At 30.9% G+C, this 144,179-nt stretch overlaps 1 protein-coding gene and 1 non-coding gene across 2 annotated transcripts; both read right to left on the bottom strand.

The window, feature by feature from the left end:
• Positions 1-22,824: 22,824 nt before the first annotated feature.
• On the bottom strand, positions 22,825-142,006 carry LOC130892738 (steroid receptor seven-up, isoforms B/C). Its single transcript, XM_057798313.1, has 6 exons — positions 140,291-142,006; positions 124,341-124,490; positions 86,654-86,952; positions 84,964-85,128; positions 81,476-81,557; positions 22,825-32,076 (listed from the first exon to the last, which is right to left on the bottom strand). The coding sequence occupies exons 1-6, from the start codon at positions 140,586-140,588 to the stop codon at positions 31,811-31,813; spliced, it is 1,260 nt and encodes a 419-aa protein (XP_057654296.1). The 5' UTR covers positions 140,589-142,006; the 3' UTR covers positions 22,825-31,810.
• On the bottom strand, positions 97,576-97,680 carry LOC130902585 (U6 spliceosomal RNA). The gene has a single exon (XR_009060432.1). It is a non-coding gene; the product is annotated as a U6 spliceosomal RNA (small nuclear RNA).
• Positions 142,007-144,179: the final 2,173 nt, after the last annotated feature.

Here is a 144,179-nt window from a genome sequence, read left to right as displayed (position 1 = left end):
TTGAAAATTCCGGTTCTGCACAAGTATTGAAGCTATTATCTACCCTTGATTCTATACTACTAATGAAATATAGGCGAAAGCATATCGATCGTAACATGTATTTACTGGTAAAGTCTATGTTTGTCGAGACAGCTGGTATTTGACCAGCATCACTTTACATCTCATCTTAGATTAAGGCTTTCCGTTGTTATATTAATGAATAGAGAGTAAACATACCAAGAACGGTATTTATTTCTTGAGGGTTTCGTATCACATCCCTTGTTTTTCACCTGAACAATTCAATTAATTTTATTAGTTGATTTTAGGGTTATCTCTACCAGCAAGCTTCTAATTTGTTAAGTACGTTGTGTTTCATGTTCAAATAAAATTAACAAAAATTACATTATATACAGTTGATATATTTCTCAGAATAGCAATAGCAAAGTACCTATTGCCCCAAATAGAGCTACCGAAATACCCAGTGGATTCAATTCGGTTCTACAAAAAATCAGAGAGGGATGTTTATTTTTCTTTCACTTTTTTATCGAGACAATCTGAATTAAAAGTGACAGGCTCTTAAGAAGCCCAACATCCACCAAATTGTCACATGTCATCTACCGCCTCGTCTTCGTTCCGTGAATTTATTTGGATTGAAGAAATGTGTATTTTCACGCTCCCTCACGATTCTACTTATTGCCGGCCACCCACTATCACCCCAAGCATATTTAAGGTTATTGCTACAAAAATCCACTAGAGATTGTTCGAAGTAGTATTAGAAATATATTTGTGTATTGTTGATTACATTTCTGCATTGAAAAACAGCCTAAAAAGATATACAACAAATTTATATGAAATATAATATGGGTGAAGAAACAAAACACAAAGTAGGAAACTTTAAGTTAAGTATGAATGGTAGCAATAAATTCCAATGAATTAATTGACATCACGATACTCTTTAAAATACACTACCCAGAAGAAATTTGGGTTATTTTTACTGGCTAAATTTTGTTATGCCCAGTATTTCCACTTAAAATAAATGGTTAGGTTTTTCAAAGATTGATAAGTACTTACTTGTCTAAGTAGAGGACTAATAGCTTTTCAACTTTAATAACATTTCAGAATGAACCCTATAACATTCGCCAAAATCATAATTATATCAACAAAGAGTGTGCAGCAGCTATAATCTTTATTGGAGAAGGCTTCATAAAAATACAAGACGCACAAACATCCTATGTGGCATATTTGTCCATTTCTAAAGGTTCCAAGAGACAAGTAGAAATCAAAGAATCGATCAGAGTCGTCAGTAGAATTCGTGTGGTGCTATCAGAAGAAATAAGTATTTCCACATATGTCTATTTGACAATTTGTCCCAATATACAAGAGACCGAACGTAAAGATTGCGGAAAGGTATGCGTATAGTGGCGGATCAGTAATTGTCTAAGGTGGCATTATGAAGGAGAGTCGCAGAGACATAAATAATCCTCCGATAGTGTCTTTAAAAGTTGACCAAGAGTGTCAAGTTGATTTTTATTCAAACTCTGATGTCAATTCTCAAACATTTATTTGCAATTGGTATGTTAAACATGATTTGTGTCATGTAGAAACTCAGACAGAAATAGTTGAAGATACTAGGCCGATAAAAATACATATTAGTAATAAAAAATTTGTTAATAAAGAATATGGTACTGATCAAAAAGCTTTTGCTGATAATGAAAGTCATCGGGATAAGAAACTCTTTCGCATCCATCAAAAAGGATCAAGAAATCATTGATCTGGCAGGCGTATCATTCCCTACTTTTGATTTTTTATTGACTGGAATATTTACACCAACGTCACGAAATTACATGGTATCGACAAAAGACCGGCTATTAATTTATTTAATGAGAATTAAAACTGGATTAACATTTTCGGCACTCGGTGTATTATTTAGTGTTCACAAAACAACAATTTCAACAATTTTTTATCAGATCTTACAAAATCTTGCTAGTGCGACAAGAAATTTAGTATTTTGGCCAGATATTGACGCTATGCTGATTGTTTCCTACCTAATTATAATAGCATCAGGGTCCTAATTGATTGCACTGAATTTCGAATAGATATTCCTGCAAGTGTTGATAATCGTGTTTTTACGTACTCACAATACAAAAAGAATTTCACGGCCAAAGTGCTAATTGGCATAACTCCTGGAGGTTTTATATCCTTAAGATCTGACGTAGCTGGAGAATGGAAATCAGGTTCTCAGCTTACAATAGGGTCAGGGTTGTTGGATTTATTGGAAGATGGAAAATTAGAACAGTGATTGACGCAAGTGGCAAGAAAGTGCAAGTGGTTATGCCATCTATTTTAAAGAAGAAAAGTGAATTTTCAAGTGAAGAAACTCAACAGACATACAGTGTTGCAAGGGTTAGGATTCACGTTGAAAGAATTATGTAGCGGTTAAGGACTTGTCATATATTGGATAAAATTCCACAACATTTGTTCCACTGCATTGACGATATTTTGCATATTTGTTGTGTTTTGGTAAATTTACAACCTTCAATTATTTTTGATAAAAAAATCCTGAAAATGAGGGATGAAAAATATTTTATTACTCATTAAAATTGTTCATTAGGTACTTGTGATAATACAAACGAAAATTTGTAAGAAAGAAATTTTAAATTTATTGTAAGCTTTAATAAAATTAAACTTATTGTAATAAACAGTTATATTCTTTCAAACTTGTTTATAACTAACAAATTAGTAACGAATTATAAAATTCTTTTAAATAGACATTATTGTAACACACAATAACACTTTTTAGTTTTTACTCACTTAAATATTGCTTTTTCAGTAACTAATTATAAAAATATTGTATTGACTTTTACACCACTATACATCATAGAAAATAAATTATTATATTAAAATATTTGCAGTAAAGCTTTGTTTTTCAGATGTACTTTCATCTTCTTTGTTACTAGTATCTAAATTATCAGAGACTTTATTAAAAAACTGCCAGAGTTTCGTCGATGTTCCTCAACTTCTCTCACATGTCCAGCAAGAACAAGATTTTTACCCTTGGTCATAGTTTCTGGTTGAAATTTTATTTGATGACTGATGGACTGAAATCCTGTTTTTATAATAATATCCATGTCTTTGGTTTAACTGTAATGAAACATGTTCTGACAGCCTCCCGTAGTTCATATTCACTGTGGCGCTACAGTCACACTCGGAGCGAATATCAGAACAGCCACTGGTAGTTTTCGGTCCCTGGGTGTAGCATATATACTACCAATCAAAGTAGGGTCTTTTATGTTAATCAAATTTCGTTTCGAACTAAATAGAAATTAAAAAAAAATTCCTCAGACAATTGCAATATTCTTAAGAGTATAATATTGAAATTATGCGTTATTTCGCTGAAGTGATATAACTCTTAGGAACACATATTTTAATTTGAAGTAATGTTGTTTCCACTTGTCAGATCTGAAGAATCGCCACAGATCAAGAATTTATAATCCACCATTGAAATTTTCATAAACTGATAAGTTTATAATTCATTTAGTGGTTACTGGGGTGTTTGTGTGTTAATTACTTCAGTTGTTCGCCTCACAACTTATTTCGCCGGTTGAATGCAGCTGAGCCTCATTCTTTTGGCTTCTAGCAACCCCGCGCCTATAAGTTAAAATTTCTGTCTCATAACTTGGTGTTAACAGGATTGTTTCGGAAGGTAACGCAAATCCTTTGTACTCAAAAAAATACTAGAAAGGAATATTAGATTACATTATATAATTTGTAATAATATGAATCCCTGATAAATGATAATGTCTGCATGATATACAAACGTAAACTATTGTACAACCAAATATCAATAAATCTATGACTGGCCGGTTACGAATTAGAATATGATATAGATTTAGTTTTAAGCGCCCCCTTACAAGTGTTTATCAAACTGGGCGGTCATTCTGAGAAATAGCTGGTCAGATGTAGTAAGGTATGGTCGAGTAAGCAGAACAACCAAGGGACAAAGTCATCTTCTAAGAATATTACATCATAAGGTTAATAGCAACTCAGTAGTATGCAGAGTAAGTCCTTGAAATGTGAAGTGAAGATTTAGACACTTTTTATAACGATATCAGATAAATCTACCTTTAACTCTGGAACATAGAAAAAATCGACTTTAGTAGTACCTACTAAGAATCACTAGTGAGGTAGACAACCGGCCGATGACTAGACTTGGATGTCCATCGAGTGAGAGCAAGACGGAGAAAAGGTGAATGTCGGAAAGCTCAAACCTCTGATTCCCTCCCGCGAAACACTTCAAAATCTTTTCATTAAGATTACACTTAGTCAGAGCAATCTTGACTACTTCCATCAGGCCCAAATTTATCCCCTACCTTAGTCCCAAAGATCCTTGGATTTTTACTCTATTCAACATGTGTAGCACATACTCGGTAGAAGTTGAAAGAATTTTACAACGTCTTCCGGAAACTGATAGTTCTTCTATAAGAAATGTCCTGGGTGGATATTGATTACCTAATAGAATTGAATCGATTAGTCGAATCCGAAAACTTTCGTTCCAATTCTTTTTTTTAATTTCTTCAAATGTTAATAAATCGAAATTTATTAAATAGTGTCCCGAAGTATTTTCATTTTTGTTATCAATATATAAGAAATGAAAACCGTTGTTACGATCATTTTTATTGTTAATATCACTAGAGTTCAGAGAAAAATCTTAAGACATTGGAGTGTCTAATTTCATTTCATGTTTTTGTTTCTCGTTGTCTTACATGTCCGATAATTTTTTTATTATTCCGAAATTTCAAACTGCGCAACCTCTGAAAAGTATCCTGATAAGCGCCTCTTTAAATGGGATCTAAACCCTACGGTAAGTGCTCTTGCTTTTTCACTTCCTACCCTATACTATCACAGAACAGAGCACCTGAGCAACTAAATTACAATCAACAGTAATTAGGTGTAACATTTAGAGGGGAATCAAAAATTTTTTGACTATAACAAAAATTTCATTCTCAAAAAGCGAATAAAATAAAATATTCATTGATATATGAATTTCGGTTCATAACTCAAATCAACAATGTAAGCGGCTGATTCTCGGAACTTGCGTAATTTGCCACCTTTTGGTAAACATTGCATGTCCATGAGCAATCATTTTGAATTATTTTCATTTTGTAAAATGTCCTCTAGCACTACTCGGAATTATAAAAAATTGAAATTAGTAATTATTTAATAGTTTTTGCTGGCCTTTTTTAGAGTTATATAGTGTATTATAAATTTGAAACATTGGTGCAATCCGCAAGTTTCTTTTCTGGATAAATTCTTTTCAAAAGAGACAAATTGTCTCTCTCCTAAAATGCTCAAAATGGGCGCTATCTTGTTTTAGACATGGCTTGACTCCTCCACTTTTAAAATTAACTGTGAAAGTTTTTTAAAAAGCCCATTAATGTATTAAATAGACAATTTACCCCACCATTAACAGTACCTTCGTTAGTTCAAAGAATTGTTTGTTTTGATAAGAGTTTCTTGATAAAAATTTCTGATAAATACTCATATATTTTACTTTTTAATAACATAACTCAATTCCAGAAATTGATGAGGTTTTTGTGGGAAATTATTTACTTTTATTTTCTATTCTATTCTATTTACTATTTATTTTCTAGATTTTTCTCATTTTGATTGATTAACTTGTTTTCCCAATGATTCGATGTTTTTCATCATTATAATTGTGACCATTTTTTGACTTGAAAATGGCCAGTATCTAGATAATAATACGTTATTTTCTTGTATAAAATATATTTACAAACATTAAATTTTTTACTTGGAACACAGAAAATGAATACAACATCAAACATATTGACAGTGGCAAGACAGATATTTGGAGATACAAATCACAAATGAAAAGAATTCTATTGACGACGCATCCGCTTTAATTTTAAACTGTTACCAGACCAACGATTTTTTTTCCAATCGAGATGAATTTTAATAGAAAACAGGGCAAAATGAAACATGTCAATCAACCAAACATGGTTCTTTGTAAAATATGTCAAAGGTTATTCCGATAAAAAGTTCATTTCCTTTCACAAACATATTTACTATTCAACATTATTGAAGACGACTTTTTAAAAAGTTTGGTCGTGGCTTAACATCATCGGTTAACTATATTTATTTTTTACAGCAGTTTAACAGAAATTGTTGGTAAATCACACGCGTTCAAAACATAAGTTTACATATTTCAAATCAAAAAAACTATCATCATTCTCAGAAATAAATGCGTTTTGGAATAAACGTTCTTAATTTGTGCTCGAAGTACATCCAAGTAATAAATAAAATACGAAGATTCAGTCAGAATAAAGGTAATACAAAATTTAACTAGACTAACAATAAGAATTTATTACGAAGTTTGTTCAGTTAACCGATGACTTTAGATTATTAGATGCTAGTATTAAAATTTCGATTGCGCCGACTGTACCTAATCTAGGATGTACCGAGAATTGAACTCATAAAATTGTACACAAAATTTATATATCAATTCTAGCGTATAATATTGAATTCCAACATAATTACTAATTAAATCAAGTCATTAAATTCTCGTAGACGGTAAACGAAGAACTTTATGCCATTTTGGTAAATGACAAATTGATACTCGAATCAGGCAACATGTTCATATCATGAGATTTATCCACAAGTAAATTTGTTAAATCCTAACCAAACAAATTAGAAACTGTTGTAATAGAATGACGTAATCGCCGAACTTGTTCTATTCCCAATGTATTACATGAATTGACCTTTTAATTGACATCAATTGTTATGTTGAAATAAGAAACAACAATAACTTACTGTTCAACGTATTGTATATTTTATTTTTGAATACACTTTACACTATATTGACATTATACAAGATATAGACAATATTAGAGAAACATTTCTACAGAATATGGTAATTTCGTTATAAACTTTTAAAACAATAAGAAGCGATCAATATTACAACAAAAGCGAGAAAGTGTAGGTACGTCGAAAGTATTTTTAAACGAAATGGTGATGGTCATTCTTAATTGACTCATCAACATTTACTTGCCAAGACTGAAATATCTACATATGCTAAGCAAGTAATAGTAGAGCATGTATCGCTTGAGTCGTCCAGATAAAAATTGCGACATGGACATATGTTGGTTTTAAAATTAATCTGATTGATGCGACAATAAAAAATGAAATGATCGCAATTGTTTCAACTCAATATTTTTCGAGAACCGACGATATGAAAATATAATTCGTCCGATAATTGAAAATGATCTTATTACATCCCTCTTACTTTTCTCTTTGTACTACCCTTACTAGTGTCTTTTTCATCATAGAAATATTAGTTATTTGTAATAGCTACAATTGAACCATAATCAAAAAAATCATTGATTCTTTACAAAAAAGGCACACATGAAGGTAGCAAAAAAAAACAAAAGCTACTTATTCATTACTTCAATAATCTCGACTTTTTCTAGTTCAATAGTTATATGTTACAGAAAAGTTAATTTAGTTGCATTAGAAAATAAGTTTGAAAATTGTGAAAGTACTTTGGTGTGAGGAAATCGGATTTTACCTAAAGAAAGATATTGCAAAACGCATAGAAAAAATATCACTGCTGGATGTGTCATAAAAAATCTGAATATAAACATAAAATATCAGTAGTTGAAAATACGTTGTTGGGTTAGGTTGGGAAAAATTTTTTTCATCCCCTTTCCTTACGAGACGCCAAAAATCTTTTTAGGTGTAATGGAGTATATGGTAAAAATTTGAATTCAATCGGCGGGTTCCCGTTTTCGGAATTTCAACCAAATAAACATTGCAGTATTATTGTACGGACATAAAATCTCTAATTTAAATTTAACGTTTTAGGGTACATCTGGATTAATGAAAATTATACAGAAAATGAATATTTTGACCTTTTAAAAAAGCAAATCCTCTTTACAATTCAATCACTTACTGTTAACTTCGAGGAGGAAGGAGGTTCTAAATTATATTGAAAAAAGTTTTAATGACTATTAATTATATCTGCACTTAAAGCGATCATAGATGATTGTTACTTAACTCTAGCTTCTTCTTCTGGACTATAACGTCCCTAATATATAAAAAGACAGAACGTTGTCTAGAACTATTGAGACTATACCAAAGGCTGTATTTTTTACAAAATTTTGTAGGCTTTTCTAGAAAATCCAGAAGCTAATTTTGGATGGATTTTTAATTGGCTTTAAATAGTAAATGTTTTCTCGTAATAGAATTGTTTCTTCACGTAATGCGATCAAATAGTGGCCGCACAGATGAGCAGATTTAAAATTCTAAAATTCTGAATATTGTTAAGGCGTAGTAGGAAGATTATTTAACCACTTAGTATGATAAGTTTTTGTTCAATATTTTTAAATACAATTTTTTAGATTACCGATAAGTACGTTTTTGGTATTCATTTTTTCATTATTTTTCAAAATCTTTTTAATTCCTCCATTATGACTGAAATATTTGATCATTCTTTTTTGAAAATGATCGATTCTGATTCTAATAAATAGGATACTCAAAAAATGACGTTCTATAAAAATTTTTACTGGTTGATTGTGAGTCATTCTTATGTTCCTAGCAAATATTAAATATAGAAGTGAAAATTTTCATGGAAAATGTTGACAATTAATAATTAATAAAAAACTTTATGTACTAAATCAATTATTAGACTTATCACATATATGACGTTACCCAAAACAGGGTAATCAGTTTCTAGTAATCGTTAAGGTAAGATAAAATAGTCTATTAAATTTAAGTGTGTATGCTTTGAGCCACTACCGGCACCGATCTTTTTGATATATAACCAAGCCTATCTTTTGGAATAATAACTGTCCCGTTCAATTGCCATTTAAATCTTGAATGATATTTAAGATAATAATAAAAATAATCTCTAGATATCTTCTAATTAATTATGTCTCTTAACCTACTTAGAAGAATATATTTCTCAATATTTTGTTTATTATGAAACTAGAAAGTTTTTAATTATGCAAAGGCGTATATAATGATGAGAATAGATCAAATTTCAGGAAAAAAATTTTATTAAGAATTACAATAAATATCAGTGCCAAAAATATTCATACTGTGGTTCATAAGAAAATACATTTATTTATTTACTTATGAAAATATGGTGAATTAAAACCGATTGTTTCAGCATAATTAATTTTTACTTAAATTTCGACAAAGATATGCAGAAAAGAAATCAGTATGAGTAGTTAATTTTGTAATTTACAGAACATTGATCCATTACATTAAGTTTTTGATGAAACCTAAACTAAAAAATTTAAAAAAATTACTTTTTTATACATTGGGCTATGTTATTGTATTTTTATTCTCCAAAGCCATTACTTTATAGAAATACCGTCGACTGAAGGTATTGACTCTTCCAGGGTCTTCTCGTTACCATGTGTTATTGGATCTTCAATTAATTTTCCTTCATGGAGGCTTGGAGTATGTTGTTTTAGGTTTGAATACATCATATAGCAAACTACTGGAATTGCCAATTCCAACTGGAATTCATACTCAACAAATCTAGAATCATTTGGACACAAAAAAATCAATTTCCCAATAAATCTGATGTGAATGTCATGATATTATTCATGAGCATTTGTCAACTTTGAATTCAGAGAAGAAACTCATAATTCATGATTACTAGAAAAGAGAATATTCAAAAAACTTTATGCTTCCTGTAGATAACAAAAAATATTGACAATCATACTCGGATTCTACAAAAACAAAGATGTTAATTATATGTCTTGTCGGTTTTTTCATTTGTGTCCAGATAAAGTTAGTAATTAATCAAGTGAAAATATTTGGAAATCAAAATTCTTATTCGGATTCTTATTATACTACATTATAATCGGACATATCCAATAAAACTACATAAATTGTATACGTATATTGTAATGTGAGTTCACTTTCAGACTAATTTGGCTCTATCTTATTAAACTTACGCCCTAGCACACAGTCTACACAGTCTCTGCTCTCCATTTAGATACAACAGCGTAAAATAAACTATATTTGTGATTCTGACTCTGATGTTTCCACAGTCATAAACAAAAAAGGAAGATAAGTCAGCATAATAGTGATGAATGTCGTCTTTTTAGCAGTCCCTGTTATTACTATTTGTTAGTCCAGGTTTATCCTTGAATTATCGTTGATCGAGTGATTGAATCGGTGTCTTAAGATCCTGTGATTACTTATCTTTCATTACATTTCATATCAAATTTTCCCATATTACAAAATAAAGAAAGTGATGAATGATACAATTTTTATATCCACCGTTAGTGTGGTCTTCATTTGCACATTCTTAACATTCCACTGTTGGTTGCACTGAATTAAATCAAAATATTGTTATATTTGACTTTTTTAATCTAGATTCCGATTTTTAGTCATTTTCTCAGAATAACGATTACTGAACACTCTCTTGGTATTATACTGAGCGTTCTATCGTAGTGTGGATACCTTCTACTAATCATTCATAATAATTGAGCATAAATTTATGATTCACTGTCCTTTTATCGATTTCGAAACTAAGGTAAATGTTTTTTAGTTGTTTTGAGATATCTTAACATCACTTTTTATCTTGTCCGTACTCTGAAACAATATATGTGCTGTATTTCTGTTCATTATTTGTAGGATTTCAATAGAAATTTCATTATTTTGTATGAATGTGTCATCGAATTGATGATTTTACGACGAGTCAGAATAAATGGAGCATTTCAAAGATTGTGTATTGGGTGATTGCGCTTATGGGGGACAATGGGATAATGGGATATTGAAAAACTTATTCTAGCATGCTTTATTGGAATAGATTTTTGCTCGCTATTCTATTCTTAATAATATTAACGCTTTTTAACACTACTATTTTCCCAACGATATTAGTGCATTGAGCCATCAATATTATATCCTGAAAAGTCATAAGTTACATTTATTACGAGTGCTGTTTCTATCTGTTACAAATGGACAACCCTCTTTCTGTTGAGAGCAAACGCATATTAGTATTGCTTCACATCATTCAAGTCCTCAGGTAAATAATTCGAGTGTGTCTATGGAGAAGATATGTCAAAACGTATGCCAAATATTGAAATTGTATTATTTCAAGCAGCACTATGAATAGTGGAGTTACCATTTCAAATATTCGTGAATCACATTCAATCATATTTATTTACGATTAATATCATTTCACTTTATTGTCAAATTTAGCTTTCGTGAGGTTATTTCGTAAATGTTGGTTGGTCAATGAGCTAGAAATATTCAATGGGCTTGGAAAATAAAAAAAAGTATATTCTTTCGACTTAATTTTACAAAAATAATGGTGTTTATTTCAAGTCGATAAAATTAGTATTAAGAAGTTTATAAAGTTTCTTGTATTAGCAATTATATAACGTTCCACATAAACAATTATGCTAATTTATTGCAAAATATTCAGTGCCGGATTTAAAAGTCTGGAGGCTCACCCAAATAATTGTAATAATGGACTGAACTTTTTTTACTCGAGTCTTTTAATAAATAATTTATTATGGGAACGGGTTGATTCTTTTCAAATATGTTTAAATATAATCGAAAAAGAAAATTATCTTAAATCAAATTTTAGTGTTAACGAAATTCCGAAATTTTTTCGGAAAAAAAGTTGTGGACACTTAGGGGTTATAAACTCTGATGTCCTACCTCAAATACGTCCCTAAAAATACTTATTGATATGCAGTGCTCTCAATTTGTGGTAAATGACAGATGTTTCTCCATCAAAACAAATATAAATCGAATTGGAAGTTTGTTGAAGAAGCGAAATTACATTCTCCAAATTAGAACAAACACCACACTGATATATTTTTAGGTCAAATTTCAACCATACCATTGAATTATAGAGGCAATTATGATAAAGTTTCTAGTGAAAATATAAGGGCTTTTTATTGTTCAATTAAAAACATATGTTCTCGTTGCTCCTACAACCTTAAACAATCCAATGGCACTGGAATTTAATAAGATCGGAAGTGACTTCTACTCATTCTAAGCCGTCACTATTCATCATTATAGAATGTTAATTATTTTAAGATTAGAAAATCTTAGAAATCCTCCTTATAACGAACTTAATAAAAACCAAATTTTTCAATGTATTGTCGTAAGTTGCCATCTACTCGTTTATTTGGTGAATATTATTTAATGTCTTGTAAATTCGATTAATTAATTATGTTTATATTTGGTTGGGTATACATAGAATATTAAATAATTAAAAAAAAAAATTTTTAAATCAGTTCAAAAACTGAGAAATCTAAATTTATGTAACACATGGTTAAGAGCCACTACCCAGTAAATTGACAATAGAGAGTAGGCGCCAGACTTGTTAATGATGAATTAACGCATTGGTGTCAGTAAAGAATTGATGAATTATTAAACAAATAGTTATATGTTATATATTATATAATATGTTATACTTATAATAAAAAGTAAGTAAGTTCAAATATCCTAAATTGGTCTTTTTGTTGAATTCGCGAATCAACCGAGCTGAATATATTCCATTCGTTTAGCGTACGAAGTAATTTTATCTGAGAGCAATAAAAATAAGATTAATCTTTAATAACCATAACCGTCCCATTTAATAATATATAATAACATATTTAAATTTTGCTGCTCCTTAATAATTTTCTACTTTTTATATTAGTATAATATTCAATTTTTCAATATCTTTCACAATATTGAATTAAATCTATTTTCTGTCATATAAGTTACAGATTTATGAAGATACAAGATGGTAAGTTATCTATATATTTGCTAACAAAAGTCTAAAAAAACCCGCGGTATTTGTGAACAGTAATCAATACATTTTAAACCTTTTCAAATGAAACAGACAACTAATACCTACCTTGATCTCATGATGTGACTTTTACGTAAAAATGTAGTTATATTATAGTATTTATTCAAGAGATCTTATTAATTGAATTAATTATCGATAAATTTTGGAGTAACGCCACTGTCGAAAGGTTTATTTCCTCGGATTTAGAAACGGAGGAAATCTCATTTGAATTTGAAGCCGATAGGTAGATCGTATCTAGCCCTGTAGGCTCAAGACGTTGGTATTATCAGCAAAAAGTCTTATGTTAGTCGTTGCCGTCAATAACTCTGTGTCTTGCTAGCTTTTTGTGAGAATCCGTCTAATCCGTCTTTAGATATAAGAGATATGAGCAAAAGAAAGAAGGAACAAGTCGAGTTTTATCACAAGTAAGGACAAAGATGGTAACCTAGGTAACAGTTGACCTGTTCCTATTGGCTACTAGAAAAGTGTCAATAGATACGCCCACATTTCCTGTCAGCCTAGCGCTCTTTCCTTATCTCCGCATTCTCATCCTCGAAAGGATAATCAACTGACTGGAATGAAGGACGAAGCACTTTGTTCGGAATATATGCGGAAAGGAATGGAAAGGGAGTCAGGTAAGTAATTATTGAGCTTTATAAAAGATGTAACTTTGTCGAGTACCTACCGTTTGATAACGTAAGCTGCGTTAAAAGTAAATGGGAGTAAGATACGCCTTTGATATTTACTTATAAATTATTTTGAACATAGCTTTACTGTATAGGGTGATCCTCAAGTATGATATAATATGATATATGACATAATATGTTTAACTATACTACTGTTTTATTGAGAAGTAGAGAAAGAGGTATCAAAATGTTTTCAATATATTTAACAATTTGTAACATGTATATAACAGCCTGGATTACAAAAAAATAGACTTTAAGATAATTCCAGTTTAAAACAAAAGTTGACCGTTTCCAAAAACAACTACTTTCTCGGTTATTTGCTTCCATATATTGAATTATTTCCGCCTGTGCGTGTGATCGATGCCGATTTTATCTTACTACATCTTTCTTTTGGCTTACAATTACGTAACTAGTTTCTCCGTTTGCGCACAAATATAAATATTACTCTTTCACTGTTAAGAAGTTACGCATCTATTCTTGTAAGGGATGATTTGAATTGGCTAAAAAATAGTCGCTGTCTCGTTTTCGGAAAATGAGTAGTTTAAGATCTCAAGCGGAATATGAACGAGGAAGAACTTGTACTTACCCATTCTCAAATTGGGGTTGGAAACAGTACCTAGAGAAAATGTGTGGCTACCGTGATGTGATGTGCCGTCGTATTCATCTTTTGACGGTTTCTTCGAACAATTCAATAAAACAATAATCTCTGAACTCTTGGGCCGATTCCTGACCCAGGGAATTCCAAGTTACCTTTCTTTTATAAACGTCTTAATGTCATAATAGCCTACAATTAACTTAATCCTCCTGATACCTGGTAGCACGTTTTAGGAAAGATCTACGTCCTTCTACCTTTCCCACTGTTTCATGATATCCTCTTCCATTCCGTACTTACACGAATCCAGAGAAGAAGTTGGATCGAAATGTTAAGGGTACTCTTTCTCGGGACAGCTAAGCGAGCGTATCTCGAACGCCTTCTGCTCCTATATATTCGGCACAAGTCACTGAGTTTAATTTTACGTTGGATAAGTATCAGTTTAATTCGAGATAAAAGGAGGCAAAAAAGTCATATCCACATCGGCATAATATAATTTTTGCAAATGGCGTTAATTGGCTCTGCTCTGCTTTTTGACATTTATGAATTTAGCTGATCGCTTAGAAGAGTGAAGGGCAGTATGATGCAGCCGTTCTGGTGATAATATCTATCTTGTTGCTTAATATGTTGCAGAGGACAGTGATAAGTGAATAAGCAGAATTGTCGATTGTGGGGAATAAGAAAGCCTCGTGTAACACAAAGAGATATAACCTAGTTACTGTACGGTGTAGAGTTTACGCTGAAGGCAACATCAGAACTTATTTTTTAAGAAAACGCCGTGATATAAGCTACGTTCCCCCCTTTTTAATAGAAAAGGGACTGGAAAATATTTGGTTTTAACAGAATGGAATAACGGTGCATATTTACCAACAACCGAAATTTTGGGGACCGCCTTTTCAGTTCGCATAATCTCTGGTTTTGGTGATTTGTTATGGTCGGGAAGATCACCAGACTTCTTGTGAAGTTTCTTGTAGTTGTTGAACTCATTAAAGAGTGTATCTGATAAAATGCGGGTACCTATTACCAGAAGTTGTGTCCTTCTTATTAGTCATACTACTTAATGAAAAAAATAGATACGAAATGAGCACAATCCAAAAGTGGAACAAAGGATTTTTATTTGTTACAAAACATTCTGTCAAAAAATAACTCTTGCGCCTCCTTGTACAAAGACGATGTAACATCGAAGCCTGGGTGAATAAAATAATCGTTACATTGATAAACCTTTACCCGAAACTACGTAATCTTAGAACAAGTAGAATCGCCAGCACTATCACCAAACAAATAATAATTTTGTTTCTGTTAATATTGGATTCAATAGTGAAACAACACAACATTTATTCGCATGTTGTCAGACAAATTATTTTTAAACTGTTCGAATGTAAACTGAATTTTGTGTACTAAAATCATGAGTGAAATGTACATTTTACATTTTGAAGATATCAAATATACGCATTATTTACTGTCTAAAGTATTCCAATCTGTGTAGCAATAGAGTATTCTGCAAGCCATAAAGTTGAGTACTCTGATAAATTTACTGGAAACATTCGTGATCCATAAATCACCGGTTTGGTCTCCCTTTTTTTACTTTATCTTATTGCATTGGACACTACTAATCCCACAATGAAATTCTGTCGCTCTTTCTCTTCCACTCCATTTTAATAATGAATTAGCTTTTTTTTCAAAAAGCATAATAAGACTGTTCACTTGGGTTTGTAATGATTACAAACGCGATTACAATATAGTACGTGTTTGGAATGTAATCAATAAAATATATTTAATGGTAAAAATACAGTTAGAATTTAAGTTTGAAACTATTGCATCAAAATTTATCACCACCCATACGGGACACGTTGAAACAGAACTATTAAAATGATCAACCACTCTAAGATTGACTGATGTATGCATTACAGCAGTGAACAAGTACGGAGGGGGTGTCTATTACCAGTGTTGACTTTGTTTATTAAATTATTGTATAAACAAATAGTCTTAATATTCGAAGTGCATATAGTTTAACGTATGATATGGTTTTAACCCAACGTTCGGCAAGCTCTTTTAGATCTTGGTAAAACCATTCTTTGAGCTTAGATGCAAAAAATTGTTGCACTGCATTCTCAACATCTTCTGACGATGCTTGGTCCGGGCTAAATGCTAGATGTGGTCGGAGTTAAATACCACAAGCTCTCGATATTATTCCGTGTAACTTTTTCAGTGATAGAACCTCATAAATTCGTATCAGCTGTCCTATATATACTTCGAGGTACCAAAAACTTTTTAAAATTCCACCAAACACATAACAAAACTTGTTTCTCGAACGGGTTCTAGTAGTTGTCTTTTGTCTACCTATGGACGCTAATCTAACGGTCGAGGATGATGTAGATGTAGCAAAATAATAAAAGTTCAAGAACTACTCAAATTTACTATACATATAATTATACCAACAAAACAATGTACACTAAAATATATGCAAATGTAAAGTTGCACTAAGTAGCGCGTGCCGGATCTCTACGAGCATCGTAGCTCCGCTCTGATCTAGGCGTTCGAGTTCTGCTCGTTCGCTATTCTGAGAAAGAGTGAACTTCTCTTCGATTCTAAATGTCTCGCCTGAGTTTGTGTAAGTAAGAAATAGAACGGTAGAACAATGTAGAAGGTAGAGGAATGTAATTATTTTTGATTTTTATGAAACGTGTACCAGGTATATTGGAGAGGATTAAGTTAATTGCATGCTGTTGGAACATTACGAATGTTATAGAAGAAACGTAACTTGGAATTCTAAAAAGAAGACAACTGGGAATTCCCGGGGTCGAAGGATTATTCATTAATGGAGAAAGTTGTTCGGGGAATAATCGACGAATGAAAAATGTCGTGAAGGAATGTGTACCTTTATTATGTATGTTTAAATACGAGGGCACATGGTGTAGTCGCCACATAACCACTGATTTTCTATGTTCGGGTCTTTTTAAATATTCTCATTTTTCATCGTATCTAACGATGCGTTTTATAAAACAATCATCTTTTGGCAGAGCAAGGAGCTATTTACACACCTCTACTCGTCGTTTCGCATGAAAATACCACATATCTATCCGATATGTGGAATGATTTCGGAAGTAATGTGTCTATTATGGAAAGTGCTATAATAATGATTTAATTGCGACATATGTTTGCGAGATACAATAATTAGGTTAATTGACATCGATTTGCATTTGGAAACTTTAAAAGACTGTACCACTTTTTGCTTGCCCAATTGTACTGAGGTTAGATTCAAACGAGTTATCTTTAAGTGGTCTAATTCATGATCTTATACCCTGTATATTCATCTTTTTTCTATTTTTGAATATTCATTCATTCATTCATTCGAAACTTTACTTTAGTTTAATCATCTACATTTGTTCTCCATCCCACGATATCCCACGATATCCCAACCATATCGCGATCTAAATATTGAAAATATATAAATTTAATAGAAATGATATTTATTGGAAAACTTTTGAATATGTCATTTTTAAGAAGATTAAATTAAAATTTTTAAATTTTCTTTTTCTTATGACGTTGTTTTCTTGCGTACAAGCTCCTAAACACTGTATATGCTAATCACCCCCTTATACATTTCTTAACGGTGGTATTTTACGTATGTTAGTGGTATTTGTATAGGGAAAAAGGCATTTTTCATATTCACTGTCCATGTATTTTTTATTCAGTGGGTAATACACAACCATCCAGAAACACATTTTGTTACTTAACTTGGCCCTTACGCCTCCGAATATATTAACATATTTTGTTATTCTCAAAATCCTCGGTCATTCAGGGATTCGGCGGATTTTTTAGTGTGATCCACAGTATTCATAAGTGAGATAAGCATATTTTAGCTTTTATATGTTAGTCGAAAATAATTCAACATGGAATTATCATTTTAAGTTAACAATTCAAATGACAAATTATAAGAAACGATATTTTTTATTTATAAATATTTCTGCTGAATATAATAGTTTATATTATGCTCTATCTTGTGATACTTCAAATTTAGTTCTCAGTCCGATCAACTTACACATACGAGGTTAGAAAAATTCGTATAAGTAACAATAAACAATACAAAAAATAAACATTTTTTCACGTGATTTCTAGAGTAGTCCTATTCCACAATCTATTCTGGTCCTTGGCTATTTGATATTTTTCAATAAAGAACAATAATATTATTGAAAATTAGGGAGTATTAGTCTGCCAATCATAATATGTTTTCTTCTCTTTTTTTTTCTTTCGTTCGTACTGAGTGCATGGAACTTCTGAGATTAAAACAAAAAAAAAACGATGTATTCACGTACACTCTGCTAAGAGGGCTTACTTTCAAACTAATTAACTGTATTTTGAAATTAATTTCGCGCAAAAGTGTGATATGTAAGATGAACAACGTAGCAGACTTCCTTCAAATGAAATTACCGACAAAATCGAAGAACTTGTTTATCAGATCGTTGGTCACACCACAATTTGTGGATGATAAATAATTGATGCAATTTTATTGACTAATTTTTGATCAATAGAAATATTCCTGTGGCTCCTCAACCTCGTTACTACTAGAAATGAGACTTTTCCTCTTTCCTTGGAATACTACAAAACATTGAAAAAAGGCGACCGGCTGAAGACTATTCCAGTATAAGAAGGAGCACTGCTATATCCCTCGTTCCCAAGGTATCCCAAAAAATTTATTACCTTTTCCAGTTTCTTCTTTTTTCATGGTAAGAACACTTTCACTTTCAACTGAAGGTTTATAAGAGATATTTTATTTATCTTCAAAAAGCGCGTGGTATATTTTACGCAGAGCATATTTTTGATTTTAAACAATTTGTAGAGAAAAATACATGATCTACAATTTTAACAAACTTCGTGGTAAAACTTCTCGTATGACTTGAAAAATACGATAAAACAATAATAGATGAATGAAAAATTTTCATGGTATATATTTTTATCAAACTCTGCTCATTCTGAAGTTGAATTCATTTTATTAAGATCATTTTTATCTATATTCCATGATACAGAGTCAGTTAAATCTGTAAATATTCAATTCGCTTAAAATTTTTTCAAGAGTATTGAGTTTTGACAAAAATATAATGAGGGTCCAGAAACAAATTAACAATGTAAGTGTTAAGAAGATTAATGCATACGTAACCTTTTGTTATGTCTATAATATTTTTGTTGTCTTCTCACGACTCAAATGTTTTCAACCTTTTACAGTTCTCTTTTATATTCATTATCCAAATTGCAAACACAATTTGGCTCATTAAAATGAGATAACAATAATGAATCGCATATTTCAACGTAAATTTTGTACAACTCATAATGTTATGAAGTATTACTCGATAATGCTAGTTCCTTCATGATATAAACGAAATTTTTGTTTAAATAAAATTAGTTTTACAAACAATAGTTACCCTACAAATAATTTTTTTTATAATCCTATTATTTTATTATAAATTTTCTCAACGTTGCGGTTCCAATCCGTTGTCGTGAATGTTCTTAAACGGGTAGCTGAAGTTACGCGCGAATATTTCCACTTAATGGTTGGTCTCAAATAACTTGCCACTAGGTCCTTATTTGAAAGGTTAAAAATGCTGGAATCAGTATATATATAGCGACAAATCTGGACTGTAAGATGGATAATCAAATATTCTCCAGTTCAGTTGATTCTAAAGCTTAACTTGATCTAAGAGACCGTAGTAGTAGGTTGCGCTCATGGTGTAACATCTATGTAAGAAATTTACTAGTAGAACACTGCTCTAACCCAAAAAACCGTGGCCAAAACTTTCCCCAGAGAGAATAGAGCTTTAACTTCCACCAGGTCCTCTTCGCCCCTCTTTTTCTCTACAACATACTTGCACGCCACAATTTGATTGATGTACCAATGTGTGGTCACCGATGACAATTTTATGTAAAAAAACTTTCCGTTTTCCATTAAAGTTGAGGAATTGAGAAATGCAAACTCGAGTCGCTTTTTAATCCTCATTCAGAAACATTAGAACCCAATTTTCTCATGCTTTTCTGAAACTCATCTGCTTTTTGTTCATTAATTAGACTCCATACCTGACAACAAGTACGAAATTTAACAAGACAGCTGATGTAGCTTCCCTACTCTAGGTATCTCCACCTAATCATTACAAACGCCTAATCACTTCTATATTGCGAATTTTAAAACATATATGTTGTCATCTGATCAAATTTTATATAAATTGTCTAGTATTTTATCAAATTAATAGTGTAAATGTCCTCAATCCATTACCTGTACAGCCTCCCAGAATTAGTAGCATTGAGAAGGAATGTTGCTATAATGAGACTTGTGAAGTGCTTCAATTGCATCCCCAGGGAAAGTATTTGGCGAATTAATTAATCTAGATGTTCCGACATGCAATCTATTTCACAAGGGTGTGGGATAAAGTTCTGGAAACTGAGACATCCCAAACCATACTTTACAAACAAAAGAGAATATTTTTGAAGTTTGCAGCTTGATTGTGCCTAAAATAACAATTAGGAACGAGAGACGACTATCGAATAAGTATTCAAACTTTACTTGGTTGATTAAGTATAATGTTGATTTTGCAAGGAATAATCAACATCTTTTTCGAATCCTCCCTTAGTTTCACAATACCTCTCTCTTCTACTCGATACATAAAGTTATTCAAAAGCTAAAGCATGTCTTGAAATATTTGACAAAAGTTTTATAGAATATTGAATACTTCATTAAAACTAATATAACTATATAGATAATACTTTAAACCTAGTACCCATGTTGAACTACATAGAAATTACAGAAGATAGCATAACATTAAATAATTAATATCTGTAACTGCTAAAATGAACATACATCTTTTTAAAACTAATATTCGCCTCCTCAACTGCAAAGATCTAAATCTCCATTTGAAATGCTAAGGTTGGTTCTTAATGATTCGAGGTATTTGTTTATGTGGTTTCATTCTCCTATCCTCTTATCACGATTATGGATTTTGAAGGCGTAAGTATAATAAGACTTCAAATTCTATTTTTCCATTTGAGATGATTTGACAAAATAAACTAACGTTTATACAATATGTAAGAACAATCTCAAACTTAACTGATCATTAAAATAAATCATATCACTTATTTATATGAAATGTTTATTTTGATGTTATTTTTATCGTAACTCCGGTATAAATCGTAATGTTGATGTTATTGATATGTTATTACCCTATTTCGTTTAACATTATTGATTGTGGTGGTGTTTTTGAGAGCCCTCCGAAGGTAGATATATTACTCAAGCAAATTTCAAGTCACGCTGTTCCATTATCCATTCGCAATATCACATTTTTAATTCTTATCCATACAGTAGTAATATTTTATAGTCATTTTTTTTTGGAAAACATTTACTTTAATAATTGTATTTGAAATATTTCATTTAGTTATTTTGGAGACGTTGAAAAAGCTAATTTTATAAGATAATCTCAATGCCTCTAGCCATAAGACGTCTTACAAACATATTTAATTCCTTCTGCCTATTAAATCAACCAGAACATTCCACTTAATTTCACAGCCCAGAAGATACTGCTAGACAGTAGGTACAGCGGAACTTTTAAGGTTTTTTTATCCTTTTTAAAATCTTACAGTTTTAGCTTTATTTGATAATACCTATGTAAATTTTATTTTAAGGGAATTATGTAAATTGTTGACATATATAAATTAAAATCCATATCATACAATTTATAAATACGAATGAATGAATGATGTAAGGAAATATGAAAGAAACTAAAAAAGTACTGGAGGGAATAAACAAATATAATTAATTTGGGAGAATAAGGGATGAAAATAGAAGAGAGTGAGACCAAAATAGTCTAAAAGGAAATTGTAAAGAAAGTAATGTGTAACAAAAAAAAAAAGATCTAGCTGAGTTAGTAACCGCAGAATTTGGGAGAAAAACATATAACATGAAAAACATGACAACATGAAAATCTTTTAAAAAATTAACTCATTTTATCAAAAAAGAACTAAAAGTAAAATATTTTTAGACGAAATTTTCAGAAAGTAACTCTACTACCCGTTGCAACTTTCTATTGATTGAAAACAACAAACTTGAAGTGGTGATTTTGATAGAAATAACTCGGTCGGGAGAGAATACAGTGGCAGTTCGATAAGTTTTTTGATGAAATGACACAATGGTACGCTTACTTTATTGCCAATTATTTCTAGAAGTACAAACAATTATCTCTCTTACAATAAAACGATCATTTCAAGTTATTGTTTCTCTATTTTAGTGATATTAATATAAATACAAAACGTTCTTGTCCGTCAAGAGCGGTTATTACACTCACCTCACCTGTTTTGGATAAAGCTAAAACTCCAAATTTATTTGATAGGTTGAGAAAGTTGAGAAAAAATCTTTGTGTGATATTTTCATCCACTAAAAATATCCCAGTACTCATTTGTATTAAATCGCAATAAACTAAGTAAGTGCCTAATGAAGCTGTAACATGTTTCTTGGATTTATGTTGCTTGATCTGTTTTTGTTTTAACATTCAAATAACGAATGCTCTGAAGACGACAACCTGATTTTCGAAAAGCGTATTAGACTGTCTAATTGTGAGTGGTATCTGTTCAGTGCGAATTTCACTAACGGTTCCAGACATAATAACAATAGGGTTTAAATGAAATCTAATACATAAATAATCGATGCTTTAGCTCCTAAGGATGAAGTTGTGAAGTAAAAAAGAAAATATTTAAATAGGAAACTCTTCCCTGTGAAACTCAAATTTATTTCCAAATGACAAATACAATTATTTTTTTAAATATACATTTAGATATTTACAAGTTTTATTACAAATGTTTCTACTGCTTTAATCAGCTTAATATAACTGGCCTTTTAAGGCTAAATTTATTATGTTAAAATTATTATATATGTTCAATAAAACCTTCCGATAAAAAACGATTGCACTAACTAAAAACTATATATGGTATACACCATGTTACACAAAGGAAAACCAATAATTAAATACAAAGACAAAGTGCTCCTACGAAGGTTTATCAAAAAAGAAATGAATAAATTCAATTCTTATTTTTATTCAATATCCTGTAATTGTGATTTGTGCGGGTATACATAAAACTAGATTGGAAGAGAAAATTCTCTGTTATGGGAGTAATATAACATATTATCTGACAAAAATACTTAGAAACAGATATCACTAAGAAAATTCAAGCGAATACCAAGGAGGTTTTAAAGCAGGAAAATCGATTACAGATTGTCCCCTGATACCACTAAGAGAGAAAAAAATGAAAATTTAAATATATAAAATAAATTGAGGAGATTAGTGGAAATGATAATACCAAAAACCGAGAGCCAAGTAATTTTGGTGGACACTATTTCCGACATAATCAAAATAAGAAAAGGGATGAGACAGGAAGATCCATTATCCAGAACCGTCTTCAGCTTAAAAAAATACACGATTTACAAGGGAATTAAAAAAGATGTAGTATACAGAAGGAGAACAGTCAGAATTGTATAAGCACTCAAATATAACCCATATAATTAATGTACAGAGAGCGAAATGGGTGGGACATATATGGAGAATGACAGAAGAAAAATGGGTAAACCGAGTACTAAAAGGTGAAGACGGTGAGAAAAAAGAAGAAGAAAAATGGTGGAGGAACAGTCAGTGAGGGAGAGTGAGAACCTAGTAAAATAAGGCAAAAAACAGAAGAAATCAAAAGAGAGAGTGAAAGATCTCGAAACCGAGGGCCACATAGGTCTGCATACGTATATATATATGACAAATTGAATATTGTTTACCAGAAAAACCCGCTTGAAATGATACAATTGTTTTTATTCATCTACCATTACTAGTTGTTTCTCCACAAAATACTATCGGTGATCACTTCACCATCAATAGAAACATTCTTCTTTTTAAGGTTTGAAAGATATATTTTAAACTGATGGTATATGTAAATGCTTTGAAAATGGATCGTAAAATTGATTCAACCAAATTAATAGACCAATAATTATGCTTTTGTTTGTAACATTTAATTCATCCTCGTATATATTAAGTTATTACTCATTTATGTTTGTAAATATTTCTCAGTTAAAGATTAGATTGCTAATTGAAAGTTTAAAAAACAATAACAATTTGTTTTAGATTCAACACTATAATGCTTACAGCGAAAAATATTTCTCATAGCCGATCACATATTTATTGCCTATTTTGACAATATTATTTGTTATTAACCATTATTATCTTTTCGTTGGAAGTAATATCTAATTGTTATCAAACCATTTATAACAGTAATTATTTACAATAAATTATTAATAGTACACCTTCGTAGGAAAATGAATAAACAAAAATTCATAAGTACAGAAAAACACAACGTGACACACTTAAAACCGGCCACTCAATTATAAAAAGATGTCCCAACGAAAAATACTCTAAATAAATGTGGAGGTAATAACTTTTAGAAAAATGGTAAAAAGCAAGAACTTTTATTTCAAGGAAAACACGTCACCAGCGTCATCTCCTTAAAACTTTGAGCTGCAAAGGGTGCAAGGGCAATAATTTTTTATAAAATTATTCAATGGAATCATTGATGATTGTCGGAATTATCCAAATACATTACACTGGATAGCATATCAACTAATTGTTATCATAGTAAGTACATAGTAAGAGTCTTTTGAATAAACCTTTTTTATTTGGGCATCATTTAGAAAGACAAAAAAAATTGAAGGAATATATTTTAAATATTAATTATACAAATATTGATCAACGGTGGATGAATGAATAAATGGAAAACAGACGACAAGAATCTTAGCGACTGATCAGAAATGAAGCAATTTTCACAAACATTCATATAAAATACGATTCGTACACGAATTAAACAAAGAATGCAAAATAAAAGCAGCCCACTATACAATTGTATATTTTTTAGATGAATATACCTTTTATTTGAACGGTCAAGTGAATAGACACAGTTAGAGGGATTTAAGTGAGACTAATTCATATTTATTTATTGAAAGTCATACCTAAAATCATCAGAAATTTAATTTTTGTCGAGCACCTTGTCGGGCCCCTCTTGTCAGTAACCTAGATAGAGATATTTACTTACATTTGGTAGACAACGATATTTTCTGAATAATCTCTTTCATAATAGATGGATTGGGAGATGAGGACTTGGATTGGAGTCACCTCAGGATCACCCGATTCAAACACTGATTTCTTTCTTTGAGGTAATTTGAAACATGAGGTTTTGCAACACAACCTCAAGATGTAGGTCAAAGAATGTTTCAATAATGGTTGAACTGAAAATAGATTATACTTTGGTATGGAAATCAATAGTGATTATTTTGAAAAATATACACAATAATTGGAATTCTATTATGGTCAAATGTATCCACATGAATTAAAGGTCGACGTATTTCATAACTTCTTTAAAAAGTTATCACCTCCGCAGCTATTTGGGGTGGATCCTTTTTATTGGGGCATTGTGTTTATATATATATATATATATATATATATATATATATATATATATATATATATATTTATATATAACAATAAGGATTAAAAATAACAAGATAACAATTAACAAATATTAAAAACCATAAAAACAATGTAAACATTGACTACCTTAATAACTCATAAATGAATTTACCGAAAATTCTTAATAAATAAAATATTTGGTGGATTTAAAGAGTTAACATAAATGCATTAAATCTAAGTAGGAAAAAATTATGAATAATTCGTAGAAAACTCATTTGTTGCTCTCGGAATGTTTATATATCTCTCAACAATTCAGTAGTGACCAAAATCCCAACCTATAACATTATTAAAGAAGTTGTCAAGAAGCTGAAATAATATAACGAGTACATACTTAACATAATAAACCGGATATGAAATAAAAATTGGTACAGATACTCTAAAAATAGTGATGAGGCTATTAAATATGAGAAAAGCTATATTCATGCTGCATTAGACAGCTGTCATGTGGAAATTTGTAGAGCTGTTTATCTTGAAACCAAATCAAAATATCAGATTTAATTCTTATTCCAAATATTTAAGAACATGTTTTTAGAAAATGTTTAAATCGATAACATATGAAATAGTCTTCAAAGGATGCAAGAAAAAGTCTATTTTTCTATGAAAATCAGAAATGATCTAAAGAAGTGTTCACTCTCAATTGTATGATTGGATAAGGTCCAATACACTCTCCACGAGGCTAAACAAGAGAACGCGAGTTAGAGAGAGTGTGGACGATGCGCTCGTGTCTTCTCGCCTTCTCTAGCTTTACTGTCGTTCTGCTTCTTATTTGTTTTTCAGAGGCGAGTCAGAGGAGTGAAAGACACATGGGGTCAGATAAGTCAGGAAATAAATATAGGTCATGTTACAGTGCATTGACGTCATCCACTACGCTTCAGTTTTTTTGTTAGGTGATATAAACGCAAGGCATTATATTGGGAGACACATAGTATGTAACGCAGTCACTTGAATCCCTTCTGTTTGTAGTAGATGTAGTGGACAACTGAAAAAATCGGGAGTGTGGATGACTCTTGCCGCTTTCACTCGTCAAGACTCATGTCGAGAGCCTCTAGGAGACGTTTCGCGGGAGCCTGGAGTAGATTGGATGATTGCTGATCTGAAAATAATAAATCAGTATCCCCTTTTGTCTTTAGACAATAAACTGATATCATACAAATGAATGCTTATGCTAGTATAGCTTATACCGAACTTATTGAGTGTCCGTAAACACATGATTTATGTTTATGACATCATTCAGCTTTCTATATAGTATCAACCATTTAAAGATCAGAACGGATATACAATCCTATAACCTCCAATCGCCGACAGTAAAATTTTAGTATTCGAAAATGATCATTTTATATGGTCAGACCACCTTCTTTTTTATAAAAGAGGCATAAAATAGGTATATTAAAGAAAGACATACCTTTGATACTACATGAAAAATATTCCCTGGATGCACCCAAACTAATTTCAAAAGTGGAATCTTCGGATTTTATTATTTAATATATAGTGTTACTCATTGTTGATTTCGATTAATATTTTTCTACGAATTATTTTGCTTTTTGAAATGACAGAAAAAACGCTAAATAACTCAATATATAACTTTAAACATACTTCAAAGTAGTAGGAAAATATGGCCAAGGCAAGACTTCAGTCACGTTTTAAAAAATTAGTCTTTATTCTTTAAAATATGTTTAATTAGATAAAAAGCAATTTTCGGTTAATATAAAATAGCTGATTTTTCATCAAACGGTAGCAGCTTGGAGCAAAAAAATAATAAGGATATTCAAATTCCTTTTTAGACGGTGCTTACCAAATCAATCAACTGCTTGTTTTCATTAACAATAATTATCTATGTGAGATTTAAAAGTTAAGATGTTTGGTAAAAAATAGAAATTCTAATAATTACCTACAAGTATAAGTAATTTAGTTTGGATTAGATGATTTTAAAGAGAATATTTATGAACATCTGCTTCATTCGTAGTTATAAAGCAAAGGCATTTTGATAAAAATTCATATATATGACGGAAACGATTGAATTTATTTTCATTGCTAGAAACTTTGACAACTTTGAGTTTATTATATCTTTGTGAGAATTTTCGTAAAATCAATAGTTTTGATTAGTAAGTGGATTTTCATCATATCATATTACCCAAAAATTGCTCTATAATGTTATTTTGTTGTAAATGCCATAACTGAATACATCGAATTAGATTACATAGAAAATTTGTATTTTTGAATTAATATCGAAGGCGTCTAACACAGATAATTCTTAATTAACGTATATTAATTTATTTGGTTCTTGTTATTAAATATAACTAATTGAACATTACATTCATTCAATTTGATTTAATTTATAGCCTGTATTCTCAATCGTGAAGCCAAACTTCTTAAATGCTCTATGCTCTAAGAATCTGATGGGAATGCCTATCTGCGACTGTAAACAAACTAAAACAAATAAAAACGACTTCTTAAATGATTAATCGTCTTTGAAGGAACGACTTGAATATTTGTATGACCTCAATTAATTTAAATATTTGGAAAAAAGTAAAAAGACAAATTTTATCGGAGATTTACTACAACGATTTTATGGCACCAACTAGGTCCATAAAGTTGGACATGTTGTGATCTACCTTTCAAACAAGCTACTTTATTATTATCTATTTACGGACTCTAATAAGAGGTTAATAAGTACACGTTTTCTATGTATTCTTGTATATTGCACTCATGTTATTTACGTTAGTTTGAATAAATAATATTTTAACAGTTTTTGTTTTGTTTTGAGAATAAGTTCATTTATTTACATATCTTACAATTATTGGATAAAATATATTACCATTACATATACATCTAATTCTATGTGTTAGTTTAACATACATCTATTTATTTATTTTTTTGATATAAAAAGGAACATTTATTTCTTCTGGGTAATTCCCAATAATTTATTTTTGGCGATTTGATATTTGCTCGATTTTGCTTCGTTAGATATGTCTTGGTATACTGGAAATGGATGCACCTTTTCGGTGGGACTTTTAGAGATTAGAATCGAAAGTAAAATATGAGTGTTTACCATGTTTTTGCTAAAAACAGATATAAACTTTACAATATTACATAAAATAAACTCGATACACTAAACACTGAAAAAATCTGGGTATATCACATTTAGAATCCACCTGTTCATATTTTGACTCTGATATTTTCATTATTCATCCCTAAAGAATTAAATGTGTCTATTACTTCCATCGTTACCTGAATGTATATACATATTGCATTGATCAATGTTAATAATTTGACTTTAAAATAAGTTGAAAAGTGTTATTAGATTTTTTAGTTAGAATTATTATAAAAACCGCAAATTGATCATTGCGTTTAAGTAAGTCATTAAAAATTACTTCACTCAAAAAATCAAAAAACTTATTATGAATTGATACTCATTTTTAATAATATATAGGTACTACTTTTAAAATTAAGGGTAAAAATAATGTTTGTTCCTGGAAATTCCAATGTTTGGGTTATTGGAATATTCTGAACAGACAAATTTTACTAATTATTTTTCACTTGATTATCTAAGAGTTTTTTAAGATTTCTAGTTAAAAGAAAAAAACTTTAAATGCCAGGAATTATTTTATTGGAGATATGTTACGAAAAGAGTCCAAAATGAGGCGTTAACCGAGTGGAACAACAAACAGCGTATCAGATCTATATTTTCTTGACTATTGACGTATTTTGCAGCATATACATGGGAAGTATTTTTCTGCTTCTTGCAAATCACTAAGAAGTACTAGGAAAAGTGACGCATAAACGACCATAGAACTGAACAGTAGAAAAATAGTACAATTTCAAATACAAATACAAAAGTGAAAAAAAACAGCCGATAACTATACTTGTACGTAAAACGAAACATCACAATTTATACCAATAGTCTATTATTGTGAGACGTAAACAATCACAAAATTACAAAAAAAGCTGTAGGGATAAAATATCTAAGGGGCGTAAAGTTTTAACAATAATGACAACTAAAAATACAAAAATTGATTTGGTTTAGTTACTGAATAAGGATGAATAACAGCCAAAAAAGACATAGCAAGTACAGAAACAAAGAAGAGGTAGACCAAAGAAGCTGTGGAATCATACAGTATCGGAAAACCCGAAGATAAAATATGGAAACAAGCAAAAAATGTAGCACAAAACAAGAAGCAATGGGCAAATATTCATTTATGAATAAAAAGAATTCACCGTCTGGTATATAAGGTTATTAATTATGTTTGTATGTAAATTTTGAAAATCTGGAAAACTAGATAAATGTTAGGTTTACATTTTCATCCTTTTGGAACCTTAATATGGCTGATACCCATTGATCTTTTCATCACAGTTAATTCAGATGGGATTAGAGATTATTTTGGGTATTATATTTTTTATTCTTATATATCCAGATATATTCTAAAAATAGTTTATATAATTTTCCACATATATTGGGAAATACATCTACAAAATGAAAAAATGTATTTCAAGAATTCGAATCATGTAAAATACATCATTTTTGTAAACTGTCGTAAGAAAAATAAATTGAACATATTAAAAATTCGTCAACCAGTAAAAAATACTACCGGAATATTTAGTTACGAGACTTAAGATGAAGGAATACGTAGTATAAGAAAAACTTTTTAATCAGGTGGAATTTTGAAACGTTTGTGTTATGTGAACATATCCAGTAATTCAATAACTAGCACTAGCAATCACCGTACCTCATATCATTAAAATATACAAAACCTTTAATTCTGTATGTATACATATTGCATATGATTCTTCGTATCACCAAAAATTTCTTTGTTATACAATCATTATTTTAATTTCCAAAAGATATTGTACGTAAAATTTATCATCATGTTTTAAAGGAGCAAACTAGGTACATAGACAAAAAGTAGGTATATGCGACAACAAATATTTTTTTGTGTATACATATCGTTAAATAGATATTATTTACATAATTCATATTATTGCAATTCGAATATCTATTAGATACCTTAGAAAAACAGGTCACAGGAAAAACATTTCACATTTGCAACTGATTTTATTAGTGGAACAAATTAAATTTGAGAACTGCATATTTAATTTTTGAATTATTTGTATCTTCGGTGAACATTTGAGGATTATCAATATTCATTTACTTTTACAAGTTTTAGTTATGAAATGAGCGAAACTAGCGAAATTTATTATTGACCTAATTTTGGAAGGTGCTAAATTTAATATTGCAGCAACAAATCCGACATTGACTTGTAATACCAATTTTCACTATTCATTCATTTCGAGAGAAATACCAATTGATATGGTATGAATTTAGCTAGATATCCATAAGAATAGAAATGATCACATGAACATGAAAAAAGTAGGTAAATAATAATAAAGTTAAAAAATCAATTAATTGCACAATAATGTTTCAATATCTATTTTTATGTTATTATATTGGCAAGAACCATCTGTTTGATAATGATATTTTGTTGTTTTTTTTGTTGTTTGTTTGTTTGTTTTTTATTGTCGGGTTGACTGGAGGATTGATTATTACTACCTCAGTTTTCTTCTAAATGTTGAAGTACGAATACACGTGTTTGATTTTATATTGCGACGGTTCGTGTAAATTAGTCTTTTTTTAAATAATGCCCCGTGAAACTCAACTCACAGAAATTGAGCAGCAACGAATTATGGACTGAATGAAAAAGATGTGGTTTGACTCAAAGACGGATTACTAAATTGCTAAACCGATCCCAGGAAGGAAGTGGTCAAAAACGCGGGGTAGATGATTATGGCAAAAATAAAAGAAGTGAAAGACCTTCGAAATTTTGTAAGCAAGTGTATAATGGAATTATAAATCTTACAATATTGTAAGGTAATGGAAAAACCGCAATTCAAAAAACCTTCAGCAACAACGTTAAAGGAAATGTAGAAATATATTATATGCACCATCCTATAAATAGAAGTCAACAAGTGATTTAGATGGCCTGCAAATTTTAATATATTCTAAATATATTAAACACGAACTATCAGTCAAATTATCAAAATGTTTTCATTCAATTTATAAGAAAACTAGACAAGTTTTTGAAAGGAATAGGTATTTTTTTAGTTAAACGTAGATAACTTGAACTAGTTGTCACATATACGAATTTCGATTAATATCATTAACGAGAATTGTTGACTAGTACACCTAGTATAATTTCAAGTATCACATATACGGCCACGAAAATGAACTACCAGATAGAAGCATGTCCCTAATTAAAGTTTCGATTGGAGTTTTTCCCACCAGTCTCACGAAAAACAATTGTTCGATCACAGCTGAGCTAACAGTTCTTAAACTTGGCAATCGCAGTAGCAATTTACCAAATCTAGTAGGTTGATTAGGATACTGTGATCTGCAATACTCCTCGAGGGCACATTGGGACTTCTCTTGAATAGATTCAATATGAGCTACATCACTTAATCCACATGCATCTGAAACAAAAAAAAAATCATTTATATAAATTTATAGTTATATAAATATTAATATAAAATATATTTCGTGATACAGAGCTTAACTTATAGTTTAATTTAATTCCGTATAAAATTTCTGGAAATACTGAACCTATTTATATGTGAAACTTCTAATTTTGGATTAGTACAGCCCTGTGAGAAATAATAATCTCACAGAAGGATTTTATATCCGCCACTGGTAATAAATAAGTTCGCTTTTATTAAAGTTATTACTGCAAGGAAACATCTTTATCAAAGAAACTTTGTAAATGAACAATTGAAAGGATTATGGAAACTTCAAAATCCTGATTCTCTATGAAGTAGAGTTACATTAGGAAGTTTTAATTGTCCCGATTCCCATTAAAAATTGATGAACATAGATTAGAGCGGAAGGGTATATTTAATAATTAATTCAGCAAAGTCGCTAATACCAGACTTGGTAACGTAAAAATTTATGCTATAGCCAGAATCTACAAGCGGACGACATAATGACTATTGGAATTCAACGTTTTTATTGACATATTGTTTTCTTTAAATCTTTAGCTAGATATCTTATTCCCTATCGTTTTCTAAATTGATAGTAGTTAAATAAATAACTTCAAAATTTAACGCAATAATCATTAGTTATCATCCTTTAGTGTTAATGTTAATTTCAATCATTTTTCGCACACATTTAAAAGTAGACGGGATATAACTGGATTAGGGCATGAATGAGGTAGGTTAGGTAAGGATAAATGATTTGTGTGGAGTATATTCAAAGTTAGTGAATGAAATGTGTAGGACTAATTATAGTTTCTTATTTGGAAGTCTTTCAGGATTATGTAAAATATATTTTAATAGTCGTAAGCAAAATTTTGTCTATACAAAAATGAATAATCTCCAGCGAGCATTGTCCTTTGTAACAATAATAAGTAACGCCAATACGTAAAATGTAATGTTAAATATGCCGAAACGTAGGTACCTTTAGCGTTGTAAAGCAGGTAGCGACTTTATTAAATTATCAAATTTAAAATCATACACTGGATTAAACTTAAAATTATTTGGTGCAATACCTACATAAGTTGATTGATTTATTTACCAAAAGCAACCAGACAAAAACGCGAATAAGCCATTAACATAACTAAGTTGTGAGTTAATTACATTTCATTCTTAAAATAGACATTAAAATTCATGACCTCTTCTTATTCATTTGACATGGCTCTATAAATACACAGTTAACTACAATTGTCGTCGTATTTCGGATTTTTTTATCTATTGAGAATTTGTGTCAGCCGCTACTGGCATGAATTGGAGTAATTCTTAGTAGCGTACACGTCATTGGCATGAAGCTGTCAAAAGGTATTTTATGATTTTCCTCAGTTGGTAATCGTCCCTTTATTGTTATACTATTTTTGGAGAGTTAATGCCAAATATTCAGAATTCAGAAGATATTGTTGTAGTCTATTAATTGAATAATGAGTCGATATTTGATAATAATAACGGTAACATGTTCACAAAGCAGATACCTACATAGATTCAACATAGGGAAATTCATTATACAGCAGCAGTATTAATTCACAACAGAAAGACCCTGTAGGTAAATACATGAATTCATCAACTCCCCACTGACCCGGAGATAAGGGATAATATATCTTCTATTCGATTAATGAGGTAAGATTTATAACAATAGTAATAAGATCATGTTCCCAAAAATACTAATGAAAATGATTACTTGGAACAAGGAAAATGTCGGATTAATGTTGTACCAGACAAGTTAGGGCAATATGGTCTGTTTAATGAGGATTCTTCACTTCGTCCAGATGGCTTTTCACAAAGAAAAAATTGCTTTTTCTTTTACACGTTTATCAACACATTAAGAGTGCCTTCTGTATTTTATATTAATTAAGGTAATAAAGATAAAATAATATTTATTATCTATATGTTCATTGTAAAACTTGGCTCGAGCCATTTGGTGTATACAGATAAGTATTGCATTTAAATATTTTCTTATTGAGAACATTAGCAAATTTATTTCAAATTTAATTAGGTATCAATAACATACTACTTTTGATGTAGAATTAAGAAATATTAGTTGTTGAAAAATTCATGAGGATAACCTCTAATAATAATAAGAAGTCTCTTGGTAATAATGCATTATCAAATATAGATAAATTAGTAGAAAAAGCAGTAGATTGTCCTCCGGGCTCACTGAATTGTATGAACATTTTTTTTTGTTTCCAAACTACAGGTCGCAACTACCAATGAGGTAAAATGAAAATGAATTATTATTTGTTAGAATATTATTTACTCGTAGATATTTGGAAGATTATAGGCATTATAGTTTTTCTTGAACTTTTGGATAGTCCTTTATTGTTTATATTTTAGTTTAAGTTATGTGCTGCATAATTCACTTCACATTCATTAAGTCACTAAAAGTGAGCTTAGTGCAACTTGAAGACACATTTTTCACTAATTGACTGCTATCATGTTTTCACTTCCAGTGTAAATTTCACGTAGTTTCGATTGGAAAATTTGCTATTTGTTTCTATATTTTGATTAAAATAAAGTTTTTTGTATCGTGGTACAATACGGCTGTACTAATTACTGCTTATCGTTTTTTGTGGTCAGCTTCTTCATTTCCTTCAAGACCATAGTGTTATTCATATAGTGTAACTGGGATAATTGATTATAGGTATTTTAATGATCTGCGTGTTGTTTTTAAAGTAAATTTTACTTTATTAGATACCCGACATTGACATTTCTAATATTCAATTTCATCTATCAATCACCTACCACATGAATATAATGTGTTTCAACTATAAAATATATTCTGGCCTTAACTGAAATTTAAATATACGAAAAAGAAGCTAGTAACAGTTTAGTTATAGGTTCATTGCAATTAATGAAATAAAATGATCAATTTTGCCCAAATTGCTTATATGTATATCATTCACAGATTTCTCGTTTCAATCAACATACTCTTTTTCAAATTTCATTTATATATTTTCTATTGTTCCATGATTTGTTAATATCATTTCATAATAAGGAGCCGGCGTATACGATATATATACGTATTTTGAAAAAAAGATAGCATGACATTAATTGATGTTCAAATATCTTGACGACAATTTGATTTTTTATACCATTTTGTTTTTGAGTTACATCATTGAAATTTTAATATTTTGTTCATTCTTGGGTACCTACAGCAAAATGAAAAAAAGGAAAATTTATTTTCACATTTGTTAGACCACAAATGGTAGAATGTAACACCGTCAAAATTTGCTTGCGTGACCCAAAATTGATCTTTCAATATTCGTAACCAATTGTACCTTACAATATTAAGTTCTAGCAGATTGGAAACTTGTATTCACTAATTAAAAAAGTATCACGTTTAGAATTATAGTAAAGATATTAAAAATTTATGTTAACACATCCAGATTAAAGTAAATTTGCTATATTGTTTTGCTGAATATTAAATTAACCATATCTTTTAAAAGATTTATTATATTACCATTGTCCCAAACCAAGTGTAGTGGTGAACGACAGCAGCGGCTTGGAGCTGACAATGACCTCACATTGACCCACCTACTATATCTTCCGCAGGTCTCCTCGACTACAGAAGTAATGCTTGATTGATTCCGACTAGTTTTTTCGATTCTTTTACCGAAGTGCAAATAAATCACAATGAAATAGTGTGAGTAGGGCCACAAGTAAAGATAAGGGTGCATAACAAAGTAGCTTAGATTTTTTCTCAACTGATTTTTAACAGGATTTAGTTGCGGCTTACAGTATTACAGATGCGTCGCCGCGGGTGGTGTAAGGGGTTGATCGCTACGTATGATACTCGGATCTTTTTTTGTCGAATTATTTAAAAGAGATTTTTCTACAAAGTAGGGTGTCTTAAGCCCCTATTTAGATTTTCGATTAAAAAACTCAATTGTCGATTAGCCTGCTAAACAAATTATAGAAGTTAAAGATACATTACTCCTACAGAAACATCATCATTTGACAGGCTAATATAATATAAAATAGTTTGTATTTTAGGTTTTTGCAGTGTTCGATTCATTTAAAATAATTAATGATTGACTTTTAATGAAACTGTAGCCGACTATAATAATATTATGTTTAGTCATTTCAGATATTGAAAAGTAATCTTTTTTAAGAACAATACAAACATTCCCAAGTTTCTCTAAAATCTCGATGTCGTGTTTATAGAAGGATTTGTCTTTTGTCTCAAAATAGATTTTTTTCAGATCAGCGAATAGCCTGGAGGCCAGATCTGGACTATACGGTCCACGGACTTGGTAATCGGTGGATTGTCTTGGTGGAACAGTGGACATATGAGGCCGTTTTCCTTGATTTTTGCATTGAAATGATTCAACAATTCTATGTAGTATTCGCTATTGATTGTCTCTCCCTTTTGGATATAGTCGCATGCCAAAATACTGAAGCCATAACCTACCCAGCAGATTGTTGTGCCTTTGGACGCTTCGGATGTAGTTCACGGCTGCAGTCCACTCAGATGATGATCGTTTTGATTCCGGAGTGAAGTTATGGATCCATCTTTCATCCATTGCCACATGTCGATTCAAAAAATCTAATTTACTACGTATAAACATGGCCCAACACTGCTCTGAATCATCAACACGTTGTTGTTTTTGATCGATTGTGAGTAAACGCGGCATCCACTTTGAAAAAAGCTTTCTCATCGTCAAAAATTCACGTACACTGCCACCTGATACACAGCGAACCAATAACAAATGGTTCTTTTCAATAGAAAATCATTGCTGAGCTTGTACAATATTTTTTCTTTCATAGAGAAGCAATGATAAATTAACACACAAAATTGTTTTGAAAATAACCAAAGTAGTTTCACTTGAATGGCTGCCACTTTTTTCTAACTAGTCAAAATGTCATGAAATTTTGCATATAGTCTTTTGAAAGTTGGTACTTCGAAAACGTCGTATAGATTTGACATTGGCAGCGCCATCTGTCTGTCAGTCACACGAATTATTGAATGATGTTATAGAATGGCCTAAAAAATCCGAAGCAGATATTTAAATGTTCTCTTAATCAAGTATGTTATATGCGAAGCTGTGGTAAAAGCAAAAGGTAACTTGGTCTATACTTAAAGCGTATTCACAAGTATATATATTTTCACCCGTTTCAACCATATTTCATTGTCAGCTTATCTAGATTCTATCAACCCAGTATTAATCCAGCATGGATCATGATACATATTTCATGGCAAAAATTCATGAAACATAATGACAATAGCTTCTACACCAGCCTTATTCTAAGTATTTGGTTTCTAGTGAACATTTATTGTCCATAAATAGCTTAGCGGAAAAAAATTTTACTCTGATGATGAAATCATTAGAAGGGATAAAGACATTGGAGAAACGTTCAAAACTGGAATACTTTTTTTATCCAAAAACTTTATTCAATCAAGAATTCACCGACTTGTTTGCACGCGCAAATACCACTCAAAGATTTGTATCTGCAGTGTTAAAAACAATCCGTGGCAGTCGAGATTAGACTCAATCGATTTTCAGTGTTTTCCGTATCACTCCAAGGAGTAGGCACAAATCACAAGGTTGTACGTTGGTCAGATGTTCCTATTCTAGTTTGAGATATTATTATAAACAGACATACGCTATAATTTTGGTTTACACGCTGGACGAGGCTTGGCAAACGTCCGTAAGCCTTAAGTTTTTACAATCGTTTGGATGAAATTTCCAAGCTTTCGAATGCGTTAGTGTGTTCCAGACAAGGAAGCTGTATGTTCTTTAACGGTCTTTTTATGCTTGTTTAAGTTCAAACCCAGCGGGGGACACTTCCTTTTTTCTTCGCGATTTATCTAAATCGGATTCCATATGGACTTGTTATGCTTCAAGAAAGATCATTTGATCAACTACTATAATCGATATGTTGTATGCAGCAAGCAGTGCAACAAACAAAAATCTGTGTTCGAAAGCCGACAGCCGAGACGGCCACAAGCTAACGAAAAGTCAAACAAAGTCAATACCACGTTTACACGCTTGTGTTTGTGAACGTCCTAGGTTTTTTTCTTTCAAAATGCACTTATTTCCATTTTAAATAAATCCATAAACTGCGCGTGCCAGCTATATAAATTTTGGAGATCAATAATATATTCAAAATGATGTGATTGCTTGTGTTATATTACAATGTTGTTGGTTATTATGTATATATAAGATATTAATAACGTACAATTATTTAGTAATAAAACAGTATATTGAACCGCAGAAATGATTCTAGACAATTTTTCATCAATGGTTCTACGTAATTAGCTTTCTGATTACATATTGCAGTCTCAGAAGGACAACCAATAATTACGTTACCGAAATTTTCGGAAATCGTAGTATAGTAGATAAATAAGCATAACTTCAAATTATTCTATTAAACTCTTTGTACTATGAAGACAACATTTCTACAAGTAAGGTTCAATGCTTATGCAAAAAGTAAATTATTTTTCTACTCATCCGCTACTGTACCTTGACAGTTATTTTTTACCCTTTACAGTATGCTAGGTCTTTTTAATTTATTGCTTGAAATCTGACACTCTATTAAATTATACTTATTTTGAATTGTAAATATTAATGTGTAATAAATTCTAAACAAACTTCAATGGTTAACTGAAAGTTTGGTTTTAAATTTGCATTAGCAACTTAACAAAAACGAAACCGACGACCTTAAAAACTTCATTAAAATATGGAACGAATTCACAAATTGAAATTCGAGACGTCGCTGGTTTAAAACTGTTAATGGGAAAATACTTCCAAATATTCCAACAATTTTCACTATTTTGATTAAGTCATTCTACGAAATATTTATTTATCGTTACATTCGTTGTACTTCACTTTCTTTACAACATTATTATTAGTATTCATGCAAATTTAATTTGATGAGATCTTTTAGGTTTGATAATAAAATATAACAATAAAGCAAAATTTCTGTCCTCTCGACCAATGCGAAAAAGTATTGTTTCATCCAGTAATATAAAAGATAAATTGATGAGGGGAATGAGACTTGATTTCAAGACAGGTAAAATAAGAAATATTTTGTCATTAAAATTTCCGAGAACTTATCTCTATGCAAATTTTTTTGGCTCGGCTAATTAAAAACATCATACTTCTAAATTTGTTAGATGGAACCATAAACTTCAGATTGTTAGTAGAATATACAGGACGATTTATCTTACGTATATAAGACATAAATTTTAAAATTCTTTAATATTTATTTTATCGGCAAATTTCACTACCTTTCGATATTAGTGGTACCTACTATTTTAGTGTGGTGATATTTTTCATGAGTTTATCTATTTTTAATACACATCGTAAATGAAATGTTTCTCCAAAGCCATATAATGGATTCAAATATTAAGTGTCATCAGAAGGCACAGAATGAAAGCATCAGCGTTCACTACATTTAACCAAATAAAGATTATGGAAGTCAATAACCTGTGCATTTCTGTTAATCCTGAATGGCATTCGAAAGATTTATTTTTTATATTTAGTGATGCGAATCGATGATTCTATATTAAATCCTAGTTCTTGAACTTTAAATCAAGATTGAACAAAATAAGAAGCATAAAAATTATGCAGATTATTCTTTTACAAAAACATAGTTTTTTTATTTCATATTTAGAAGAAAAAAGCACCTTCATATTCTTTTTGTGCTTATTCATGCTTAATCGACTTTTATTCATTTTTAATGTTTAATATTGGGCCATGTAAAAAGAAGGGATAAAGAGATAACAATAAGAAGAGTTTGGAGAGGTCAACCAAAAGGGAGGCGCCAAAGGGAAAACCAAGAGTGGAGGCAACTCTTTGGCGAGGCCAAAAATCAACTTGGATTTCAGTGGCCACAGTAGTAGTAGTAGTAATATTAATTAAAAATGTCAAAAATGTCAAATGTCAAAGTCTGCAAAAATACGTTGTTTTGAAGCTTCAGTGCTCTAAAAGTCAGTGTTTTGACGTAATTTGACTGTTGATTAATTGTCGTGTCCATAATTTCTGTATTTACTATAACACTTCTGCTTATAAGTCATTATAACTACATAAGAAATGCGGAACAACAGCTAGCAGTTGATCCTAAGAAGTTTTGGTCCCATCTCAATACTAACACGAAAACTACTAGCATTCTTAACTGCATGTTATATTGGAGCAAAACTCTTAACCAACCGGATAACATTGTAAATGCTTTTGGTGTTTATTTTCAGCTCATAATTTTGAGGACCTGCATATCTATTTTTTACATTTTTGAACTCATAAAATCATGCAAAGTTAAAAAAATTTTTTTAAGCCTTAGTTCTGATAAATAGAGATTTATCAAGAGAAAATTGATATGATCTTATATTTTCATTTTATGTATCCATGTTAAAATAGGTTCGAATAATATCATATCTATAGATATAATTATTATTAAAAAAATGCTGTAAAGTTATAAACAGTTTTCACTAATTTAGTTTCTACTTGATTAAAGAACTCATATTACTAAGACGTTACCAAAGATAAAGTTAATATGAGATAATGTTATTGAAAAATATTATGTCTTTCAGTTCCAATAATTCATCGAAATATCGTTGGTAGTTAATATAAAATATGAGGGGTCGAATCAATGATAACCTTTGACAGATAACGTTACTAAATATATTTATAACTATTACAAGAATGAATCCAGCTCAAATTTGAATAATGTACATTTACTTTGTCGTGTACAATGTTTAAAATATATAAAATAAAACTATTTTTTGTTTTTATCATAGTACGAAAAATTAACCAATGTATGGTGATTGAAACGTATATGAAGCGAGTCAATAAGACCGTTATTTTTTAAATTTGCCACCTCTTTACTGAAAAGAAGAGGCGAAGGGCATCTGCTCAGTTTTGTAAAAGTAAAAAGAGTAAATTGTGTTTGATAGTCATAAGTACGAACCACTTCGCATTTTGAGGAGAAAATGGGAATAATTTTGTATGTATCATATGAATTATTATATGCATTCAAAAAACCATCACCAAAAACCAAGACTAAGCTGAATAAACATTAAGTATAGGAACTCAGAAGATATCGAAAATTGATTCCAATTTCATGTCTCTTCTTTCGACATAACTTCTCTTTGAATAAACCTATTAAAATGGTCAAAACCGATGTGACTGTTAACAGGGTATTCTAAGTTCAATAGGCACCCAAAATTAATGGGTTTGACAGTGGTGTGTCTGTCGATAGGAGGAAGAAACTTTGAATCACATTTTATGTCACTAATAACAGTCTCTAGGCCTTTAAGCTTCAAAAGAAGAATAAACTTGGAGGGGGTAATCCAGATTTAGAGGTCCACAATAGATCTGAAAGGGTCGCTACGCGGACTTCACCACCGTAAAATGTATCTAAAACATGACAAAAATGGTTTCACTGTTGAAAGATCACTTGATAAAAGAAAGTTGGTGATCTCGTTTAATCACTTATGTAATAGTGGGACAATTCCACAGAAATGTTTAGTAATTTAGACGAGTTTTGTGCATTCTACAACGATCAACGGTTAATTATTTACCAATTTATTGTGCCGATTTAATGGGTGTCTGACAAGTAACGACTGCATTTGGCCAAGAAAATACTGTACAAGGACAATGCAAGGGTGCACAAATATACAGTTTCCATGACGAACATTCATTAATTACGCTACGAAGTGCTTCTGTTCCGCACCATTCTTCGGATTTAGTGACCATTCCTTGTTTCCAAACATTAAAAAAATTGCAACAACTCTCTTGAAATTAAAAAATTGGGGAAACTTTGTAATGTGCATAGATCTCAGAGTAGAATACTTTGAAGAACCTGTGTTTCATTCGAAAAGTCCTGCCCTCGTACATAAAAACAAACTGAATATGACAAGGACAAAGGTTATTAGATAAAAATATACAGTTTAAGTTGTCAAAAAAGAAAAACCAGGTTGCATTAAATAGATGTTAATAATATAAAAAAAATGATGATCAAATAAATATCAAAGTAAAATCAAAAAAGAAATCTGTTTTAATAAAAAAATTACCATTAATTAAGTTATTCATAGTTGTATTACAATTTATAAAATAGAACTATAAATTTTACTTGAATTATCATTTTTTTATCATTGACACTTTTGTGAGTGAGCCATTTTTAAAAATTTTCGAAAAGTATTTGATTCTGTTTGAAAAACTTTTGAATGTTTTTGATTAAATGTTTATTTTTTTAGATATTTCATGATTGTTATTGTAGTATTATTTTGTTATTGTACTAATAACCTTTTAATCTATTTTATAAATAATGTCCCATGTAAACAGCGCAGCGTCACAATCATTAGAAGGTACTCGATATATTATATTGCTTCTTTTGTTTGTGAGTGTCTTAGATTTTTGTTTAGTAAACTATTCGGTATTATATTGTTATTATGACTCTTATGACTTATTAGATCTTATTTAATGAAATAATTCAATAGTTGATATGAAAGTTCTTGTACATATGGTAAGGAAAAATGTTTTATGTTTAACATCTGTTTTGTTTTTTAATTGATTATAGTATCTATATTTTCTTGAATATATTATTTATCTTTTTTTCCGGATAATTATTTTCTGTTAATGCAGATTTTGGTTTTTGAATAGCTAAATTCAGGATCTGATAGTATTAGTTGTTAGATTTCAATTATGGGGAAGTGAACTTGGCCTGATCCTCTATCTTATGTATACAGCTGATATTCCCACACACAACAACGTAACTACCGCAACATAAGCATATGACACCGCTGCGCTAGCATCTCACCAGGATCCAACTATGGCCTCTCATATATTGCAGACAAATTTGGACGCCATTTTCTTGTGGCTAGAAACTTGGAGAAACTTGGAGAATAAAAGAATAAATCTGTGCATCTGCACACCCAACGGAGAGGAACCTGGAGAGGAATTCATATGGACCGACGAGTAATCTGGAGCACACACATACTAACCAAGAGAAAGCAATTAGGTCCAAAACTCAGCAAACTGTACTGGTTAATAGGTCGAAAATCCCAACTAAGAATCGATAACAAGCTAGCAATATACAATGTCACACTAAAACCCTTCTGGAGTTATGGTATTCAACTAATAGTTAGTAGTGCATCCAACTCAAGTATAGAGATTATAGAAAGATTTCAATCGACAGTACTCAGAATTATTGTAAATGCTCCTTGGTATGTACCCAACAGCGTTATCGCTTTTGACCTCCAAATTAAGTTAGTTAAAGAAGAAATATCTCACTTCTCCCAAAAATATTCCTATCACATGGAAATCCATCTAAACACATTGGCTCAACCTCTAACGAGACCTCCCACTCAGCGAAGGCTTAGAATGATCTTCCGTGTAATCTGTCTGATAGATTTTAGTGTCATAGTGACGTGTTGTCTGGTTGTCCCTCAACAATATAAGGACATCGCTAATTCTTTTCATGATAAGAATTTTTGATTTATGTTTTCATTTTTCGGTACAGCAGTAAAGCAGTCATCTACAGAACTAAAACAGATTTGAATATTTATATTAAGTTTTCCCAAGATCTACCATTACTAATTGTGCTCTTGATATGGAAACTCCTATAGCACAACCATCAATTATATTATTTCTGGTTGTTATTATATATATTCTTATGTTGCTATATCAGTAGTACAATTAAACGTATGTAGAAAATATAATTAACTAAGTATATATGCATAATATGAATGACGTCGTAGTGCGCGTGTCAAAAGGTGACAGGTCATACAAGCGCTAAATATATTCATTGTACTGTACAATGGGTTCCTATGTCATATGGTAATTAGGATTTCAATTCAATTGATGCAAGTTTCACAAAGAGAGTGCAGATTTTATCTATACAGGATGTCCTCTATAGGTAATAAACCAAATATGAAATAGCAAATCTCGCTTTAATTTTCATTAGATTATTTCATTATTTTCACTATTTATAATAAAATTTCTTTACAAATTTAACTTGTACGTGACAATTTTAGTGAATTTAAAGATGCTCTAATGGACTGTTTGGCGGAGTAGGGTATTAAGAGTACGTGATTAAGGGTGAAAAAGTTTCCAATGTTGAACTCTTGAGTGGTAATCTGAAACTGATGCTTCACTTTAAAGTATTGTTGTATACCCTTCTGTAATATCTAGTCTTGAAATGAGATTGTTCTTTTACATTATAGGTATGAAGCAGTTGAAAAAAGAACAAACTCCTTCCATCATTCGGAATCTAAGTGAAACTCTGGTATTTTTAGTGTAATAGACAAAAAAATAATTCAAAGTATTATTTAATATCAAGCTTGGACTATTTTAAATCTAAACTAGGTGGTTTATATATAATTATATATTCAGTTCAAATATATTTGAAAATATTACAAATTATATGCAGTGGATTACATTCACTTTGTTGATTTTCTATTACCTCTAAGACATTGAAATGTTTGAGTTTAACGAGATCGGACATTTATTCTGATTATGTAATAATTTATATAGAAAAGAGCGAGTAAAAGCGTCACACCTACACAAAAAAAATCAGTGGAAAACATAATAATTAGATGTCTACGTATTTAGTAGGATATCTTCTGTTCCAGTTTATGTAGGTACGAGAATATAGTTGATGAGTTAATTTGCTATAATTCGTCATTATTATAGTATCGTTCTCTTTTTGAATCATTCCTCTTCATATCTACTATTTTTAAGTTTTGCATGACGTTTGCCTTTATCTTGATTGTGAAGTAATATATTCAGTACTTAACCATATATGTTCTAACTTGTAGATGCACGTGTGTTGTTACCATATTTTTTTTTCGAAAATATAAATATAGTAGTTAGTTTTTGGTTCGAGTTGCTTCGTCTCTAGGTCTAATCTTCATTTCCTCGAGCAAAAGATATAAGGACATCGCTTATATATAGAATATCAAATATATATATATACCCAGTTTTTAATGACACGACATGACCTCCCATCTTCTGTATAACTTATAGCTAACTGAAATTACTACGCTCTTTTTTAACAGTATCCGTACATTTCTAATAAATTTTATACACGTAGACTTCAACACGCACATTTCTCTCATTTTCACAATCTCACTTCATCAAAGTTAAATACTCTTGAAGGAGTAAAATTTAAATATGGTTAGGTCAACAGTATCCATATCCATACGTAAATAATAAATCATAAAAGATAACACATGTAAGGGGTTTTCCAATAAGAGGTGTTATTTTGATATTCAAAGAAAAATGCCATTTTTTGAGATAAATGATCGGATGTTTATTTCATTATAAAGAGGAAGGTATGCCGTTAATAATGGAACACAACATCAGCCAAATGGCCGCCACGACTGCGCTTACAGGACCATATCCTTTTCATGAAATCGAGATCGATGGTTTCGTTGCTCGTGTGGTACGTAGAGCAGTCTTGTTGAAAGTAAACGTTGTCCAAATCAATACCATCCAATTCCGGCCATAAAAAATCATTAATCATCTCTCGATAGCGCAATCCATTCACCGTAACTGTTGCTCCAGCTTCATTTTCCAAAAAAATAAGGTCCAATGACACCGCCAGACCATAACAACTCTCGGGTTTTACGAGCCTCAGATTCGACAATTTTGTTTATTGACGTAACCACCAAGGTGGAAATGGGCCTCATCAGTTAAGATGATTTTCATGCATTTCAAGGACCCAATCAGCAAAGACACGACGTTGTTGATGATCGGCCGGCTTGAGTTATTGTGTTAACTGAACTTCATAGGACTTAAGACCCAAGTCTTTATGCAAAATACGGTGTAATGACGTTTTTGGAATGGCTAATTCCAAAGAACGACGAGGAATGGACAAACCTGGGTTTTCTTCAACACTTTGGGCTACAGCAGCAATATTCTCAGTTGTTCTTGGGCGACGTGCACGGGTTTTATTCTTCACATCACTAACTTGTCCCAACAGCTCAAATTTTTCCACCGATTTCTGTATTGCGGTCCGAGAAGGTGCTTCACGTCGACCCAAAAATGTTTTAGTTTTACGAACCGTCTCTGCCAAACTTTCACCATTTTTATAGTGAATTTTAATAATTTCAATGCGTTGTTGAAGCTTGTATCGTTCCATTTTCATTAATAGCGTAGTTTCTACTTGTCAAATGTCAAAAAATGACAGCTTCAAAAGTGACATTTACCGAAATAGCAGGCTGTTCAAAATAATACCTCCTATTGGAAAACCCTTTAATATATATAGAAATCAAATTGAGTTTTCACATACTGACATACATGACACGATAAAATAAATAATATGTGGTTTAAAATTCTCTAATAAAATAAAATTGTGGAACTTGTTGAATATTTCTGACTAATCCTCGTATGAGAACGAGTTAATCGTAAAACAAATCCAAGTAATTTCCCGAAAATATTTGGGAAATTACTGTAGCGAATTTCTATACCGCTGACATGATATTGAATATTCTGGTCACAATAGAAAACGCTGTATCTCATCTCATTCACAGCTTCCCTCCGACAAACCACAATAGATTTATGCAGAGAGTACAATTGTAACTTGATGCCCCAATATCTACCCTAGTAAAAAAGTTCTTATTTGCTCCTCGGGCCCTGAGCACGTGGCATTCAGCTTTTGTCATGAGCGCGTTCCAAACTTTTTGAGAACAAAATTATACGGAAAATTACTGTAACATCACTAATGGCACTTGTAGATAATGGACATGGAGGTAAAAAAGATTCCCATTTTTTCATCCTTTTGGTAAGATGAGCATCGTATGTACTTCAATTGTTAAAACATAATAGGTGCCATGAGAGGGTAAAGTATTTTGTAGCTTGTGCATTTAACTACTATAATATAACTACTAGATATACTATGTAATTATAATTTTCCTAAACCGAACTGACCTAAACAAGAGCAACTATGATAGATACATGTAAATTTAGTTTTGTTTTATTCGCCTGAACTCGCAGCTGCAGCTTCTTTTCTCTTGTATATCATACAAATTATAATAAATGAAGGTAAGTAAATAAATATGTAGTAAACTGAACAGACTTATTCTATATGAGTATTTATATCAATATGAAACAAAAAATATTCGATAATTCGATATTACCACATTTTTAAACGTACGTTTAGGAATTGGATACAGTAGACACCGGCACCGTTAAACGTGTCTTGAGGTAGTAACTTTAGTTTATCAATGAAAATAAAACGTCTTAAACATATCAGGACAATATCTCCTAGACATTTATTCCATTTCTGATCACGATGACAGCTCGTTAAAGCTATTCCCATAATATTAGTTCAAATAGCACCAATTTAAGAGACAGATACAAATCAGAGGTTGTCTTATTACACTTAGACGAAAATTTATAGTCACAATTTCGATTACTTTTAATCATATTGATATTCTTATATCATGTGAAGCACAAACATTTCATATTAATTCAAACTCGTAAGTGATTGTAGAAGAGAGAAATGGTAACTTAGTGACAAGAATAATTTTTATAGTCTCACTAAGGGGGCTCATTCGATTGGTATATCATTTTGGGAGAACTTTTGTCAAAGTATAATTTTTAATCGAAACATCTACAAATTAAAACCTGTAATTAACCCATCCAAATCAAATACTTTAGAATAAGACTAAAGAAAGTATCCTCCTCAAACGATCAACAAGTTTTGGTGAAAGAAACCTTCATCTCTGTAGTTTATTTATATTAAGTTAAGAAGGTAGGTAACACTTGGATCAAACTATTTCCTTATTGTAAATATCCTCAAAGATTGGAAATAAAATTGGAAATGTACCTTTACAAATATCTTTTTACTCTACCCTGCTTTTTTTAATCTCTTGTTCTTCTTCTTTGTATGCGCTATTATATTGAAGTTCCCACCTTTTTATCGGTTTATATTTTTAGTGTCTACAACTTGTCTTTTTTATTGCAAGGGTTGGTGATGAGTGCTGTACCTAAGTAATTCTATTGCCACACTTTCAGGGTTGTCCAGTCTATAGCAAGATGTTTAGAAACGTAACTAACTATTCTTGTAATTAAAATATAAATAATTTATCAAAATTCGGATGTGTACAATTATGGATTTTATTAATGAATGTGTGGATATATAATATTGTTGGTGTATAATCTCAGATTATATTTTATAAAAGCAAATGGTAAAAACATTTCCCATTTGTCACTTTCAAATAAATGTTAATCAATGTAATGTATTCAAAAAATTACAATTACTATCCAATTCTCGCTCACCATATAATCCGTACTGATAATTGTCAATTTACCAGTGACTTTTCAAAATTTACTTTGTAAATTAACCTCTTTGTTTGAAACTTCTATCAGAGCACAAGCTCTGCTTGTATTTTTCTTCAATCCAATACCGAATAAAAACAAACAAAAGGACTGTCGTTAAGTAAACAAGGGATGAAAACATTCTTTTATTTGATGGTATATTATGGCACATGAATGATTTAGAGTTTGTGATATAAATGAATTTATTTGGTGTTGAAAACTTACTATAATGGTAATGACGAATTTTTATTTATCTATAGTTATGTTTGAGTTGCAAGAATTGTACTGAAAGAATACAATTTAAATAGAAAACTGTTACAATAAATAAGACTGTTATAAAATAATTAGAACATAAATAGCAGTAAAAAAATTTAAATGATTGTTGGAGAAACCCTATTAGTAATTTCCTAACTAATATTGCGATACTATTGAGTAATTAGATTCACAATTTGCTTATTAAGACGTTATGGAGTAAGTTTTTTTATATGTAAGTAATATTAAAATTTGTTTCGACGCAAGACATTGCCGGATCTTTAGTTATCTTTTGGTTCGTTGGTTGGTATGCACGACTACCGTCATATATTAGAGAGTTTGGTGCATCGTGCTCCATAATGAATTCAGATAACAACATTAGAAACACGAAAGAGAGGCCAGAATTTGGAAAAAGATTTATGAGCATACACCGTAAATAATTTACAAAAATTTGTTCTAAAACTCATAAAACTAACAGACAAAATACAGATTCTTGAAAATCACGACCTAATAGACCAATTTGAAGAATCTGTCAAGTTGTCATCATTTTGAATGGCATGATTCATATCGTTAGAAAGAGCATGGAATTGACAAATTTTGGTGACGTTGGAATACCTACACAATATTTTTCAGTTTTTTTAATATCGTCAATTAAAATAAACGTTTAATGGCCAAGAAAATAATAATTAGGTAACAACTGACCGTATTGAATTTCTTCGATTTTTACGGGAAAACGCTTAAAAAAATTAATATTTGGAAGCGATGCCCAATATTATTTTTTGTTTTATTTGTGAATACTGGTGTTTTTTGTTTTAATAAAACTAAAAATTGAGGTATATGTGGAGTTATGAAGGTTTAACGCGTAGCCAATGACTTCTCCTGTCGGCCAATTAATTTTGGCATCCGATGTGTTTAACACCTTATCTGACCTTTGTCAAACTTAATTAAATTATTTATTTTTCTCTCCTTTTCATACCAGGTGTAAATTCTAAACTATTTATTTTAGTTTGAATTGTCAGGTATTATTTTTGTGCCTTAAGCCTTATTTTTTTTCTCCTTGTATAAACATTTAAGTCAAGTAGTGACGAGATATACAGTCCAACCAAATATACCCGTTCGTTTCCCCTAAGTGGGACGAACAGTGTCGTTAATTGTTAACCCTTATGGAGAGTTGTAGGGATAACCTGGTGAGATCTTGTCAAATCCTCCCTAGCGCCCTTTTGTTAACATCAATATTTTAATAATCTGCCCGTTCTTCGACTCGAAGCTAGTCGTCCGGCGAATACCAGATTGTAGGTGACAATCGAAATAAATAAGTCGACTACTGTAGGTAAGGTGAAGCCTTTGTTAACTGTTCAAATAACTATCCAAAACTATCAATATAAATATTCGTAATACTATACAAAATACGAATTTTTTGATAAAATATCAATATCAGAAGTACATTTGTTGTTGTTTTTTCTTTTCATATGTTTTCCAAAACACTCAAATTTAAATTTTCAAATATTTACAGAATGTAGCAAAAAATCGTTAAATAAAAAACGTTGTTCAATAAGTGACAGTCAATTATCCCATATGTTTCTTCCGGATTAAGTTTGTAAAGCTCCCCTCGTATCTATATCGATTTTTAACTTCTTGACATGAACATCAGATGATGTGATATAGGGCGAAGTGGTTAGTCTGTAGATGAGTGTGGTTTTATGAATCAGTATCGGAAATAGAGGGTGTACGCCGTCAGGGGTGGAGTAGTTTTGTTATAATACCATAGTGCAAATCTGTGGTTTTTAATTTTAAGGGATGCTGTTCTCGCCCCGAGCTAGATTACTTGGGAAGGGTGAATAATCCTTATATGTTGAGGTTTGTCACTTGACGGACCCTTTTATCTCCATATGTGGATCAGATAAGGCGATTTAGATGCAAAAAATTGTTGATGTTTACGAACTTTTAACTCCAAAGTGGTAATTAAAAAGCGGGGTCGTAAGGGTCATCGTTTAAAAACAATTTCCAATAAAATATACACTACTTCGAACTGAAACATTGCTACCGCCATTACCTCTTCAATTAATTTTATTAAACGCCTGGTTGTTTGAACATTAGAGTACGTTTTTTATCGCTGTCCCGAAAATGGAACCGAATTCAGCAAGTGTGCAATAAAAATTGATGATGTCTGTATACCCTATCCGAACATTTATTGTTGTTTGGGTCACTTCCTCAAGTTCAAGGATAATTGTAGTGTTAATGGAGATATCCTTAATACTTTTTAAAGTTGATTTTAGACCTAGATTGTAAAGAAAATCGAATTTAAATTTATATCAATTTCTCACAATTATATATTGTCTCAAGAATAATTTTATAAAAACAAATTTCAAATGAAATCCATCACATCAAAACAAAAAAGATGACTAAAAACCAAAAGACATACACAAGAAGTAATGATACCGAAATTCTCAATTTTCAATTAGTATGAGATATACGTCACAAAAAGTTGAATACACCGTTCCATAGTTGTTGATTTCCTTCACATAAATTATAGGATATAATCCAATTCTACGTTGTAGATCAATACAGTAGAGGTCAATTTTCAGTATTTACAAAATTTCAAGTGTCGAAGTGAAAATGCCGTAAGAAAGTGGCTCCTCGAATTATTCTCTAATTGAAAACTTATGACAGAAACGAAATTATAAGCAATTATAAGAAATTGCATAATCATTACTCCAGTTCTTGAGATTTGTGACAAACATTCCCATTGTTATAAACATATAATAAGACATAGTTAATAGTAGTTATCAAAATAGCAGGTTGTTGCTCATCTTTTTTTTCAAGAACATTAATTAAAGCCACGTTTAATTAACAATAAGTGAGGAGAAGAATAAAGCAATAGTGAAGTACAAATATTCGTCGTGCTTGGAACAATTGAGGACAAGTGTTACTAACAACTCCTCTGGTAATTACTAATGTAGCAAACTTAAATTGTTAAAAAACACCAGCTGCATCACAAATAACAAATATAACTGACAAATTGCGTAACCATAACCACAAATTAAGAACGTTAAAAACATTCCTCTGGGAGGTTTTCTCTTACAACTGATTCGATTGTTTTTCATCTTGTAATTAACTGTAATGTGGCTGTTCATCTCTCATGAAATAATATTGAGAGTCAGATAATAACAACGAATTCAAAACAACTTTTTGTTACTTGATGTGAACATTTTCGAATTTTTTAAGGTTCTTAGATAAAATATTGACATCCGAAGTGGTTAGTAAAATTAAGTTTTATTTCCTATATTTAAAAAGAGTTTTTGATTTGGTAAATTTTCCCTATATATATTATTTTCTATTAAATAAAAACCTACTTATTGAGAGTGGAAAACAGTGAAGATGGAGAATGCTAGAATAAAATACGATTCATAATAAATGTTATAAACTACTAATTCAAGTAACTCCATTAATAAAAAGCACATGGACTTACATCTGGCGATTCAGGTAGCCAGTGGTTCCTTCGATTAGAATTTGTTTTCTAATGTAATGTGTGAAATGTAGTGAAGCACTATTGTGTGTAAATAACATTTTCTGTTTAATAATACCTTAATAATACCAAGAAGTTGATGGCTGAGTCAGAAAATGTAGCCTGGGTTGTCGCCTATGACTCCAATCAATTAATTCATTAAAATCTTCACATTGAATATAGTGCCCTATAATTTTGTACAAATTTCCATCTATCCATATTTGATTATTTATAAAATCATTATGGATATGTTAGAATGTGCCTTACTCATAAACACCATGTTACTTAGAAATTGAGGCTTGCGTTGTATTTTCTTTATCTTTCTTTATCTAACACCTTATATATCATTATGAAATATGTTGAAATTTACTATCGTTAAGTTAATTCATTTGAGAGATTTTCTCTTTTTAAAAGGATATTGAATTTTATCTTTTGAAATACGATCATCCACTTGAGACTTGTCAGATAAAAATATAAATATTAGTGTGGATGTTTTTGGATGAAACTAAAAAATTATCTTGTTGATACTTAAAATTGCGTGGCAGATTAATGATGTAATAATATACTTGAATATATATATATATATATATATATATATATATATATATATATATATATATATATATGTGTGTGTGTGTGTGTGTGTGTGTGTAAATTAGTTTTTCAAATATTCTTCTCTTCAAATACACCAAATTCGCATTTTATATATCTAGAAAATTTGTTGATGATTTTGATTGATTATTAAATAAAACAATTCTGGTCATAGTACTATTAGTACTAGTAGTATTACTGTTCGAGGAATAATTCTCCTAACCAAATTAAATCTGATAATAAGTATGCGATTACTTACAACAAAATTATCAGTCTGCTTATTTATTGACGCCTGCCGAATCAAAGAGCCCGTGTGCCTCGAATGGATCAGTACCTTCGATGTTGGTTGTACAAGTGCTTTCGCTTGCAAATTTAATATAAAGCTCAGTAATCTACAATGACAATTACCCACACTTTTTGATCAAACTATAAACTGAATGTTTGTATAAATGATAGCTAACTTAGTTAACTTCACTTTTGCCTTTAAACATAATTAATTGAACTTTTGGGAAAAAATGTGGAATGTTTTGATCGTTAGTCACTAGAAACTGAATTTAAATTTAATGACAAAAAAAATGGAATTGACCGCAAAAGCTGACAGCATTTGTGGGAGTTAGTCATGATAAAGATTTATTGTATGCTACTATTGTTTATTATAATTTTTATTATAAGGTAACTAATTAAATTGAATTATAAACATATGACATAAATTAAGTGTAAAATAAAAAAAAACGCTTAATATCAAGTCTCAAAAGTATGATTATGTGCGAAAATATTTATTTTAATTTGGGAATTAGAGTGCTTATTTTAATTAATTGTTATGGTTAATTTAAACATTTCAAATCAAAGTAGAATATTAGGAACAGAAAATATTCATTTTCAAGCGACTGCTTAAAGTTTGATAAGGATTTGATGTATTCAAGTTCAAACAAAATTGTGTCGGGAGACTGCGGATTCACTAACAAAGAAACAAACAATGAAGTGAAGAAAATAATTTATCATCAACATTAGTTTTACGATAATGATGTTATAAAATGGAGAACAATACTTTCAAATGTTACTGATAATCCATTGGGAAATAATAATAATAATGTGGAAAATCAACCTGTAATGGGTTATAAATTCCTTCATGAAGCAAATTTCGAAATATTGTCTTTTAAAGAAATTTATGAGGTGAATCCATGTGTGTAAATTGCTAATCTGCTAACTTCCAAGTAAGTGACATTTGCAGCAAAAAAGAAGTTTCGAAAAAGACGATTTAACTGTGACTTTTTACCTTCGACGCCCAAAGGTCACGGAGGGTTAATTGTTAAAATTTATTACACAAAAGGGACAACTTATACGCCCTTTCTGTAGGTCACGCTGTTTTATTGCTCTAGAAACATTATTGAAATATAGAAACTCATTTTTTATCTCATTGATCCAATTATATAGGGTATTGGGATAAGTTTTACGGAATATACGAATTTAACCCACTCTCTACTCCCAACTCCTTTTTTTGAATACTCAATGATTATAATCGAAATCGATCAGTATCAAATAAGAGTCAAGTTCATAAAAATATGAATTTTTGAGCGATCATTTATTTCATTGATGAAAACAAAGATAAAATTGACCATAATTAAAAAAACTGAAGTAAAGATAAAAAACAATATAGAAGAAAATATTATCGCAATAAACAACAATCTACCTCTATTTGTAATATACTATAAATTGATTGTCTTTCTTGTTCAGCACTATTCCCCACAAAGTTGTATAATTTTTTTTGTTACTAAAGATTTGTAGCTCTTTCAAATGTGCGACACATGTTATTATAATATTCTAACTCTAATTCTAAAGAATAAATGTCGTACATATTAATTACTAACAATTTATTAAAATAAATTGAAACTGAAATATATTAGTTATCCTTAAATCCTTCAATTTCGAAACATTATTCCGATCCTTAGAACCATCATTCATTTCAATTGAAGGAGAATTTTTTTAATATTTTAGAATTTTCAATTTTCAAATTTAATTTTAGAATGTTGACATTTGATATATAACATTTTTTCAAGTTAGTCTTCAGAAGTGAAATTGGAAGTATGAAGTATGAACATCAAACGAAAGTTGCATAACCCGACGTCCTTAGAAACAATGTTATCCACAACATACGTACGTGGAATTTGAAGGCTATGAAGCTGTACACTTATCATTTTACTAAAGTAATCATTCTTTAAATGAGATATGCGTCCAAAGAAGTAGAGGTTGTTTTGAGTATTGATTCTAATCATAGAATGTTTTATAAATCTGATTGATGGCCAACTTGGTTAATAAACGTATCATAAGACCAACTCTCACTGTTGCTTGTTTTTGAAAAAATGTGTAATGAAATGTTAATGAAAAGTCTAAGTTCATTTAGTCTACGATCCTGTATAAAATACGCTACCCTACTTGGTCTAAATAGAATAACTAGAGTTTAGAAGCTTAAAAAAACAGTAAATTATTGATTTCAAATAAAATTTGTCAGTAGTTATAAATCATGACATAAGCTCACGCCTATTACACATTTTACTTATGATTTTACACTTTTTTTGAATTCTTAAAATTGCCTTGTGATCCCTTCGAAAGACATGTTTAACAAATTGCCCGAAACATCTGGGTTTAACTATTCATTTCAGACACATTACAGCTCTTTGGCTCTTTTCTTTCTTGTTAATATTTCTGAAGAGGCGGGGAAGTCATTTAACGCATTTTGGCGCTAGTTGTGTTCTTTTAATCGGCCGTTGAAAATTCTTTATGTATATATCACATTTCTTCAACTAGAACTCGATTGAGATCCTTGCAAGAAAAACATCTGTCTAATCAACTTTTGATATTTTTATGTTTCTAAATCCCTTCTGTTTCAAAATTAGATTTTTGAAATAATTTTTGAAAGATAGATAAAATTGATGTTATTAAAATATGATATTGACACTGTAGTGCAGTGGCAAACTGCAAAAAAGGGGTGATTAATGATAGAAGCATGAACATTGGTATTTTGGGCAATGATGCCAAAAGAAAATTTAGAGAATAAATTTGAATAAACGTTCGTATCTCCCCACCACTTAAAAAAAAGTATAAGAAAAAGTAGATTCGAAAGAAAGAAGTTAAGTTATTTTCTACTAAAAAAAATTCTCAATTTTATTCTCAAATTTGTTTTTCCCCGCGCCCCTACAAAGTGGTCAAAAGGATTTCGCTTCAGTATAATACTACACCTCCACAATGAATTATTGTTTTAATAACAGGTTATTACGATGTAAATTTTGAAATCGATCCCAATACTAAATATTCGTCAAATATGTTCTGAAAAAAAAAAAAAAATTGTGGCTCCTCAAAAGCTAAACAAAATGTAGTAAAAGGCTCAATAACGAATAGGCTCATTGTTCGAGATCTCTAGTCACCATATCTACTAATTGTAATGCTTCAAAATTCCTCACATTTTGTACAGAGAAGAAAATACTCACAAAAAGTATTAAAAAACATGAAAAATCCTCGAAACTAAGCAACTTGCGGTACCTTCTGTTTTCCCCCACCTCCCTCGACATATCGAGCTCATAGATACGTTAAAATGTCATATTTGACCTCTACTACTCGAATATCGTATTGAAAATTCGATCCTGAAAAATGTATTCGGTCTATTGAAGTAAAACCGCAATTTTGACGTATTTTACACAAAAGTCGGAAAATGGGGAAATTAGAACGTCGAAATTGCTCACCCCACTTTTTCACGCAGGGGTGGAACCTCAAAAATTGACCCCCTGCCCCTCCAATTGCGACTTTCGAGGGGATCCCGATCTCTAAAATTTTCTTTTGGCATCACTGCCCAACATACCAATTTACATGCTTCTATCATTAAAATTCATTGTTTGCCACTGCACTACAGACAATTTGCGTATTTACATTGATCAATAGATTTATTGATCGCCTCCATCATGAATATCAAAATCAAACTAGAACTTCGGTCTAATAAGGAAAATTAATTTTTCCCTAGTCCTTACATCTCAAACATATAGCAGTAGTCAATTGAATTATTTGTAGTTTTATTAGAATTTACAAAATAGTAAAATTTATAGCTCTATTTTATAAATTCTAATAATACTACATTAATTAATAGAGTTTTGAAAAGTAAAAATAATAGATTGAAAGATGGTGATTTCTTGTTTAAAATTACATAGATAGAAGAAAAAAAAAGAAAAAACCGAGATAGTGGTATTTCTATAATACTAATTTTATATTTACCTAGGGTACCGTCACCTCAATGGATACCTGAAGAAGTTAGACTTAGCAGATACTGCAGCCTACTGATTCTGTTGGGCAGAGGACGAAACATCTATCCACATTCTCTCACAGTGTAAGACACTACGGAACTCCAAAGCACTACACCTGGGAGCGTATGAAAGAGAAGACGAAGATATCTGGCAGCTAGAGTCATCCCACATTTTAAGAGGAGTGGATTAATATATCGGCTGTGAGTACTGAGTATCTCCAGTATTGCAGCAATACATCCTATGGGTCGCGGTGTATATGATACTCTAATATATACGTACGTACGTATATCTATCTTTGTATTTATTCATTTTTTATTTTTTCGAATACATTAAAAAACTCACGATGGTCTCATTTTTTGTTTCATTTCTGAAGCCCCATTCTTCCCATACTTCAATCAACGATCGTGATTTGTTGATACAACTCCAATGAATTGTTTCGAAAAATAACTTGACGAAAGAATATTACGCAGCTCACAATTTTAATTATGAGTTGAAAAGCAAAAATAAAATATAGATCTTCGGTGTATTTTAGTTAAAAATATTTTATATTCTTACACATAACCAAAAAGTACTTTGAAGAGTATTTAGACGTGCAATCCAAGTAAAATATTGCTAAGCTTTTCAATCAATTTGAATTTATTTCAGATTCAAATGTAATTATGTTATTATTAAATCATTGTCCAATAAAAAATATTCTCCTATGTCAGTTTTTAAAAGATCTGCATTATTTATAAAATTGTGAACTTAGATTAGGTAACGAACCTAGCCTAACCTAAAGGATTTAGAAATTCTATGTTTTAGTATTTGGATTTACAAAGTGGAATTGGTACTAAATACCAAATAATACTCTTAATGAATCCTTAATGAGTTGGCACATTCTTATCTCAATGGATTAAAAATCGTCACGAGTTGTAGCGCACCCCTGAGTAAAACCAAATATAAAACACGGAAATAACATAATATGAATTTGTAATAAAATCCATTAATTTATAATAGGCCAACTTTATGTAACTGCTCTAAATTGATATTCATTTAGGCTCTTGAAATAAAGAAATTATAATAGGTCAGTTTTAATATCAAGTTGTTCTAATCTTTTCTGAGATACAGGCAGCATTTCATTTCACCCTTAATATTTTTTATAAATTTCTTCGTGAATTTCATTACTTCGACTTTAAGTTATTTAGTATTCAGTAAAACTTATGAGAAAATATTAACGAATTAAGAATTTAGTAATAAATAGGCTACGTCTATTGGGTAGCTCGATTTTAGGTAAACGTAGAGCACGTGGGTGGACTACAGTGAAAAGGCGTATCGCAAAATCCACGACTACTAGCGTTGCCATTGTACTCCAGCTATTACCAAGGATTTATAGCAATCGTAACACACTCGTCGACTGGCCTTCTGTCTGCTATCGAATCAACCTTCCCTGCGCCCTGAGTCTAATAAAATTACACTCAAATTAGATTATTGATGAAAATAGAGGGCAAATTATACGGGACATCGAAGGATTAGGGTTTGAGTCTATGATTCAACTTCAGATTATTTCCATATTTTTCATTGATGCAAAGTTTTCATCTAAAATATAGATAATCATTCCTGTTATTCTGATAATTGAAATACAATTTAAAAATACATTAAGTTCACAAGGTCCGTTTAATATATGTACCTATAAGTACTAGCAAATTTATTTTCTATGCTTTTGACATCAGTAAAATGTTATAACGAAGTGTTAGATCCAATTTAAATCTGTTCTAATGATTTATCGCTAATTATATACACTACTTTCACTTATACTAAGTGTTTACAATACTTAGTTTGACGTCGCATAGCCTTGTCTATCGCAGTTTTCGTTTTTACATTGCCACAAAAACTCTTGACGCCTTACGACACTTCTTTGTTAAAAACAAGAGTTAGTTTATTTTAGATAAATACTAAGCATTTAGATCACAATAATATTTTATTAAGTGTTGAAAATACCTCATATATCTCCATTTTCCCTTTTTCAATTTAAAAATTTCAGCATTGTGATATATATTTTATCATTTATTTGAACCGTCAAATATAAAATATTATGAAATTCATAATACATTTATGATATCCCAAATATTTTATGGAAACTAAATTTCCCAAACACAACAGCGAATTTTGAGGAGCGACAAATTTCAGAACTCGACGGATTCAATTTTCAATAACGCTGACGTAAATGATTTCAAATATTCCGATAACCCTATATAGAAATTGTAATCCCTGATTTGAAACTATTCGAGCAGATGATTCACTTTGGAATGGATTGAGAACTATTAAGTGTTAAGTTGATTTACGGAAAGAAGTAATATTGGAATTATTTTTCAATTAAATGACATTTTGGAACACTTTCATCTTTAGATAAATTTAAATATTCAAAGAATAACACTGCGAGTTATATTGTATTAGTACACATTATACAAAATGAGCTTTCTAATTAAAATGACTATGATCCTTTTTGAAATTCGCTAGATTTCACCCAATCGATCCTTAAACTGACTGGCAGACTCAGTCAAACTTCAATCTGAACTGAAATTATAGCATTAAACAGATTTGAAGGCAATTCGAGATCTGACGCTAATCAAATGAAAAAAGTCTTTAAGTCGCAAGTGAAAAAACTGTTATAACATTTATTCCCAGTTTCGATAAAGCCAAAGAAAATGCCCGAAATATTTTGAGTATCATACAAGATACAACAGTTAATGGTGTAAGAGTAGAGAAAATAAACAAACACATTTTTTCCAAGGAAAAAAAAAGATTGCAAAGAGAATAATTGTCTTGATTTCGAAGGTGTGCCCAACGTCTATCTATAAGAGATATCAGTACAAAACATTCTAAATTTGGCGGCAAAACTTTTATGAAATGCCACTGCTATCGAAACTCTATTCAAAATTTTGTGAATGCAGAAGCTTCGAGATTTGACATATGACACATACATAATTCATAAATAAAAATCAACTCAATACTACAGAGGGAAGAAAATTCTTGTACGTGGACAGGATTAACATAACATAACGTAACGTAACTAAATAAATTACAAACCAATAAAATGAAATATTTAAAAAAAATCTGTCTGCAATACTATGAAATATACAAGCGTACTCTAAGGTATAGTAATTAATGCATCTAAATGTACTTGATTTTAGGTCTCTTCTATTTTAAAATTTAAAATTAGTTTTTTTTTGATAACTTTTAAAGGAATGATAATTTTTGACGTTTCGACTTTTCTTAGAGCTATAAATTTTACTTAAATTATTTAGATCTTTTTTATCATTTATAGCTTTTTCGTTCATATGAATGTAAACCATTTCTAAAAATTCTCTTTTTCGTGTATTAGATTCCGTTTCAAGAATTTTTTGAATCTTTATAATTGAAATTATGTTTTTTTTATATTTCATGGTTAGGTTAGGTTAGGTTAATGCAGTTCTATTTTTTTATCATATTGATGAGCTCTTAGTCTATTTTCTAAATACTGAGATGTTTGCCCCATGTAGACAGCGTCACAATTAGTACAAGGCACTCGATATAATAATTTCTATTATGTACCGATGAATAATGGTTTACTATATACTGCGTGACGTCACACTCAAGACTTATATTGGAACCATAGAATATGATTTACATTGTTAGTTAGTATAATTTTTCTTTTTCAGGTTTCACATATCTTACATTTTGAGGCCAAATTATTATGGTACTATTAAAAATTATGTCCGGTTGACAAACTAAGTAAGTTAATATTGAAGATAGAGAGGACGTGGTATAGGAGCTTGTTCAAGTAGGTCCAAACTGCTGATAGAGAGAGGTAAGTAAAAAAGAAGAGTAACAAGTTCTGAAGTAGAGAGAGATAGAGAGTGGTAAACCGAAGCTGTTTCGCTCTCTTTCAAAAGAATAATTCCACATACTCTATCTATACTATTAACTATTGGTAAAGGTGAAAACATATCTTCTTGTCACACAAAAAGTTTCCATAAATGTGGCTTGATATACCGAAAAAAAAATTGGAATTCAATGCCATTGGATAGAAGTGTAGTAAATTGTAGCTTGTCGACGGCTGTCATTTTCAACATCACCATTATGCAGGTCAAAACAGAAACAAAACATCACAAAAATAAGACAAATAAATGAATGATGATACTTAGCACCCAAGGATCCTAGTATGATTTTACACTAGGTGTCATCTTTAAACGAGGTGAACCAAATTCGGACTCGTAACTTATTAGCTCGCTTTACAGGGTATTGCCGATAACAAATTGATCGATTCAAGGGAAAAAAAAACGATGTTTAGTCAAAGTGGAACATTTCCAGTCTTCAGATTAAAAATGTATTCCACGTGGGCAACAAAAATTGTTAAAGGTGCAATGTCAAATTACATAAGTATTTTGAATTCGCACAAAATATCGAAGAAAAAGCAAAAAATTAAAATTATATACTATGTATAAATATTAAAGAATTTACATAGTTTATAAAATATATTAGGTATTGGGTTTCGAAACATTTACAGTTTTCTGTCTGCACACTGTTCGAAACTCTTCTATAATGAATATTCTTGAGTCTATTTGAAAAAATAAACGGGTCTTTTATAGAAGTGATTTTTGTCAATGTCAATGCCTATGGTTTCTGGAACAATTTCAGCCCAATATGTTGCTTCGTGACTAATATTGACATATACTTTTTAGGGAGGTTCCCTTTTTAATACAACTCCAAACCACACTCACCCTCTGCATAAAATTATGCAATAAAATATTTTTGTTAGGGAAGGAGACACAAAGACACGACTGACCTTGAGAGAAGAGATTAGCTTTCAATGAAATATTCTCCTGTGGCTGTTATTTCCGTTATATAGCAATAAATTCAATTAACGTTGAAAGTAGACACAAATATTGTTATACTAATTACATTAGGTAGGTACCTACAAACAATTAAAAAATTTATCACCGGATAATTAGAAAGGATGCAAAGTATGCAAAAACTATATAAGTAAATTTATAAGAATTGTGAATTTGACAAGGTCACGATCATACTATATCACTAGACGAAGTAATGAAACTCTGCTAACTGAAAGGGTACAATTATTATTACCAGAGATGTTCCTACATTAGTATATGCAAATAATTCACCAATGGTAACAAAAAGGGTTGAAACACTATAGACAATATCAAGAGCTTGTGAAAGGGGGCTAAAACTAAATGAACAGACCAACTTTATAAAGTTGGGAAGAAAACAAATGGATCTTCTTGAACAGATACGTACATATTTATATTTTCAATGAGGGTAGTTTGTCGATGAGTACTTGTTTTTCTTACTTGCTCATTTTCCCTACATATTCTTTTATATCTTATTTCCAGTAGGTACTTTATGATATGGGGTTTTGTTATTTTTCTATAAATAAATTAGTCTTGTTGAAATAATGAACAAAGTCCATATAATACAAATAAATCCTCATTATTATCATTTCACAATTAAGTGATAATATTAAATTTTATACGCAATACTTTAACATTAATTGTTATTCACAAATCTGTTTGTGTCGGCTCACTTAAAAACAGTAAAAACCTATTCCTATCTTATTATTTATATGAAAAATATATTTTTATCATTTAGTTATCACCAAGGACCTATTATCCCTCAATAATTTAATCTGAAATTGCTATAAAAAGTTATATACTAATATAGCATTGTGATACCACAATTTAAAAGAAAAAAAATAGGAATATTCATCACCTCGAACTGACTGAACTATAGACCTACACTAATTAGTTAATATAAAATCCTTTATACTATATTTGTTCAGCCAATTTTTTGGAAAATTAGTTATATTATAATCGAACAGAATACTTGTACCTCGCCAAATAGTTGCTGCTCACATTCAATAATATGAGTACATAAACAAAGTGATTGAATATCAAGATATAATAATCAATTTAAATAAATTCTATTAACAAAAAATATAAGAGACTGTCAAATAAAAATAAAAAGACATATTAAGTAGAGAATGTGGATTGTACATATTGATCCATGCCAGATATGCTTTTGGTGACCACTTTATGTGTCCTAGCATTTAAAAATACTTAATACGGATACGGAGGGTACGCATTTCCCCGAAAAATTTCCTCAAAAAAATTATTTTTTATTTCACCCATAACTGGCCCATACCTAACCTAGACAATATCTTCTTATCGGAATTCCAAGTCTCCTTTCTCTTATTAACTTCTTAATGTCATAATAGCATGAAATTAACTTAATCCTCCTTGGGGATATACTTGGTACCTACACGTTTTAGGGACAACTAACACACTCACACGAACCCAGGCGAGATGTTTTGAATCGAAGAGAAACGCATTCTGTCTCGAGCCAGCGAAGCGACCAGTTCTCGAACGCCCACATCTCAACCTAGCCACGCTGCTCCTTGAGATTCGGCAAGCACGTATTAGTAAGTTTAACTAGTTATCGTTATAGTTTGTTTATTGTGCTACCGCTTCACCATCTTCGACCTTGAGACTAGCGCCCATAAACTCATGAAATTTTGAAATCTGTTTATAGTTATGCACGAGAAACAAATAATTTTCGATGGAAAACCTGAAATATAAGCCAAGAGCCACCCAATTTATTACAATTCTGATTTTTACTGAAAATAAAACATATGCTAAAAGGGAGACATTCTTACACCTTTCTTGACATCGCAAAGACCGTAACGAACTCATTCCGAAACAACTAATCAAAAATGGGATTGGGACGAATACATAGCTAGCCTAGTACAGTACTTTGAAGGATATTATTTCAAATAGTATGCTATCTTTTTTACTTTGTTTTTCTATAACACCTCGTAACATTATAAAAACATTATCTCATCACCCCTGTAGTAACCATCTGACTCTGATATAGATCTAATATTTCCATTATTAAATGCTCTTTATCAAATAAATATCTATCCAGTATTTGATCTGAATTTCTTCAAGTAGTTTCTTAAGTAATTCGACGCAGTGCCAGATAAAATTTTTGAGTACATACTTGATTCTCTTCTTGCTGTCTTGATGGTAATCTGAAGAATTTTTTTTGTAGGTACTTGTTTGTTAGCCTAACCACGTTATTACTGATTATGTTAAGTTACAGATTTGCTTAAAAATAAACTTGAGATGGTGATTTGATCAAAGTTTCGATTACAAATTGACCCTTAATGATATTGGATATTACGAACGATACTTCCGTGTCTTTATCTTTCAAGTACATTCTTGAAAATATAAATTTCACCTTCAAATCTTTTTCAAAATTTTCTTTTGATTCACATACAATATATTACTTTTTCATATTATTTTGAATTCATGACTAATGACATCTTTTCCATATTGAACTTGAAGATTTATGAATTGACTACGTTACAAAAGTTTAGTTCAGAAAGATTTTGTGAAAATTTTGTTGCAAACTTTAGGATATCCCCTATTTTTGCTTCAAGCGTGTAGGGCATAATAACGAGTCACTTTAAGCAGATGTAAATTTTGAAAATTTTCTTTTTATATTCCGACTGCTGTAAAAAATATGAAAACGTCTTCTTCTATTTTTTTATAATAATTAAATAGTTATTTGCAGAATATTTGAATATATGCAGACTAGAGTTTTCATATGAATTTTACGCACGAAGAAAATTACGAAAAATACAGACAGAAAAAGTATAAAAAAAAACTTTTTATAGTTGCGGAATACAGGAAATGAATAAGACCGAAATGACAGCTACACACCAAAAGAGCTTCGATGACATCATTCGTAATTTCTAATGAAAAAATGATACAGGAGTAGAATTGACCAAAGTAAACATTCATATTAACAACATGTGATATATATTATCCATGGAGGATATGTCTCGTATCGCGTTATTTGTAATTGCAAAGACACCTTCAAAGTTATTTTAGGGAGATACACTCATAATGTATATCGACCTTTAGCCAGAGTTACTGTAGCATTTGGTGGTCGCACCGATTCTAACAAAAACATTTCTTAAATTTTAATTAGCTTAACATTGCCGGTCGTTGGCACAGGAAGCGAAAAAAATGAAAATTACTAACAAACTGCTCTACAATAAAACCTGTTACGATACAACATAATTATATTTGGATCTAGTGTATAGTTTGATCCAGATTTGGATCAAGGTCTCATCCGAACACGTGAAAAACACTATCGACAAAGTGAGACAAGCAAGAGCAAGACTATGCGGATTAATTGGTAGAAAAAGCAAGCTAAAGATAGAAACAATCCTCAGATTTATTGGTAGTATAATAATACCGATTATGACATACACCTCGGTTGCAAGGTGACACACATGCAAATTGAACGGGAAAAAAACTATAGGCTCAACAAAACATAATGCTGAGACAAGAATTAAATGTCCATTGGACAACAAAAAGCGCGGGACTATACGAAAAAATGGGACTGTAAAAAGTATTGGATCTCATGGACGACAGAGCAGAAAAGCTATTCAAGGAGCTGACAACCTAACAAGGATTTAAGGGACATCATCAGGTACATCAGAAAGAATTATAGAAAATAGGGGGCCGCGAAGACAACTGGATCAATAGGTTAAGTTAGGCTAGTAAAAAAATAACAAAACTACGAAAAAACTACAAAACCACGCACCAAAAAAATAAAAAAGAGAATATGGATTGTTCATAAATAAATAAGACATGTCCTTATAGACAAATTCAATATTGGTGGTATAAAATATTAATTTAAGAGCAGATGTTGGAACCTGTCTGTTAAAATGGTGTACAATTGTTAGGTTGTACCAAAGTAATAAATATGAAAGACTTCCAAAACAATGTAATAAATGTCATATAAACATTCCATTCTGTACAAGAAATGTTTATGTTGTTATAGCCTGTGGATGAATAAATCAACACGTTGTTAAATATGATACAGGGCCGAAAATCAGCAATCCAATGTTCGGCAGAATAGAGCAGCTAAAGACATGAATAACTAACTACCTGATTTTAATAATAATGAGATACAGTAGCTATCATGATTTCATAAGTAAATCACTCAGTTAAGTAACAAATAGAATTGAGTAATTTCCAAGTAGTCCATTTTTCTAACGAGAAATTAAGGGAGCTCATCAGGTTCATCAGAGAGGATTATAGAAAATCTGGATCGATAGGTTAAATTAGGTTAGTAAAAAATAACAAAAAAACACACACCAAAAAAAAACAAAAAAAAACTAAAGAAAATACAAATAAAAAAAAATAAAAAACATTTTTCCAAAATTCTAGGTTAACCCACCAGAGGACAATCCCCGACACGGTATACATATACCTCGGAGAAATTTGGTAAATAATACGAAGGACCACTCAAATTAGATCTTCTCTTACCAAAGCAGGTTGGGAAGGGTTTTAACGAGGCAGCGAAAGCACAAACACACATTAAGATGTCCAGACAACCAAGAAGACGAGAGTGTATAGCCAAAGGCTAACTCTTAGCCAAAATATCTCCCATAGAACTAGGAGAGAGGAAGGAGTTTATGCGCGAAACTGTGACTCTTCGCATCCATCCGCAGAATTATCCGGGGATGGATGTTTAGAGGGACGGACTTTCTCACGCGCGCGCGTGTGTGTATTATATTTTATTATATTTTGTGGTAGCTTTGAGAAACATTGAAACTCTCTTGATATCCGTGGGTCAGTCGAGTGTTCCCTCAAGGTTAGGCTTCAGATAAAATTGCTGGTATGTGGTGGAGTATGGTCTGCAATCGAGGAGATTGTGATTAATGGTCACAGTAGTAATAATTATCACCAATAGGACGAATTTCTGATGACATAAAATAACCGAGTGTAAGTTTGGTTTGGTCAATACGGAGTCTTTTTATCGTTATAGCTTCTCTATTACTTAAAAAAGTCATTGAGGTCTATAGATTGCGCCAAGAATTTTAGATGAGGTTTATTTTAAAGTTGAGCTTAAAATCGTTCACAATTTTAACATATATTCAGCCAAAAGTTTATCTACTTCATATATATAAGTATGAACTCCTGCTTAGTTAAATAGATACTTATGTTTTATATAGAAAATACTCCCCTATTATGAAGCGTATGCAATTAGCTTGTTTTCTCCTCCAATTTATACTTCTCAATATCTATGTTTTTATATGATTATCCAAAATAATGTGGTGGGACCAAGACCTAACCAAGCCGAACTCTACCCACCTGCATCGAAAAAATGGGCAAATGTAAAAAGGAGTGAATATTAAATGTTGTTGTGAATAAATTGGATTGTTGATGCTACGGGTATATGAGCGAAAAAATAATACATAGCTTGTCGGACAATTTAATTACATCTAGCAGGAAGGAAAAGGAATAAAATAAAGAATAAAAAACTCGCGGTACAGGAGAAACTAGTATTAGATGATGATAAATACATTACTTAATTTACTCTATTGACATTATTATGAAAAGTGGATCGGGAAATAGACAGACTGGGAGAAGCACATTAAAATTATATTACGTCACAACATGCGAAAATGTGGAATAAGAAACAAAAACTTTTGAAATCGTTATATAAAAGAAACGCTTACCTTTAGGAGAATAAGTAGGAGAATAAGTATAGAAACAATTTCAAATGATAATAATATACACAATTTTTGTCCAACTATTCTTATAATAAAACCGTTTAACTGAATGTTGAAATAAATTTTAAATAAAACTTTTTGAGAATATCGGATCGATGGAGACTTAGGTGTTTCTACAACATCTAATTTTTGTAACAAAGCCTCTATTTTTTAGTCAAAGTCGACTGAAATATAACATAACATTTCTAGCTTTTTGCCTTCATCTTAACTCTATTAGTTTATTTTTCAGTCATAGCTTTGAACCTATTAATTCGTTTAACAGTAGGATTTGCCAAACGTTACTACTACGTTTTCGAGCTTCGAATTTGAAGCAAATTTTTTACGGATATCGAAACAATCATGTTAAGTTTTAGCTCTATTTTTATAGCCACTTGAGGAAGATAGGACAACCAGATTGTTTTAAATTGATGATAGATACCTTAGCTCTAATTACCAATGTTATGCAACTTCGCCAGAATATATGATTTAACTTTATTCTTTATATAACATATATAATCATTCGAAATTATATTTTGTTAATTCAATTAACAACTCCTAACCCACCGGAAGTCTAGCGTTGCTCTTTAACTATAGCGTAGCAGTTATAAATTAACCCACTATAAATTATAATATAAACTGAAATCGAAATCTTATCTACACGTCGACCATTACCGTTTCTAGGGTTTGCTGGTCGAAAGGGATGAAGTAACTTAGATGTTCATTGATGTTTTTGTCGTGAGAAAGGGCTAATTTTATTCAGCGATATGTAAATATGTTTTAATTTATTATGATCAGAAATCGACACAGTATATTCAAATTACATTGTAAGTTTGAGTAAAACAGTGAGGTACTAGTCAGACCACAATGGAATGAATAAGATTGTTGTCAAATGTCGTTCAAGTTTTCAAACTGTCGCATGTTCATGGTGGTCAAATGATCTAAATAAATTTCGAAATTTGGATTAGAAATAGAACAATTATTTGGTTTTCACCATCATTTTCGTGGAAGCTCATTACCAACTTTCTCTACAATTATCTAGGTATAGATGCTAAACGTATCAAAATTTTTAAAAATAGAGTTTTTTTTGCGAATAATTATATGAACATAAAAGTTGAGAGGTCAGTCATCGTATTCCAACACAATACGATTTTGCGGTGTTTCTTTGTAACAATTTGATAACATTAGCTCTCAAAATAATAAAGTAGAGTTGCATTGATAGAGACGTTATGGAAGTGCAAAGTTTATACAGGTGACAGCTACATCTCGTGAGTATGCCAGACATTTAGATACATGCAGCTGTTGTTGATGAATTAATTTCAAAAACTGTGAGCAATCCAGAAAATGTGAGCAAATACGGACAAGAAAATGGCTAATTTTTTGCATGGTCCCATTTTGCACTGTTTTCAAAATAGTGTTTTTTTGGAACACACAACATAGGAATATTTGGTATTCCTCTGAAAATTTTAGTATAGCACACAGTTCTTCTATTTTCTGGTAAATACTCTGCAAGAATTTGTGAGAAACTTATAGAACAAAACGATTTTACACCTATTGGACGAATACATTTTCGATGAGCAGCGATTCTATTTACAGCAAAAGTAGGCGCGAAAGTTTCCAAACTACCGGAGGATACTTTCAACTATCTAGCCCGGCGAGATGGATCCGTGGATTGCTATCTCCAGAAATCTTATATATGATAAATAACAATTAGATAAAAACATGAAAGCGTTTTGAGAGCCTTTATCAGAGGGGAGGCTTCAGTAAGATTATCAAACAGATGGAATACGACCAGCAGTGAAGACATTAGAAGGAATGAGAAGAGGGACCAACCATTAGAGAGCCTGTAGATTGATAGGATCTCAAATAGAATCAGCTTAAGTGAGTGGATTTACTCTTTAAGGTCGTTTTTAGTAGTATAAATCGGCTAATAATTTGCCGTTTCTAGAGGCAACGAAAACACACATTCAACGAGAATAACGTCGAAATAACAAAAAATATAGCCGAACCATTTCACCTATGAAAGTATAAGGGAGAGGGAACATCAAAGAAGACTGATGATTCCATCTTTCCAAAATGCATCTTTCTTTTACGGTTTCATTATGGAGGCACAGTAGGGCCGAGTATGTGAATATTGGTTAGATATTTATTGTTTCTGTATTAGATACATAACAGTAAATACCTATTTGATGACTGTAACTTAGACTCAACATTCGTGTTCCACCTGTGTAATAATAAAATCAGCATGATTACTGAAAAGAAGTTTTTTCGAGTTTAACTTCAGATTGTGAAAATATTATTCGAAAAATAAGTTTGTTGATTATATTTCCAATTTTCTGAAGAGATTATAGTTCTGTTTTTTATATCGTCCAACTGACCTATAATATTTATAAAGTAGGAGTACGACAATGCGGGTACTTTGCCGGCAGTCTCTAAGTTTAGGTATTTGGCCTAAGGAGCCGCTCGCTAGCTGTAACGTCATTCAGGGCATTAAAGGGGCACGAGGTGATCACGCGGGGTGTGGGGACAGTAGTAGTAAGCAGCGCCGGATTTGGACAAGTAATATTTAACATAGGACCAATTAGATTTTAAATGTATTTTAATCTGCATTTGAGCTTAGTGAAAAGATATAAAATTCAATTGGAGTAAAATAAGTTCTAATACAATATGAAACAGAACTTCTCTAGAAAAGTTTGCTTCCTATGAAACAAAATTATTATTTCTGATAACGACCCATTCATAGTCTTGGATTTAAATTGGAATTTCTGGAGCCGATGGTGATATTCAACTGAACATACTGTTTACACTACCACTACAACTATACTCTTCTTCAGAGACTGAAGAAAACTATTTGAACAGTTCCTGATGAAGATGAAAACGATAACTTGGTTATCAAAACGCGCATCAGACAGTGTAATTGTGAGTGTTGGTTTAGTGGTAGTGAAAACAGTGTGTTTAGTATGCATAGTCTTTGAGGTTTAGTAAAATGGTCTCGTTGAAAAGAGCTCGAGAAGAATGACAAGCCAAAGCCAGAGCTTATTTTATTCAACGTAGTTAAATAGTATAACAAGGGTAGATAAATCTCTTTCTCTTACTAACTCAATATATGATAATTTCTATGGAAACAACGTCTAGGATTTGTCTCCTAACCATCTACTAACGAGAAAACAATTAGTCTAGTAATATTAATGAATAAGAATCGCCTTTTATTTAAATAATGGATATAACAATGTAACTAGATAAGCTATTCTTCTTCACCCTGTAAGATGTCTTTTGGCAATATGATTACATAGTTATCGAAGCGTTCTAGACTGATTGTGTTTAAAGAAGGAGCGAGATTATTTGAGAAAAAATTTATGGATTATAGAAAAATGGGAAAAGTTTGCAAGAAGGATTTTCGGAAGTTCTGATATCTTCGATTTGTGTTCGTTCTGTATGTTACAATAACTTCTCATATCTTAGAATTGCCTTTACTAGTATCTGCATACATTTTTTTCGCGCTCTGGGTTAAAATAACGATTTTATCACTGTTTTTAATTAGAATAAGAACAACTATATCTATCAAGAGTATATATGATATATTTACATTCTAAATACAGCTCTGGATGTTGCTGAGACTAAGAGGAGTGCACTTCGCAACTTGTGCTCATGTATTCCTATAGCCCGAGGCCTTCAGCGTACCACCAAGTCACGACCTTTTGTAACCTAACCTGCTTACCAAATTCACACACACGAAGAGCGATTTACAACACTCAAATATTCAAATGTGCACCTCGAATCTGATTTGGAAGCTAACTATACCCACAATCATACAATCATAATGATGTTTTTATCGATCAAATTATGAAATGTTTATATAGAATTTTCAAGATTTATAGATTAATTCTCGGTTCACTGCTTTGCTTTGAAAAATCATATGTTTAATATAATGTTTTTTTAATATAATTAATATTAAAGTATTCAGTTATTTGTTTTTTTTTCATAGTAATAGAAAATCTGAGACTGTTATTCAGCCTGAAAAATTTCAGTTAATGGAAATGCTGTATTGTCAAAAAATTGTTACAATTTGTAGACAAAAGCTTATAAAAACTGAAAAACCAACATAAAAATAACTAAATAAAATAAAATTTCAATTTACAGAAGAAAATCACAATGAGTAATAAAATTATAGCTAATAGTGATAGTAGCAGAAATTGAACCAGTAAGCAGCATGTCCGGATTAAATATTATTATTAGAAGTTTACAGAGTAGAAGGTACTTTCCAGTAAATATGCCCTCAAATTATTGCGGAATGCGGGAAAAGATGATATCGATTTGATTTCAATTGGTAACTGATTGTGCATTCTTTTTGCATTGTAAAATTTGAGCCCTTAATTAATTCTAAACGTGGAGTAGGTAGGTGAAGGTCGTGCTCCGCGTTTCTAAATGGATAGTCGTGCAACGATCTTTCTGAAATTGGAGAAGCGTGCTTACGATATAGGCAAACGAATTCAAAGATTATTAAGGAAGGAAAAGTCAGAATTTTTAATCTTTTAAAGAAGTCCCTGCAGTGAGTCCTGCTTTTAGTCCGAGTAACTATCTAACAGCTCTCTTTTGTAGTTTGAGGATTCGCTCAAATTGAATCGCACTACACGTACTCCAGAAATGAAGGGCATGTCTGAGATGCGACTCGATAAGGGCATAATGGACTGTTGAGGCGGTGGATAAGTTCAATTCCTTGGAAACTCATCTCAGCGCAAACTTAATTTTTTTGATAAGGCGGCAATATTTAACTCCCATTTCAAGGAATTGTCCATAGCAAGCCCTAATACTCGTTGATGATAAAGTAATAAACAGATAAAGCTTCTACGAGAACTGTCTGCACATAATTTTGATTAGGAGTTAGAATGATAACGTAAACGTTATGTACTGACAGGATTATTGTAATGATAGTTTTTTTATAGATGTTTTATCATAAAAATTGTTTCTGGTAAGGATTAGGTACATTGAAAATTAATTCCAGTACGATTGTGCATCACCACAAATCGAAATTTTAGTTACAAATTAGTTATAACAGATTTTTTATCTAACCTATATAAAACAAAACCTAAGAATTTGAATTATTTTGGAATAGAATAATGCTATAGTTTATATGAGAATACATGATAGCACATTTTTATAGCATACTTAATGTAATGTGCAGTAACCCGATTACAAAATATCATGGAACCCTATGAAATTAAACAGTAATTCTATACCTCACTGACTGAAAACACAAAATTACTTTAATAAAAAAAATTAAGTAGCTACAGTAACTTTTATTGAAATAGGTATTGGGTTGAAACATGTTCTTAAAATTTATATTAAAAAAACTATGTCAACTGTGAACTTACTATAATTAATATAAATGTTTGCAAAATTTCATTTCCATCCAAAATAGGTATCTTTTTTGTAAATAGAATGAATGCACTTTCATCGAATCAGTTGTTTATTATGACGTTTGTTTGAAACAGTTTGTTTCTTTGCTTCAAAAGTGGATAATGTTTGAACATTCCAAATAGTACTCTTGAATTGTTTGAGTAAGGGATACTTTTCTTAGAGTTACACATGTTCCAATCATGATAAAACACAGAAATAAATTTCCAATATCTATCGAACTGGTTTTATTTTATAGAAAATTTTATGACATTAATGTTTAAATATAATTTTGAATATGTCGCCTCCATGGCTGGCGTGTACAAGGCGCAAGATGGACCATCAATTTTTCACAAACCTTTCGCAGCATATACGGTTGTATTTCACCAATAGTTAATTTTTATTTCCAGGTATTCGAATGTCTCTATTCTATCGACGTGAACAAGTGACTTCACATAACCCCTAAGAGAATAATCCATTGGAGCTCAATTACACGATCTTTGTGGTCAATTAATTGGGCCAATACGTGAAATTATTCTTTCATGAAAAGTTTCTTTGAATAAATCAATTGTAGCACGCTAGGTGCGCCTTGTGGCTCCGTCCTGTTGGAACCCCATGTCAACAAGATTAATGCCAGCTAATTGAGGTTCAAAAAAATTTATAGTCATTGACAGTAACATTCTGAACATCATTGTTTTTGAAGACATATGATGAAAAAACTCCACCAGCCTATAAACCGAATTGGCAATGCTTACGATAGTCGTTTCGTTTTAATTCCTGTACAAGTTGTAACTCCAGTTGCTGAGAACTACGACTAATTGATTGATTTGGGTCTTTTTCAGAGCTTCCCAGTACAGCGGCTACAGCTTCTTCAGTGCGCACTTTTCGCCATCTTACGGTAAGCATATTATCTGTAAGAGTAAACATTGTCCGAAAATGATACCTTTTTATTCGAAACGACAATTATATACGCCATATAATGGACGACGTGAACGATGAGTTCGACGAACAGAACCAATTTACAAGGTTTCATCTTGTATCAGGCTATCCATAATGAAATGTCAAACCAAAATATGTTAAATGCCAACACAAATTTGTGAATCTCTAGAAAAAAAACACCTTGTGAAAGATCGCTTCTTGTCGTCCATTAGAATTTTTTATCTACAAAAGGTGAGAGATCCTCAAATTGATCTTGAACTGTAAATATTTTCTTCCTATAGAAATTACATACTTACCTTGTTTGTTTTTTATTGAAATAACTAGAAAATTTCAGGAAGAAGTGGAATAAATTGAAATAATCTTTAAAAAGAAAACCAATGATTTCATTTTGAAGTCATTAATTCTTAGTAATTTATTGTAGACATTCTCCGTCACTGATTTATGATATGAGGTTTACCTCCTGAGTCATAAAACTGTAAAAAAATATATTGTTAAGTCAATATATTTGGATTTGGATATTGCCAAATATTTTTTTAAGCAAGATTTTAGACTTATAATCAAATAAAATATTAGTTTGTAGATATTAAACCAATTGTTTCCATAACTGTGAAATTAATATAGAGATCCAACAAGAAATGGGAGAATCGAATCAAACCGTGGTTAACATTGGTATTGTCTAATACAGTTCATTTTCAACACAAAACTTTGAACAACACTATCGAAAACCGAGTTTTGAATCATTACATTATTTTTGGAAATGTAAAAGTATTAATCCTTTGAAAAAAAAAATAATTAATTATGATCTTATATCTCAATTTAATACTTCTAATAACAACATTGGATCAGGTGATTTGAATAATCTTTTTCATGAAAAAATAACATCTGTGTTCTGATAGGCATAGGATTTTAATAGCATCATTAATAAACTAAAATTATGGGTAATTTAGATGTCATAAAAGCTGTTTTTTATGAATTAAATTTTCATTTGTTACATCTACTACTACTTATACTACTAATTAGCGATGAATGGCCGCACCTTGTTTATTCGAAATTGTACCTGTTTTCTTCAATAAATTGTAATTATTCAACTGTCTTCGTCACGTAGGTAGATCAAACAAACAGAGACCACTATACCTAATAACAAAATAGTCTAGAATTCAAAAAATGATTTGGGCCAATAGAAACTCCTTGTAATTATTTAATATTATACAAATTTTCAGTGTTATTTGACAATAAATGTTCAATTGAAAATTTAGAATACTTATTTCGTTTTATTCGATGAATGACCAAATTTATTTTCATATTAATTCAAAGTCATAAAAATTGCAATCTCTCCTGCACAATGCCCTTAACATCGATGCTCGATGTTGACTTCAGGAAGTATTAGCGATAAATTCTGCACCTGCATGAACTTTGACCTCCGCGACTGACCTGCGAAATATTTGATTCGGTACTAATTTTACCAACTATTCGACTCAGCATCAATGCATATTTTCTTGACATGCTATTCGACTGAAACGTATTTATAATTATTGGAATTATCGAATGAGTACTATGAAATGGTGCGGTTGATTATCGTCAACTGATTTAAAAATTCAACGATTTCAGGAGAGATGGAACTCTAGGATTTGCTAGTATTTTCATATCAGTCATTCATTTATGATAGATATAAGATGTGCCGACGAAAGTATCCGCCCTAATTAGCTGCGAATTTAATAAGTCCCTTAGAATGATGGCCTATTTTTTCAATTCAATTCATGGAATTACCAGAATAGTGAATTATTATTCTTCAAATTTTATATGATTTCCGTGCACACGGAATAAATTTTGAGGTACTTTTGCCGATGTTCTTTACAATACAGGTTTTTTAGAAGGTGATATAAATGGTGAAGTAAAAGATATAATTGCAGGTATTGAGGTGAGGCTGAACCACTTTTATTTGTTGAAAGTCTAACAAGTTGAGTGTTTGGGTTGGTACTATAGGACTATTTTTTTTTTGGATGGTGCTCACTATATTTTGCCGTATCGGTTATCGAATAATCACTTTCATGGACGATGTATTGGAAAAAAGGACTTGCTAAGTGGCCAGTCTGATCAGATGATTTGATTTAAATCTGTTAAATCTTTTTCTCTGAGTTCATTTGAAATCAAAAGCTATTGCAGTACAAATTGAATTACTATCTACGCCAAAGGATCATTTGTTTATTGACTCGAGATGTGTTCAAAAATGTTCGCGAAGCAATTGGAAATAGATTATATGATTGCATCGCTGTTATGTCAATCAGTATATGCGATAAGTAAATTCTATCATTAATTTTCAGATAAATTTTGAAAAATTCAATCAAAAATAATAAATGACTATCAGAAAATTCAAATATGATTTAAATGGCCTATCACTCAACCCCCTTGCAACCAAGGTAGTCGTATTTCACTCCACTTAGAGTGGGTAATCTTCGTTGGAGCACCTTGTATATTTGTTGTAAGAAAGATATATTTGCAAATGAAAAATATGGATAGTAGTTTTCGTAACATTCCATATATATTTTCTTGGATGAATATTTTCAATTTTTATTGTATCAAACATTATTTCAATAAAAATATATTATCTATTTAAATAGACCAGGAGCATTCATTCAACAAAATGTCTATATATCTCATTCAAGTGATTTTATAAATTTATATCAAGTGATAGGAAGCGAATGAAGCAGTAGTTTTATATTTATATATATATATACTTTATACTTATACTATATAAGACTAAATTTGATAAACAAAAAATATATCAACTTGCATGCTCAAATTCAGATCCTTCAAATATCAAATAAATAAAAATATCCCTCCGCTAAATTGAAAGATGACTATTATATGATTGAGATATTTTATTAAAATTTGGACTGCCAATGTCGTCCCAAACTATTAGGTTGCTAATGCTTTAAATTACGAATCGGTCAAATTGCTAATTGAACATTAAGTCAGTTCGGTCGGTATCGAAAATTGCATAATGATCGAGGGTTATTACATTAACAGTTAGAGTCCTAGTGAGAGCTCGAATTTCGCATTATATCTTCTCTTGGTTGAGGGTGCTTTGTTCTCAACGCCGTGTGATATGAACATAGCTGTCATGATATGAACAGCCGCAGTGTACACGGATACAGGCCACAGAGCCAAACAGTTGCATGGTCAACTGACCAGAAAGCTTTTTACACGTGAAAAGGCTTGTGTTCGTTCGCATTATCAAAGGCGTATCAACTAGATGGAAAATATATATGTACCAAAAAACAAATAATTAAATAATAATAAGTGGAAAGAATACCATCAATTACATTTGATTCAGAGAAAAACAAGCGTATACAAAATTATGAATTATAAGCCGATTTTAGAAAGAAGAATGACGTACTTATTTACGGCAAAAATGAGTAAAGGTAACAAAATTAGAAACCATCCAATGAAAGAATAATACCAGCTTCTTTTATTCATTATTCCTCCTTTTAGTTCCTCCAGTTTCCTTTTTTATTTGTATTTAATGATTATCAAATAAGCAGCAGCTACAACTTATTGTTATTATTAAATGTACTTATCAATTAACATCAAGCTGTTAATTAAATGTTCCAAGACGGATAGAATAAAAAACTTTCAATTGAATGACAAAATTTTCTAAGAAGATCACCACAATTACTGTCAAAAAATCTTCGCAAAATCATTGACCATCATCATCAACCCGTGTGTACCCATTGTGTCGGGTGTGTTTTTTTAATTGTTGACAAACTTAACCCGGTCTATTTTTCACAGCATCAGTCCAAGCGATGCTTTTTACTTGAAAAATGTAGTCTTCTTCTTCTCTAACCTAACCAAAGGCTCTTTATCGGTTTATTGTCTTCCATTCTAGATGTTTGCAAACCATAATCAAAATTTGCTTTTGTGATAATTTTTAATATAGGTTCTATCTGTGTCTGATGTGTCCTTTTATTCGTGGACGTCTCTAACTATTACGTGGCATCTGTCCAAGCAATCTTTTTTACTTGAAAAATGTCGGCTAATTTCATGATTTCTCTGGGTGTTCTCTTTTCCAACTCTACGTTGCCAAATACTCTTTGTAAGTTTACTGTTGTCCATTTTACAGATGTGTAGGAACCACAACCCTTTAACTTGTTTTTACGGTTGTTTTTGGTATATAGTCTGTATTTGTTTATTCCCTAATATTTTCATTTCATGAATACTTCATTTTTCTCGTTTATATTTTTCTCTTAAGTGGATCTGTGGGAACAACATTGGAAAAACTCTAGCCCCCCATATACTCAATATATGAAGTCTTTTTACCTCCTACACTTGACATTACAGTTGTACAATATTACACCTACACCACTGCGTGGGACAGACAGCTTTATCATATCTAACGAGTTGCTTGCTCTGCGTTCTCCACTATAGGCTCACTCGATGGTCAAAATGTAAACACCTATTTGAATATAAAATCAATTAGGTACAACCCTATTTATTGCTCGTTGGCTTATTACTGTTAATTTTATCGGACACGTATAAATGTCATAACACCCTTGCCATTTTGGATTTTCATATCTCACTTCAAACACAGGAGGGTAATCAGAAGTTGAAACAAAATAATTATTCGTATTAATTAAAAAATTCGTTTTTAGATGGTCTATACACAAACGTACATAAATGCAAAGTCGTGTGGTGTAAGACGGCGACCATGCAACAAACAACATTGTCAAGACAAACATTATAATGATAGAGTAACAATTAGGGATTGCTAGCTATTAAATTTTTTTCATTTGTTCGATTTTTTATTTTTACTGTTTACTATTCGAGTCGGATTTCTCGAAAATTTTTCAAATGAGAGTAGGCAATAATAGCTTTTTGCTATCGAATAAGTGACATGATAATATGAATTTTGAACACTCAAACAAATCTGATTTTATCCATGTCTGAGCGTGAAATTTGGCTTGCGATGAGCCAACAAGCAGACAAACGTTTTTTTTTCCTGCCTGATGTCGCAATACACGAAACTTCATATATTAAGCGCTGCATTGGTCGCGATTCCATTCGTTGTGAGATGTTCGATCGATAATTAACTAATCTAACCAAAATATGAGGTTTTCATACCGGAGGAAGGAGGAAATACTTGTTTCGCTTGTACACGAAAATATAAAAATAGAAAAATATTTATAAAAATACTTTTTAAAATTACTTTTCAATAGCGGATCATAATAACTAACTTAACCTGTATCTGTACTGTACCCACATTTTAACCCCAATACATATTTGAGGCGTTATTTTAAGTGTTATACGTGGGTCTTTCTATAAATCAAGTACAAGCAACTATCATGGAACGCAACAAAATATGAATTTTCGCAAAATAAATATAAAATAGAATTAGACGTTCAAAGAAGAAAATAAAAAAATTCAAACTTATCGAGAGATACAGACAAGAATGATAAAGGCATGAATATAATTAACCAGAAATATGGGAATCTCAGAGCACTATTGAATTCCAATTTTATATTCAAAAAAATAGAAAAAAAAAATCATAAAAGTGATTTGAAAGAACCATCTTAACATACAGCCAAAAGAAAATTATTGTGGACAGATTACGGGGAATAGTTTAGTAGAATTATGGAGAATTTAAAGAATCAATGATCACGAAGAGCTTTACAAATAACCAATCAGAAGTGAACATATAAGAAAAGAAATTATAAAATCCCTGTGACACAAAGAATATCCATCTATAATGAGAAAAAAAATACATCAAGAAAAAATATTGATAAATCAATAGAGCAGATGAGAAAAACAACAACGAAAAAAGTAGAGCTTTGGACGTTCAAACAGTATAAGATGCAATATTATCAATATGAATGCTTTAACAAAGTTGACCCAATGTCGAAATATTTTAGTAAATTATGCAGACTCACAATAGTTTATTCAAATCAAAAATAACGGCAAAATTTCAAACTGTGGCTTGTATAGTAATATAATAAAAATTATAAATTACAAGTGTTGCATACAAATTTACAAAATTGTAAGATGGATATTATCTGAAACCACGAAATTATTATTTTTATTAAAGAAAAGGGCAATATGAGTGTAGTAGATATTGAAACCTACAGATTCATAACAATTACATATTCATTTCTATATCTGTGGCCTTAAGCTTTCGATCTTAAATTTAAGCTTCATGAAAATGCAACATGGAAAACATACGGTGATAACAGGAATAATGTGATTCGTGAGAACAACTTCTGCTCATAACAAAGTGTTAATAGAATAATCAAGTGATTATCATTTTTTAGTGAACTCATATATCATAAGTCAAATTCTAATTATATTCGTATCAAAAAATCATTCGAGCAGTTACTTCAGAAATAATAGAAACATATGTTGATGTATAAATAACCAAAGGATAAGAGCTGAAAAGTTTAGACCAGATAAGGTGGAAAACAGCCAATGTGGTCACGTCACTTATAGTTTGAATAAAAGCTCTTCATTAAAACAATAGTTCGTCTTGGCCCTTAATGTTCCATAATGAAATGTTTAGACAATACTATATTGTTTCGCCTCCAGAATCTGAGCTTGGACTATAGTTATTATACTCATTCGAGTTTTGGATAAATCGCTTTAGAATTGATTATCAAACACATTTTTAATGATACAAAATAAATCATTAACTACTTCATAGGAATAATAAAAGCAGAAGCTGCTGTTTATAATGAAAGTGATGTGAGCTAAAAAAAGTGAAAGAAACTATTATTTTCCACAATAACAATGCAAACTAAAAATAAACTTTTCTATAATACCCCGAAGGCTTTTTAGATCAAGAAACAAGTATTCTTCTTATCACTGATGATCAGTTACGAATAATAAAAGAAAATTGTTCCATTTTTCAAAAGTAGCCGTCATATACACCAATAGTAATGCGTACACTTCGGAAATGATGTTTCCTTGAATAGTATAATTTACGATTGTTTTACTTTATTTTAGATGTTGTCAGTTTATTTGTTGCTGCTACTTGATATATTTAGATTGATCTAAATTTCTTATACACAATAAATCTGCAGAGACGATACAAGTAGAGCGTTTTCTAGACCATAAGCTCCTGATATATAATGATTTATATATTTAGTTATTCTACGTGAATTTCAAAATACAACAATTGAGATATTATTTTTTATGACAATGAGAAGCACCTAAGTTTACTAATTGTGTGATATGAAGTTTATGTAATTGAAATAAAATGAGTAATAGTGAAAAATGTAATTATGTTGGAGAGAGATGTGTAAGTTTAAGTGCTCAATTTCTTGTAGTTGGTCCAACAAAATATATCTCCAACTATTCAATTTAATACACTCAATTATATTATAAGCGCTAACATTTGTGCCAGTTTTATACCAAATTTCTTGTGAACCTGATTCTTTACCAAACGGAATCTATACATATATATTAGGCTTATGAGACTAGAAAACAGTTACCACGCCAATATACAATAGATATAGACAAAATAACTTACCAGTCGTGAATAGTACTATTGCCTTTAAGCAGGAATATTCTGCAGAATCCACATGCAGAGCTTTTAATTTTTCTACTTGTTCCTGTAATTAAAATGGAATAAAGTTATTGAAGACTTATCTAAATTTTTTCATCATATTAAATTAATCTTGAGTTTATGGATTCCACCACAACTTGGCCATTATTGAATTAACTACACCAAGTAAAGATAAACTAAAAAATAGTAAAAAGAAGTATAGAAGACAATCGTACCAACAAGGCAATAGAAGTTCCAATTTTTTTGTTAACCACTAACTGTACGTATACCTACCTAGTCTAATTTAGGTTGTCCCTGCGCTTTGAATGCGCATTGGTTACGCGTGCCGAAAATTGTAGCATCTTCATTCGTAAACATTGGTACATTCTATGAATTTTTAAAGTGAATTTTCAATCGATTGTTGAGAATGAGATTTTAAATGAACAAATTCGTACTTAATGTATCTAGGTTAATAAGGCTGGAGGCACAATTTCTACTGGAAATTAACATACGATTCGTGCGGTTTTCGTTCTTTGTTCTTGCATCTCACAGTCAAAATGAACTCAAATAAGTTGTATATTTCGGTTGAAATGAACCTATTTCATTAATCATTATCTAGATGGTTAATAAACATTTGGAATAACCAATGGAAAAACTCGAGTTAATATACCATTTATACAATTCGATGTAATTATATGGTTTTAGAATGCTGTAGAAGTACACTTAATTAATAATTACGTGTAGTATTGCTTTGGTGTTATTGTTTTTTCAACCTCATTAAAGATATTTATCACTTGCCTAAATAAAGCGACCCAATGTTAGTTTTTCGGAATACCTGTGCACATATGTTGAATCAACTATAAGTTAAAAATAAACTGTAACTCAATAATAAACTGAATTATTATTTATTCATAGTTTTACATATACATGAAAAATCAGTTTTTAAACATTGATTGAAGATTATATGACCAATTTTTAAATGCATTTTCCAATTTTAATATTAAATGTCGCTATTTCCATCAGAAATTAGTACATACAGTTAGCATTAAAAATATTAATTACAAATGACCACTCTATTGAAGAAGCTTATGAAAAGTACTATGATTAATACATTAATGTTAGTAAATATTTCGAAAATGAACTCCTTTCAAGTTATCAATTTGTTGTCATAAAGCCAGCCATCAATCACGTAAAGGACGAGATGAGACGCATTAATAGTCCGAGCAAACGAGAACTAAAAATACAAATAAAAAATGATCAACGTTATACAGTCCAGAGAGTAACGTTAGAAAACTTCTATTATGAAAATAATAAGAAGCCACAAAGTTTTAATGAATGCTGTACAATATATTAAAAAAATATTCTCTTCAGAATTAAATAAGAAGGAGCAAATAGAATGTAGGAAAACAACAAGAAAATGGAAAGAACATAATTAAAATATTGAAAACCCTAGTTTCCATATTCATGAAAAACTTCAATCAGCAACCTGAAAGCGTTGATAGGATTCATCGATGACCAGTAAGCTAATGATTTGATCGATTTTATCAAAATACAGAGGGTCAACTTATTGTAGTATAAAAATGAAGTAAATTTGAAATGGAAAAAATAGTTTTTCCGTTAGATATATACAAAATAAATGTGTCTTAGATCTAAGATAGTACTGACCTAGAAATATTGAAGTAATATATATCCTGGTAATAAATCGTACTTAGATTAGAACTACTAGGATATTTATAAGGACAAAAGAGAAATATTTGTGTTGTAGGTGTTGAATTATGAAGCATTTAGCAGTACAAAATGCTATTACAAAATAATTTAAAATAGAAAAACATAAAAATTCTTACAGTTAATCTCGATTGACTAGGTAAAACAATATTTGAACAAGTTTTCAAGTTTTCCAGAGGTAACTACTTGTATTTTGTGAAATTAAATTGTATTGAAAATTTTATTAATTTTTCATTCTGATTTTCAGTAAGCAACAATGTATGCGTTATACAGTAGATTTCACAGTAGAATACACGATACACATATGTACGGTATGATTATGCGCAGGCACAATATGACGTCACGTTGGAATCAAAATGTGAAGTTTAATAGAGGCTGTATACTATTTATAAAGTTTTATTTTAATGTAAAACGTAATATTTGATAAAAAAACATGTTTGTATATGTATTATTTATAAGGTTATTGAATTTACCAGTTGAATTCCACGTTCTTAAAACTGCGTGTTGTTTACAAAGAACAATGAACAAAACTATGAATTCATTCAATATTATTTCTGATATAGGTATTATGGGTATATTTCATTTATTTCTTGGAGCGAATCATAAATAGGTAAATGAACAATGTTTTAATCCTAGATACTTTGCATTATATGGAATTAAAAAGATAATAAATTTAAAAAAAACACCAAAAAAATTAGTAGGTACCTATCTAATTAAACTTTATTCATGGTTCAGATACCTAAATAATAGATCTTATAGATTCAAGAAAATATATAGTACTCACAAAAGAATTTCAAGAATCATAACATAATTCAAGGAAACTGTTTTCTTTGGCAGTTATTGAAACTAATTTTTCGGTTAAGATCCCTCAGCCTCATATATTTCCGTGCTTAGGTAAAGAACCATCTCCACGTTTTTTGAGCCAATTTATCAAAAAATTTTTTCCTTCTGCTCAAAAAATTCTGCTGCTCTGCTTCTGATTCTAATATCTGTCTAAGCCGATAAGTACAAAAAATATTACAAATACCCAAAAACCCGGTAAATACACACAACACTAATGTAATCTGAAAGGCTAAGAAAACATTCCAGCGTGACGTCATGCGCGTGTCGTACCAAATTTTAGGCGACAAGTCAGCATATTGGTGTTTGTGTATCGTGTTCTAATACTAAAATAATGAATTGGATTTGAAGCGTTGTGATGAGGAAAATTTATAAGTGTTTAATTTCGAGTGAGTGAACTACAAACTGCGAGTTTTATTCTTCTTCTCCGAGATATCCATTATCTCCTCTTCCGTGATACTAATCTCCATCTGTCATACCAGCATTTTGGAGGTCAACAAGTAGACATTTTGTATCAGGTTTTCAATTCTTGATTCATTTAACGGTTCGATCCTTCCATTCTATTCGGCGTCTTGTTCTTACTATCGTACCCCATAACTTCTCTTAATCTCTCCTATTTCCATGTTATGTGAAGTTCCATTCGATACTTTCTCTTTGTTTCTGTTCTAGGTTGTGCGATATAAGCTAGAAGCCTAACGCCAATCTTACAGATACGCATCTTACTTACTATATGCTAATATATTGTTTATAATTGAAATATCACATAGTATTTATTTTTTGCTGTTTTGTTATTTGCTATAAACTCGTTTTTAAGTGAAAAAATAAATGCCAAATAATATCAACATTTAACATTTGGAAATATATTTAGCCGTTCACAAGATAACAACTTATAATCATCAATAGCTTACTTGAAATATCCTAATGTGGTCCATAAATTGCACCACTCTGTCGGCGCACATCGGCGACGCATGGAGGCCGGCAGCAGCAATTAGGGGTGCCACATGTAACGGCATGGAACACTGACTTGCGTTTAACACAAACAATTCTGACCAAACTAATCTAAGTAGTGCCACCTGTAACCAAAATCCTTCCATTAGCTGATTGCTTTGCTGATAGTCTGTCGTGAGAAAAGGGTACGAAAATTGATGTTTCGCCAGCTGAGCATAAGACAAAACATTTCTGATATTCTATATCAACATTTATTTGAATACTAAAATTTTAATTAAAATTTTGATTTATATTAATGAATAAATAATATTTTCTTGACAATTTATTAATCAAGTAGAGACGTATTGTAAACAACCAAAACCAACACACGCCAAAGTTATAAACCCATTTGCAAGAAATTATTCAACTACTATCTAGCCTTAGAAGTGCAGGTATACGTGACAACAGGAAAATATAAACAACATTGTAGAATTCTAGTGATTATTAACTAATAAACAATAAATTTGTATTATGGTTAGAAATAAAGAATAGATTTTTCAAATTTCTATTAATTCGCATCAATGTTACAGTTAGGTGTTGCATCAAATAAAAACTTTTTGTTGTGTTGTTTAAACGAGTTTAGTAGGATTAATCTGACAATGATAAAGTGACAGTACCATGAGTCTGGAAGTAACTACACCATTAATCATACTACGATCAAATTACATTTAAAATTATAATTTCTCAAATTGCAATCGTCTACCAATCTAATTAGTTTCCACACTCAAAATTCCTGAAGATATTATCATCGACAACGCTTAACTTTTTGAAAGGATGGGTTCTTCATTATTACAATTTGATCCTATTAATAATTGGAAATAGCTTTCCAAATAATGTTGCATATTAAACGTATTCTTCATTTTCATTTAGTGTACACAAAATGTTCATTCTTACAGCTATGCTATCTATAATTTCCAAATATGTAATCAATTAGTATTGTTCTTCGCTCATAAGAAAAGATGACACGCCATGCGTTCTACTGGTATAAATACTTCCATTATCATGAGTAAAAATTGAAACCAAACGCTAAGGTGCCTTGGACAAAAAATATAAACAAATGAGATGAACATACGACTTTGTCTCTAAAGAACAATTTTTGGAAGTTAAAACCGAAAGATAGCAGTTGTACTAATTTTTCCTAATTCAAATTCTGGAAAATTAGATGGGTGGATATCATCCTAAATTCCAATTTTGGTAGCGCTCTCAAACTCAACTGTAGTATTGTCCCCTTGTGAATTATATAGGAGAAATCATTAGCCTTTCTACCGTACTAGTAATTGATTTCAATTTAACCCTATTAGAGTGGAGGGTATTATGAAGCTGGGCTATAATTAGAAGCGTTAGTTTCGTATATTTATACAAAACTAAAAATTTAGAAATTTTAGAAAAACGATCAATTGCCTTGAAAAGAATTTGGACAAAATGAGGAATTGTAAATCCATTTGAAAGCGAATAGTCCTCCACACCACACCTCTACTTTTAAAATCTTGTTTATTACTAAACTCTCATCAATTGGTGTAGGCGCCTGCTTTTTTACAATTATTAGTTGCGATTTGTAGCACATCTCTTCCCACAGAAATATAAAATTTACCTAGAAATAATATTAATTACCTGATCGGTGACTTGGAGATCAGGAAAAAACGGTATATTTCTCGCCCATTCGACTGCAGAAAAAAGTAATCTAGCTGCTAATTCGCATATATTGTCAATACCCATAATATTATTGGTTTGTAGACACTGCCCATATCGACTCGTCGGATAAGGTTCTGCCCTTAATAATAGTGATATGTAACTACTAAGGTACGTGTGGTTGGTTAATGATGTGGTCATAGAATCTGTAGAATTAAGAAATTGATTTGGCAAGCCAGGAAGTGATGGTTGTGATGGTGGTACTCTGCCTCTTTGGACGGCTGAAACAGTAATAAAAGTCAATAGAATTTGAGTTAAACAAAATATTTAAAATTTTTACTCAACACATTTGGCAGTATTTTGCAATTTTATTATAACTAAATAATTTTGAATAAAAATACACCGGATGGAGCAGCTTGTTTATTTTTAAATTCAATATATCGTAAAATGACTATCCCATTATTTTCATGTAAATGACTCAAGAACTTTAGGCAAACATTTTATGGTGTACCAGTTTGATGTTACTGTACGTTAAGCTTTGAGCATGATTGCTTTTACTTATCCTATGTTGGTGAATCTTCGTTAATTCGGTGAATCTTCGTTAATTCACACACGGCTTTTCTGTTGGGTGGGAATATCTTCAAATGAATGTTTCATCACCTGTTTTTCATTCTTACTTGCTCTGCCTTAAGCGGAAACGGTACCCATACAGAAGGGAAATTACTATAAGGAATATAATACCAAGACTAGCCTTAAACACTTGATAAATGCCTCTGAAATCTTGATCGATTATACTTCTCACTTTCTTAATGTTTCCCACAGTAGCTGAAGCAAAACCTACAAGCATTGACTCATATATATTCATATAAAACAGTAAAGTAGGCCTTATAGGCACATGGCTTCAAGTCTCTCTACTGCTTTTATCTAACTCCTTTTGTTGACGGCTGCATTGCGCCAGTTCCCCATCCCTAACTTTTTCCTTATATGCATTTAGTCATTTTCTACGTGGATGCCCTTTTCTTCTTTACGCGCCTTCTCCACTCTTTTCACCCTCCTGTTTTCTTCCATTTTGGCTATACACCCCAACCCCAACGCAGTCTTTTTGCCTTTATTATATAGCCGATCTCTGCCTGACCATATAACCTTTTAATCTCTGCATTTGTTCTTCTCCATTCATCTTGTTCCACTTGTACCTCTCCAAAAATTTTTCTTAACACTCCTCTCTTCCATGCTACCCGTCACTACGATATAACACCGTAGTTTGTGTCACATTCCTGTGAATTCTTAGCCTCGCTATCCATGAGATATCTTTGGACCTTAATAGGCTTCCTAGAGCCCCTACTGTTGTTTTGCCTATTGCGAATATTTTGTCGAATTCGTCCCCTTTTACTTGTTACCGTGGTTACCCAGGTGTCCAAACTCTTGTAGTCTTTCGAAACGGAACTCCTTGTTTTGCTCTGTTGTAAACTTTAATAAGTCGCGTTATCGCATTCCACTATTCCTTCAGAATCAAACTAGACAACACTGTTTATAGCGGGTCGCCCTGTTTTAAGCCTTTTTTTGTTTCGAATTTTTCGGATAATCTTTCTTCTATGGCTACTATGTTTTCGGTTTTGTTTAGTAACTCATCACCAAGTGATATCCATCCACTTTCAAATACTATACTAGCGAAACACAGTTGCTCGTGGAATAACTTCCATCAAAGAATGCGCGTTGTAATCGTTCATTATTTTTTTTAATTAAACAGACTTCAAAATCTGAGTAGATCATGTTCTCTTGACAATTGAATTTTGTGTGTGTGATAGCAGCAACTCAACTGCAGTTAGAGTTTAGTATTTGGGTATGGTGGTATTTGTAAATGCAGTATTTCCAGTTCTAGCTCCTCCAGAGAGGCCAGCTCTCATATTCACACATATTTATATAAGGTATCAGGCAGTACCCGTTATTGGCTATATACTGCATTAGTATAGTTCTTTCAATTCTTGTCTGTTAGCTTTAGCTTTACTAGGTTCAGAGGAGATGGAAGTGCGAAATAAGAACGTCATTAGGCATTACATGCTACGCTTCTCATGAATGTTCTCTAGCAACAAAATTCTGTGTAATACATTTTTGCACTACAACTACTCTAGAGCGAAGCAACATCGATATTTTGTGATGTTATTACTGTTCGTGGATATCTTAACATCTTTTTGTGTGGAATATAAAATATATATTATTCATACAAATTTATTGTAGAGATAAGTTGATAATCTCTTCCAATAAGTAATTATTTGAAGAAAATGTGTTTCCAAGAATACAAATCAGTATTCGTCTTTTATGCTTTCTATCTAATGAAAGCGGGTGCACCATTTGAAAAGCTTTGGTGAGTCCACGTGCTTTTGAATGGTGATTTTGCTTCTATATCGTCAAAATCTCTTTTAAACTGTTCGCTCTAAGATAAATTCCTTTCTTTTAGATATTTTTCATTGTGTTGAAATTGTGAAATATTAATAATATAGCTCAAGCTACTGCTTAATTATTGCGTCATCCTAATAAATAAAATCTCAGGATATTGACTTAGCAGTTAACACTTTAAATTCGAATCTATTACTTTTCCATACATAGATTATATTTTATTATTCAGAAATATTTAAGATAATATAAAACACTCAAATATGGATACTAAATGTATACAGCTGCCATTTTAACAAAAATTTCCAAAACAAGATTGATATACACGAATGATATGTCCTTAGAACTGTCTCTTCAAAACTTTATTGGAATTATTCCGTATAAATAAGCAAACATATCTATCCAATGCAAATTTTCTTTACTTAAAGATCATAATCATAATAAATTAAGGTGCCGGGCCGAAAGAATTAATTACGGTATGGGTAACGGAAGCCAGATTGAATCAGTGGTATAAAATATTTTATGGAAATATATATGGTTTTTGAGCCCAGCAGGTGGAAGTATATAATATTTTTAACAGTCGATCTTTCAAGTTTTTATTATCAAGGGGTTGGTGAATGAAAGTGTTGTTGTTTTAACGAAGAATATATATTACCTACAGAACGTATTGAGATTATTTCCCTATATCATTATCAGTTTCAGAAAACAGAGAACTCATACGTATTGAAGCTAATTAAATAGTGTTAGAACCCATAGCAGCAGAAATAGTAATTTTAAGTTGTTTCAATTTAAACATTACAAGGGAAGAGAATTTGGTTTTTCGCGTACACTTATGAAATATCATAAATTTGTATGTCGATGGACACCATTTTTAACATAAATTTTATATCAATTAAAATTGGATCAAACTTCTAATTCAATTAATTTTCGGTACTTAACAATTAATTATCAAATTGTTTTTATGATATGTGGCAGATAAATGCCACACTAGCAAACCATAGGCGTTGTGTTTCAATTTTAATATTCGTTGAAATTTGAAGTATTAATACAAATTTTTTTGTTCCAAAACAAAAAACGCAATATCATAACTAGGTTAAAAGTAAGAGCAAGAGGAAATCGACTACACATAAATGAGCAGAAGACGAAATGGAAGGGAATTCACAAACACCAACAAGCAATTTATCAATACATATTAATCAATGGAAAAGAATAATGTTTTAACAGCTATCCCAATTCGAACAATTATGAACAAAATGCAAATAAAGTGAAAGTATGAGAAAGGGAAAAATTGAAAAAAATTTTTGGAAAATCTGAAGAAGACGTCTTGGGAAGGACAGATAAAGAAATAATGGGCGCTTACGATAAACTATCAATCACCTACTTAGGAATTGAGGGCACAACGACTTAGATGGCTGGGACACGTCTCCCGTATGAATAATTACAGAATACGGAAAAGGGTATTAAGAACAGGAGAAGGGGGAAAGAGGAAAAATGAAGACCAAACACAAAATGGATAGAAAAGGTGAAGATATGAGGGCTGCTTTTAAGTGTACAAAAAGTGAAACAGAAAGAACCAAGTTCGAAACAAAGTTTTTTTTATTGCTCTTCGAAATATTCGCCATTAAGTTCTATATATTTTCGCATACGCATCAGCAGCTTCAAAAAGTCATAAGGCGATAAATCGGGTAGTTAAGAACAATGAGACAATCATTCGATATTTCTCTCTTTAAAATATTTAGTTTTATGCGTGCTTCATGGAAGCTAGAATTGTCGTGATGAAGAGTGATGCAAAATAGGATTGTATTGCAGTTGGCGATATACTAAGAGACGCCTTCTATCCTTCTATAAGTCTCATACCGCTTTTTAATCAAATTGGATACTGATTTTGGCTGACCTTCCTGACATTCATCAATGACGGACTCACGCCAATATTAAAAAGTTTCATAAACCGTTTCTAGGCATTGTTGTCAAATAAGACCTTTTTAAAAACATAAAAAATCATCCAACGTACTCGTAAACCTTCACTGGTGATTTCCATTTGTGCACAAACTGTCTTCTTTCCAACGTTCACTATCAACAGTTTAGTCAAAATTTAAATTGCTACTGTATACTATACGCAATAACAAACGTCAATGTTAAGAAATACAGTGGTGTACCCCTGTAGATATAAGAAATTTTAGCGTAGGAAGATGAGAAGAAGAGGCTTAAAACAGGATCAAAAGAAGAAATTACGTAAAGGAGATCGAACTAAGAATATAACAAATAAACGAATATAACGAATAGTCACGGTTAGGTTTTCCGCTGGTATATGTATACATTCTTCGCAACGTCGATGTAAATATCGATATGTCCCTATTTGGTAATAAGGGGTAGCAGAAGTGGAAGGAACAAATGTTAGATATGTATACGTCCAAATATTAATTGTTGCTCATTATGTATAAATGATTGCTCGTTCAACAGATATTCTACTGGGAGTTTATGAGTTTATGAAAGAATAGGACACACGCGTTTGCTGCGAATATTGTACAATTAAGATTCTACTCTAATTTTCATCACAAGGCAATCCAAATTAGACAATGGGTTGTTGTGATAATTTGAAAAAAAGTAAACATTTCAAAACAGAATAAGTTATTTAGTATCTCCGTTCACTTCCTTGACTACCACATTTTTTAAATCCAGTTCGTGTATTATTGTTTGCAGTTTAGGGAAAAACTTAAAAATAAACACATCTTGTTTTATTTCAGATCTCCCTTTCAAAAGATATAAATAAAATGCAGTAAAAAATAAGATTAGTAGTGTTTGTAAAATTTGAACACTACTTGAGCTCACTTTTTATTTCTGGAATAAAGGAAAGATGGCTCTCTAAAAAGTTAATCGTCAGTAAAAGTGAACGTAAATTAGATTAAAGTTAAAGCACATTGTGTTAATTTTCAGTAGAGAAACAAAATTTTAAAATATAAGGATTAAAATATGTAATTGTTGCTATAATGAACGATAAAATTGATAATTATATAGACAGATAGCTTGATATTTCACTAGTAAGTCCTTAACAAAAGAAAACTTTCGATACGAATAATATAGCACACGCCACTGCAGTTAACCCAAACCGTGTGGTATACTGGCTTTTAACACTTTGAGCACGTGATGGCGAGGGAGGGGTTCACGGTTCAAGTACCAGAACAGAGAACAGCGAGTGTATACCTTGTGCCCAGCTTCAGGTCAGGTTTGTGTACCCATTACGCATTCTTTGACACAAATCCCAGGTAAAATCTTTTGAAAATAAAAAGTAGACACTGAGACTTTTTTCTGATACATTTAACTACAAATGTGATGATAATCTTTTGTGTTTTTTTTTAAGAAGTGTGACATAACATGAAAATATTTGTTTTTTGTTTGTGGTTGAGTACAATATTTTTTACACCTTTATAAATATACGATTCAATTTATCCGTTTAATGAAAATTACATTACTTTTTCGAGTATCAATACAATCAAATATACATGTAATCATTACTTTTGGTGGACCCAAAATTAACAACGTATCTGTCCTATTTTCGGTTTTATTTAGGTCCTTTCTACATGACCTAATTTATTGATGCCTGATTATGGTTTATTTTCCCATATACTGAAGTACGTTGCTAGAAAAATTTTCAAAAATCTGTTCTGGGTTAGACTTTAAACGTTTAATCATAGAAAGTTCACTGACGAAAACTAGAATCATTGGAGGAAGGATAAGCTGAAAGAAGTGACAAGCTGGACTGGAATGAAGGATTCAACTAGAACAGGGATTTTAATGTTACCGCCATGAAAGAAACCAATGTGATAATACAATAAGTGTTTCTCCATCACCGCAGTCAAGGAACTTCAACAGAGCTTCAGGCATTTTGAAAAAAAATCTTCGAACGCAGAATTGAAGACTGTAACTATCTATTATACCACTAAATCGGTGAACATTTAGAAAATGATTACCTTCTTAAGTAAGTCGGCATTTCTAGAACCGTAGTATTCATACTAAATAAAATATTCACTACTACCACTAAACCAACACTACAATAATTATTACATTACCAAAGTAGATCAAGGTCGATAGTTTTTGAAATAAAAAAAAAATGATATTAGTATGAAATCCGTTGCAAAATGAGGAAACTAGGATAAAATTTGAAGGAAAAATAATTACATCGATAAACATAAGTAATTAAAGTCTAGCATTTCAATAAATATCTAAAAATTGTACAAAATGAATGGAAATAAATCGGTTTCGAGTTTTTGTGGATTTTTTTTGCCTTTTCTGAGCAAATTCACCAACAAAAATATCACCGACTTTTTCATAAAAGCTGGTATTTTGATGGGATAATTTCCCATTTCAAATTAGGGTGCTTTTTTGATATTCAGTCAAAATAAGGCGAAAAAATAAATATTTTAAATCAAATAAATAAGAGTGTGTTTGGGACATAAAAAGGTGAGTTTGTACCAAGTTTCGTGAAAAAAAATGTTTTTTGTAAAAGATAAAATGAAAAAACAAAAAAATTTGTTATTCCAATTTTCGAGGTTATATGAAGAAAGTGTGAATACAAAAGTTATAGATCTTATTATAACGTACAACTTTGTAATTTAACTTTTTTCCAAAGGACTTATAGTTTTCAAAATTTTTTAATTGCTATTTATTTTAATAAGAAAAAAGTTGGAGATGGAATTTTTGGAGTAATTTGGCTATGAGATCTGAGACATCATTTTGGAAAAGATTATTTTACTCAAAATAGTTTGGCAATCCCTTCACGAAGGAGATTTATAAATAATGTTAAAAATTTTTTCTGGTTTGACTTTCAAAAAGTGATTGAAAATTATTTATTTTTGGGTTAATGTTTTATATATTTCATGAAAACTTTTATAGTCATTTTTCGTTAGTTCTCTTCACAAGTTTTGTTAGATACTATCTTCCTCTATTTTTGTTTTGTTAGATATTATCTTCCTCTATTTTTGGTTTGTTAGATATTATCTTCCTCTATTTTTTTGTTGACAACCAAAACTTACTAAAAAGCACTAAAAACAACATAAGACATCCAATATAGCTAATGTATATGAAATAATCATAGACTGTAGCGTATGTGTGTGTAGTACTTTTTATTACAGCTTATTAAATATGGTCTCCATACGTCATGAAGACTATAAATCTTGCAATCAAAAGTGAATAACGAGTTATTAAAGAGCTATCATAAAAAATATAAGTGAATATTTTAACACCCTTATATTTCCACGGTTAACGAATGATGAATTAATGGAACACACAGCAATTCTTTTCGAGTATAGGGGTAGGAAATATTTTATCAATCTTCGTTGTTTTCAACGCTCAATACTTTCTATTTAATAATAATATTGTATTATGAGAAAGTATATCACAATTATTGATAGAAAAACTATGAGGGTCATAAATAATTCTTGGTAAATGTCTAATCGAAAAAAAAAAACACTAACTTCACATTCCACAAGCGAATTCACTGCGTAAAAATATTTTATCAAGAAATCAAATAGGCATAGGAGATGTGAGACTTATGGAGAGAATAGTATAGAAGAAACAAGAATAGCCATGAGAATCTCTCTAATAAGAACATAAAAAAAAGGTTTGAGTAAAAAAAAACACCAAAGGAAAAAAGCCGAGCATATATTTTTTTGCTCATCTATAATTTTTTATTAGATCAATAGTGTCAATACTATAAATATTCGTTTATCAAAAAAATGTCAATTCTTAACGAATGCAAAAACTATGATAAAATGATTCCTGCAATAAAAGAGAGACAAAAGGTGCTTTCATACACTGTATATTATTATAATTCTGAGACGATAGGTTGCTATGCTATGCTGAATGCGGCTATCGTGAGAAATGACCTTAGCTGACCCTGACCCTCTAGCCTCTACCAAGACCCAGAGAGTACCGAACAGAGAGAACCATTGACGGAACACAGGTACAGTTCTTCTCAGAAATTATGTATAGCTAAAGGGCTTTAATGTGATTTGCAATTAAATATTTTTTGAGATTCGTAAGAAATGTGTAGGTACTAAAAAATATACTCTAATTAATATATATGTAAAATGTTTACCAAAGTGGTTCAGAAGTTTTATTTCTGTAAAAAAATTCAGTATTACCTATCTGCAACAATAATTGTAAATAAATTTATGGGAGTAATAGGTATTCGGTTTAAAATAAAATGATTCCAATAATATCAAGAGACAATGAAATACTATTTTCGTTCAAAAGCTTATTCGTTATCCTAATGAAATGAAATCATCAAACGAGGGTTATGGAATAATATACATTAGAAGTAAATATACATTAGAAGTGTTGTTAAGACAAAAACCTAGATTTTTACTTAAATATTACGTAATAATATTTGTAGGCATGTCTTGATAGGATCTGATTTCTTTCATTTATCTTCGAACTAGTCAAAAAAAACGCCACTGGTGGGTGATAAGGTAAACCACGTTCTGACAGATTGAACTGCAAAACATGCTGCTAGTGTCGGGTTCTACAACGTTTAGGAAATATATCAATTTAGGAATAATGTCTAAATTATTCATTTCTCAAATTTCTATAAAGAAATTGTTGAAACTTCTTTGTATTTGATACATTTTTATGTAATTTTTCAATTTGAATAAATAATAATCATATCGCTTATTATTATTTTGAAAAAAATGCATGTCTATAAATAATATATTTTATTAATTAAATCATGTATCAAATGACATTTGATATATTAAGATTGTTCCAGCTCTCGATTTTGAAATCGTTATAAAAACGATTAAGAAACTATTAAGACAGTTTTTGTAGGTCCAAACTTAAAACTGTTTCGAAGTGATACCGTTTTAGATAAAATGGTCACGATGATTGTGACTGTTCTCTAAATACCTCGCGAAATACTATGTCTGATTTTATGAATATAATGATATTTTCTACTCTAAATTTGAAAATATAATTAAAAAAAATGATACAACTGTTCCCTTTGGTAATGACGTACCTGAATCATTTTGATTTTTGATTCCAAGATTATCTAATTGTAACCCTTCGCTCGAAATATAGAGGGTGTCTAATAAATAATATCGGTTTCCACTTTATTTATTTAATAATCATACAAAAAGGAAGCCTCAACATTCGAAGTGAAGCCCAAAGTTCTGCAAGCTCTTAGAGAACTTGATAAAATCATTCTATGGGCTTAGATGTAATGCATTTTCCACATATCCTTTGGATTCAATTTTTATTCCACGTCAAAATTTTGCCGTGAATCTGAATAAATAGTAATCTGCCTGTGCAAGGTTCGGACTAAATGATGCATGTGGTAGGTGTTCAATACCACCAAGCTCGTCTATATATTATGCGTAACTTTCGCAATATGTGGTTCAAAATTGTCTTGTTGTAAGAGAACTTGCTTTCGATTAACTAAACCTAAACTCATACATTTGCATCAACTGTCTACTATATAATACCTCGGCATTGATAGATCGATTGTTTGGAATGATTTAGAAGTACACTCAACCTTCATAATTCCGCCTCACAGACAACAAGACGTTTCGCTCGAATTGACCTCTCTATGCAACGGGTTCTGTATAAATTTTCCATCGAAAATGGCAATGCGTATAATAGGATGACTATCAGGGCAACAGGGTGAGGAGCTATTTAGATACCTGGACGTTTTGCTTGAATCTTGGTTAATTCATTGGCACTATTTAACTTCTATAGATATTACCTAATGATTTTTAATGAAGATATATAATATCTGTAGAAGGTCCAATGTAGTCCGATAATCGGCGAGTGCTGGAACAGGTTGGTTTTCTACTGCTTCTCTGGTAACCTCAATAATAAAATGAATGAAATAAAGTTTTTGGACACATTTAAACAATATTACCTCTGTATACTTATGTTTGAAACCCTAATGATAATAGCAAACCATTTTTCCTAAAATTTCTCTATGTTAATAATATTTTTTAGTGACATCAACAACTATTACATAATCTATTATAATACATGATAGTACGTTATGCAACAAGTGCATAAAGTGGCACTTTTTTCACGAATAGAAAAATGTTTACCATGACTAATGCCATGAGTGAAATAAAGACCATTTTGCACATGTTGCATACATCATTTTTTCTGCAGCGCTACCAATAGAAATATATCTTCTTAAATGGCTTGGTAACTCTAAAAATATGCGGAAGAGTACCTATTGTTTGTAGTCGGTAATGATGACACAGAAACGTGACAACTTTGGCATATAGAACTATTCTCCGACGACATCAAATAACCATAAGTAAGTTTTCAATAGTTGATACGGAGTATTTTTATTGTCACAGCTTCTCCACTACTGGAAAACTAAATTTAGGTGCAGGTGTGCAGGTGAGAAGTGGATGGTTAGATATTGTATAGTGCTGTCGTACAAGATTCTTGGATGAGGTGTTTGTAGTAGATTCTTTTCCGATGATTCCATGGAATCCAGGGGAGACTGTTATTTCATGATCATTGAAGGTAAAAATGTGAAATGCTTTATGATTTTGTGTGTTTTGCTTGTGCAGGATTCATGCGAATCTTCTGTATCGTTTCAATTTTAGTATATGTACTGCCGAGGCAAGTACCATTGAAATTAATGGAATGCATATGTATAGAAATTTATGTGCGATATTAACAATTTACAATAGACAAATATTTCAATATTCATAAACCATTAATTTTGATTTTCTAAAGTCAGACGATTTCTTGATTAATTCTTGACGTCATAAATCACTCTGTAAAAATGGCTTTAAACTATTTCAGTACAGTTTTATTAATGCCTATTTTTCTTATACTAAATTGTATAAAAATGTATGGTTTATTATTATTCATTTTATTGGAATTAAATGAAATCTGTAATTCATAATTATAATCTAATTCATGATATAAACGGTATTGATAAGAAAAATTAAAAGCACTACAAGCGTTATTTTCATGAAATAACGAGCGTAAAAATATCCCTGAAATTGCGGATTCAGCACTTGCGTAATTAGTAGAGAACAAAGTGAGTGTTGTGATTATTAAACGTCTTTGTCTGGTTTAAAGACGCTGTATATGAACAAATGAACAATAAGTCGAGTGGATATAAAGAAATGAAGTAGCAAAAGACAAAAAGTGAGGTTACATTGTGAGAGGTTGAAATATTTTTGTTATTTATTCTTGTAGCTTTTCATCTAGAGATGGGATTGACTCCGAATAATAGGAAATACTGGTATACTCTCTTTTTCTATTATCTTGTTCTAATGAATTACTAGTAATTTTACATTTTGAGACAATTAATATGATCAGATACTTATTTCAACATCGATTTCAGTAGCATTAGATGACACCTACTTAGAAGAAAATTGTATATTTAACAGCGTAATTCCAGGTATTGATAATACTTCTGTTTAATTGCGACACTACTCTCATTAAAACGCCAAACTCAAAATTTGCAATCAATTCGAAATTTTGGTCGAAAATATCTTATATTCTTTTAAAGTTAATCTAGTAATAATTATTACTGATATAAAACAAAAAACCACCGAGAAAATTGGTCATACATTTATTAAAAGAGACCAAAAAACTTTCAAATTTACAGTGGAGAATGTCAAGTCAAAAATCATTATTTCGAAACACTTCCCAAATCAGAATTGTCATAAAGATTTCAAATGAGGAAGGATTATTAAAAAAAATATACAACTCAAACAAGAAATCATCCGAAGAATGGAATAAAGCAATAATCAGCAACGTATCAAGAAATTATTAGAATAGATCATTGGACATGTCTTATAATAAAGTACATTATAAAATTTAAAGGAAGTATATGCAGAAAATCTTGGGTAGCATCTCGAAAAGACACATTTCCTCTAACTATCTTCCTAAAATTAGAGTATTCAACTGCAATGTTTATTACCGTGAATGCGTAATCAATCAGAAGATCGGACATCAGATGGAATGTGTAGAGAACGGAAATATCAACAAAAATATTGAGAGCAATTTACGAAACAGAACAAACAAGAATACACACCAAGGTGAAAAAACCGATGTTTAAATATATTGAAGAATACATATTGATATATAAAAGATATTAGACAAAATGGCCAAAGTAGTCGAAGTGAGAGAAAAGTACTATAAAAGAGCAGTTGCAATATTATAACACCTGATTCGTCTTTGAAATATGTTAACAATTTCGATCGAGCAGTCATCTCTCCACCATACCATTAACCACTCCACCATTCGGAGCCAAACTAGCAAGTGCTATGAATCTTAACAAACGGCTTTCTGTCTATATTCATCTTTATAGTTGGTGTCTGTTGCTACTAAAAAACTGTTCCTAGAATTTTTTAGTACATTTAAAATGTTACCCATCTCTATCGCACAGCCATCTAAATGAAAAGATGAAACAATAAATTTGAAGGTTGTCACGCAACAAAGAATTTCGAAGAAACATACGTATAGTGGAGTAACGTGAGACAAACGACAACGAACTTATGGCTTATGAACTCGACTATACAGCTACATACATTTAATAGAATTGTCCTATTCTTGGAATCATACTTTTTATATAATTTTATTAGACTACCAAAATTCCTCGCAAGAATCTATTCTTTTACATAAAAACTAGAACAATTATTGAAGTACTAGGTACTAGACCTGTTGTTTGTAGGTACTCAGGAATACTTTTTGAAATGTCGGAAATATTTCCCAAGCAAATTGATTAGCGAAGAGTATTCTGGGAAGAATATTTGTTAATGTGTTATTTAGTTTCTCATAAATATAAATGAAAGTGATAACAAATACTCAGAAAAGGATCTATTTTTCAAACAAAACGGAGCGGAGCGCCAATCTTCGTTGAGTGAACTGCAATATCTCTCGATTTAACGCCATTGGATTTCTTTGCGAGATTATTGAAAGAGCAAAATTCAAAAACCGACACCGTTCCGCTGGAAGAACTACGACAACGAATAGTTCAAGAATGTAGTCTAATAACCCCTGGAATGCTTCGAATCTTTCGAAGTAATTTTGAAAAGCGATTCTACAATTGAATAAAAGTCGATGAACACTATTTTGAAGTGAAAATGATAGATAACGCGAACCATAGGCGCTGCGTTACATTTTCAAGACGCTGTAAACTAATTAAAGCTTTTACTTAATGATGGTGTTTCTTTATGTGAAAATAAGTAAGTTGAAAAAGTAGAAAGAAGGGGGTTGAGAGATGACGAATGCTCATATCGAACAAATATTTCAAATTTAAAAGAAAAATCGACGTATTCCAGAATTTCTTTCCAATGGATACAAATTTGTGGCACGCTCTGTATATTTTTTAATTATAATTCACTCATTGATTTATGAAGAGGTCAAATACGGGCCCTAAAAACAGATACATAATTTTATCCTAATTTTCATTTAATGTGATATTTTGTGAAAATATATCTCCGTATAACTTTCACATATTCACATATCGATAAATGGAAATTCTCAGTCCTGATCTTAGTCTTGATCTCATATACGTCTTGTACCGTATCCATATACAGAAATCTCAAATTTGCATTTGTGATACTTTCCAAACCGGTTGCATACGCGGTCAAAGTTTAATAGGAATATTATACTATAATTTATGCATACATTTTGTTAGTAGTTTGTTTTACTAATATTTTATTTTGTGTGAGACTAATCGACTGGGTCGAAAATAAAAGAGATCGTTGTATGTTATGTTTTTACACTGAAAAAAATTCTAAAATAAATTGATACAAGTGCTTCCGGGTTTTTTTACATTAAAGAACTGAAATCAGATCTAACGGTTGACTATGTTATCAAATTGACAACCCAACGTTATTTGGAAATTTCTCCATTGTTTTTGGAACACATTTTCTTCCATTTATTATTGGAATACAAGGACCGATTTTCCCAAAAATGTTTCAGGTATCAGAAATACGGTATTGAAATTGAAAACCGACATTTTTTTAAATTGCCAGAACTTATCAACATAGTTAAGTTCAATTGAAAACTTGAAAATTCCAATCCAGGAACACCCTGTCAAATAATTTGAATCCAAATCATATTTTTGATTTCTATAGCTCTTGACATTTATTCGAATATCTTAAAAAAAGTTGGGGGTTAGTTGTTACACCTTCGGGGCACGATGTTATGTTAAATAAAAGACAAAATCGTCAATGATTAACAAATTGAACTCGTTATGAAAAAAAAAAAAGATAAATTGAAAAAGTCTTCATACAATTATGAATAACTATAATAATTAATTCGTAATTTTAAAACTAATATAAAGTTGGCAGAAACTTTTTTAAATCATTTATAAAAACACAGAAATTCGTCTGCAAATAACAACTTGTAGTAAATTATTTATACACTTATAATTATTTTAATAAACCTTTAGCAACCTAAAATAGCTTAGATTCTAACATTTTTAGGCAAAAAAATTTTGTTGATTTTACAGAGATAGCAATATTAGATACTAATATTGAATTAGTCTTCATCAGAATTGCAATTAATGCAAATGTATGGGTGAACATTTTCAGTTACACATTTGACATGGGCCCACATTTTGCATTTTAAACATTCTACCCAATCTTCTTTTTTAATGGTGCTGTAACTGCTACACACTAAACAAAACCATTCGTCAGTACCTATCAGAATCTGAATTGGATACAAAATTTTTTTCTTCACCTTATCCTTTCTTTCTTCGCTCATTTTCGAGGACTTTCCATTACCTTTGCGGTTTCCCTTATTTTTGTTACACTTTTTTTTGGTCTTTAGTACATATAACAACTTACATCGAAAAATTGTAACCACCAGCCCCATGGCACTTTTTTTTAATATAAATTGAAATCATTAATGAATATTGAAAGTAGAAAAAAGCAATAAGCTGAAGGTAGATAAATTATGAACATTTGAGGTTGAAAAGTTTGAGAAATTTAAAAATATAGGCTGCATCAAAAATAAAAAAATTCATTTAAAGGATTTTTTTCCTTAGTTGGTTGAAATCGAGACGCATGCACACAACCTACTAGCTCGATGCTTGGCGACTTACTGATCTTTTTAATGTATTATGCACGATATTATAAGACAACAAATAAGTCTTATTATGTTACCAGAGTTTAAAATCGCGGAAAAAAGCCGTGTAACTTCTTACCCCTGCAACAACGCTCCTCTATTCGATCAATCACATACTGCGACTATTTATATTATTGAGCTTGAATACCAACTTTCCGCGGTATGGAGTTCATCTACTAAACTTTTCCTATATTAGTAACAATAGATCCATATAGAGACCAAATTACCGAGTAAACGTGGAACCCTAGAAGTTCACCACGGTATATGTGCTGAATGCGTAATTTTTGAAGAATATAAGATAAACATAAAAGAAAAACACTGGAGCCATATGCGTAAAGATGTTCTCTTGCAAAGGATAAACCCATTGGAGGCCTGCCATTGTAATCGTCTGAATAACTAAGGCGGGCTTTGTACTAGTTGAAGTGCCGCTATATTCTTCAGATTTAACCTCAAGGGGTAACCGACTGTTTCCAAAAATTGAAAAGCACTTCAGTAGTGAACAATTTCCTTCAGATAATGAAGTCATAAGAATATGTTAATTTTAATGAAAACTATATTGAAAAATAAGAATATTTTTACTAATCTTTAACTATAAATGAATGAGGGGCGGAGCCCAGTGATCGTGCCTACTCTATTTGCTTTATTTCTTGTCCGAAGTTTAGCTTATTGATTTTTCTACAAAAATGTACTGTTATTTAAAAATTTTTGAAAATTCATAATTTGTATGGTACTTTGTTAAATGGAATGCATTTTATTTCAAAATATTGGACTAATATAAAAAAATCCTGCTAATTGTCGATTGGCTTGTAACCACCTGTTGATGAAGGTCGTAATTACACTAATTATAGCTTAACCTGGTTTCATAATTGTTTGTTTAGTTGAATTCATTTCTAGAACCACAAAGATTGTTATAATGAACTCACGAGTTTATTATAGGACATTCTGATTAGGTGTAATTACTTAAATACCTTACTTAAAAAAAATTGTCATTTGAAATCGGATCAGATTCGTAAAAATGACAGAAAAGTCTAGAAAATATTTGTTAACAATGATTGATATATTCAGAACGAGTCTTTAATTTCTTTTTCCCATGATAAATGTCGATGATTTCATTGTTGGAAAAACTTTTTTATTTTCATGATAATCTCACTTTAACTTTCAAGTCATGAACTTTTTTTTCAAATTATGAAGTATTTTCATTGGAAGCATTAGCATTAGGCCAAATTATTTCTATCATACACTGATTTGTTCCATTATATATAATTTATAAATGTTTCGATTTTGTGTGTAGATGAGCCGAGATATCGTTTGATGTTAGTGATCCTTACTGTTAACATCGTAAAAATTCCAGAGGTGTAGTAAATTTTTTAATTAGTTTTTGTCGATGGACATTAAAGAGTCAAATCCATAATTCAATATAAAGTAACTATGACCGTCAGCGGTAACTTAATGAAGTTTCTGAATGAAGAAACAGCATAAATGAAACTAATTATATCATTTAATGTAGTAAGTGATTGAATCTATCCACTACAATGCATCTTATGCAATAATAGCGGGCACCTTTTAATTATGAATTTCATCATTTAGCGAAATTAAATACTTGTAAATGTGATAAATGTTGTGATTCTTAACATTGAATATTTATTTAGATCAACTGAGCTTAGGTATAGCTTACGAAATATTCGTCGAGTCTAAGTCAGTTAAAAAAACTCGAAGTAGCTTCTATAAAAACATGACTAGGTGACGTTGGCAAGCCCCAGTTAACAAACGGAATTTTAAATTATCATACATCACATAAAACTATAGCCATGGTTGAAGAAAATCTGCAAACAATAGCAACGCACCTAATAGGTTTTAGATGTAGAAATATGATTAGATAGTATCAGTGCAACGTTAATACGACATTTATATGTAGAATAATTAAGAAAACAGAAACTAAGAAAACAGAAACACATATTCATTCGAATCACACTCACAATAAAAGCTGAAACAACGAAGAAAAGTTTGGTAACTTAAACCCACTAGTAAAAGCTCCTCTTATAGATATTGTTCATGCAGTTCAAGTGCATACGTTCGTTAGAAATCAAATTGTAAATCTGAGGGTTACCGTAATAAGATGAACTATGGATGAGTGTAAAATAAAAACTTATTCTAAATTCACCTATAGGTAGAGTGTGGTTAAATGGATAAATATTTCATTTTAGGAAGATTTGCTAAAACCGTACTTATATGCTATTAAAAAAAATGAAAACATCAAAGTACAAGCACAACGTACGATTCCACATCACTCCAAAGTAAATCCAATAGAATCAGTAGAAATTTTTTGCAAAAAAAACTGGATTCATATTGATAAGTACTACGACGAATTTTTTTACAATTTAGTATAAGAATTCAGGTTCAAATAAACTGTTTAATAGAAGTCAAAATATTGTCTTCTTTTTATGAATATTAGTTATTATACCTGTCAAGTCTTCAACTTGTTTATCAGTGTATATTTCTTTTTCACATTATATCTTTGCATATCCTAAGCTATGATAATCGACTACAGGTTCCGTAATTTAATCGGTTCAAAGGTGTGTATCTCAAGATAAAATAGTGTAGTAAAATTCAAATATTGAATATATTTGAGAACAAATCCTTGCTTTTTACAGCGTGCATAGGTATGTATGTTATTCGAAAATCTCGCTTTCACCATATTTTAGTGTGAGAACTATATGGTAATTTCCATTTATAAAATATCTATTTTCTGTTTTTTTTTTCACATTAACAGGTGATAAATTAATGGAACTGATAGAATCAATAAAATATATTATTGATAACGAGTGTTTCCCAATATTAAATTTGCAAATGGTTCCTTTTACTCTAATAATGTGTAATAAAACCGAAATCCTAATTTCAAATTACATGGTACAGTGTTCAAAAATTAATCTAACTTTGCAATATTCGAAATGTGTACAGAAAAAGTGTTTCAAAGGATTTATGCTATCTGCATAATATGCAATTAACATATTCTTTTTATATAGTATACTAGTAAACTAGGTACACTTTTAAACTGTATCGATGGTATTGTTTTGTTTACAACATCCTTGTTCTTTGGCTATGAAAATATTATTCACGTTATTGCGCCTATTGCCGCCGTGAAGTTTTATTTTTAACAAACTGATAAACAGTGCCAGGAGCTTTCAACATTTGTATGACAAAAAGGACGCATACACAGGAAATTTCTATTGGCTTACTAATAATTTATAATTATCATTGATTTACTGCATAAATAAAAAAATTATCACCAAGAAAATTCAGTTTTGTGTTAATTTTTATTAAGTTCTAATTTTAGCTGCATAAACCAACCTTTAGGGGGTTTCATAATCTATTATTAAACTACAGATACAACTGTCAAAACCGCATGATTCTTGTTTTATTTAGTACACAGTAAGTGAAAAAACAATTTACGGAAACCTTTTTATATAACAGGAATAAATTTCTTATTAATGTTATTTAATTTGTTCGTTTTCTTTTTTCTATTTAATATTATTTTATTATATATAAACTGATTTGTTATTTGACGGATTGTTATCAGTTTACCAAATCTCCCGATGATCAGTTTTTATCGTATACACAAGTTCTTATAAATATTCATAGAAGCAATAGCCTCGAGGCAATAAATAGATAGATCGAGTTAGTCCCTCTATTATATATACTATATAACATCAACACTTGGTATGATTTTTAATAACTGCAATTCTTTTTAATGTTTCAACAAATAGATATCTCGATTCATTCAATCTACCATCTATAAGACATATGGTTTCTACGGAGAAGACTATATATATACATTTAAATATTTTGCACTAATGACAAAGAGAAATAATTCATTACATTAAAACATAATCTTTTTTGACACAAGTACGAAAGATAAGAAAAGCAGGTTATATTTATATAAACTATGGAATCGGTTAAATTTAGTGAGTAGTGCATCAAATTTATCATTTCAAACAAAAATACGTGTTAATGTTTTTTTTTATAGATTTGAGTGAATTTATTACTCTACTCACAGATAATCCATCTAGAGTTAATATTAATCCTGTATCAGAAGAGGAAACAACAGTCTATACATTTTGGTCTCAAAATGTTACAATACAAATAAATAAATAAAACATTCAAAAAGTTGGAGTGAGCATAAATAGTTTTAAAAAACTATTTGAAATCATAGCGCTTTAACTGAATCAAACAAATGGGTCAAGTTATAGTAGAAGTCAATAATAAATTCAAAATATAAAAATGTTTTTGACTTTTAACGAATAGACGGGAAGATCACGTAAATTTCTGGTAAATCAAAAAAAAATAAATTTATAAATACTATTGTCAGAGTCTAGTGTCAATATGAAGTCAAAAAAAGACCTTTGAAAGCATAACACGAGATGACAATATAGTAAATAAGGATATACAAGTAAAACCAAAAAACATTAATCAAATTGATAGAAAGAAAAGAAAGACTAGAAATGACACACTGTAACAAATGAGAAAGTATAGACTGTAATGTCAAAAGAAATCAGGATCAATTGATCAGTTATATTCCGAACATTCAGATCTTAATCGGGTTAACCCGATCATAGATCCCTTAGGTTAACCTGGAGTACTCTGTATACTTCTAATTGAGTTATAAAGTAAAAACTTTTCGAATTATAACGTACATATTATAAAAGCTAATGTTATAAATAATACAAAATATTTTTTGACTCAGTTTTTTTTGTAAGTTTATTGTTTTAGATTTTTCAAACTGGAATCACCCTATAGAAAGTAGTTGGATGAATTTGAATATGATGCGCCCGTTTTTCGTGATGTGGGTTCTTTTAAAAATCTGTATAAGCCAGGCAGAGTCTTATGAAAATATTTAGGCTTATGTATATATGGCGGACAGAGAATAGCAAACCAGATCCCCATTCTTGTGGATGATTGATCGATTTAATATACAAATACTTGACCGTAAGGGCGAACAAAGGGCCGGTGGCCGTTGCCGTACCTAAAAGATCGTTTACCACTTGCATACATTAACAACTGACTTAAGATTAATGGTAGTCGAACGTACGGAATTGCTTGCTTGGCAATGCTTCGTCTTTGCTTTACTGGTATTTCCATGGGAACCAACTAAACTTGACAATAGAAGTATCCCTTGGTTGTTCTGTTTTACATTCAATCGACCATATTATTGAAAATTTTTACGCATTTGCAAATTAAAGCGAAAAATTATATGTGAAAGTACAGTAGAAGAACGTTGATTGAATATCAATATATCAAATGTTAATTTAGTGAATTGAAAATTTGGAAAAAAGATGCTTTTATTACATAGAAAATATTTTTTAGTGTCACTATTGTACAAATTTGATTTTCAATTATTTTTGGTGATAATAACAGTGCCTTTGAGGTCCAACCTCCTTTGGCTAAATTATTTATCCATAGTTTTTGATAATAGTTTTGTCCGACATTCTTCAGAGTCTCATTACATGCGTATCACACCCTCAAGATACATAATAGATCGATATCCACTTCTATAAATTTTATATTCAATAAATAAGTATCCTTACAGTATTTATAACCGGCCTGCGAAAGAATACTCTATACAAAGTATATTGACATTGGATATTAGTTAATTAATTTTTTTAATATAATCGAGGATAGATATTTTTTTCCCTGGTCTACACAATTATACCGGCACATTATCATCAATTTTACATATACAACTACGAATAAACGAACTATGTATAACATAAAAATTTCTATAATGATAGTATCAAATTTTGATAATGACTTGATTAGACTGGCATCATTTTGGATTTACCGTTATCTAAATATTTTAGAACGCCAAAAAGATTTATCTATTATTAGTGGTTACCAACTATCTACTATCTAATGTTGATTGTAGTCAAGATGAAAGATCTTTGAACTTTATTTAATTAATATAACTAATCAGATATATTTAGGCAATTTTCGGAAACTATGATCGGGTTAACCCGATTAACCCGATAACCATTGAGTACACAGTTGACGGGTTGTTTCATTTGTGTATGATTTTTTGAACTTTAAACAATATTGATTCCCTTTAAATGGCTATCTACGATTAATTCTCATGAGCAACGTCAATGATAGGTTACTAAGGCTTACGGTTTTCATACTTTTACAATAACCAATTAGAATTATCAATCATATAGAATCTATTATACAACTAAATAAATATCATCAATATCGTGAAAGAATTAACGCAAAAAAGTGATAAAAATCAAAAGTTCTCGTAAATATTTTAAATTTAATTTATTTCCACCGAAAATTAAAAACGACGTTCGGAAATTGTGATCAGGGTTCTGGATTAGAATTCACAATCAGCTGTTATATGATCTACCTGACTCAGATCGTAGTTTCTTTAAATCGTTCTTTAAAATTCTCTTCGATAAAGGCAGTACACTTTTTCCATTGTAAAAACTTGAATATTTTGTTATGTGTTTTGTTCATTTAAATTTGAACAAAATTCTTCTGTGATCTTATTTGTTGATGAATACCGTTACATATTATGAAACAACGTGGATCCGGAACAATGCACAACAATAGGTTTTAATCAAAATTTAGAAAAGAAGAATCTCACGGACGGTTAAAAAATCTGTAGGGTTATATTTCGAGTAATTATATTATGAGAAACTTCATGATTTACAAATGGTATCAGCGATTGATGGTAGAAATGAGTTACTTAAAGACTTTAATCTTAGATAAAAATGTTAAGCCTGAATTTTCTCAAGGGATTCGAGAAACGAGATGCGAACAAAAATGAAACAACAAAATCTTTCTTCTTCATAATGGTAAATAGTAAACATGATTATTATAGTTATCCATACTGACCACATTAACGCTACTCACCAGATTTAGTTCAATGTGATTACTGGATATTCCCGGGGGTACAAAATGGGCTAAGAAGACTACAACAGAGCAGATGAAAGTTTTCCAAAAATAATACTCTCTTTCAATTGTTAAATAATTTTTAGGCTGTTGCTTCAGAATTTTTGCCTAAAGAACCATCACTATCACTGCCACATATTTCAAAATTTTTTCTTAGACAGTTTACTTCTATTCGATAGTCTTTTTTTTCTCTATAAACTTTTATTTAACATTATTATAAACTAAGGTTATGGTAGTGTAAAGCCATGCTGTATTGCAATATATGATTTCTTCTTACATAAAATGATGAAAGTACGTCGTGTAATATTTTCGATATTTGATTTTTGAAATAGCATAACGTATAAGGGCGATTGACAACTCTTTCGCTACTTACAAAGCTGACTGTTTTCATTGTTGGGTAAACATGAATTGATATGAATTTGCAGAATTAGGTCAACACTTTTTCCTTAAAAAAACCATTAAGGAAACCGAAGAAAAGTTATGTGAATATTATATGCCCTATAAGATGATTTGTAAGTGGTTCTTAAAAGTGGCCATTTGTACACGGACTATATTGAGCGTGCGGAACCGTCCGAATCCGTGCCCTTGTATTTAGCGATCTTTGATAGCTATAGTCTATTTTTGTATACGAGAGAGTAATAAAACCTACTTACTAATCCAAAATTTAGTACTGTCATTTTAAATATTATTATTGAATAATGTAAATATATATAAATGTACCTGAACTAATACCAGTTTTGAGGCCTTTATTGGCTTTTATAACAATAAGCTGTACAGAACAATAGAAAAAGGTTTGGAATTGTCAAAAGATCTTCAAGTACCTATTTGTTAATAGAAAAGTTAGAAATTTGAATTTTGTTAAATTTATAGATTTTCTTCCAGACAAATTGCACCGAAAATATGATTGAAGGTTTTTCCATATCACGTATCGAGATGATAAGGATTACTCAGAACGGAGTCAAAGCATGGAAACTTGTATTAGAAATAAGTTGTTTGCTGGAAAAAGCATTCCAGAAAGTCTATTTTAATGGAAAGAAGCAATATTGTAGTATGCAGATGAAATTACCCAAAGACTTTAAACGAAATCATAGAGCAAAGAAGAAATATATTTTATTTAGATGAAACATGGATCAACGAGGGACATACACCAAGTCAATTTTGGCAAGATGAAACTGTTATAAGTCGAAGTAATGTATCTACCGGTTTAAATGTACCAACAGAAAAGGAGCTCAGACTGATAATAGTACAATCGGCAGTTCAATCGGTTTTGGTGAAGGTGGTTTATTGACTTTTGAATTTACTTGTTCTCGTAATAAACAGGAGGATTTTTTAAAGAATGATTCGAGAATATAATATATCTTGTTCCTTAGAACTGTATAAAAGTAATGGATAATGCAAATTATAACTCGAGACTTTTAGAAAAATTGCCCACAACCACAACCAAGTGGTTAAGAATATATTCTAGAATTGGCGAAATTCAAAGAATATTAAGTTCTATCGCGATTCTGTGTGAAAAGTACTGTGTCCCCTATCAAACGTAATCCAACTTTTTCGTCAAAATGTCACAGTAGATGAAACTCGATAAATACAGTGGAAGCATTGTCCATGTTAAGTGCTTCGAAGAATTTTTTTGGATGGTCTGACACAATTAGAAACTAGACTAAGTGGGTAGAGTTGAAAAGAGACTATGCTATGTTTAGAGTGATTTTCGAAAAACCATCCTCGTTACATAAACCAAAATCAAAATTTTCCCAACTAAAATTTTCATCAAAAGGAAGTGATATATATTTCGCGATTGTTCTGCAAATTCCTACGTTTCTAGATTGAACTTAGATAATAAAAATTCTTTTGTTAAAATTCAAAACCTCAAAGATAACATTATATTCAAAGCATTATTCACAGGTAGACACTTCCGTATAATAGATTCTTATTTATTCGACTTAGCCAAATTGATTTTGCGGGTAAATATACGGTTTATTTGAATAACCCTAGAAAAATAATGCAAATGTTGTTTGGTATAGCAATAAATCGTTCTTATATTCTTGATACAAAATTCTCATAAACCTAAGTCCGTTTCCCTATGTTTTCCCACGAAAAAAGAATAGAAGACCGGATTTGAATAAAGCTCTTTTAACATGCCCTTATGTTGATTTACATAATATCTACTGGACACTGGTCATCCAATTCCAACCCCTCAGAAGAAATCGTAAGGTAAGGTGTATGCGAAATAAGAACCAACCCTTAGAAACAAGTTTTATTTTTACCTGATTCTTTTCAATACCTATATGACTATGCATACCCGTCGATTCTTTTATGAATAAGTTTTTGCCTATATTATATTACGGCTATGTGAAACGACACAATCAAATTAAATGTGTCTGACATTGTCTAAATTATTGGGTACTTATTAGTATTAAATATTAGGGCCGCCATGGGACCGTTGCTCAATGTTTATAAAACATAATCAATTAATTATTATATATCTGACACATTATACCTACAAATTAAAAGACTATGGCTGTTATCCAGTCGCTTTAGTTGGGATTAGTTATTGCTATAGACAATAAGACAATGCATTCATGTCTTTAAGCAATAATGCCAGGAATTGTTTGCAGAAAAGCAAAAAATTTCAACTTCAAAAGAAGGATATATTATTAATAATGCCCGTCAAACGCATACAAAAGTATATTGACCTTAAATTTAAAAATGATACTTCATTAAAATAAAGTTATTTTGAAATGAAAATATTGGAACAAAATTTTTTTTTCAGTTTTCCGTGCCTCGACAGCGCTGGTCATTGGCACATAAAAACAATCATAAGTTAAATAGAGGACTGTAGCAAAATCTATTACAATGCATAAATTAAATTATATTTTCTTATACAGCTTGGTGGCTTTAAGATACTCCATGATTTTCCTTATTTCCGTCGGACAGTTAAGTGTCTCCTTGAGGTTAGTTTTCATGTCAAACTGTTGATATGCGGTAAAATATTCTCTGTAGTCGGTGAGGATGTCAGACAGGACGACTTTCTGACGACATCAAATAGCCGAGAGTAAGTTTCGTGTGGTTGATGCGAAGTCTTCTTATTACCACAGATCATTGGCCAGCTGAACTGGGATTTCAGGATGATTCTTTGTGGCTTCTTTGGCATGGCGATCGGCACATTCGTTTCCAGCAATTCCAGTGTGTGATGAAAGCAAAATGAGAGAGACAGTTATATAAAGAGCAATAAGAGTTTAGTAGATGTCATGAATGTTTTGGACTATTGGATGGTCAGTGAATATGTTTGTGATTGACTGTATGGATGAAAGAGAGTCAGTGTTTATGGGGAGGAGAAATATATTTGAAAACTTGAAGGATATGCTTTCTTTACAAGAACGCTAGGGGATTCTTTTTTATTGTAGATGGTTAGTGAGGTATCTACTATGGGAATATTTTTTAACCAAGGGGGAGAAGAAGGTAAAGAAAGTGGAAAGTTCAACGAGAGGTTGGTATTTTGGAGTAGAAGTGTGAACAATTGAGGTATTGAATTTACAGTGAGTTGATAGGTACGGAAGTGGTGGTAAGTAGCGAATGGACAGGATTAGAAGGATTGGAAGATACTTTAGCAGCATATGACAGGAGAAGAGATTGTCGTCTTAAGAATAGTGGTGGCTCATTAGCTTCAACATTGACACTAGCGGCGGGGCTTGAGCGAATGGCACCAAGGCAAAGGCGAAGAGCGGTGTTGTGTACAGAGTTCAATAAGTCAGTTTTAGAATTGGAAGTGGACATATAGATAAAACAACCATAGTCAAGCTTTGAGCGTATGAAAGCTCTGTAAATATAGCTTAGCAGTATAGTTTCATTGGAGCCCCATTGAAGGTGGCTAAGGGGTTTAATTATTTTCAGCCGCTTTAGGCAAATACCTTTTACATCATGAATATGGTGATTCCAGGAGTCGAGAATCAAAAATCATACCAAGGATTTTCCACTGATTCACAATAGGTAGACGGGAGTTATCAAGGAAAATTTTGGATAAGTGTATAGATGTTCTTCGAGAGAATTATATTAGCATGGATTTGTTTCGGGAAAATGATAGTCCTAGGTAGAGGGATCTCTCTTGTAATAGATTTATTGTGTTTTGGAGCAGTTGGCATGTAGAGGGAACGTATTTGCCATGGCAATAAATGATTAGGTCATCAAAGTATTGGACATATTTTACGGGAGATGGGAAGCTGTCACATAGCTCATTTATTGTGAGGATAAATAAAGATAAATAAAGAGCTTAATACTGAACCTTGAGAGATGCCAGTATTTTGTGGATGAGGAAGGGAGAGCTTACCGTTTGCGGAAACCCTGAAAATTCTATCAGTTAGGAAATTATCGATGAATGATAATATGTTACCATGTGGATTGTATTGAGTAAGTTTATTAAATATTGCACTTCTGGATATAGAGTCAAAATCGCCTTCAATGTCGAGAATAGTTGCAATGACGTCCTGATGGTTATTTAATGCACAGGAGATATTTGTTTGCAAGAGAACAAGGTTGTCGTATGTCGATCGATTACGTCGAAAACCCGATTATGCGTCGGGAATAAGTTTGTATTTTTCAAGAAACCATTTGAGTCTTATATTCATTATTTTTTCAAGGAGTTTACAAGTAGTGCAAGTGAGTGAGATTGGACGGAAAGATTTAGGGGATGATGTGGATTTACCTGCTTTTTAAATTGGAATGATTATAGAGTTGCGCCATGCATAAGGGAACTGGTGAGTATTCCAAATAATGTTATAGATGTCAAGGAACTTGGAGAGGGACGAGTCGGATAGTTTTTTGAGAAATATATACAGGACATCATCAGGACCGGCAGCAGAATTTTTGCAGGACGATAGCGCGAAATTTAGTTCATTTAAATTAATAGGAGCATTGACATATGCAATATCGAGAGGATTTAGCTGGAGTGTGGAGGAGGGCTGAATTTGTGAATTATGAAAATTGGATGTCGAATCAAGGATGTTGATATTTTCTTCAAAGTGTTGTGCGAGTGTGTCAGAGATTTTTTGACTGCCGGTGATAAGCAGATCGTTAAATAATAAAGAAGGAATTTTGATATTAGTTTTTTTGCCTTGGATTTGTTCCATTTTTTTCCAAACTTTACTGGGGTCTGTATTGTGAGTAAGGGATGAAGTATAACTTTGCTAAGCAGATTTCTTACTTTGCTTGACAATAAATTTAGCTTTGGCTTTAAGTCTTTTATGTACAATAAGGTTTTCTTGTGTTTTGTGAGGTCTCAACCTATTAAGAGCATGTTTTGATTCACGCATGGCATTCACACAATCCGGACTCCACCATGGAACAGCCCTACATGCCGAGGAAAAGACAGTTTTACTAATGTGAGCCTCGGCAGACGCAAGTATGCTCTTAGTGAACATATCTAGCGTATCGTTTATATTCGTAGAAATGATCAAAGATGATAAGAATGCTTCGGAGAGAGAGAAGTAAATTCAGGCCAGTTTGCATTTTTTATTTGCCAAAAGCAGTTTCTTTATTATAGGGATTGGATATAATAATAGGAAAGTGGTTGCTATCATGTAGGTCGTCGGAAACTTGCCAAGAAAGAGAAAGTGCAATTTTAGGGTCACCGAAGCTGAGGTCAATAGCAGAAAAGGAACCTGGAGGAGATGTTAAAGTGAGTTTTGGATCCAGTATTTAACATACAGATACCAGTTGAATTTATGATTTTTTCTATTGTGTTGCCTCTAGTGCGAGTTTGGGTGGCGCCCCACATAGTGTGATGTGCATTAAAGTCTCCAACAAGAATGTATGGTTGGGGAAGCTGACGAATTAGGTTTGTTAACTCTTTTTCATCAAGGGGGTGGTCCGGTGGAATTTATATACTGCAAATGGTAGGTTTATGGGGAGCACCAAGTAATGATAGGTACTACTTCAAGGTTTGTTGATAATGGGAGATGGGATGAGTATATGTCGCTGGATACAAATATTAAGGTACCGCCACTGGCTCTTATGCAGCTGGTACGGATGTAATGATATCTTTCAAAGTTTCTCAAATTGCGTTTATGATCAATTTTGAATTTTGTTTCTTGGAGCCAAATAAGTCAGGTTTATGGGAGGAAATGATTTTCTGAATTCTTTCTAGTCGAGGATAAAATCAGGGAGAATGTACTTGTTTAGGAATACCCTAGTATAACAATTTGATTTTAGTAAAAAAGTGCCAAATCGATAAGTTATATATATATATATATATATATATATATATATAAATAAATAATACTTTATATTGTCTAGCTTAATGTCAAGCAACATAAAAAGTATGTGTTCATTCATTTGACAGAAAAATATAGTGTACACAAAACCCCTCGTTTCCAGATAAAGAACATTTTTCACTTTTTTAGACATAAATATATTTCATATCTCTAAAAATCTTTGAATTTCTGCGCATGCTGAGAACAAAATTGAAAAGTTACCAAAATTAATGTTGATAGAATTCGAATAGTTATATGTATTTAACTCTGTGAAATAAATTATGGGTCAACAAATATTTTAAATTAAATCGTTTATTTAAATTTGTAGAATATTACTATTAGATTCTTGAATAGATAAATATTTAAGTAAACCATAACTATAAATTTTATAATAGTATACAGCCATATTTCTTGAATCTTATACATTTGTGTATAATCGGTATCGTATTTTTATTCAATTATGTTAATTAAAACCAACAAAATCTAATTAATATGCAATCGTATTCTGGTTTTTAACAAATAATGTTTTAAACTAGAAGTTTCAATAACCTCTGACCTTTTTCTTATCATATTAGTTATGGAAGAAATGAAAACAGTCGAAGTTATTTTTCAAATACATTTAAACAGCAGCGTAGATTAATTAAGTTTATATTCGAAATTATAAAAAAAGTTATTTGCAGATCTAATAGAGAAATTGATATTTCGTTGTATCGATATAATCTATTCAAATTAAATAAAATTTCATATAGAAATCATTTTGCCTACAAAACTACAGATATAACAATAAAGGTACAATAAAGTACCTGATCCTTTATCCTTTAATGAATAACTTAAAGGATTGTAACAATAAGACAAAATAATAAAGGAATCTTTAAACAGCATTCATTTATTATAATTTCATTCACCATCTTGTTATTATAGTTACTCGTATTAGAAATTGTACCTGGTTTTTGATGTAGAACATTTAAGGATGGTTAGCACAATTAAATATTACATGATTTGCTTTTATTACGTAAAATTTCTTTTTATTGTTCAAAGGGTTTTCCCCGTAACTTGAGGTATTTTGAAGCTAGAAGTTTCGATGCGATTCCAGAGCGTAATCGTCTTCGTCTTCATAATCGAACTTTCAATCTTATTAAAATAGAAGTTCACTTAAAGCAGTAGAAATGGATACTCTGGATACTGGTGAACTGAAAATGAATCACATTGATCTATTTCAGTTTATTTTATGACATAATATGTTCGATTATATTTCACTACCACTCTAATAGTTCTTACTAAATTTCATTTATTGAGGATCAACCCAAATAGAAGTATCGCTTCTTTCCAATATGGTAGCGCGAAATATCCAACTCACTTAATTTTATTCATTTGTTCAAATGATAGGTGCGATATTTATTCATTTGGTTAAATCACCTCATTAATTCTATTCCAGTCCAAATGCGAACAACCATTATCTATTCCAATGTCGATTTAATAATCATGAACTAATCCATTCCGCCCATTTTGTATAGTAAACATTTTTCATTAGAAACTGTCGAGTTGATTTTTATTTAGGACAAGAGATAAGACAGTTGTGAATTAACTTTTTCGATAATGATTATAATTTGTAGCGTTTAACAAATTTATTCACATTTTGATGATTTTGAGAATATTTTTGTTGTAAACTGGCTAACATAACTGTTTCATATAACTAAATATGACAGATAATAAATTCATCTTTGGCCTTTATTCATCCAGTGATGGATATAAGGCCCCTTATAGCTCCTATAATATCCAATGTTTTTACAGCGACAATATCGTTTGTTCATATTTTTATTGGTGTGTGTGTGTGTGTGTGTGAAAGAAAATGGCTTGGAAGCAAGTCCATCAGCCACAGAATTTTTCAATGATACTACTTAGATATCAATTTCAATATCCTTGATAAAATTTAGTAATAGATCTGAAGTTTGTCGATTATCTATGCTTAAAAGGTGTGTGAGGTTAAAAGTTAACTGCAACAAATTATCATCCAGTTACAGGTTGATGATTGTATATTACCCAGCCTGGCAAGATGGGTGGAATATCTCCCATGACCAGTCTTCATTCTAAGTATTTTTGATGACTAAAATTTCGAAGTTGTGTATTTGAAAATATAGTTCAGGGGTGAAGGTGAAGTAGGATAAATTTGAAAATAGGTGTTATCTGAGGATCCTGGGCATACCAGTATATAGTATACCAGTGTTTCTGCCAGAACAAGTACATTTTATCTTTTATTGAATTAATCGCATCTCTTCCTGTATATACGATACAAAAAACTCCATTTAGTACTGAATCTTTTGCTAATCGATCAGCTGTTTCATTACCACGTATTCCAATATGTCCTTTAACACAAATGAATGTCATACTCAAAGTTAATAATATAGTTTTGATGTCACATAAAATAGGACATTTCATTCTTTCGAGATGAGTTTCTTTTATAGCACACAGTGCTGATCTAGAGTCAGATAATATCTCACCCCCATCTTTTTTATTTGACCACAACCAGAAAGATCCTGTAAGTTAGCATACAGCTCCGCAGTCTATATGCTAGAAATATCGGGTAATTTGATTCGTATAAATTGCTTTGTATTTCAACAAGATTGACTAGATTCCATGTCATTAGGGATTATGACTTTGTGAATTTTAATATAGCTTGATAAGAAATATTATATATCGATAAAGTATATTTTTATTGGGCTTTCTATATGTTTTTTCCTTCTTTCCCGAGGTCATGAAAATTTTGCCTTTGATGACTATTTCTCTGTATTTTGCTTAGCTATTATCACCAAAGCTTCTCTATAATCTCTTAGTTATTATGCCAATGTATCTATTTTTGATATGGTTTATGGATTATAAGGTGAGTCCGTGTTTTGTTTCGATTGTATTGAATATTTTTCTTTCCTTCACTTTACCGATACAATTTGGATTTGAATTTCGAGGCACTTAAACACCACTAAATGCTCGTTCAACTGTCTGATACTCAATTAACTCCACTCTCAGTCGATTCGATATTCATCAATGACTTGTAAAGACTGATAGGGTATTACATTTTTATCTTTGTAACGTCTCGATATTTGTAGAGCAAACAATTTCTTCCAGAACTGTTTCAACAGTTCAAAAATTCAACATCTCCGTAATTATTTCATTTTCCAATGTGTTCATGTTCATGTTCTCCGCCCATTGCCGTTGTGCACCTGCATCTGTCGGCAACGCACAGATGCCGAGATAGATATTAATTGTGAGTTCTCTGTGTACGAAGTAAATGATGGACTCGTCAGAGAAGTTAGAGTTAGAGAAGCAGGATATGTACATTGTGTCGCCGTGTTACTCAGAACAAAGAGCGTGGTATACTATATAAGTCATCATTTTGCTCCACGATAATAACTGTTTCTATGAGGATAATCGAACCTAAGATCTGAATAGAGCATTTGGTTGGGAAAAATTCAATCATCCATCTCGTTTGGTGACTACCACATGTATCTTCATTTGAAGCAATAAGTGAGCGAAAAGCGCAAAGACAAGTCTTAAAAAACATTATTGATCTGTATATATGAACAGGAAGTACATATTACCAATTTTGTATTAGGTATGTATTTCTAAATTTTTGGTTTCAAAATAGCATTCCATTTTCTTAGGTAGGTGTAATTTTAAGGATATATATTGTAACATATTCTCATTTTGAACACTGCGGATACCGTTTTAACATTTTAAAATAGATTACCATACCATGAATACTCATAAATTATATTCACGTCATTAAATGTATCCGATTATACTTAAAATCAAAGCTTGTTATTCTTTAACTCCTTCATGTTTATTCAAATGATTATACTAGAATTTTTTTATACTCATAAAGCTTTTATGAAAAAATGGTATACTTAATGAAATCATCTCTAGATTTATTGACATACATTCGTAACCGTTAAGTTGATAAATACTTTACCTCGCAGATATAATACATTGTATAATAAAAGTATTATAGGCATTTATGGTATTATTTCTTTCCTAGCATCTCATTAAAAATAAAATGCGTTTGTATGCCATTGATCCGTAGATTTATAAATGAATTGTTAAGCTTCCTACGTATATTAATTATTGTCATCGATAAATGAATAGAATAGAGGAAGAATTTGTTACAAAATCTATGAAATACTTTTGTAACACACTTTATTAGTGGCATATATTTGGCATACTTCTCGTTTTTGATGACAATACATAATTGAATAAGAAAGTTGAAAATATCTCGTGATATTGACTTAGTTTTTATATGAAACACAATGTTCTATTTCGTTAATTTGCTAGTTTCTCTTCATAAAGGAAACACAAATAATACGGTTTTTTTCTCACAGAACCTGGATGGAACTTGTTATTTTTTGAATTTATCCAATTTTGTGAGTCTTCTTCTAACCACTTGGCTCTGAGTAATTTTTCTGAAAGTTTATGGTGAAAACTTTCATTATCCATTACTATTATACAGTTCTAAAGAAGAAGATCTATCATTTGTTCGAAGCCCTTTAAAGACATCAGCATTCATGTCCTTATGGTGGATTAAAAAATCAATAAAAAACCTTTAAAAAACCATTTTAATTACAGATGTGTGCAGATTATCAGACTGCGCTCTTTTTCTGTTGGTGGATTTAATCCAGTAGATAAGTCAAAAAACCTGTTTTTAACTTGTAACACCTTCATCTTGTCAAAACTTATTTGGTGTATATCCCTCGTGGATCCATGCTTTATCTAAATATGATACATATCTTCTTTGGCTTTCCATTTCTTTTATAGTCCTCAGTTAATTCTTCTCCATACTGCAATATCTCTTCTTTCCATTAAAATAGATTTTCTGGAATACTTTCTGCAGAAAATCTCATAGTGTGCTTCGATTCAATTTAAGGTAATTTTCAATCTCGAACTGTGGTAAGAACTTGTCTACTGTCTTTCTAAAGAAGAACCCCTTCACTTTCCCTCGAAGTCTTTTTTTCAAATGATTTTCTATTTAAAATTTTGGTTTCCTGGAGTTTTACGTGGTGATTGAAACTCGCCAGTTTTCTCTTCTTTAACAAATATTTAAATCGTAGTTTTCCCAACACCGAGCGTACTAACTAATTCCACTGTGTTATCAACACTTTTACATAAATGTTTGTAGAGTATTTAAAACAATTGAAAATTAACATCTTTTCATTAGCTGTAGAAGTAGCGATTTTTTGGCGTTTACGCGGCTCTTCCAAATTTGCCATAATCACACTATAATTCATAATAGACTGCATACTGCATCTTGCAAGTTGTAACTAAACTAAACTGTTGAGAATACACAACCTAGACCTCCTTACCAAATGGAAACCTTCAATCTTATTCTCGGCGAAATTTGTTGGGAAGAGATTCTTGGAATCAGAATGAAACAATCTTATGATACGACTATGTTATCTTTGATATACAGGGCTTCTCCAAACCTTTTTGTAATATTATGAACAGCTTATGATTATAAAAACCAACAAAAGACCGAAAACTTATATTTCAGAGACATTTATGAAAATATTAGGAAATATTTATATCATTCTACAATAATATTTAAAATGAAAGAACCATTATAAATTAAGTTTTATTACTGTACTGTAGTATTATATTATACACATACTTTTTCAACATTATCATTATCAGTATTTATTATACTTAAATCTTTCTAAAATACCAATTGCACCAAGATTTGAATAAATCAAGATAAAAATAGAAAATTTTATTTTTTAGTGCATTTTCAATATGTGTTCGAAAAACAATTTATTTGGTTTTTTTATGACTGATTTCACTGGTTATCAAAACATCTGCTGATCAAAATGTCCTTCTATGTTTGATTTTCAAGTACCTGTTTGACTATAGGGTGAATAAATTACTTGGATTTGTTTATACTTCGCCAAACTTGTAAGTTTAATTACCGTAAGAAGGGTAAATGTTAAACCTTTTGGGATTACTTTGTACCTAGTCCCGAAAAAGTGGTTAGTTGATATCTTCCAACGTATTTTATTCATAATAATAACAAACCAGAATTTGAAAGGGCAACGGAAGGAAACTTAATTAGATAAAATATAAAAACAAAACTACGTCAAAATTAAAACCATGGGATTATAGAAATTGAGTGGACTTTGATGGTAATGAAAATTGGTTAATTTGAGAAAAACAAGCAACAATAACGAAGATACAAAATTCTAGTAAAATAACCAATAATGCCTTGATGAAGCGAAACAACTCCTTAAAAGTAATGGACGTTTGTTTTAAATACAAAACTCGACGGTAACCGTCTATCAATATTTCCAATCGCAACTGTTAAATTGCCTCATTGCCATTTTGATGAATATTTTTATGGGGCGTGTAAACATGGACATCATTGCCAGATATCAAATTTTATTCCTTACGTATTACAAGAAAAATCAACTTGAATTTACTCATGTTTTGATATTTAGACAACTTGTAAATGTTAAAAAAGCCAGAAAATTAGATATTTGGCAAGAAGATGGTATTACGTTGGTTTTTGAGAAGTCGACAAATGATTAAATATATAGAATATTAGTAAGGAATTTTTTTGGAGAAACCGTCAAATATGGTTTGAACTGAAATATGTACACGAGATTGAAATTTCATTGATTGGATATGGAGATATACCAAGAGCACGTATAGGTTCACATATATTCAATGATGTTAAATTTAACTAATCATCAGTAGCATGTAAATCGCATATTTACGATTCTTCAGAATATACTGGAAAATGACCTTCAAAGAAGAAAACTGTTTTTTATGAGTCTATGTTAGGAGGATAAGAATAAGATAACAGAAGACCATACTATCACCGAGAAAAAAAATTTTGGAGCGGGAATAGTAGAAAATCAAGTTATAAGATAAATATTTTTTGAATAAACACTCAATGGAGCACGATAGTTGGAATTCTTCCAAGTAGACTTTTGGGCATGCATTCAAATGTCCCAATTTGAATGTTTTCGTAATGCTCAATTACTAGTCAGATAGAGATATAATAGTCTTTGGACTTTTTTTGGGGAGTGCTTGAAAATCAAAACTTTTAAGAACTAACCTGCAAATTCTGAAATGTTCAAATAAGTAAAGAGTGTGGATTAATTTCACTAGAATTTCCATTAGAAATCTTCAGAACAAATTGCGCTTAGAATATTGTTAAGGAGTCAATGATCAACAATATGAGTATTTGCTCAATCAATATTAGAGTATTTCTTCTGTATATTCCATGGATATAGTTAAAATAAACATAATATTGTTGAATATTTTGGGAAATTTTGAAAAACATTTCAAATATTTGGTTTATTGTATTTTTGGGCTATAGAATGCTGAATTTCCAAAAATACTTAAACTTTTGGTATCTATACTAGTTATTTTTATAGTTTATATTGAAACTATGATATGTTCTTCCTGGTACTTGATTTAAAAATTGATGTTAACTCGGGGAGTTTTCCAATGGAATCCAAGCTATTAAGAAACAGCAAACATAACGTTCAATTTTTGAATTTGAATATTTTATGGTGAAAAAATAGTTTCAAAAAGAATGCAGTGACTCAGGTATTTAAAGCGAATAGAACTGATAAGAGATAAAGGAAATGGCGTGGAAACTGTCAGAATGAAAAAGGCTTAGAGGAGAATTGGTTGTTGTACTAAAAGCAATAAAATATTGAAAAAAGTTAACAGACAAAAATATTTTCTAAAATATATTATAATATTAACGAAAATATTCTTTTCGAACGAAGTTTAATTATTAATTCTATGAAAATGATACATCTTTCATTTAAATAATGTAATAATTCCTTTCATGGATATAAACTATATATATATATAGTTTATATATATATATATATATATATATATATATATATATATATATATACATACACATGGTATATTCTAATTCTATTAGTATAGTATAAAAATGGACAGTATAAAGTGTAGTATTTCAAAAACACTAAATAAGGAAAAATAAAATGAAATTTGTGATATCAGGAGTGAAGTACTTCTGTCAAAACAACAACAACAAATTTATTTTCTTATTTCCTGAATCATCTTCATGTTCTATTGCTATATTCAAACACAAAGGATTTCTTTGAAAAATTTGCTAATATTTTGTATATTTTTAAAGCTAGCCTAAAGTGGAATATTGAAATGAAGCAATACGGAACTGCAGATAAACTTACAAAAGACAGAAATAATGAAAATATCAAACAAACCAGAAGAAATAACTGTGCAAATACATGAGCTGGAAAAGAGGCGGGTTAACAGGCTGAAGTATCTAGGGACAACCATAAGACCAGATGAAAGAATTGACGAAGAGATAGCCAAAATGATAAATAAGAGAATATCTACATATACAGCCCTGTACAGAGGACTTTCCTACAAAAAAGAGATAACAAAACGTACAAAAACGAGAATCTACGAATCAGTACTACTATCAATGCTGTGATCTCTGGTTGCGAATCCTGGGTGCTAACCAATAAATTGATACAAAAACAACAACTTGTGAAATGAAGATACTGAGAAAAATAGCGGGGGTGAAGTAGTAGTCTAGTTTAAAAAATCGATCAACCATTGAGATAGTTTCGAAACATAATGAGAATGAAGGAGGACAGAACAGTTAAAGTGATATGGCAAACCTGCATAAAAGAGGACTGAACTGGAGACGGTCTAACAAGGAGCAAAAGATAGAACTAAATGAAGAAGATAAGTAAATAAAGCTAAATAAGAATTTTTTATCACCTAAATCTATGCCCCAAATTAATTTAATGTGGGCATTGCCCAGCAAAAGTCTTTCTGGTGTAATACCCCGCACTCGAAGACAGAGAGCTCTGTATATATTTTACTCCAATATTTAAATTCAATTTTACTTCTCGACGAATTCAAATTGAATTTTTGATTGAAGTGTTACATAAAAATATAGAATTAGTCAAAACTTCGAAAAAGTAATACATTAAAAGAATACGTACCTTCCCTTCTCATACCCATTTTCATACATTTTTTTAAACGGCAGTATTGACATTGATTTCTATGGTGTTGATCGATGGGGCAATTTCTGCTTCCTCGACATGAATAAGTTAAATTCCTTCGAACACTCCTCTTGAAAAATGACTTGCAACCTGTAACACAAAGCCAATAGTGAGTAACATTATTTTTATGATCCCTGCTGTCTATACTTGTCAATGGAAATGTAATGAATGTATCAAAGATTTTCAGGTTATAAAAATTTTTTTGGTGTGTCGGAATCGACATATCAAATAATAATAATTGACAAAAACATTTTTATTAATAACTTTAACTCAATTACAATGCGTTTATACTTCCGTAGAATTTGAGAAACCTTTTTTAAATTTTTCTATACAAACTATTTCTGCACCTTCCTCAGTATTATTCCGAATAAGAAAGGTTTCTTAGTTTTATAGGCTTTCACATATACAATTACGACTGATATTGCTCATTCACTGATACAGGTGTTTGGATTTAGTAGCATTCATGTGTTAAATGTTTCTTTTTAAAGGAAGTTCGTTATTTACCTAAAAACCCAAACTGAAATTTGATAACGGAATTAAAACTATAGTTATTTGTAAAATGGTGTAATTGGGTAACACTAATAACAAAGTTATAATAACTAACGAGATTTATATAAGAAGATGAAATTATTTTTAGATATTGCAATTATAGTGTTTCCTCGAAAATTGTTGTTTAGTAGCTCCGGGTTATTAATTAATGGGCAAAAACTTGAAATGGTTTAAATACTCATATCATAACAAAAAAACACATATAGAATAACTGTCGTAAAATAATCTAAATTATAACATAACTCTAAAATTCTTCATAAAATAAAATGAAGGTAATAAAACACATTTTTATTTAAGAGGAACTGTCATCATCTCACCAAGCTATAAGAAGAAGGAGATGGTAACTGAAACCTACCGCAGATGTTGCAGTAGTCTCCTTATTTAGTGGAATCTTCGTGAAGGCAAAAGCTGCTCCGAATACATCGGATCCTGTCGCTTTTCAGTGTATTTTTCTTGTATTCTTCGCCACATCCACTGCAGTATGAGATTTCTTCTTTGTCTGACTTTCCTTCTACTAGCAATTCGTTTTATAGTTTATATTAATTGTTTGTATGTATTTGATCGCATAAAACAAAATAACTATATTTTAATATGTCGAATATATCGAAAAATTTTCGTCATAGGAAATTACAGTTTCAAAAAAAATTCGCTAACGATAGCGAAGATAGTTGTGAGCTAGGAATGAATCAGAAATTTGACTCAATCTATTTAATTTTTCTATTAATATTATCATAACATCATCCGAAATAAAAAACAAATTGTGCTTATGTATTATGGTACTTTCTCATAAGCTGATTGTGATAATAATTTAATAGCAGCTTATATATACAGATATTAAATCATATTATAGACGTGTAATAATTAATATTGAAACCAACGTAATGGTATTTTTTATTTATATTTTATGTGTTTCGAAAGATGAGGGTCGCTTTTAAATATTTTTAATAGAATAGAAAGGAAATTGCAAGCGTTAATAGTTAATAGAAACTGTAGTCGAACAGAATGTAGAACTTGATGGATACAATTTAAAATGTGCAAATGGAAAAGACTGTTAGGTATACAAACAAATATTTTAGATCCAAAGGTTCATTTTTATTATGTGCAAAAAATTATTCACTTTGTTTGACATATACGATGCACTTTTCATTGTATTCAAGTTGATTATAGCATACATTTAGATGGATAGATAGAAAATAATAAAAAACTGCCCCGAAATACCTATTTTCAAGATTTATATAAAATGTGAAACGATATGAAAAAAAAAAGAAAAAGTAAGGACTAAAATGGTTTATACAATCCTTTCAAACCACGTATTTGCAATAGAAAACGAGATATTTGCAATAAATGGTCACATTTTATTGATCAAACATTTATAAAAAAGTGAATTTTCAAACGTTTGATTCAAATCACATGTACACAAAGTTCAACAAATGAACTCTGAAATTTTCTAAAAATTTATTCAGAAATTAAGAATGGTACAGGTAAATTTTTTTTTTCAATTTTTTTAATAAAATTACATAACTTACATAATACATAACTTTGTTGAGAATTTTTTTAAATCACGCTCAGTACAGCAAATTTTTATCGTTTTTGCAAATATCTTGGTTTTTACTGCAAATATTCGAAAGTCATTCAAGACGATTTTATAGAAAAATTTAGTTCATATACATTTTGATTGGACCTTCATATTATTCCACGTGTTTAACATATTCTCAAAATAATGATTTTAGGAATAGTTTTTAATTATTTCTTTCTTACCTGTCAATTGAAATTCTACATTTTTTATTCATGAACACTGCAAATTTCCTTATTCGAATCCTTATTTTATCGAACAGTAATGGATTAATTCCCAACTGTATATTTTAATATATATATATATATATATATATATATATATATATATATATATATATATATATATATATATATATGTATATATATTTAATATCTGATGTATTCACGATACGAATTCTCATCAAATATCAGTCGGTTATACTATACTCCACAAATATTTCCTTATAGGCGTCAGTTCGTAATACAATTAACAAATGGAAATGGGCTTTTTCAATTCATTTTTAATGTACGGAAAATCAAAGTGTTTAAAAGATATTGATTCAATTATTTTGTAATTTGCCAGCTACTAAAATGGAGACGTAAGAAATTTAAACGAAACATATGTATGAAATGAAAGTACTAAAAATTATTCACAACCGAACTAATATCAAAAGTTGTTCTAGCATCAGACTTTTTATTTTCAAGAAGTTCATATAAATTTAGAAAGCAGATACTTTCTAAATAAGTATTTTTGAAATAAGGGAAATCAATTATGTATTAGAACATTAATTATTATTAATCTCTTTTTATCCCACTAGGTATATACAAAATCTCACACCCTCTATTAGCCAGTATGATTTAAAAATTATCTGCCATATGTTGATTTAATCGCATGTTTGGTGTAAAAATAGCTTCTGAGGAATTAAAGGAGCCCTAGTCAACTACCGTAACATCGATGTCTGTGCCTACCAATTTTTTCACGTGGTTTCGCTCTAATGCACTGTGACAATTACATAAATCTGTAAATTTTTTATTGTCTGACAATGTCCGTCATTGCAGTGTCCGGTACCATTGTTTTGTTTAGATTTTTACTAAAAAGAACTCTATTATTTAATATCAACGGAAAATGTAGTAAGGCAGGTGTGCTCATGAATTATATAAAAGACAATTTTACCGTGTTCAAGCCTTTGTGTTTACTTCATGTTATCAATTTCAGTTGAATTTGATTGAATATCTTTTGTATTAAATACGAGTACGTTATATTTGTTTGAAAATCATATCCTATATTCAATAAAAATAACGGTTTACACATTATTCTCTTATACCGCCGGTATCTATTATTATTTTACTCTTATATATCTATCACCGAATTGAAACTTTTTTATAACCACATTTTAATTTTAGTATTGCTAGAAAATCGTTTTGTTTTGCTATCGGCTAAACTTGTGGATTGTAACTATTATTGTTTCAGTTATTTACTTAAATCTCACTAGTATCTAGGTGTCTTATCATCAAGTTTTATGAACTAAGCATAATTTTATATAGGTCAAAAGAAATTTATTATGGAAGTGTATGTTCTATAAAATTTCTGGATTACCACGATAGTCACGATGACCAGGGTAACGAGGTACAAGGATCATAATGGCAAGCTGCGTTAATGCCATTAATTGCAACAGAAACTTTCTGAGGCGTTGCAAAATTAGTAACCTTCTTATCTTTTGTTTGTTAACAGGGCGTTATAAGTTCAATAGGCCTCTGGAATTGATGAGTTTGATACAGGAGTCTTTATGCAATTGTTGTAGATCAATTGAATAACCTACGGAGCAATTCTGCGACAGTTTAGTGAAAGTGAGGTACTCGGTACTAGGAATGGGAAATACAAAGGTCACCTCATAAAAATCTCTTAGCTAACAAGTAGAATAAAGCTGGATAATGTAATCTGTATTCATAGGATTCCAATAGATCGTCGTAGGGAAATTATGCATCAATTCTATTTAATATTTGAGAAAATACGCTTCTTCCTTCTGCCATTTTTTTCTGCCAATATTGCATTTATCACAGTCCAGTTTTTTCAATAGCCTACTACTATAAATCACTCTAATCCTTTCATCTTTTTTCCTTTCATTTTTATCTATCACTATGCAGATAATAGATACTGGTGTATGCTTCGATTTTTTCAGTTTCTCATTAGTCTTGGTGTTCATTTTTGAGATGGCTACAGTTGGCCACATTCAATATTAATTCTAGGTAATTCAAACTTCATATCTGCTCTGCCCGTAAAAGCTTATCACCTGCATTTTGCATTTTGCATTTTGCATATCTATATTGGACTCTTCCATCTTTCTATAAACTATATAATTAAGTATCGTTTTAATGCAAATAAATTCCAAAAATGGAAAAACTTTTGAAAAAATTGATGATTAAGAAGACATTTATTGATATTGTTAAATTCTCCTTCCAATCGAATGAATATTCTTAAAACTGTGATGTTATTTAATAGGAAACATAGAATGTCGTTGATCGAATACTCCCTAAAGAGAAGCTGTGTTAAAAAATGCCGAGACATCGTTATAAGGGATCTAGGGCTCCACGTTGAAAATTTGACAACCCCTTTGGGACCGACGAAGAAAAATGAGTCTTTATAAAAACATTTTGAGCAATAAAACTATAACGACGCGACATGTATGACAGCCAAAGTAGAGACATATTAGACCCATTAATTTAAAATACGAGACAAAGAAAGGTTTTACTTTTATACTATGATAATTTTATTATCTAGGCATTTACAAAATATTTTTAAACGTACAATATGAAATTAGCAAGTATTGATAACAAATCTGATAAAAAACTTACAGTGTTCTATTCGATTCGATTCATACGTCTGGATTAATCTATATTGTTAAGTTAGGTTGAGTAAGCGTGGCTGACACTTAATAGTTTCCTTCAAAAACTGCAATTGATGCAATATGAACTTTCTTAACCTGTTTCTGTTTTCTCTAACAATAACTCAAAGTTTTTTACATAGCGTGTATTTTCAAAGTTTGTTATCATGTAATAATAATAACTTAATTCCCAAATAAGTATAAGGCTTACAACAATAATGAAATGAAATGGGCAAGTAAAGAAGAAACGGTAAAGACCTGAATTGTGCGTACCCGGCCACACAGGAGTATACGGCAATTAACAAGCTTTTATAGGACTATAAGAATAGTCGAAATATAAGTCAATAAAAAAGTCGAAAAACTAAAGAAAATCAGAATCATTGATTAAACCCGAGGTCTAAAACAATCCATCAAGATATTTCTTTCTTATTATGTACCCAAAAATTCCTTCCATTAAGCAAAGACGACGTAAGGAGAGTTACTGGTTTTCAGCCGCACTGTTGGTGCGATCTGTCAACAAAGACTAGAATACTTACACTCACTATTCTTAAATCTAAAGAACATAACAGTCCGGGGTACACTATAGATCAATAGGTCAAAGTGTCAAAGTAGATTCACGGCCTACACGTTCTAGCTATTTAAATCTAAGTATGTAAGTACTTTTTTTAATCCACAATATTGATATACAATATCGATAATATAATTTAATTATTGTTAATTTTATTTAATGGGACGTCAAGAAAATTGATTTTATTATTTTGCTCAACCTCAATTGTGAATTGAAGTTTTTTATGATAAGAATTGAATTTTTTATTTATGTTTTCAATTTGATTCTTTGCATTAACGCACCACGATATATCAAAATAACATAAATTCAGTTTTAAAGATTCAAAAATTCTTGAAACGGAATGTAATACACGAAAAAGAGAATTTTTAGAAATGGTTCACATTCATAAGAACGAAAAAAATATAAATGATAAAAAAGTTTCAAATTTCTATTTTGTTAATTCTAATAAAACTACAAATAATTTAATTGATTACCGCTATATATCTGAGATATAGGGGCCAAGGAAAAATTAATTTTTCTTATTAGAACAAAGTTCTAGTTTGATTTTATTCTTATTTTGATTATCATGATGAAGGTGGTTTATAAATCAATATAAATAAGCAAATTGTCAGCGTCAATATCATATTTTGATAGAAATTAAAAAAAAGTCGAAAAGTCAAAATCTTCCTTTTAAAAATTATCAAAAAAAACTAATTTTAAAACAGTAGATACTTAAGTATCTATAAGTGATATAAGTGATTTTAAAATCACGAATATTTAGAAGCATTATACATTTAACATCTCTAATTTAATTCTGGCGATATTGCGGCTAAAATTTCTTTTTGTCAAGAATAAACTCCTACTTTTTTACCACGATAATGCTCATCTTATCTTGCAGTGAGAAAATTTCTCGAGAAAAGTTCACTAAATATTTTTCCCGCTTACATAAATTTTCGACCGTCTTCAGATATTGAGATGCATAAAACAGATTTTGTATGTCCTAAATAGGCTCCTGAAAGAATGTTTTGATACACCTAGAAATAAAACGGTAAATAGTAAATTTAATTTTACTAGACCTAATTATAAATAAATCTAATTTTTGTAGACACAGACAGTGGCGTGTAGTATTTTTGTGGCTAATGAAATATTACGTTTTGTTTAGTTCGAATACCTAGGACTGACAGTGACAAACGAAGGAGGTGAAACAAGGGAAATCGGTAAAAGACTGGCGAGAGGGTACAAATCGTTTGGAGCTCTACGAGGACTATTAAGATCAAACAATATTTCAAGAGCAGCCAAGTTACGCATTCACAAAACAGTTATAAAACCAACAGTACTATATGGTAGCCATATGGGAGAGAAAGGTACTAAGAAGGATTTTTAAGGAGTGCAGGAGTAAAAAGCGTGGAGGAGACGAACGAACGTAAAGATCAAATCAGTATATGGTCAAGCAGAGATGAAATATGTAGTCAGAGAATACAGCCAGAAGAGAAAACGGAAAGAGAGCGTCCACGGAAAAAATGGATAGAAGGATGTAGATAAGATCTTGAAATAATAGGAATAGAGAACTGGCGTGAAGTAGTCATGTACAAAAATAAAACAGTAGAGCGACTCCAACCCTTGGGTCCATAAGGCCTGTTGAACTGTTTCATGTATAACTGAGAATATTATCACATATAAATTCAACTAGACAGACTACTAAAAATCGAACAAATTATTTTACATATATTCGATACCCAGCAATTTCAAAATGATACGTAAGAATTGCAGAATTAATCACAATTGATAAACCCTCTATTGATTTAGTTATCACGATAGAATTTTTTGGTGGATCGTACTAAAAATACGGAAAATTTAGAAAAATTTACAGAATTACGTGAGAGTTTTTATGTAGAACTATTTATAACTTATATACTACATTGAAAACCATACGGAGATGCAGCATGGAGACATTGCTCTGAAAATTTGTGGGTTTAAACACAAAAACTTGGAAAGCGCATAGTGACACGAATCATTAAGGATAGTATTGTGGTAGCTGGAATTTTTGCGTAAGATGAAAACTTTACACATTCTAACAGATGTAATTTTTTTATTGATGAAATGTATTCGAAAATTATAATGTAGTAAATTACGGTTGAGTAGATTTGCTGATTAAGTGAGCCATGCATTATAATACTACAGGTTGGCACTAAAGATGATAATATATCAAATGCGTTATTATTATATGACAAAAAAATTAAGGCTGCTGCTGATGATTATTACCTAGACACGATGAGAGATTTATTTGAAAACTAGTCTAACGCTAGGTTCTGTTTAATACCCTACCTCAGTCAGTAATCGTTATACACTGTATCACTCGTAAAATACTAAATAGTAATCGAATAGGGTGCAGAAAGTCTATCTAATGCCTTTTTAAGCAGAACACCCTTGTAGGTAAGTGATGTCATTTTTCGTTTTATCAATGAATGTTTATTTTTATCAAGTCATATATTGAAGGTACCTGTTTTTAGATATTGGATTTTGAAATTCATTTTGAAAAAAATGCGTTTTATATTACGTCGTTCGATCGTACAATATCTAAATAACCTCTCCGTTTATGCTGCTCGATGATTTTACCAACACATGTTCTTCAATTGTAAATGGAACATTTTCATCTACGGCTCATACTTTGGTTGTTTCGGAAATTTTATTTGATGTTTTTCATGTATTTGCGTTATAATAAATTTTTTGAACTGGATTAAAACAAAAAATTGAAAAACTGAATGTTAGTTGTATTAAATTTTGAAATATAATCACACAATTTGTAACCGAATTACAAATATATTGTCACTGATCAGCTGCAGTTTATAAATAATCATTTTTATCTTGTTGCTTATCAAAAATTCAATAGTTTACCTATTCCTATTAATATTATATACGGGATTGTATGTAGTATCCGTTACGATCGAAATATCACATTCTCATTGTGAATAAGTGGCTGGGGATAATATTTGTAATGTGAAACTTTCTGATCTGCAAATCAATGCTGTACTTCCCTCATGAAAACGGTTTCTGTATGTGGCAAGGGTAACTATTGAATAGTGAAGATTTGGATAAAACCTGAAAAGTGGAGTTGAAGAAATTAAATGTTATAATTGAGGTACCTATAGGAAAAAATCTATAAAAGAGAACAATTAACTATGAATGTGGTAATGGTTGTTCTTGAAAAGTGCTTTTTCCTAAATAAATAAATGTAATTATGGACTGTAATATTTCAAATGGATATGAAAATTATACCTTTTTGATAGATGATACATATATTTAATTTTAAAATCAGTGATTATTTGTACGGATAAACAATGAATGATGTTTTGAATAATGCTGACCTCCACATTATTGCAATTATGAAACACCCCGAATTTGGAAAGCACAGTTTGTCATCGATGAAAGTTATTGCGCTCGGTAAAATTTACCCATTAAATCAATTTGGCTCATCAATCCTACCACCATTTATCAGCATTAAAAAATAGTCAATTTAAAATATCCACAAACATGTCTATCTATCTAGCATTTTTAAAAATGTGTTGATGAAGTCCCATACATCAATATACTTGTGATGATGATTTTTTCCGAAAAAACTGTTAAGAACGTAAGGACAGTATGTAGATATTTCTGTATTTGTTGTACTATTGTTTATAATATTTTGTTAATATTATACAATACAGTTCACAACATGTATCCCAACAACTTGAAAAAGTTGATGTACCTAGTAGAAATTTGAAAAAATTTTTGGAATTGAAATTTATAATTCTTTGAACGAGTGCGTTATTTGAAAACATCGCAATTTAAAGCTGTAATTATAATGACTAACCTTTTTTTGTATAATTGAAACATCTACAACTTTGATTTATATCCAGCTTGTGCCGTTTCCTAAAATTCAGGAAAAACTGTTTTTAACAATTATTTCCAACCGTATCACGAAGATAATTCCAGAAAGTTCATTACAAATCTATTTCGTACATCTCAAAGTAACTTGAAAATTTCAAGAACTTGCCAGCATTTGTGGTCCCATTTTCTTGGATTAAAAACTATTGATGATAGATGTATGTGTATATATGAAAACCGTGTCGCCTACAAAACTGGTCCTAAAACAATAACTCGGTATAGATACCATGTGCCACTTTTTGTCATGTACAATGGCCATTTGAGCTCAGTCGGATTGGATTTTATATTATACCGCATCAAAAGCTTTAAATTAAATAAGAAACTTGTTACGGAAACATTTTGATCTATCGGTCGGTAAATAATTTTAGATTTTCGGTAGCATCTTCCGTAGATTTACTTTTTTTGAACCCATATTGGTGGTCTTTCATATCAATTATAATTTATAAATCTTTAAGCTCATTTGGAGGAAGCGATTAATGTTTGGTTTATGTAATTGACTACTGGTTAATTTATTGTCTGTTCTGCAGAAATAATATAATAAAAAGTGAAATTAACATACATGATGTTGTAAACGGTTAACTCGAGAGGTGAATAATTTGTAATTGCTATGTTTAGAGCAATAGTCGTTTTTAAATGTTTCACTATCGATCGATTTTCCACTGTCATCGTGATTTATTGTAGGTACGTACGTAATATAAAGTTTTGTATAATACACTCAAAAAATATTCCGTTCTGCCAAGTGATTTGATTGGAAATTAATTTATTGGGATTTGTATCTTTCTTGATAATGTGAAAAAAACTTTAAGCCAAAATATTTCGTTTCCACATTTAGAAGAGACGTATAGTTCTACGATAGGTCCTAACATTTATGTTGGAAAACCATGTATGTATTTTATTGTTGGTGGTTTATCATTGCCTGTCGATAAGCGTCGACCGCAAAAACATCTTATTTGGGTATTATCAGACTTATTAACAGTTATTACCTTGCAAGGCATCACGATAATACTTTTAAGAAAAGTGATTTTTATGAGATTGTTCATTAAATATATTCATTTTGACTTACAGTTGATGGTAGGTGCTGATAATTCTTGTTGAAATTTTTTTAAAGAAGCCCGTATACCAGAATCTCGATCTGGACATAACCTTGAGAAAATCTATATCCTCCAATTAACTACAAGTTTTACGAAATGACTTTCTGGTGATTCTTTCCGAGATCTTCAGTCACTGTAACGAATGAATTTACCGAATAATTCAAAACTCGTTTAAAGTTATCATCTGGACAGAATTATTTGCGAACTTGAACGTCATATCATTCAACAAATCGCTATATGATCGGACTTTTAACTCCACACATCGACAATTAATGTTCCATAAACGTTTTATACGAAATTTTAGAGTGGAAAATATTACGGTGAACATAATATAGACTCCTTCGTATGCAAACGAAGATCAAATAATAACCAGCTTAGCACTGCTAAGGACGGAGCTTTTGTAGTAGTGCAAATCTTCTACGAGACATGAAGTGATTTTTTTGCTAGCGCTATTTTGTTCTTGCTCCGATTCTTGTCCCATCAACTATTCGAATCGATTAAAATATTGAAAACAATTAGATCTTCTGCTAACAGACGTTGACTGAAAACTGATCGTTTAGCATTGACCCGAGGAGGAGACTGACTAAAAATGGTATAGTTACGGTGCTTCATCCACCCTACACCCCGGAGCTGGCCCCATTTGATTTTTTCTTCTTTCAGTACAAAAATGTTTTGTATAAATCAGATTTACATGAGATAAATTTTTCATTGCAATGAAATATTCTTCAAATATTGTAGTTATTCAACAAGAAATGGGGATGGTCCCCACAACTACCTGGTCCAACAAAGAAAACACAAACATTTATTTATTTTTCAACGTAATCTTCTTTTAGCTCCCTATAATTCTCACAGCGATGTTCAATAAATTCGATATAGTTTTTATAAGAATTGTCAAGCTCCTTAAAATAGCCATTAACTGCCGACATCACTTCTTCAATATTTGACCCCCGAGCCATTTTATGGAGTTAAATCTGGTGAATAGGGTGCATGAGGTAGCAATTCAAACTTTAATTCATTAAGTCGTTGGAATAACAGATGTGTGAGCAAGTGCATTACCTTTACTTAATTTTTTTAATCAATTGTTAAAACAATTTCGCATAATACTCGACGTTGATAATTCTTCCTTTCTCAAAATATTTAAGGAAAATTATCCTACGCGCATCCCAAAAAACCGTTGCCATGGTCTTGTCTGCAGATGGAACGGTCTTTCCTCCTTTTAGAACCGGTTCTTCCTTTTTAGTTCAGTGGACTTCCTTCAACATTTCTGGAGTCGTCACCTCGTTTGATCGACTACTGCGATGCTGGTCTTCGCAAGTCGTACATCCTCGCTTATACACTGCTACCCATTTTTTTTGTTGATAATGAAGGAGTAGTCTTGCCCAGAGTCGAATCTAGTTATATTGGTTGGCCTAATGAAACGTTCACTATTGATGGCTGCGAAACAAATACTAAACATCATGGCGTCTTCAAACTTGAAACATGTTGTATAGATTGTGTATTTTCTAATATCGTGGTATTTTTCAAGCAACTACAGCCATTTCTAGGTCAGGCCACTAATAATAAAAAATTACCATGATTTTCACCCACTGGTCTTCTAGGGTAGACAGGATCCTATCCTTTCCTAAATGAATCGATAAGTCGATCAGTTTCCGAAAAGTCCTATGCTCATACCAAGAGTTAAAATCATAAATGCAAATGATTAAAAGTATTCTTAAATACCCGTAACTATTCTTCCCTATTTTTTTCAGTTATAACTTAATTTTGACTTTATTATATACAATTGTAAGTATATATCTACTTACTATCTATTTATTTATCGCGATTTGAAAAAATAATTTATTCTACATACAACCAATAAAAAATCATTTTTTTCTACGCGGAAAAGAATGACCAGATTATCTGTCAAATATTAAGCGTCAATTCGCCAATTTCTAAATGCGGGTATAAAGAATACAAAATATAAACAGAACTGTGAGGATTTAAAGAATTTGCATTTTTGAATATGTATGAGATGGATAGCAGGGGGTTATAGTTAGTCGCCTGGGGTGTAGCTACACATACGGCCGCACGGTCGCTTACCTACTTTTAACAGGTGCTGTATTGTGATGTTCAAATTCCACTGCGATGTTGAAATTTAATAGAACCATTCTTAGGGGGATTTAGGTAAAGGGTTGCTTTGATTGAAACCTGACATTTACATTTTTAAATAAAGATTATGTAAAATTATAATCGGTATAACTAGGTACTGAAGTATTGGCGAACAGGTTCTTCGGTATATATAAATAAATTGGAACAAAATTTATTTGTTCTCTCATGATATTCTTTCAGCTTATTGATTTGAATTAGTTTACCTTGATTTTGTATTAAAAAAAATATATGCCTCATATTGAATTTTATTTTTATTAGAATAATTACCAAACAAAATCGAAAGGTCTATACATTTGTTATATAAGGAAAATAATTTAAGAACAAAATGAATGAAGTTTTAGTACAACAAAGATATATAGTAATCAAAATAGGGTTAAAACTATCAGATAATAAGTACTGATGTTAAATGTACTGCAAGCCATGACATTTCTGAGAAAATAATGTTGGAAAGACTTAACTAGGGTTCTAATTTTGTAAATTTTCTAATGTTAACAGATCGGTGGCCACAGCAGTAGTATCCAATATAAAAGCTTTATTTGAATTTAATTGAAGAAAACTAAAAATTATACATATTATGAAATTCATAATGAGAAAGTTTGTTAAATTATGTGTATTGTTTAAACCCACATTGATGAAAAATTTAATAATATAGATCTTTTGCAAGAACATATAATTAGTTTATTTGGTGTTTGGATGTTTGGATTGGTTTCGCGGCCATCAAATAGTCCAGATTCAATATCATTCGATACGTTTGTGAGGTCGTTTATGAAAATGAGTTCTCAAAAAATGAAGAAATACTTTTGATCATTAAGAACAAAATTGTAGCTTTCATTGGAGTTAAATCAGAACCAAGATTAAGTATATCCCTAATAATTTAACTCATGGAAACAATATTATTTCTATTTATTAAATAATAGTTACCGTTTCGACCCAAGTAATTTTTCATTTGATATTGTTTATTCCATACTACCACACTTATTTTATTGTTATTACCTATTTTATTGGTTATTGTGAAAAATGTACCAAAAAATTTACCTAATATATATGAATAATGTTCCGTCTAACAAATTGTTCATTCACACTCATTTTGAAATATTTGGTTGAATTTGTGTAATGTTTGTAACAATTTTTGTTTTTATATTTAACAAAGGGGGTTCAATTTAGTGAAAAGCTCAGTACGTAGGTATCAATGAAAACATGATTTAGACTTTAAATATTGTGGAAATTATCAAAATAATAAGCAAGAAACTATGTAGGTATTGAAACAACCACTAGGTACCTATTTATTTTCACTATTTCTCGTTGTCGTGTTCCATGGACTATCTTTTCAATTTTCCATCAGTTTTATACTTGATGTATTCTTATTTTCTAAATTATCACAATCCCCTCTATTTTTGCTTGAAATTACATAATTATTTATATATTTGCGATATCTTTTCCTTGTATTTGTTAACGTGTTTCGTATTATGCTTTACGAAATTAAATTATCAACAAAGGATTATTTTATCTACGCACTTATTACGCTTTTTCACGCGCAATTGAACATATTACCATTATTTTTTTAAAGCAAATATTTGCAATAAAGTTGAGGTTGTTTCAAAAATAATTGATTTCAAGAATACCACTGTTTGTATGTTAGATATTTCAAAAAATATACTCTACGAAGAGATGATTAGATAGGTTATTACAAAATGACTATCATCAAACTATTTGCCATATACAGGTTACGCTGCTATAATACAAGAAAAGTATTTAAGTATTTTCAGGAAAATGATTTTATTTATATTAAAAGTGAACCACCGAAGTTTCCATAACTTAAAAGCTTGAAGCCAGTCATCTTTGGGATGGCTCTCAAAAAATTGATGAATTTCTTTATCTATCTTATCTTCCACCGTGAAACTTCGATCATAAATTGCCAAATCAGGCGAATAGAGTGGATGTTACCTACTGTCACATTAGACAACTGTCTGCTATGCTGTACGTGACGATAATCGTGATGCAGCATTAACCCAAATATTGACTGAATCAAGAGTTGCAGGTAAACATTTGAAGGTGTATCAGTTTATACGTTGATCTCAAGCTTTCAGTAATTCGGTATTACGGGAGAAAATTGACTTGAATTGATTAAAACCTTTACGTCTCAATCTTAATGTTTCCAACAGTGACGTGAAGAGCAACGAAACAAGGTGCTCGTGAACGACTTCCATCATCCAGATTTGTTCACTTAAACCGACCTTGAAATCATAATAGATCAGAGCGCGCACATTTCAAAATTCACTAATTCATATTTAGATGGCAATGGTAGGTATGTACTACTATTTTTTACTCTGTGGTAGAGTAGCGACTCAACTTCAGTCAGAGGTTACTGAGGTTAAGAAGGGTGGTATTAGAAAATGCAGTGAGGCTAGCTTCAGCTCCTTTAGTTTCTTGGCATCTTAAAATAAAGTGACCCTCGTATTATTGTTAAAATAATAAAAACAACTACATTGAAATAACCAACCGTGATATTTATTTGATCAATTAAGTTTATCTGATAAAAAAATTTGGATTGATAATTCGGGAAAACGAATAATAATTTGCTCATAATGGCTCATTATTTGAAAAATGTATATGTGTATACAGTGGTAAGCTAAAATTTGATTAGAGAAATTTTAAATGTTTTCATTCCTTCTTTTCAGTTTTGTATTTGATTTATGAATATTTTTCAATATTTGTCAATGCTAAATTACTAAAGATATCAAAATGTGTTCTCCTGATACATTTTTTCGTCGGTCTTTTATTAAAAGATGAAGTTCATATTTTATTTTCTCGAAATTTTAATTACACAACTAATGTCACGAAATAAATTAAATAAATTCGAATATATGTATTTATTTTTTCATTTGAATAATGCATAATATCAATGATTACATATACCTACAGATATTTTAATATATTAACACCACTGGCCAATAGGAGAAATGTTAAAAAAAAACACAAATTTTGAGAAGTATTTTTAAATAATCGAAGAGATAACTTTCATTTATATTCGATTTTAAAATTCCACTTGTTTAGTAGGTAAAAAAGTAAAAAGATTACCTAATAATACCAAATATTCAATAATTCAGAAGTAAGTATATTAAAGATTTAAATGCCTGCAATTAACGTTGGAATGAATGGAAAACGGTAACACTGGACCAGTCAGTACCTACTTACCTTCACAGGTAAATTGTCCGTAGTGTTTCCCGGAACTCTTATCCCCGCACACGACACACTCGATGTTTTGATTCTTGTCAACACTATTAGCGCTATTTTGTGAATTCTGAGATGGTGTTTGCCGATTGATAAGCGAAACGTCCGGATTTTCAAGAGTAATTGGATTAATGTTCGTCGGTAAAGGATTCAAATTACTAGCAGGAGGTAAAGGGTTCAAACCGTTTTGCAATGAGTTCAAACTTGTCGGTATAGGGTTAACTAGCGATGTCTCTCGCCAAGAGCTGGCTACAAGAGCCATGGCGTTAAAGCGATCCACGGTCTCCAGGAGATAACCTCACTACACACGCACTGCACTCTCACACCACCAACCACATGAACCTCGACACCGAGTTCAAGATACTTTTGGACTCCTACACCCTGAACCTGTGGAGAGTTTGAGTAGTTCGAAACACGTATCTTCACATTGGAGGTGATAGGTCAAGCCCACGAAACACTCTAGCCTCTACTAGTGACCTTTCGGTCTCGGGCCCGACACTGACTTGGCCTGGGCGGTTCGGGGAGGTTCTTAGTTCACGCGAGGGTCACGATAGGCCAAGAGGCGTAGCCCGAATCGATGGTGGGGAGGTCAACGGCTGGCGCAATCCGGAATATTCTCGACGTTCTACACGATGAACAGCTGAGTTGCGTTTCATCGTACCCCGTCTTAGACAATAAACAACAGAACAATTCTGTAGTATTTACCGTAACCGTATTCTGGCTTGAAACACTCGCTACCGCTGTTTCTACCACGTGTTTACCTTTGACTTCTGCATTTTTCTTATTGGGTGTCAACTTGTACGACTACGAGATAGTGATTCTTATTTGGGTTTTTGCATCAACTAGGTACTGATGTGGGGGTCATTGGAAAGTGAAACCATTTAGTGATCAAGTGTACATTTATCTATATTGTTATTTTATTCGTGTTTGTGTATTGTAATCGATATGTAGGTATCTACAGGATGATATATATTTTTTTAAATGTAGGTAGGCAATTATTTTCCGAAAAATTAATTACTTATATTATCTGCTTACAAGTTCGAAATTTTTACAATTAGAAAGACGACTTTTTATCTCTTTGTTAAAGAAATATTTTTTCGCTAAGGAATAAAATGGAATTGCATACACTTTCTTAACATATAATTATTTAGAATATACCCCAAGTACCAAACATTAGCTCGAATTTTTTACATTGACACCTACTATAAATAAGTAAAAAAGTTTTCTGGAACTTATTTAACATTATTATGATGAAGTTTTTAAAATGAACTTGTACTATAATTTAAAATTCAATGCTTCTGTCTACCTCTGTATATATTTGCGTCAAAACTTGAGAAAAGATAAATATTATCTTCGTTATTTAGAATTTCACATTTTTCCAAAATACAACTATTCACAACAATACTTTCTAAATGTATTAGTATTACGAGGTGTACCTAATAAAAAAATATGGAGAATGAGATTTTATACTACTTAGCATTTACTTCGCTGAATATATTTCAATTATTTTGCCTCATAGACAAGTCTGAATTTGATAGCTTGTCATTCGGCTACTATAGCCGCTTTAGTAAGACCAAATGCTGAAATCTATCTACGGGAATAACTTTGAAAACTGTTTACAGTAGTATGAGCAATTCAACAGTGGAAAGAGTCGGTTAAGGATGAGGAACAGTCGGGATGTCTTTTAACCTCAACAACTAATGAAAAGGGAAATTTTACTAGGGGAACCAGAAATATTTGCGAAAACAGAGACCTGATAAATACGCCAATATTCTTTTCATCTTAAGAGCTCGAAATGCTTATGATTTGCGAGATTTTACTAGCTAAATCTGTCTGCATAAATGTGCATCTACTCTACTATCCAAATTTATTTCAATGCGACATCTGATTCTTACCGAAAATAGAAAATATGCTGAAAGGTAAATATTTTGACGCCATTGAAAGCACCACGTCCGAGCAGATTCGAAAGAAGCCTATAAGAAATGCTTCCCATCATCGATTCAACATTGAGATAAGTACATCGCAAATAGTATGTTATCTTTTTACTTTGTCATTCTATCACATCCCATAACATAATAAAATCGTATTATCTCGTCTCGATCTGACGAAGAACTAGGTACAACTCTATCATAGAAAACTTACTTGTTACTTAATTCGAAGGCTGCTTTCGTTTATAACCTTCTTAATGTCTTAATAGCACGAAAATTTATCATGTCAGCGGAGCTACGCTGCTCGTAGAGATTCGGCACACGGGAATTGGGTCAGTTTTAAGTTTTCCACATATTTTTGTGTATTTTTTTTGTTGATGTATTTATCGTGAGTTTAAATAGTTAACTTTCTTATATTCGTAACCCTCAACTCTAAGACTAGCGCTCATATTTCCGTAAAATGCCAATGGTTAAAGTCATTACATAATTGTTCTCCTTTAAACTTTCTCCCTCTAAACTCTCCAGTACTTAAACTATTTTTTCGCGAAAATAATTCATCGGAACAAATTTATGCAAATTACTACACTTTTAGTAGGGCTGGCGAAACGCCTGTTTTCAAACGTAAGTACTCATATAGAAGAAATATCGTGATCTAATTGAATATTATGCATTGGTACAAACCAATTTTTTATTATCATCAGTATCATTTCGGTGACCATTTGAAACGACCGTTCGGGATCTTCATTTTGAGTTGACGCCGGTCGGATGAATTGACAATAAATTTCGAATTCAGTATCAACTCTGGATTTAAATATTTATGTTGATTTGTCAGAAGCACATCCTGAAATTTCGGTATATGCGGTTAGTTTGAGAATTCTGAATTGACAGCAGAAGCTGATAGCATTTCTGACAGTCCGACACGAAAAACCCCATTGTAAGCTTCATTATATATAGATTTATGTTTCTAAAGACTGAAAGTAGTCCAAACGTCAAATCTTTATCTGTTTTTCAAAAATTATTAAAAAATAATTTTAAAACAGAAATATATATATATATATATATATATATATATATATATATATATATATATATATAATGTTAACCGTAACAGGCTTCACAAGCATCATTTGTACAATAAATATTAAGTAATTTCCAGTGGAAACTATATTATTAATTTTAATTGATTATTATGCCTAAAGTGAAATTTTCTAATCAAATTAGAATAATTTGGGTCAAAGAATACATCCATTTTAAGTAAGTATGAAAAGGATTTGAGGTGTTCAATTAGCTCCAAATAAGAATCTAAATTGAGTAGTAAGATTGCGATTTCACTCACAAACAAATAAACGCAAAGAGAGGAATATAAATTAAAAAGCACAAAAAACAACAAAAAGATATAACTATATATTTTTACTGACATGCTCGACCCAGCAATTTTTCCTGGCAAGAAAAGCTCATTCATCCCATTATTTTTGCTCGGAAATCAATTTTTCAAATTGACTGGCTAAATTAACACCACGAACAAAAAATCGTGGTACAAATATACATGCTAATTTTAATTTACCTAATTTCCTATATTAATATTTTTTCTTTTCCACGTGTATGTGAAATTATATCATGATAATTAACAAAACGTACGTTTGAAAAAGGTTAGAAAAATTTCAAATACAATTTTCAAATGTATCGAAACTCATATTTTTAATACTTACGCAGCGGAATATTTAACATGAATAGGTTTAATAAAAGAACAGGGCTGGATTAAGAGGAGAGCATATAAAGCTATGGCACCGTGGCCTCCACAAATGAAGAGCTCACTCAATAGAAACTTTGGAAAAAATCTTTGAAAGCAACAGTTTCAGAAAGTTTCACACTAAAATTTGATTTAAACAATTCTCGTTTTGTTTGTTATATACTTAGAGAATATA

This window comes from Diorhabda carinulata, chromosome 1, assembly GCF_026250575.1.
Source record: "Diorhabda carinulata isolate Delta chromosome 1, icDioCari1.1, whole genome shotgun sequence".
NCBI classification, from domain to species: Eukaryota; Metazoa; Arthropoda; class Insecta; order Coleoptera; family Chrysomelidae; genus Diorhabda; species Diorhabda carinulata.
This window is presented reverse-complemented; position numbering and strand designations above follow the sequence as displayed.

Excerpts from the sequence above, each read along its gene's own strand:
- LOC130892738 (XM_057798313.1), bottom strand. The coding sequence starts at position 140,588 with ATGGCTCTTGTAGCCAGCTCTTGGCGAGAGACATCGCTAGTTAACCCT. Across the intron at positions 124,491-140,290 it reads CGGACAATTTACCTGTGAAG|GTTGCAAGTCATTTTTCAAG; the intron begins GTAAGTAGGTAC and ends TTTGTGTTACAG. Across the intron at positions 85,129-86,653 it reads ATCTCCAAGTCACCGATCAG|GTGGCACTACTTAGATTAGT; the intron begins GTAATTAATATT and ends TTTTGGTTACAG.